Raw genomic sequence first — 139,950 nt, 5'->3', positions numbered from 1 at the left:
TGTTGACATCATTAGAAGCACCATTGTTATGAAGCGGAATTAAAAAAAAACAATATACCATGTTTCCGGGAAGTATCCCTCTTCAAACATCACATTAAATAACAATTCTAGGTATGGGACAAGTAGATCAGCCGAATGTATAAATAATTCTGAAATGGTGTCAGCTATTCCTGGAGATTTGTTACATTTTAAATGATGGATACTGTTTAATATTTCGTCTTTTGTTAAAGGCATATTGAGAATATCCTCTGTAATATCTTTAGTGACATCATCATTAGTACAGTCATCTTGTAAGATACTCGGAAAGTCGTCCGGCACAGTTGATGTTTGCTCATCAGCAAATAAATCTCTAAAATGTGCAAAAATGTCATCAATCTTGATATTATTTTGAACATAATTCTTAAAATTCAAACTTTTAATCACAGACCAGTAATTCTTTGAGTTCTTAATCTTATTCTCCATATACTGTTTTTTGTGTTCAAAATATTCATTCCTTTTCTTCCTGCATACATTCATTATATTTGTTTCTTATGTAGTTGTAATCCTTCAAAGTGTGACTGTCCGTATATGTTCAAAACCTATTCAGTGCTCTACATCTTTTATGTTTCAACAGTTCATATTCAGTATCAAGTCATTCGTTATTGTATCTACTTCTTCCAACTGGCTTCTTCATATCATTTGCCGCGACACATAATGTATCTGTAACACACTCTATACTTCTATCAATGTCATTAAAAAATCATATCAACATATTTATCCAGTAATTCTTGTATATGATCGGACAGCATATTTTCCCTAAAAAATTCTAAATGCAATTCTAAATAGACTCCCATTGAAAGTTTAATGAATTTTGGATAGAAAAGTCATTGGCAAGCTCAAACACTGCCACAGATGCAATTATATAATTTATTACACTTGCCCCATTTTGCCCAATGAATGTATATTCCCCAATTTCACGGTCAGTTCCTGATCTTCCGTTCATGACATGAATGTTGCATAACGAACACAAGTCTAACAAACATTTACCAAAGTTGTTTATAATTTTATCACTTGAGAAACTATTTAAACTAAAATAATCGCACATTAAATCCCAGCTTGAGTTACCAAGAAACATCAACATATAAACATCAGGACATATTCCCTCAGTCTGGTGCAATTCGGAAATGGGGCTACTTATATCCCACTTGTGGTTCACTGCAATTGACGACCTTCAGTTTAGTGAAGAAAAAAATATTCATGTATTTTACAAAATCCCCAAATCCCCCAAAATGCACCAGTTCACCACTATATGGTTTCGTTTGGAAAAATTAATCGCTTCTGCTCAAGACATGAGTACTACCCCCATTTTCAGTAAAGTCCAGCTATATATATATATATATATATATATATATATATATATATATATATATATATATATATATATATATATATATCCCAAATCATCAAAAGGCACCATTTCACCACTAGACTTATCTGCACAGAAAGTATCATCTTAAACTATTAAACAGTTTAGAAGTTCTGCTCAGGATACGAGCACTACCATCGTTTTCAGTCGAAGTCCAAATCTCTGAAAGGCATTTAGAAGTAATACACATAAGGAATAGAATTTAAGGATGTTAACTTCTTTATTATGAGGAACACAACGTTTCGGAGTATATGCTTCCTCCTTCATCAGGTGAATGAATGACATGAGGCAGAGAACATATATATGTACATATCATTCATTCACCTGATGACGGAGTAAGCATGTACTTCGAAACGTTGTGTTTCTTATGATAAAGATGTTGACATCCATAAACTCTCTTCCTTGAAGTCCAACTTGTCATGAAAAAATACAACGTAAAATCTTTCAAAATCATCAAAATGCACCTGTTCACCACTAAACTGATCTATATAGCCAGTTCAACAAGAAGGTTTTTAGAGTTCTGTTCATGTAACGGAAAACAACTTGTTTTCCTCATGATATTTATGAAAACAAAACAAAACCCGGGGGTATAAAACCCTCTTCTTTATTGTAAGGAAAGTCATGGTAATTGGTTTCTGGACAGTGGATAAACAGCCGTAAAGGAGACTAGACTCACTTTGGAATTTTGATTCCTGTCATCCAAAATCAATATATTATTGTGTCGGTTACTTATATGTTATGATGTGTAGTTGAGAAAGACCTTTATCACACACAGACAGTGTCTCAGGCTGTCTCAGTCACTAATCACTATGTCCAGACCAATACTGAGATGGAACCAGATCGGAGAGTCATCCTTTAATGAATGCATAGCCCCGGGTTCTGGTTAATTACCTGCACAGTGATACAATAGTGCGTTCCAACTGCATTCAGAACGATCACTCAAACTAAATTATTCAGAATGTTGTTTACCTTTATCACACCTGATGCAGAAATATCAATACATGGAGGAATACATTACAGGCTAATCTGACTTGACAGAACATTAATGTCTATACTTAATGACGAATGTACCTATTGTATGTAATAACCTCTTGACGCAAAGAGGAGTTGATAACAAACACTTTGTCTCACTATTAATGGTAATCTGAGCGACAAAACCCTTTCCATTATTATAAGAATTCTCTGCTTAAACAATCTCTTGACACAAGGAAATGGTACATTATACGCTATTTGTCTTACCAAATAATGGTGATCTAAGCGACAAAATTTCTGCAAAAATAGTTCATCGTGCGATTTGAACTATGAAAAAAGCATGCCTATTAATCATTTTCAAATAGTGATGATACCAGATAGTCGCGAACAGGTGGGCGTATCCAGTGTTGGCATCCGTCACAAACACATGCACAGGCAAGTAAATTGTTCACCTGAAATAACATGTCTATCATAAAACATACCTCAGCTCTCATAAAACCCAGGTTTACACTTAGTATTTGTCTGTGAGTTATTTGAGAATATGGTAACTCACCTTTGACCCAACAGGTTATGGGATCTCAGATGTCAATCACTAATTTACACACACACACTACACGTGAAGATCCGAGATGGATATAGGTCTTCAGCAACCCAGACACGACTGTGCTTGTCGTATGGCGCTGACTTGTTTGATGCATGTCATCGTATCCCAATTGCGTGGATCGATGCTCATTATGTCAAACACTGGATTGTCTTGTTCAGACTCCATTATTGACAGACGTTCATATAGCTGGAATATTGCTGAGTGCGGCAATAAACAACAGAAAAAACAAAACACACACACACACATACACACACACACACACACATGCCCTATCCCACAATGGCACATGGACATATGACACAAATCCAGCATTTCACATACTTTTTTCTCAGGAACTTAAGATGAAATTAACTTTCATGTTTGTGCCCTTAAGATTTGAGTGTGTGAGTGAGTTGTGTTTAACGCCGCTTTTAACATCATGCCAGTTATATCACGGGTATGGTGCTGACAAACCTAGAAACATAATCGGGGCGAACCGTGAATCGAACCCACAATCATAGGTTTCTGGCGTGCCTAAGGGACGCATCTCTAGTCTGCACAGCGAATCGCGTCGCCTTAGACGACTGGGCCACCCATGCATCCACCCCCACCCACACACCCCTTAAGATTTGAAGACAGAAATGTAACTATTTATAGGGTCACCACGCCCAGTGGATAAACGAATGAGTTTTTTCCTCAATTTGTTAATTTGGATAATGGTGTATAGAGCGGAAAAATCAAATGACAGAATTGAACTGGATCACTTTATGAGATTGCCAAAAAATAGAAATTTGTGACAAATCAAGACCGGCTGTACCCTGGTTATGCTGTTTGAGGCCTTGCAAGTTAGAACACGTACAACGTTTCATGGATGACAGCTGGCTAGGGCGGAATAGGTTTGTTCCAATTCTGTTTCCTCCTTTTCAGTTAGTGCATTCTACCAATGACAGCATCATACGCTGACTTCACCCACGTACGCTGCAATACTTTTAACAAATACGTCTCCTCTTCTCCAAATGATCCGAAATCAATGTTAAGATGAAGGCTTAATTGAAGTAACTTCCATGCATTGTCTGTAGGTTTAAGTGTGGAGATGGAGTGCTGGTTTGTCTTTGTCGATGATTCAGGAACTGAGTATAAAAATATATCCTTAAGTATTTTTCATAATGCTCATCTGTTTTAATGATATGTGTTTCCTTTGCCTATGTTTAGGTAACGCACAACTCGTTCGCCTTCGATGGTTTATGTTCGACAAAGCATACCGCTTATGTACTGGAATCGAAAGCTCAATAAAACCCCGTACAACTTAAGATATGGAGCGTGCACTAAGCGGGTATTGAATTCATGAATGGAAAATATTTCATTATTAACCTGCCTATTATTATGAATTAAAATTAATTTTCTTTGTCTTGTTGTTCTTAGAGGTTTTGTACATATGCTCAGAAAACAAATTAAGGACCTAATGTAAACATTTTGACTGAAATATATAAAGCAACTTCAGCAACGGAGTAAAAAGTGTTTATTTGATCTAGACATCTTCACATTTCATTGAAATGTCCCAAAGATATGAGTGTGTGGGTGAAATGGGGTTTCACGTCGCGTCCAAGATTATTGCACTTCCATAGCGACGTGCATCTACGTTGTGTGTTTGTGTGGCTCACCATGAGATACCATGCCGCAGTTTAACATGAATAACCCACTCCGAGTAGACCAGTCCTTGTTTTAGCCCCTCAATGCCGAGCGCCAGACAGGTTATCAACAAGTACCATCTTTTAACGTCTTTTGGTATGACGCGGCCGGGGATCGAACCCCTGACCTTCCGCTCTTCGGGCGGACGCTCTACCATGGAGGCGGTGCACAAAGATATGAAGTCCTTATGTCATGATCTACAGTGTACCCCACAATATCGAAATGTTGGGATGGTGAACACCTGATTTGGAAGCTTTCTATTTGACATACAGGTCTTGAAAATCGGACTGCTGAAGAGCTGAAAGAAGGCTGTATATAGTTTAAGCGTGCTATGTCACTCATACTACAATGTCATAGAGAGTGGTGTTAAGTAGAACATTGCTATGGATAATATCCTGCCTTACCATGTTTGAAGATCCTCCAGTTTGAAGATCCTCCAGTTTGAAGATCCTCCAGTTCGAAGATCCTCCAGTTTGAAGATCCTCCAGTTTGAAGATCCTCCAGTTTGAAGACCCTCCAGTTTGACGGTCCTCCAGTTTGAAGATCCTCCAGTTAGAAGATCCTCCAGTTTGAATATCCTCCAGTTTGAAGATCCTCCAGTTTGAAGATCCTGCAGTTTGAAGATCCTCCAGTTTGAAGATCCTCCAGTTTGAAGATCCTGCAGTTTGAAGATCCTCCAGTTTGAAGATCCTCCAGTTTGAAGATCCTCCAGTTTGAAGACCCTCCAGTTTGACAGTCCTCCAGTTTGAAGATCCTCCAGTTTGAATATCCTCCAGTTCAAAGATCTTCCAGTTTGAAGATCCTCCAGTTTGAAGATCCTCCAGTTTGAAGATCCTGCAGTTTGAAGATCCTCCAGTTTGAAGATCCTGCAGTTTGAAGATCCTCCAGTTTGAAGATCCTCCAGTTTGAAGACCCTCCAGTTTGACGGTCCTCCAGTTTGAAGATTCTCCAGTACGGAGAAAGAAGAATGGAAGGCAATAAAATGAAGCAAGTCCAAAGGAATCTGACTGTTTACAATAGTTTCTTGAAGACAGAATGCTGATGGTTTTAATACATTTGGTTCGATACATTAAACCTGCCCCCTTATGTACTGCAAAACGAATATATTTCTTTAACATTTTTCACCATCTATGCACTTGTACACAGAATATGTAATTCATAATTAACACATCGTTTGTATTAGTTTTAACAAAATCAATAAATGCATTATCATGTCACTGTTTTTTCTGGTTCATCGATCACTTTATTGTCTGGTCGCCGTCGCAAGGCTGGAGAACTGCTATGCAGCGTCAGGTAATCAGTACTAACTTTTTGATGAAATTGTGTAAAAACAGCGGGTGCTAACGGAAGGGCAGGACGTGCTTACCCTTACCTGGTGTGACTTTCAGTGGTTCATTCATATAATTTTCACAGCTATTTTATGTATTTATGCTAAATTTAAATCTGTTATAATTTTGACTGGTTGTTCGCTTGCATTGACATATTATGTTTCAATCCTGGACTAATAGTTGGAAGAGTCTGTTCTAGGTTTGCTTTTGCTTTTTGTATGTTGTCAACATTTCTTTCCGATGGAGGTTGTGGAGAGGATTGATGATTCTGATGAGATAAAGATGAAAATGGGAACTTTTATTATCCCAAACGGGCTCCGTCCCTCCGTCCGTCCGTCCGTCCGCCTGTCCGTCCGTCCGTCACGTTCCGTTTCCGGAGCATAACTCATAAACCGTTCAATATTTTGTCATCAAACTTTGCAGGTCTGTGAGGAACATGCTGAACTGGTGCCTTTGGCTATTTAGAAAGTTTAGAAATTTTTATTTTTTACGTTTCCATGGCAACAAGATAGACGTAGGTTCTGTGACGGTAGGGTTCGTTACCGGAGCATAACTCATAAACCGTTCAATATTTTTTCATCAAACTTTTCAAGTTTTGTTAGGTACATGCTGCACTAGTGCCTTTTGCTATTTAGTAATTTTAGAAATTTATATTTTTTACTTTTTCATGGCCACAAGATGGACTTAGGTTCCAAACTCTTCTTTTTTTACAATTTCCATGACAAGTTCCACCTCGGTTGGGTTTGTTTAGATTTAATTATGTCATAAATTCTGCAACAGGGGCGGGGATATAGCCACGTTAGTGGCAAACTCTTGTTGAACTTGATATTTTCGGTGAAGTAAGTTATTCTGCAACCCGAGTGGAGAAAATGTAAGGAATATCCATTTTAACAATGTCAAGTTTATTTGACATTATATTGGTACTTGCGGTCTGGTGTCAGAAGGTGTTCTGGTGATGGGTGCATAGGTTTCCTTTGATTCTGTGTTTTGAGCTAGCTTTCAGGTGGACATCAGTTTACCTGTCTCCATTTCTTCAGAGAAAGATATGTGACTTCCAGTGCAGTTTGTGCACTTGTTATATACTGAACAACAAAAGTTCCTGTGACATTGAATTAGATTTAATGCAAAGTTAAGTTTTTTACCAAATATGACACAATTGCGGTTTGCAACAGATAAAAGACACCTGTAAGTGTTCAAATGATTTACTTTGCCAAACTGACTTCAGAAAATGCGTAATTTCATAAAAAAATATGAACAAAATTTCAATTTACAAATCAATAGCGTGTGTGTCAACCTCTGGTTGCGATGCAAGCAACACATCTTAGTCTCATGGAATGGTCCAGGCGTCGCACAAAGTCCTGAGGGATATCTGTCCATATCTGCTGGAGCATGTTTCGAAGTTCCTGGAGTGTCTGTGGAACACGTGGTTGACGTCGAAGGCGCAGATCCATCTCATCCAACATATGCTCGATTGGTGAGAGATCAGGGGAACAAGCCGGCCAGGGGATGACATTCACGTTTTGTTGAAGAGAATCCCGAACAAGACGAATAATATGAGGCCGTGCGTTGCCTTGTTGAAAGGTAATGCCTGGGCCATGACGACGCAAAAATGGTAGAACAACAGGGCCGATGATCTCGTCGCGGTAGCGCAGTCCATTGAGATTTCCCTCTACCACTATCAAACGGGTCTCCTGTCTTGCTGTAATCCCACCCCATACCATAACGCTGCCGCCCCTGAACCGATCTTCTTCCATGACACAATGATTGACGTTCACCTCGACGTCGGTACTCTCGAATCCGTCCATCGCTGTGGATGAGGTGAAAACGAGACTCGTCAGTGAAAAAAACTTGTGCCCACTGCATGGCCGTCCAGCGTAGACGATGTCTGCACCACTGTAGACGTGTTTGACGGTGGTTTCTTGTCAAAATGGGACGTCTGGCGTGTCCTCTGGCGACAATCCCTGCACATCTGAGGCGATGACGTACGGTTTGTGAAGATATTGGTCGAAGGCCAGGGATGCTTCTTGCAGTCACTGTTGCTTGCTGGAATCGATTCCGTAGGTGTGTTGTTCGAATCTAATTGTCTTGTCGAATATTGGTTACGAATGACCTGCCACTCCGAGGATGGTCTCTGACTGCATTCATTTGTTGCCAACGTTGCCATAAACACCAAAAGATGTTTCTGTGGACGTTAAATTGTCTTGCAACTTCACGATGACTCGATCCTGCTTCAAGCATACCAATGGCTCGCAGACGCTTATTTTCGGACAGGCTTGGCATTTGGTAATGTTGAATAATTGCGCAATTTTGTTGTTTTTCTGAGTGGTTGTTGTCAGCACGATGCTACACAATGCATGTGGAATCTCGTTAACGCACATGTTTTTATACCCATTCTTGGGTAGTGAAATGCATGGGGCTTGTATAAAAGTCTACTTTGCATGGCATGCATGCTTTTCTGTAGCAGTTGCGTTTTTGTGACTTGATTCCATACATGTACTACAATATCGAAAACCAAACTTTATCATGTGTTTATGAATAACTACCAAATCGTGATGATACCAAGTGTTCTCGAAAAGGTGAACGCACCCTGCCTTATCAGTGGCACCTGTCACAAACACATGCAACGGCAAGAATTGTATGACTCTCTATGAAATCTTGGTAGGAAGAGCATGCTCATTTGTACCTCAAAATGTGAACTGTAGACACAAGGGCTAGAGCTGCAGGAATATTGCCAGACGTAAAGGAAAAATTGACTATTGGAAAGTTGAAGTCATCTTGTCATACAAACCCGTGAAGATCCGGGTTAGAATCTGTCTTCAGCAATCCATGCTTGCTGTAAAAGGCGACTGTGCATGTCGAAAGAGGCGACTAACGGGATCGGGTGGTCAGGCTCGCTGAATTGGTTGATGCATGGCATCGTATCCCAAATGCGTGGATCGGTGCTCATGATGTCATGTACTGGATTGTCTGGTCCAGCCTCGATTATACACAGACCGCTGTCATACTGGAATATTGCTGAGTGCGGCGTTACAACAAACAAATATTATTGAGTATCTGCAAATAGATAGCACGGGACCGAATGTGTTACACAATGAGATCTCCTCTTCCTGGAAAGAGGTCACGTCAGGCGTTAGATGGACCAGATTGCAAATTGTGCAACGTGGTTTACACTGACAGATCGAAATCCATTCTAAATGCTGCTGATAAAAGGTTCTGAATTTACAGAGGCAGGGAACGCGGAGGCATCGTAGTGGTGGCTGGCAAACCCAGTGGGGGGAGGAAGCATCGTAGTGGTGGCTGGCATACACAGTAGGGGAGGAAGCATCGTAGTGGTGGCTGGCATACCCTGTAGGGGAGGAAGCATCGTAGTGGTGGCTGGCATACCCAGTTAGGGAGGAAGCATCGTAGTGGTGGCTGGCATACCCAGTAGGGGAGGAAGCATCGTAGTGGTGGCTGGCATACTCAGTGGGGGAGGAAGCATCGTAGTGGTGGCTGGCATACCCAGTTAGGGAGGAAGCATCGTAGTGGTGGCTGGCATACCCACTAGGGGAGGAAGCATCGCAGTGGTGGCTGGCATACCCACTAGGGGAGGAAGCATCGTAGTGGTGGCTGGCATAGTCAGTAGGGGAGGAAGCATCGTAGTGGTGGCTGGCATACCCACTAGGGGAGGAAGCATCGTAGTGGTGGCTGGCATACCCAATAGGGGAGGAAGCATCGTAGTGGTGGCTGGCATAGTCAGTAGGGGAGGAAGCATCGTAGTGGTGGCTGGCATAGTCAGTAGGGGAGGAAGCATCGTAGTGGTGGCTGGAATACCCAGTAGGGGAGGAAGCATCGTAGTGTGGGTTACCTATGTTGGGGAGAAAGCATCATAGTGGTGGCTGGCATATGCTTTAGAGGAGGAAGCATCGTAGTGGGGGATGTTTACACAGTCGGGGGGGAAGCAGCATTGTGTGAGCTTAACTGACCTTGGCATCGTGGAGCGGAACATGCTTCCGTCTTCAAAGAGATCATGATGCGTACGTACTGCCATCATCTTCTTTGCACAACATACAAACATGACTGATTTAGAGATTGACACAAGTCCTATGGTGCCTCCCAATTTCTAATATTCATGTTCATTTGGCAACGCAGCTCCAGTATTTCTCTTCGATTTTGTACTAAGCGTCAGCCGTAAGGCCATCTCAGCTCATCTGATCAGCTACTGCATATGTCTTGTACCCGTCATCGATGTGTATGGTTATGCCTCTCCCCAGCTCATCTCCCAAAACGGAAATGTCGATAATCATCCACACAAACATTGTGAAGTATTCCTACTTAAATATGCATCATTCAGCTTGTAATAAGCAATAGAAGAAGACATTGCCTGAACTATAACTAACGATTTCGCACATGGGTAACCAATGTAGGGTAACGTCAATCGAAAGTTCCTACCAATCAGAGAAGCATGCCAACAATCTGAAAATACTGAACAGCCAATCGGTGAAACACGTTAATAATGTAACCATTCTTACCCTGTTGGTAAGGAGCCTGGGTATGACCACAGTTACACTGCACCAGTTAGATCATCCAAGTGTATCCTGGAGACGATACTTGATGCCCGTGATTCACAGGACTTGGAGAGAACATTGCAGGTAGCAGGAGTGACGTTCAGTCGACGAACCAGCAGGAACTACCCACAGACATGATGGCCGGATACTGGACCGTGTGGGCAGCTGCTTTGTACATCGGTATGTCCACTGGTCAGAGAATCACTTTGACACAATGTAATACTATGTATGAATGCCACTACTACAAGGATTTGTGGATCGAGAAAGGCATAAGACGACGTGGCAATGCGACTAGTCTGGTGGAGTGTTTGTTGTTCTGCCACCGATTCAGTGTCAGTAACTTCTTCTTCAACCAGGCCACCAAGGACTGTATCTGCCCCCTGGGTGAACCTGTAGCATTGTATTACGCACCTGGTTATACGTACCACGGAAGACCAGGTGAGAATTCCAGATTATTTCACCTTAGATCCAAATTTAACAGATAACAGTGTTCACAGGTAGCATTCTTACGTTCAATACAAATGAACATTCTGAAGCACAAAACGTAAACACAACACTGTCAGCCATTGACAGTTGTGAGGGGTGAGTAACCGTGATGTTGGTCAAGTTCTGCCACATTCAAGTTCGGGGTGGAGAGGCATTTATTTTGATTTTTTAAAGTATCTAATGGGGTAATTGCTAAGTATTACACATGTTAAATGCAGAATGGAATGTTATTTCATGAAATTTGTTGTAGAAATATATTCGTTTAACATTTTAAAAACAATATTTTCAACCTGTCACCCCTACAATGGTAATGGCATGTTCGATTTCCAAGACATACCTCCCTCGCATAATTCTAAGAAATGAAAGTGCAGAACAGGTTGGAAGAAATTAAAACATCTGTCTTTGGACAAGGTTTGGAGGGTTATTTGTTAACTTCCTTTTGAAAAACTATAAATTTTGAACACTTATTTTGAACTACTCACGACTATTGTGTTTTAAATGTTGAACTTTAGTAATAATTGTAACATATATAACTACCTGTGACCACTTTTCGGAATGATATAAGATTGCGGACCTGTGTGCCTGTGTTGTTACGCATTGCAAGAGAGCACCGTTTTCAAAGCGTTGTTGCCGTCAGGGTAGAATGGAAATAAACCTGCTGTGTTTTGAAATTTGATGTAGTCCCACTGTAGAGTAGATATTAAAATAAAGAGGTATATACTCTACATTGGGACTACATCAAATTTCAAAACATAGTAGGTTTATCTCCTAATTTATAGATTGTGACGAAGATGATTGAAGCATTGAAATGGTTTGTACTACAACAATATGAACATCGATGATTGATTGTTGTAATAAGCCTAAGGGAGATAATTCTCATCTATTTTTATTTTTCGCCTGGTGGTCCGTTTTCTACATTCTATTTTAAAACAACTATTTTCTCTGTCTTTTTATCCGATGATGTTCTGTGAGTGAGTGAGTGAGTGTTTACACCGCTATTAGCACTATTCCTGCATCATAGCGGGCGACACCAGTCACCCATGTAGGGATTCGAACCCATGGCCTACCATATGACGAGTTAATGCAGAGCTGTATAGAATGGGATGATTACACTGTACTGTATGGAGAGGCATATATGCAACAAGAATGTGTTACATAGAGAGGAATGTATGTAATAATACTGTACTGTATGGGGAGTTAGGTATGTAATAACACTGTGATGTATGGAAATAAATGTATTTTATAGCACTGCTCAGTACAGAAATGCATGAATGTAATACACCTGCTATACTGAGAGGCATGTATGTAATAACATTGTGCTGTTTAGAAGTGCAAAAATGCAATAACACTGTGCTGTATGGAGGCGCATGTATGTAATAACACTGTGTTGTACGGAATGACGTGTATGTAATAACACTGTGCTGTTTGGGAAGTCATGTATGCAATAACACTGTGCTGTACGGAGAGGCATGTATGTAATAACACTGTCGTGTATGGAATGGCATCTATGTAATAACACTGTGCTGTATAGAATCACATGTATGTAATAACACTGCTCTGTATGGAATGGCATGCATGTAATAACACTGTGCTGTTTGGAAACGCAAGTATGGAATAAGATTGTGTTGTACGGAATGACGTGTATGTTATAACACTGTGCTGTACAAGGAGGCATGTATGCAATAATACTGTGCTGTATAGAATGGCATGTATGTAATAACAATGTCCTGTATGGAAAGTCATGTATGTAATTGTTGCAGCCTCTGCTGGTCTGGCTAAATGAGGACCAAGCCTGCGGTGTGTGAGACACCTGTTTATTCTTGTTATGTAACGTGGCTATTACATGACACTCTGTAATAACAATAAAATATGCAATAAGTATTCCTAAACACATCTATCACATAAATATATAAATCAATTACATATTGGATAAAGGACAATCAAAATCTCATTGTCAAATCCCTGCATATTTATATATGATATGCAGCATTAGAATTTCATAATAAGTTAATCACGTTAACTGATAAAAGAATAGCTATATACATGAAACATTTATACAGGTGTAATTGAAAAAGGCATATATACATACATACATATATACATACATATATATATATACAATATGATAGTTGCATCTGGGCAACATATATATTTCCTAAATAGAATTTGTCCATATGTACAGTATTCCTGATTATTAATATCAGATAATAATCATACAGATAAAGCTTAAAATATGCATTTAGATTAAACTATTAAATATCCATTACACTGAAATGTAACACATTGTTTCATGAACTCATTCATAACATTCATGCTCATAAATCACTAACTTTTTACAGTATCATAAATATTAGATTAGAAGAAAAGAATTAACCTTCACTCCTTTGATCAAGACTAATAAAACAATGGCTATGCTAAAATACTAAAATGGAATAACCTGACTACCCTTAAAACAAGAATGAACTGACCCTATAACTTGATAAAGCTATAAGAGTTTTATAGTCGAGATAGAGATAGATAGTCAACTAATTACGACACTTGTTATAAACAAGCAGTAGTCTGTTGAAGAACCCTATATACATATATAAAATGCATAATAAAATGTAAATGGTACTAGTGAGAAAAAAATGATTTTATCCCTGTAACACACTTCCCCCTTCTGACTAATGACGTCCACGTCTTGAAAGTTTTCCGGTCACAAGTTCCACTAGAGCATCTGAAGCTTTTGGGGAAAATATCCTCTTCGCTATGAGTGAGCTAAGGTAATCCGCCCGAGAGATGCATTCTTCATTCTTATCTGCAGATACTGCCATGACATAGTCTCCACTGGTCTGCCAACCTGGTCGTATCCTTGCCCTCTGTGACCTACAGAGAGGTAGGGTTGGCAATATCCTCCTCCTACGATTTTCGGATACAAGTCTATCAGGTGGCGATGTTCCCGAAGCTGCATCGGGTGGCGGAGCATTATATTAGGTTCAACTCCCTGAACATCTGGAATTTTAATTATGTTTGCTTCTTCTATGTGACCTTCCTGAGCAGCGTGACCTTCTAAGTAAACCTTGATCCCTTTCCAGAACGGTATCTGTATCAATTTCAACCTCGCCTTCCATTGGCCTATCAGCTGGTATACCAACTGAAACTGAAAGGTCTAGGTAGGTCAAAGGTACAATTGTGTCATCATCATAATCATCATCATCATCTTCTGAACTCTCCATGGCGGTCAATTCCTCAGGGACTTTTTGGTTAGATGCTCCAGAATGACACCTTGGGTTTAGATCTGATAACTGGTACAGGTGTGTCTGGGACTGTCTATGGAGTGTTCATGTCTTCCCTTCTCCATTTTCCTTCCTGACAACATAAACTGGAATAGCTGGGTTCGAGTGGAAGAAGGAAATGGATGATGGTAATGCCATGTTTAACAAGCTTGCAACAGAGGTAGCTGGAATCAAACAAGCAAGTACAACAGGAGAAGACTTACATAATCTTGGTAGGGGAAATAGACTAAGACAACAAGCTCGTGGACATCATAACTGGACAAGTAACCCTGGCCGTGGTCAATCACAAGCAAGATATGATTCTCAGTGGAATACTCAAGAAGACTATACAGACAACCAGCAGTGGAATAATCAGCAAGTCTATTCAGACGACCAATATTAATCTACAAAGTAACAGTATTCTGTGGAATTAAGAACTTGGAATCCGATGGGGTCTACTTGCTGGAGATGTGGTCAAGTTGGGCACTCACAGTACTATTGCCGTGTGAGACTGGACCATAGTAGGAGAGGACGAGCTTTAAACTCGCACAGACCTATTGGAAGGGGCCGCCTGTAGGCATCTACGCGCGCCCTAAACGAGTCACGACTCGGATTGTAGTAAGCACGTTCCAACTTGGATACTCATTACTGCCCCTAGTTCTCACCCTCATGTTGCCTGGCAGTCAGCTGGCTTATACAGCGCTCCGTGCCGCACTGTGATGACGTCGAGCTTTCAAAAACATATACATTGCATCAACAGTGGTACAGTGTGCTTATTTCTTCACACAGTGTAGGGGCGGACGGGTATCCTAGTGGTTAAAGCGTTCGCTCGTCACGCCGAAGACCCGGGTTCGATTCCTGAGATGGGTACAATGTGTGAAGCCCATTTCTGGTGTCCCCCGCCGTGATATTGCTGGAATATTGCTAAAAGCAGCGTAAAAACATACTTAATCACCCACTCACTCACACAGTGTAACCAAATAATATAACATTCAGCTCGAGTTGATTGTCTTTCCAACAGCATCTCAAGTCAACAAATCGATAGAAGTGCTGGTATTGTCAGTTTCCTAATTTGTATCATTAATCGCAATATGGAAGCACCCGAATGTGGCAAGTAAATTGAAACAAGTGCCCTTGTTTTAAATCTAAATGTCCCATAGTGGTAGACATATGACATTTATGTCGAAGTACACATTCATTGAGAATTTTCCATGACATAAAAAATCCCGGTGAAATTGTTAGAGATTTTTACATCGAAACAAAATTGACGGAAGAGGACATGATTAGTTCAAAGTTTATGTTACAATACGATTGGGAGTTAGGAATATATATATATATATATATATATATATATATATATATATATATATATATATATACTATGGACAGCATATATATAATGTTATTAAATAATTATAAAATGTTATTAATTACGTTTATATTTGTTATTATAAATAATGTATTTCAAAATACTTACTTATGTTATTACTTTAATAAATAAAAGAATTTCACAAATTGTGTCATATGGTATGGTGACATATTTGTAAACTTGTGAATGTGCTGCAGGGTCCCGTTCCACAAAGCGATTGTAGCGCAGCGACAGTCAAAAGTTTATGTTAAAGAATGGGAGTTACAATCATCTCAGCGTTAGGATAGCTTTGTGGAACGGACACCTGAAGTCGAAAGGTAGACCTTTGTATGGTATTCAATTAATGCATGTCAACTTTTAATGTGTTTGAAGTATTATTCTGTTAAACTCAATTGGGTGATGCTGTCCATAGCGTAGATCTCTGCCGCGACGGTGGCTTTTTGAAAAGTAGGACACGGCAAGTAATAAATAAAACACCAAACTCGGACCCGTGTAATGCCAATTTTATGAAACATAGTTTCATAGTTTCATAGCTTCATAGACGAAGTTTCGCTCTTCAGATACCAGAACAATTTACTCATTTCATAAAATTGGTATCACAAGGGAGCTCTTTACGTATTCTATATAATATGAATGTGTCACGTCACAAGCGAATATGTATTTGTCAGGTTACAAACGAATATATGTATGTGCCATGTCACAAACTGATATGAATGTGTCACTTCACAAGCAAAAATGAATATGTATGTGTCATAAACGATTATGTATGTCACGTCACAAACGAATATGAATGTGTCACGTCACAAACGAATTCGAATATGTATGTGTCACGTCACAAACGAATATGTATGTCACGTTATAAACGAATATGAATGTGTCACGTTACAAACGAATATGTATGTGTCACGTCACAAACTGATATGAATGTGTCACTTCACAAACGGAATATGCAATATGTCGACAATGCCACTGCTCACGCGAAATCATTATCAAAGATAGATGTATTCTAATTAACAAGCGTATTGTGAAATCTAATAAATATTGATATTTTTATATTTTTTATATACTCACACTCTCAAAAGAGTATGCAGTATACAAGTTATCTATTTTCAAAAGTAAAGACAAGAAATACTAATAGGGCAAGATTGATAAAAATTTGACTGAAGACAGTTTAATGGATAAAAAGGCAGATGACATAATTTTTGTTTTCAACTGTTAAGGGCTTACAGTTTCGGGTCAAAATGACAGTCAATACCTGGTGTGACCACCATTAGCATCGTTAACTGACACACTTCTCCTGTACGTTGAGTGGATCAGACGATTTGTGAAGGCCCTAGGGATCCTCCTGCACACATCCAGAGCAGCTGTGCGTAGTTCATCGGCAGTTGTAAGGACTTGGCGCACATTGCAGACGTCTTTGAACCTCATCCCACAAGTGTTTGATAGGGTTCAGATCAGGGCTGAGGGCTGGCCACGGTAGAACACGGATGTTGTGTTGTTGCAGAAAGGCCATGGTAGCTCTGGCAACATGGGGACGAGCTTTGTCCTGCTGGAAAATGTGTTGTTTATGTGCAAAAAATGGAACAACGTGGGGTCTGGTCACTTGGCCGATATACCAGTGAACAGAGACGCTGTGTAACCGACCTTGACCAACATTCAGAAAGCACATGGGTCCAAGTCTCGCATTAAGTCCAATCCCTGCACATATCATGGCGCTAGGTCCACCCGATTGATCCCTTTCCTCAACGTTTCTGTCAGCGAAACGATCACCTCGACGCCGCCAAATTTTGACTCTTCCGTCTGCATGGGAGACACAAAAGCGACTTTCATCAGAGAAGATGACACGCCTCCACTCACGATGACGCCAGTTGTGATGACCCTGTGCCCACTGAAGTCGTGCTTGTCGATGCCGTGGTTGTCGATGCCATCGGCGACATCTGAGGTTGTTGGAACGGAGACGTCGGATCATAGTGTCCCGGCTAATGTGTCGATTATGTGTTCCTATGGTCTGTCGACAATTTCACTTGCAGTTAGGAACGGATGTCGCTGGTAATCTGCCGATCTTGTCGAGGTGTGGTGACCCTAAGACGACCGCTCCGAGGAAGGGCATCTGTGGTCTGTGTAGCATTGAATCGATGCAGGAGACGGTAAATTGTGGTTATGTTAACGTTGAAATGACAACATCTTGGACAGACTCTCCAGCTTCCAAACGTCCGATAGACTGGTTTCTCTGAATTTGAGTTGGGCGAGGCATTGTTGACCACGGAGTGGTAGGTCCAAGAATCGGCCGCAGTTTTATACCCACTTCAGTTCGTCACAGTTCGTGCATTTTCGATTTCGCGAGAAATGGGTGCATGAAACCCACATATTCATTGAAATGGTGCGTTTTGGCGATTCGTTTTGCGTTTTTACTCGGGGCTTCCAAAATGCAACCAAAAATATTGATAACACCATCAGGTTCACTTTATGCTAAAACTCGTATCAATTTATGGTTCCTGTTTGTTACCCATTTGCTTAAAACCACTTGCGTTTCTTTTGCGTGTGAGTATACATGTGTCTACATCCTCTATTTGTAATTTGTAGTAACTTCGCTCCTGTTTCTTTCATAGGTCTGATTTACAAGCGGGTGACAGTGGCGATCAAGGCTTCTTCACAAGACAAAGGGTACGTTTTTGTCATCCCCACTAGATTAGAATCAGAACAGCATATCGAATTTATTACTTGTTGTCATTGTTTCAAATATTCCGATCAGGGTTCCAACACGTTGATGTGTAATCACGTAATCACGTACAATCGACAAAGTCAACTCTTGAGGATGAAAATGAGTACCAGCGCATGCGATTTCTGCCCGGTTGAACAGTTTTATCACAGATGAGTGAGCAATGTCAATTATAGTGAGTATGGTTTTACGCCGCTTTTAGCAATATTCCAGCAATATCATGACGGGGGACACCATAAATGTTCTTCACACATTGTACCAATATGGTCACGGGTGGGGGGAGGGTATTGTCGAGGGTGGTACAGTTACGTGGTGAGATATTCGTGTGTGGCAGAGTGACGTGGGTCTATTGTCGCAAGTGGCACAGTAACGTTGGATATTGTCACTGGAGACGACGTTGCAGTGGCATAGTGACATTGGAGCTATTGTCACGTACAGCCCAGTTACGTGGGGCTATTGTCACGTGATATCCTGTCACGTGGAGCATTGTAACATTCTTTTTTTTTAATTACAGCATTGACTTGTATTAGCAGTAATCACTTCAAAACGTTCAATTGTTAACATGTCATAACATTCATTCAATGACATTAAGTTCATAACATCTTTAGATCACTGTTTATCAAATACATGTATTTAGCAGTTCACGACTTACACACAGGGAGATGTGTAGTCAGTGATTTAGAAAGCTTGTAGCTTTTAGTGAAATTCTGAGAGTAGCCCTCGAAGAGAATTTCCGCTGTATCTTAGGTAAATTATGTGCTACTTACAGAAATATAGAATTGTTTTACTTTGGAGCGAACATTACATACGATATGTAAGTCGATGTCATTTCAGTATATAGCACGTCATGTGGTGTACTTATTAAGTGTAGGTTACATACCTATATAGCAGACAGTAAATTTTAGTGTACAACAATGTTCATAAATGGTGAAACGAGCAGGCTCTATTTGTCATGCTTATTAACTAAGTGTGAAGCTAAATCCTTACAGCGCATTAGTGGAAATTGTTCATGTTCAAAATAGAGACATATTAACTGGACAATTCATTTGCCCAACTTTTCGATTTTCTGTCAAACTGTCTTATTGTATTGTTTTTGTGTGCAATTAATTTGTCAATCCGAAATATATTGATTAAAGTCTTCAGAAAGTTTTCAAGTGACAATTTGTTTTTCTTAATACTTGATACATGTATATATTTTTTGGATGCCAGTATGATGTAATTTAACAGAATGTTAGAGTTGTACCCAAGTAAAACAGGTATTTTAAAATGTAAATTGTTTTGAACATTTTGCATTCAGAAAACATTCAACTTTGACCCAAAACTCTTTAACATGCTGACGATCCCATTATGCATGAAGTAAGGATTTAGTATCAGTTTCACAAAATGAGCACATATCATCATCGAGAATTTTCATTTTAAACAATTCTTTCTTTGAATGAAGGATGCGATGAATAAATTTATATTAAAAGACAAGTAATTTTACATGTTTTGTACAGTTTCTGTATCTGATAAAAACATCCTACCACGATACATTTATGTCAAGAATGGTATCCATTTTTTCACATACTGTTGGGAGAATTAATATTGCTGTAGTTATAGTCTTATCATAAAAATATCTGGAGAGCTACAAGTAAATCTATCAAAGTTACATTTAAATGTTGATTATATAAAATAATGTTATTATTTCTAATAGTATCATTCCAGAATTTTTGTATGTTTTATAGAACCTGGTAATAGTCAATAATTGTGCCTTTAATTTGGTATTTTGTCTTATGTTCATTGAAGGGCATTATATCACCTTCATTACATATATCTTTAATGGTGTAAATTCTCTTTAAAAACAATTTCTTATAATGAAATCAAGTTTTTTAAACTGATGGTTACACGAAAGAGGTTCTGATAGTACTTCTTCAATGTTTGTGGAGTTAGTTTTGTGTCTTCTATACAATTTTCCCCAACCAGCCAAAACATCTCTCCATGAAGGGTTAGCTAAGTGCATACATTTTTTTATTTTGGTGAGGTGAGGTGAAATAGGGTTTAACGTCGCGTCCAAGATTATTGCACTTATATAGCGACGTGTATGCACGTGTATATGTGTGTATGTGGCTGCTTGTCCTAGTCCGGACTGACGCCGATTTATAGTGCTAGCTCACTGAGATATAATGCTGCAGTTTAACACGAATACACCACTCAGACACAGTATACTGACTCCGAGCCGACCAGTCCTTGTTTTAGCCCCTTAATGCCGAGCGCCAGACAGGGTAACAACAAGTACCATCTTTTAACGTCTTTTGGTATGACGCGGTCGGGGATCGAACCTCGGACTTTCCGCTCACCGGGCGGACGCTCTACCATTAGACCACGGAGGCGATTTTTTAATATTGGCCCCAAGTAGGAAAACGTTTTTCAGTGGAGAGATGCTAGGGTTATTACAGTTTTTGTTTTGAAGATGTTTTTGAGAACTGACAAATTCACTTTTACTCTGTATACCCATATTCTAAGATCCTTCCAGAAAAAATGAAATCTTCTACAGGGAAACCATCAATACCAGGGCTTTTGTCATTCTTCATAGATTTTACGGCCTTTGTTATTTCATTCATGTTAATCAGGTCTTCTAAATAATCAAACTGTGATTTAATACGTTTTGGTGTGTTAAGTTTGTGTAATAAATGTTTGGATTCCTTAGTTATTTCTTCACTTGAAGAGTAAAGTTTCTAATAAAAAATGTCTTTGTCCAGTTAAGATGGATTTTCCTTGGCTTATTGAATCCCCTTTTTCAGTTATAATACTGTTAATTAGTTTACTGGTATAGTTCCTGTTTTCAAGATGACAAAAATATTTTGATGATTTCTCTCCTTCCTCGTACCACTGGATTCTGTTTCTTATTTGAATTCCCCTTGATTCCTCTTTTAATTTTTCAAAAATTACTTTATATTTAGACAAGTCTGACAGCTTTAATTCACTTATATTCTGAATATTTTCCCTAATTTCCTAATTTTTGGTTTTCTTTAAATAAGTGGAAAAAGATATTGATTTGCCTCTCACTTTCATCCCAAATGTTTCTAATAAAAGAGAGTATCACTGATTTTTAAATTTAAGTTTTGGTGTTCAGTTTTTATGGTTCATCTTTGGAACATTTACTGTTTGAATATTCTAGCTTTGTTTCTTCTAGTGTATCTTTCACTATTTGGATATATTGATTGTCAAACAGTACAGAAGTATTTAACTTCTAGTAGTCCCTACCTTTTTCTTTGCTAAGTGTATTTTATTTTAATGTTATTGCAAAGTGATTGGATTTGCATCAAGGTGTTATTGTAGAATCAATGTCTTGTGAGACCAAAAAGAAGTCCAGCATGTTGTTCTGGCTTTTTCTTCCACCATGTGTATTTTTTTGCATCTATATTTTTTTCTCTCCAAATATCAATTAGATCAAAGCTTTCTGGTTTTTTTCAAGTACTTACTTTGTTGCATTGGGATTGTTGATATGCTTATAATTTTCCAAATCGACATCTGGATTGAGTACCAAGTTCCGTCACAGGGCAATGCAAACAGGACAAAGTCTTCACGACGAAGAATTTCGTTCGTCAACCAAATTCAGTGATAAGAGTGTGAATTGAGCACCGAAACTGACTTAAAGAGATGTGATATAAGCATTACTATTTTACACAAGATAAATACATTTCATAAGTAACATATTAACCATAATATTGAAATCCAATTGAAATGTGAATATTTTATTGCACCTTGCTTGATTGTCAATATCAACTCATCTGTGACTAATACTAATATAAATAGAACTGATATGTCAAGTACCACACAAATACAGAATCAGATACACGAAGTACAGGTACACAGCAACTAATGTAACCAGGTGAGCTACCTATTTTAACACTGATATACTATTGGAATAGTTGTGGTGATATATATGTATTTTCTCATCCATTCATAAATGAAATCCAAAGTTTATTTTCACATTATTTATATGGAAAGCGTCACTGTATGACTTGTAATATTTCAGATATCCATTAAGGAATGTCATTAGAGGTTCTGTCTGGAAGCCAAGGTCGGATGATGCAGCTCCGTGGATTGAGGTGAATATTATCGTTAGCATTACTTTGTAAAAAAGATCACTTACAGTGTATCTTAGTCTGTGTAGTGTCCACACAAATCATGTAGCACTCAAATCTATCATATAAACAATCTACATGTCAGCTTGACCCGTTATGCATGTTTGTCATTTATAGGAAAATACGATTCAGGAAAGTAATTACACTAACTACGGAAAGTATGGGAATCGCCGACACATGTAAATCTAAAACACTTAATAAGTAACACCCATCCTGGCAGCAGGGGCATATTGACCGCTGGGGTGTGACTGCCTGTTTGATTACCTGTGCCCGTCTGTCATTGCCAGTAAAGCAAAAGAGGCTCCAAGTGCAACTGGCTTCTTCTATTGTTCACTGTGAAGTCAGTGACTTATCAGTCTGTGAGTCCACTGTAAGTCAACCACTATGTCCACAATAGTCTAGGTTCAGTACATGGAATTAAGTTCCCGACACTATCCCTGCCAGAAAACATTTTCCCCAAACATAATTCATAAATTCGTGATGCATGTGTTAAACTACCAACAACAAACAACATTGTTTACGGAGCATGGTTTGATAACTTTAGGATACAAACATAGGTTCAATCAGAGTAACTGTGAAGTGCACCACGTGATTTGAACACATGCAGAATATACAGATAAAAATGCAACGGAAAAATGCAATTCAAATTATTCTGTTATGACATATACTGTTCTGCATTCTGACTGGTCCGCCAGCGGTATCGAATCTACGCAGGACTTTGCTTTTGCTAATGATCGCGTCAATGCAGATGAAACTATTTCTTTGAAAGCAGTTTCCTGAAACCCGACCGGTAGTAAATTTAAAATACCGATTTTACTGAACAAATGTTGTGGAACAAAGTGTTCGACATCCAGATTATTTATAGCAAATGTGACATTATCTTTTCCAAATGGGAAATCCGACGAAGAACGTCTTAGAGAGGGTGTGTTAAGTTCAGTTACATTAACACAGTTTATTTAGTTAGAGCTCATTTTTAACGTCCTGTGACGTCATGTCTATCGCTTCATAACACGAGGGTGCTGTGTACAAGCTGCAAGGGTCGCTTTGAAAAGTGTTTACACAGTATGTGTGGTAGATAGTTCAAATGTCTCTTATTGAAAACATTTTAGTATTATGGTGTTAATTATGTTTTGAGTAAACACAACCAAATATTCTCGGATTAAAGCTTACTGATCTCTAAAGTTGACCATTCAGCCTATTGTAAATATTAGACTTAACCAATGCCACGTCACTTATTACCGCTGTATTACGAAATCGTTCGAGATTATTACATATTAAATGTATCTACGATGTATTTTGGCCTTCGGCGGAAAAAGAGTTTGGTAGGAAAAACATATTTGGAGGTGTATTGTTTCAGATGACGCATTCAGTAAATTATCCTGTTTTCTCTTCAACAGCTTGGGATAGATACTTTCCTCTACTTTGCTATGGTTGAAATCTGGCCCGACTTCTCTACCTTCACGAAGGACATCTGGTTTCGGGACTCCAACAGGAACTGGATGGTGACATGGACAAGAAACGACGAGGCATCCATTTTTGGAAGTTACTTCATCCCACACTGTAAAGTTAGTTTCATATTGTACATGTTGAATTGATGCCAGTTTTAACACAGTTTGAATTGATCTGTCTGAATTAGAAGAAAAATGTCCACCCCTTTTGAGGATATGGGTATTTTCACGAGTATGACTTGACAAAAAGTAAAGTCATTTTCCTGCTGTATGAAGTTGCTAGTTTTAACATCGGTAGTTTTAACATTGAATAGACTATTGTCTATACATTCCACCACAAGTCCGATTTTATAGAAAATAATAATCTGCATATCCGTCATTTGTTGAAGTAAGCCCATCGCAACACATATACATTTCTCGAGAACTGTGACATCTACCTGTGATCCCTAGACACTGTGCTGGGGACGTTAACATAACTGTACATCGCCCTGTAACACAGCCATTTGTGATCCCTAGGAACCGGGCTGGGGACGTTTACTTAGCTGTACATCGCCCTGTAAGACAGCCATGTGTGATCCCTAGGGACCGTGCTGGGGACGTTTACATAACTGTACATCGCCCTGTAACACATTCATGTGTGATCCCAAGGGACCATGCTGGTGAAGTTTAAATAACTGTACATCGCCCTGTAACACAGCCATGTGTGATCCATACGGACCGTGTTGGGGACGTTTACATAACTGTACATCGCCCTGTAGCACATTCATGTGTGATCCCAAGGGGCCGTGCTGGGGACGCATACTTAACTGTACATCACCCTGTAACACATTCATGTGTGATGCCTAGGGACTGTACAGGAGATGTTTACTTCCCTGTACATCGACCTGTAACATGGTCATTTGTGATCCCTAGGGACACTGTTGGGAACGTTTAAATAACTGTACATCGCCCTGTAACACATCCATATGTGATCCCTAAACACCATGCTGGCGACGTTTACATGACTGTACATCGCCCTGTAACACATTCACGTGTGATCCTTAGGGACCGTGCTGGGGACGTTTACATGAGTGTACATCTCCCTGTAACATGGTCATGTGTGATCCCTAGACACCATGCTGGGGACGTTTACATGACTGTACATCGCCCTGTAACACATTCATGTGTGATCCCTAGGAATCACTGCACATTGTCATGTAACATAGCCATGTGTAATCCCTAGGGACTGTACTGGGTTTGTTTACAACACAGCCATCTGTGATCCCTAGGGACTGAACTGCGGATGTTTACATCAATGTACATCGCCTTGTAACACAGCCATGTGTAATCACTAGGGACTGTACTGGGTTTGTTTACAACACAGCCATCTGTGATCCCTAGGGACTGAACTGCGGATGTTTACATCACTGTACATTGCCCTGTAACACAGCCATGTGTGATCCCTATGGGCCGTGCTGGGGACGTTTACATAACTGTACATTGCCCTGTAACACAGCCATGTGTGATCCCTAGGGACCGTGCTTGGGACGTATAAATAACTGTATATCTCCCTGAAACACATTCATTTGTGATCCCTAGGGACCATGCTGGTGACGTTTACATAACTGTACATCGCCCTGTAACATGGTCATGTGTGATCCCTACGGACAGTGCTGGTGACGTTTACATAACTGTACATTGCCCTGTAACACATTCATGTGTGATCCCTAGGGACAGTGCTGGGGACGTTTACATAACTGTACATCGCCCTGTCAGACATCCATGTGTGATCCATAGGGACTGTGCTCGGGACGTTTTCATCACAGGACATCGACATGTAACATAACCACAGATCCTAGGCAACCATGATTAGTTAAGTTAACATCTGTCACAATTCACCAGTCTTGTTACACCACGGTGTTTTTTTCACAGATGCTGACAATTCCTACAGACGCAGTCAGAATCACAATGGACCAACACAGAAGTCTTCAATTACAAAGCGTTCGTGTGCATGGTCATATCTAAATTCATTTCAATACAATACCATCATTGTTACAAATCGCCTCTGCCCAAACATCTTCAGCTATCACCAACAGCCTCGGCCCAAACGTCGTCAACTCTGTCACAAACAGCCTCGGCCCAAACATCGTCAATTCTGTCACAAACAGCTTTGGCCCACACATCTTTAACTCTGTCACCAACAGCCTCGGTCTACACATCTTCAACTCTGTCACCAACAGCCTCGGCCCACACATCTTCAACTTTGTCACCAGCAGCCTCGGCCCACACATCTTCATTTGTCACCAAGACCGCTTTCGTGGTCTAGCGGATACAGCCTCTGCGTGGAGAGCGGAGGGTCGTGGGTTCGATTTCCGGTACCTTAGTGGGCTAGCACCATAAAATCGGCGGTAGTCCGTACTGGTACAAGTAGCCACGCACACACACACACCCGCACACACACACACGCACGCACGCACACACGCACGTACGTACGCACGCACGCACGCACGCACGCACACACACACACACCGTTCAACTCCATTTCACTTCACCTCACTTCATCTGTCACAACGAACCTCGGCCAACACAGCATGCATTTTGATGTTGGCCTACAGTGTAACACTGTAGGCATGCAGCGTTTTATTTATCTAAAGTCAACCACTGCGTGCAGTATATTTTCTTTAAGTCTGCATTTGCACTCTGCCCGATGTCTATTCTGTATATGGGCATTCTGGAATTAGTCCCAAACCTGCATTTCCAAAGTACGTATGGGCCTGACCTTCCACGAGATGGTCAATACCTTCCAAGTAATTGTTAATATTATTAAAGTTATTATCATTATTATTATTAACAGATTAAAATAAAAAATGCAGCAAAGGGGGTTTGGGTGATCCTGGCACAGTCAGGCTGGTTAGGCTCATCATCAGCTCAGATCCCTTGTCCCCTCTACACGCAGCCCAGACAACGAATGGAACTCTTCTCAAGAGGCGCTGCTTAGTCGAAGAATGTGAAGACTCCCCAACACTGCAGCCTCCTGTCGGAAGGGCTATATTCCTGGTAGCAAGCCCGGGTCACTCAACAGATTGGGAGGTACCAAACCTAAGGCACCGAGAACAATGGGGAGTCGGACAACTTGGTACTTGGTACTTGCGATGCAAGTGTGGCATTTCCAAGCGAAGGACTCTGCTAATCTTCTCAACACACTGCACATAAACTCAATGCAGTGGTCGTTCAGATAGCCTCCCCTTAAAAAACTGAGTCTGGGCCGAATTGATATAGCACTTTACAAGGTTGACACTCATTCCTGTACCGTCCAGCAGTACAGCAGTACAGAACCATCAACAAAATCAACACTGACACTGAGATTATGTCCCACATCCTTTCTTCTTCGTCTTCTTCTCCTTCTTCTTCTTCTTCGTCGTCGTCTTCGTCTTCTTCTTCTTCTTCTTCTTCTTCTTCGTCGTCATCTTCTTCTCCCTCTTCTTCTTCTTCTTCTTATTATTACAAGTAGTAGTAGTAGTAGTAGTAGTAGTAGTAGTAGTAGTAGTAGAAGAAGTAGCAGTTGTAGTAGTGTTGTTATCAGTTACCAATGCATTATATAATCCCATTGCCTTTGAATATTGATAGGTAAATCAGTTTCCATTGTCGATTGTTCTAGGTGACGTTTGCGTCAGGGCGGTCAGGATGAAGTGACATACCACAAAACACTTACTTATGTTTATGGAAAGATTCAGCGCGTCAAACCCCACCATTTATAACTGTAAAGCGCTTTTGCGTGAGGTCGTGTAAATACGCATGAACATGTCATGGAGAAAGACTTGTGTACAATATCCATATGCAACTCGTCTGTCTAAAACAGCAATGTGACGTTAAATACTCACTCACTCACTCACTCACTCACTCACTCACTCACTCACTCACTCACTCACTCACTCACTCACTCACTCACTCACTCACTCAATCATGTATTAGCTACTGTTTGTTCATTGTATCAACATTCAAATCGGGAATCTGTAATCCTGGCGAAACGTTGGCTTGGTGATGAACCACGTGTTTTGCTTCATTGTTGTGATGGAAGATCGACGTTCAAATGGTTGATGCATGTCATCGTATCCCAATTGCGTGGATCGATGCTCATGATGTCAATCACTGCATTGTCTGGTCCAGACTCGATTATTAACAGACCGCCGTCATATAGCTGGAATTTGGCTGAGTGCGGCTTTAAACAACAAAAAAACCAAACAACATCACATGAAGCAGTGACATGGTGTTGGGGGGCATATCCTGTAGCCAGTGATCAAACCCTCTGTACTTACGGGGGAATTTAAAGGCTATTCCCTTCAGGGGTGAAATTGTACGACATCACATGGTTCCCCCATTACTGACTGTCAGAAGGAAATGTTCCAGCAAGATAAGCCCAGGCCGCATACTGCATGTGCCACAGTTGACTATCTACAGAACGAAAACTTTACAAATCTCCCATGACCTTCCAAATCCCCAGATATCCAGATCTCATCCTTTCCACCCCCCCACCCCCCCCCCCCCCCCCACACACACACACACAAAAAAAGTGTTATGACCTGGATAGACGCATTTTCTGTACGAGTTACCTGGGATTCCACAATCCCGGTTTGTGGTTTGTGAGAACAACGCCGACGTGAACTGACGTCAACACTCACTGAACTTCACACGTCACACTGTCACACAGGCGCACAAAATAGAATGTGTTTTCCCAAACTGGACCTATTTTTATTAGACATGAAGTGCACACATTCTTATTAATGTTCTTACAAGCATGGGACTTTCTGTTTAGAATTGTATTGCATGGGACGTATCTTGTCCCAAGTCGGCAAGGGTGTAACTTTCTTATTACTGTTTTTGAAGGCGTGTTTTAAGGTCCTCTGAATATGACGTATATTTGCCAACACGAAGTGATACCATTCAACCTGAAGTGCGTAAAACCTTCTTTATAAAGTAGTTTGAGGTACGGGACCTTCTGTTGTAAAGTTGTCTTGCACTGGGCACGCATTATTGAAATATGATTATTGAAACGACGCATCAGCCTTGATGTCTGAGTGATGTCATTGCTTTGGAAATGGCTTTAGATTCCTCATTATGTTAGACCAAGGCAGGTCCTTCAATCTGGTATGGGGTTGTAGTAGGCATGTATTTCACCGAACCAGAGGTAATGGTACGACACTGGAAACGTGATGGTAGGTAATGATTTCTGAGGAGTTCTAGAACTGTTAGTGAGGGGGCTGCTTCTTTTTTTGCAAATTCGTGCAAACACTTTTTTAAATTTATATATGTATGTACATGTATATGCTTGTGTATTACATTACATGTTTTGTTTGTTTTTAATAGTGTATTTGTTATGTTTGTGCAGCTAACCCCAGTTTGCGGTCGCTCATTCCGGATTAACTAGGTTTCGTTGTATTTTCCGGACACTTTCTCTATTTCTTCCGAAACGTATCAGAGTTACATTTAGATTTCAACCAAGACAAGAATCACCATCTTCAAGTTGTTGGGACATTAATGTGAACGTCTTCGTAAACTTTAAATTATATAAATCAATTGTTATTTGAGCTATGTAATCTTATTACTAATGTTTGCATTTTGAATGTAGTCTTGATATTGATGTCTTGGTGTCTCTGTGATTTTCCATTAAATTAATATTGTTGTAATCATGAAAATAATTGGCATTCACTTGCTTACGTGATCGAGGATCGATTGACATATTGCCACACATCTTGTATCGTTACATTTCCATTCCACTTACGAAAGCTTATACCAGAACCGAAAAACACACTTTTAGTAAATTGTGTAGCAAATCCTATGATATTGAGATCAGAACAATATGTGAAACATGTTAAAGGAAGAACAGTTTTCCAAAAGTCAGTAATTCTACTCGAAATACTTTATGTTTTGGTGTTGTTTAATGTCTTTATGTTGTGTGTTATTTTTCAAATAAAAAGTTGTTCAGCACCATACACGTTGTTTATTCTCTATTCGTGTGCGTGTGCTTGTGCGTGTGTGTGTGTACGTGTGCGTGTGTGTGTGCGTGTGCGTGTGCATGTTTCTTTTAACGGAAAAGCTGCCATACTCCCATGAAAAGGACAAGAATGGCCACGGGGTTTCACAAGAGGTCATTCCAGAGGTCATTTCAAGGGTTGTACTTTAGGGGCTATATCAGGGGTTGTTTCAGTGGTCACACAAGACGTCATGCCAGAGGTTATTTCCAGGGTCATACTTTAGGGGCGACATCAGGGGTTGTATCAGGGGTCACACAAGAGGTCGTGCCAGAGGTTATTTCAAGGATCATATTTTATAGGCGAAATCAGGGGTTGTATCAGGTGTTACATAAGAGGTCATGGCAGAGGTTATTTCAAGGGTTGTACTTAAGGAGTGATAGCAGGGGTTGTTTCAGTGGTCACACAAGACGTCATGCCAGAGGTTATTTCCAGGGTCATACTTTAGGGGCGACATCAGGGGTTGTATCAGGGGTCACACAAGAGGTCGTGCCAGAGGTTATTTCAAGGATCATACTTTAGGGGCGAAATCAGGGGTTGTATCAGGGGTCAAACAAGAGGTCATACCAGAGGTTATTTCAAGGGTTGTACTTCAGGGGCTATATCAGGGGTTGTATCAGGGGTCACACAAGAGGTCATGCCAGAGGTTATTTCCAGGGTCATACTTTAGGGGCGACATCAGAGGTTGTATCAGGGGTCACACAAGAGGTCGTGCCAGAGGTTATTTCAAGGATCATACTTTAGGGGCGAAATCAGGGGTTGTTTCAGGGTTCACACAAGAGGTCATGCCAGAGGTTATTACCAGGGTCCTACTTTATGGGGGATATCAGGGAGTGAATCAGGGGTCTCTTACCCGGTCTGTTTGGTCAGATTACACTGTCATAAGGTTATAAGATGTCCCTCACAAAGACATAATACAAGAGTAAAATTTAAAATGTCGAACTTTATTCAGTCAAATTCGCCTCGCTGCAGAGGTCTAGAAGTACAGTTTTGGATCTAATATCCCTACCGTAGTTGCTAACATCTCTTACATTGCCTACACTTGTAAAAGGCATCAGCTCGCCCCTACATGTATATGACGCTGATGTTTTGTATGTTAGACTGTTATTTTGATCATGATAACACTTATCCCACACTTATTGTCTACTTTCCCTATGGTCAGTTTACGATCGCCAGGTCGACAAGGGCAACGCCTTGTTTGTATGTAAGTGGTATATTTTTATTGTCATGTGTTTGCAGATTACGAGTTATTGTCAATGTAAACACATGTTATAAGAAGCATTGTTTTTCATCATATATTTCTTTGTGTAATAATGACAATAGCATAGATCTTGCTTCACCCAACTTCTAGCTGGGGCTCATTGTCATGTCAAACTGTTAACCCGTCAGTCAGTGTGTATCGATGCCATGGTAATATGTGACCTGGGTACTTGTATATGTCAGGTCTGATACAATCACTGTGTATCCATGCCATGGCAATATGTGACCTGGGTACTTGTATATGTCAGGTCTGAATACAATCACTGTGTATCACATGCTGTGGCGTTGTGGTTAACCCTACCTCAAATACACAACCCTACCAGACACACAGAACCCTACCTCACACACACAACCCTGCCAGACACACAGAATCTTATCTCACACACACGACAATACCAGACACACATACTCTTACCTCTCACACAAAACCCTACCAGACACCCAGAACCCTACCTCACACAAACGACCCTACCAGACACACATAACCCTACCTCACACACACGACCCTACCAGACACACATAATCTTACCTCTCACACAAAACCCTACCAGGCACACAGAACCCTACCTCACAAACACGACCCTACCAGACACACATAATCTTACCTCTCACACAAAACCCTACCAGGCACACAGAACCCTACCTCACACAAACGACCCTACCAGACACACAGAACCCTACCTCACACACACGACCCTACCAGACACACAAAACCCTACCAGGCACACACACGCCCCTACCAGACACACATAATCTTACCTCTCACACACGACCCTACCAGACACACATAATCTTACCTCTCACACACAACCCTGCCAGACACACAGAACCCTACCTCCCTCACACAACCCTACCAGACACATAAAGCCCTACCTCACACACAGGACCCTACCGGACACACATAATCTTACCTCTCACACACAACCCTACTAGAAACACAGAACCCTACCTCACACACAACCCACTGGGGGCTATGTCTAGGCTGTACAGTTAATCACCCACCCTACAGCTCAGACTTAGCCTTTAGTGACTGTTTCTTGTGACCCACGTATATAAAAGGTGTTTATATAAACCACGGTAGTAGGGGATATCGGGATAATCAGGAGTACGAAGTTGTAGAAAGTTATCTGCACGTCTTCCCGAAGCAAGAGAGTTAACTGACTTTAAAAGTCCAGTTTCCACCCTTGCCGAACTAGGCTTGAAATCCTCGGTTCGATTGTAGCGGCACCAGCGGTTATTACGAGTTATGTCCCTTCTATGGACCAATCAGATTCCACCTCTCGTATCACTTGCGTTTGACTGAAACAAATCTGATCGAAAATCAAGATCTATATTGTGATAAAACGGATCTTACATCGCGAAGTGAATCAAATCACGTGAGCACCTTGATTAAAATCATAAACAAGATTTGGAATATATGTTGACAACGAGTTGGCAGTGCACATGATTTGCAAATCCTGCAATCGACCGAATTCAGCACGACAGTTTACAAACCGGCGATTTCGTTGCACGATTTTGATTGGACTATGCATAGACACGTTAGCCCAGCCAAAATGTAACTCCATAATACCAGCCTATTTCGGCAAGGATGGAAACTGGACTTTTATAGTCAGTTAACTCCGTTGCCTCGGGAAGATGTAAGCTCCATGTCTGGCATTCGTTGAAGTCAGTTAATTGCAACATGCAACCATTTCTCAATCACTATATACCTGCTAGGGACGTTAACACCACTGTACTGGGATGCTAATATTACTGTATACCGACCTGTGATCCCTAGGGACCTGCTAGGGACGTCAACACCACTGCACTGGGAGGCTAATGTCACTTTATATCGACCTGTGATCCCTTGGGACCTGGAAGGGACGTCAACACCACTGTACTGGGATGCTAATATTACTGTATACCGACCTGTGATCCCTAGGGACCTGCTAGGGACGTTAACACCACTGTACTGGGATGCTGATATTACTGTATACCGACCTGTGATCCTTAGGGACCTGCTAGGGACGTCAACACCACTGCACTGGGAGGCTAATGTCACTTTATATCGACCTGTGATCCCTTGGGACCTGGAAGGGACGTCAACACCACTGTACTGGGATGCTAATATTACTGTATACCGACCTGTGATCCCTAGGGACCTGCTAGGGACGTCAACACCACTGTACTGGGAGGCTAATATCACTTTATATCGACCTGTGATCCCTAGGGACCTGCTAGGGACGTCAACACCACTGTACTGTGATGCAAATATCACTGTATATCGGCCTTACACATAGCCGTGCGTAATCCCTATGGTCTGGACTGGGGACGTTTACGTTACATTATTGTACATCTGTAACATAGTCATGTGTAATCCCTGGGGACCGTACAGGAGATGGGGAGAGGGGTGGGGGACATGGTTGGTTGGGGGAGATGGGGGTGAGGCAGTAAACATATTATGGGCATGGTTGATTAGGTTGGGGGACATTGGGGTGAGGTGGGAACCATATCATGGACATGGTTGATTAGGTCGGGGGACATTGGGGTGAGGCGGGAACCATATCATGGACATTGTTGATTAGCTTGGGGGACATTGGGGTGAGGTGGGAACCATATCATGGACAAGGTTGATTAGGTTGGGGAACATTGGGGTGAGGCGGGAACCATATCATGGACATGGTTGATTAGGTCGGGGGACATTTGGGTGAGGCGGGAAACATATCATGGACATGGTCGATTAGGTTGCGGAACATTGGGGTGAGGCGGGAAACCTGTCATGGACATGGTTGATTAGGTCGGGGGACATTGGGGTGAGGCGGGAAACATATCATGGACATTGTTGATTAGGTTGGGGGACATCGGGGTGAGGCGGGAACCATATCATGGACATTGTTGATTAGGTTGGGGGACATTGGACTTTCTATTTATAAGTTGTCTTGTATTAGGCGTATGTTTTCCCAAGCGGGACGTGAAGTGCACACAACGTTCATATATATAATTGTTAGAGCCGTTGGACTTCCTGTTTAACATTGCTTTTTATAAGATATATGTTTTCCCAAGCCGGAAGTCATGTCATAAGGCCTAGCGTGCATTTTAACTTTCTTATTATCGTGGTTATAGGGATTTTATAAAGTCGCTCTGCATATGTTATTCAACAGGAATGCGTATAACAGAAACCTGAAATAAAGTCATCATTATGTCAGAGCGAGGCCAGGCACTTTATTCTGGAATAAGACTGTAGTAGGCATGCATTTGACCAAACCAGAGTTAGTGGTCAGCACTGGAAATGTGATTTCATGTAATGTGTTCGAAGGAAGTCAAGAGTGGGGATCTACTCCTGTTTTTCCAAGTTCTTTCACACGTGTCTTGTTTTTATGTGCATTTATGTGTTGGTACAAAAGTATATTTGTTGTCATTATTATACTGCTAACTGGTTATTGTCAATGTAAACACACGCGATAAGAACCGTGTATTTTATCACGTATGACTTTCTGCAATAATTACAATAGAATAGTTCTTGCTCTGCTTCTTTTCTAGCTGGGGCTAATGGTCATGTGAAGCTATACTACTAGAGCCCTCCGGATACCCAAACTTACGGACACCTATTCCGGATTAACCAGGTTTCATTGTATTTTGCGAACACTGTCTCTTGAAGTTATCCGAGTCAGATTTAATCAAAGACAAGTATCACCATCTTCAATCTTTCAGGGACGTTACTTTGAAGCAGTTGCTACTTTTACCGTGTGTATTTAACGTACTAGTACACTTTATATCAATGCTTTTGAAATTTGAGTTTTATAATCTTATTACTTATGTTCGTATTTTGCATGTAGTTTTAAAATTGATATCTTGTTGTCTTAAGTGTAATTTCCCTTAAATGTACATTGTTATATTGAATTGACATTTACTTTTCGTAACTGATCGACGGTCGACTGAGCTCTTTTTACTCAGCGTCTTTTCATATATTATTGTATTGTTGAATAAAAAGATGTTCTGCATCATGACAGTTTTTTTTATTCCTATGCGAAAAGTTGTCATATTTGAGGAAACGAGCAAGGTGTTACTTCTGAATAAATAACAAGGAAGTTCGCTGGACATGGTTGTGCAAAAGATAGTTCGGCGCCTCATTCATGAAAAGAACCTCGTTTGTAAGAATGAATGAATGAATATGGTTTTACACCGCTTTTAGCAATATTCTAGCAATACCACGGCAGGGGACACCAGAAATGGGCTTCACACATTGTTCCCATGTCGGGTCTTCGGCGTGATGAGCGAACGCTTTAGTCACAAGGCGACCCGACCGCTCACGTTTGTAAGAAAACTCTGGATTATTAAAACATTTTTTTTCTTCTATTGTACTAGCTATCTGAGCTAAATCACATTGAGTTGTTCCACATCATATTTCAGATTCGAAAAGTTAACAGATGACCAAATTAAACAGAATATAACGTGTGGGTTTAGGAAAATGATGTACTGTAGAATACGTATCGATTAAGAATAATGATGGGTTATAGAACTTGCATCGGTGGGGGATGGCGGGGGATGGGACTGTATGTGTTGACATTGATAAGAATGGGAAGTAAAACATGCATCAGTTCGGGTGGATGGGACAGTATGTGTCGACATTGAAAAGGATTGGAAGTAAAACATGCATCAGTTTGGGAGGCGGTGGATGGGACAGTATGTGTCAACATTGATAAGGATGGGAAGTAAAACATGAATCAGTTTGGGAGGCTGTGGATGGGACAGTATGTGTCGACATTGATAAGGATGGGAAGTAAAACATGCATCAGTTTGGGAGGCGGGGGATGGGACAGTATGTGTTGACATTGATAAGGATGGGAAGTAAAACATGCATCAGTTTGGGAGGCGGTGGATGGGACAGTATGTGTCGACATTGATAATGATGGGAAGTAAAACATGCATCAGTTTCGGAGACGGGGGGGGGGGGGGGGGGGGGGGGGGGGTCCGCACAGTATGTGTCGACATTGATAAGGATTGGAAGTAAAACATGCATCAGTTTGGGAGGCGGTGGATGGGACAGTATGTGTCGACATTGATAAGGATGGGAAGTAAAACATGCATCAGTTTGGGAGGCGGTGGATGGGACAGTATGTGTCGACATTGATAAGGATGGGAAGTAAAACATGAATCAGTCTGGGATGGTGGTGGATGGGTCAGTATGTGTCGACATTGATAACGATGGGTAGTAAAACATGAATCAGTTTGGGAGGCGGGGGATGGGACAGTATGTGTCGACATTGATAAGGATTGGAAGTAAAACATGAATCAGTTTGGGATGGTGGTGGATCGGACAGTATGTGTCGACATTGATAAGGATGGAAAGTAAAACATGCATCAGTTTGGGAGGCGGGGGGGGTGGGACAGTATGTGTCGACATTGATAAGGATGGGAAGTAAAACATGAATCAGTTTGGGATGGTGGTGGATGGGACAGTATGTGTCGACATTGATAAGGATGGGAAGTAAAACATACATCAGTTTGGGAGGCGGGGGATGGGACAGTATGTGTCGACATGGATAAGGATGGGAAGTAAAACATGCATCAGTTTGGGAGGCGGTGGATGGGACAGTATGTGTCGACATTGATAAGGATGGGAAGTAAAACATGCATCAGTTTGGGAGGCGGTGGATGGGACAGTATGTGTCGACATTCATAAGGATGGGAAGTAAAACATGCATCAGTTTGGAATGGTGGTGGATAATACAATATGTGATGGTGTGGGATATCAATGGACATTAGAACATATATCGTTGTTATAACGATGGATGGGAGAGTATGTATCGACATGGGATAACAATGGCTGGAATATTATTGGAGTGGGATAATGATGGGAAGCAGAATGTGCATCGATGTTGGATAATGGTGGCTTGTAAAACATGTGTTGGCGTGGGATAACGATGGATATTGGAATATTATTGGAGTGGGATAACGAAGGGTAGCAGAACATGTATTGGGGTCGATAACGATGGATAGTAGACTATGCATCAGTGTGGGATACCGGTGCTTATTAAAATGTGTGTGGGTGTGGGATAACGATTGATGAAGGGTATGCATGAACTTGGGAAAGCGATGGATAGTGGAGTATGTATTGGAGTGAGATAACGACGGGTGTTTGAATATATATTATTGTAGGATAATAATGGATGGGAGAGTATGTATCGACGTAGTACAGAAAACAAAGCGAAGTCGAATGGTTCAATCTCCTTTTCAAACAAAGTTATTATTACTTCCAATTTGGATCATGTCTTACTCCATTTGAACATCAAATCAGAAAGTCCCATGGTTCTAGCTCCTTTTGTACCTTGGTTATTAGTACACCCTGTTTGGATTACCAAACTTCAGGTTTCAGAAAAGATTGCCTGCTTCAAACCGGAATTCCATGGTTCTAGCTCAGTTTGGAGGGAAGTAATTGGTGCTTGCGGTTTAAAAATATTGTTTCCTGCATTACAACTAAATGACATAAAAAATCCTGTCACTGGAAGTTAATTTAGTTTGTAGTCTTGGATAACGGACAAACAACAATTTTCAAAATCATTGGATTATACTAACGCTTCTTTCAGTGTGCTTACTCGGCATCTATTGTAGTGATTCGTAAACACACGCTCATGATATAGTCGGAATCGCACATTTGAATCCGCTTTTGGCAGAGATTTCTTATGAAAATGGAAAGGTTTTGTCGCTTTTATTTATTTCACGTAGTAAATCCTGAAAATCAGTCATGTCCACCAAGCGGCGTCACTTTCTCCATGCATCCCAAAACGGAAAACGATGCAACATATGATACAAAAATAGATCAGAAGTAGAATCTCATATGGCCGTAACCTTCTCCTCCTCAACAGGCGTATCGTCAACCATCGTCCATTAGTAATACATCAGCTCCTTCACCCCTTCTGTGAATCCTCCATATCTGGAGTCCTTCAGGACTCCTCTTCTGTGGACGTCCGTCTGACCCTCAGGCAATATACGTCTCACCTGGGTCAGGTCCCTCCTTGCAGACACCACAGAGGTCGTCATCTGTTTTGTGATCACCACAGACCACTGAAGGATGGTGACCTGCAAGTAGCTCCGCCGGGTGTCCCCCTCTCCTTCACTCTAGTGCTGGTGTACACCCGGGCGTGTGTGTGTGTGTGTGTGTGTGTGTGTGTGTGTGTGGAATCTGAAAGTACAAGAGTAGTAAACTTTTGCAGGGTACATAATTAAGCATTGTCGGCAATCGCAATGATTCGCAATGAGGTGAGGTGAAATGGGGTTTAACGTCGCGTCCAAGATTATTGCACTTATATAGCGACGTGCATGCACGTCTGTGTGTGTGTGTGGCTGCTTGTACTAGTCCGGACTGATGCCGATTTATAGTGCTAGCACAATGAGATACTATGCCACAGTTTAACATGAATACCCCACTCAGACTCAGTATACTGACTCCGAGCCGACCAGTCCTTGTTATAGCCCTGAATGCCGAGAGCCAGACAGGGTAACAACAAGTACCATCTTTTAACGTCTTTTTGTATGACGCGGCTGGGGATCGAACCCCGGACCTTCCGCTCTCCGGGCGGACGCTCTACCACTAGACCACGGAGGCGGTGTATCGCAATGAATGTATATATCACAGTTATATTGCAACCTTGTCCTTTCTCTCATTTGCTAATGAGACGGAATAACTCTTTGAAATCTGGCATAATTTGATATATTTCAGGGCTGAAATGTCCTTAATGATATCGTACATCGAAATCATATCATGACGTGTGTATGTATAGAGATTACTCATTATAAATAGGGATGGTTGCTATGTCGACAAGCACAGGCAACTCACGGGATCGGGTGGTCAAGGAAGCTGACTTGATTGATGCATGACATCGTATCCCATTTACGTCGATTGATGCTCATAACATCAATCACTGGATTGTCTGGTCCAGACTCGGTTATTTTCTGCTGACTGCTGTCACATAGCTGGGATATTCTGAGAGCGGCGTTAAACAACAACAAAAACAAGCCATTTTAATTGCTGTGCAGTAATTTGTATTAATTTGTAAACCTAGCTATTTTTGCAATACAATTGTTTATTGTATACCATTTGTTTTTTGTTTGTTGGTTTCACACTAGGTTCTTTTACGTACAGATTTCTGGGTTATCATCTTGTTTCGATTTGGTAATCGACACATTACATGAGCTTTGTTACCTCAAACCAGTTTTTTACAGCTTCACAGTAAAACCACCTTCTTATGGTCAGTTTGTAGCTAACACCACACAATATGTTTAATACCCAAACGACTTAGAGAAAGTACTTACCATTATGATTGTACAATGCTTTCATTTGTTATTAATTCTAGATGAAAGACATGGACATACTGCAAATCATGAACCTAATGCGTCACCAATTTCACCGCTTGTGAATGTGTCACGTTGGGCCTTGCATAGCTTGGCTGTAATTTTCTTAAAGAATCGTACTTGAATACGTCAAAATGATAACGTCACATACTCTTCATAAAATTTAGGGGATACTCGGAAATAGCTTAAAATATCCAAAACTGCTTGAAACATTTTATCCTTTAAAGGTTTGTATGATAATAATGAACCAATTGGGAACTCAATATAACCGGGAGTGAAGTACGACAGCAGATGTTATGACCCCAAACTTGAAGGACGATAGGTTTAAGATGAGAAATTCGAAGTTGACTTTTTTATCAGTAGTGCGTAATACCGTCACTTTGTGCAAACACAACAAGCAATGAGATAGAATGCAAAAATATTTAATATACATGATAACAAACACATACATATAATGGTTTTGGCACGAACTTGGGAGCTGACTCATTCTTATCACAGACGAGGGCAGACCGAGAGCTAGGTGCTGTCCTGGAGCCGCTAAGAGGCTCGGACGGTGGTCTGCGGACCGGGGCTGCGACCTGAGCTCTGGTGCTAGCTTATTACAAGGAGAGGGAACGACCGAGAGCTAGGCGGGGATCTTGGGGCCGCTGCGGCGGCTCGGACGGTGGTCTGAGGACCGGGGCTGTGACCTGAGCTCTGGTTTAGACTTGGGGGAGAAAAGGACACTCTAGATAAGTGGAAATAGCCTGGCCAATGAAAGGCCAATCAGTCAGCCCCTGATAATAAAAGGCAAAATTGAATAACTGTACATATTTACAAAGCAGTAGCAAATTGGTACACAGGTGAGGACCTAAGCCGGTGAAGATAGGGTGGGCTGGCGGGTATGGCAATTTTTGTAGCGAGTGTTGTTGTCGTTCTAGCTTTGGGAGAGGAATGGAGAGACACGGAACTTATGGGTAAATAGGCTCCCGTGCGCATGCGCAGAGGGGGGATTTGAAACCTTACGAGGGATAGTTGTAGCGTAACAAAAACATGTGCATGAGAATACATTTTATAATACACTGAATGCATGTAGTAAGTAGAAAACAAAATACATTGAATTTGCACAAACCACAATATTAAATTATCATGATTTGTCAAACATTCATTCACTCCACGAGGCATACAACGTATCAGTCTCACAATGGCGATTTGAGAGAGTCCAACTCTGAGGCAGCACCTGGCCAAGTTCATCCAACATGGTCGTCGGTCTAAAACGTTGACGCACTCGTCACAGCTTTTCATGTCCCAGACGGACCTATGAAGAGCCAGGGAAGAATAGGTCTTCAGCAACCCATGCTTGCTGTAAAAGGCCACTATGCTTGTCGTAAGAGGGGAATAACGGGAACTGGTGGTCAGGCTCGCTGACTTGGTTGATGCAAGTCATCGATTCCATCTGCATGTATCGATGTTCATGATATTAATCACTGGATTGTCTTGTCCATACTCGATTATTTACAGCCATAAAGCTGGAATATTGCTGAGTGCGGCGTCAAACACCAACCAACCAACTAACCATGTCCCAGGGAAAGTTCTGGGCTCATTTCTGACAATGTCATTCTATGGATGTTGTGCTGCTGGAGGTGATCATTGACGATTTGTACACGGTGAGCACGGGCGCTGTCGTCCTGATAGACAAAACGTTGACCCACATGCCTTGCAAACGGACAAAAAAAGAGAGTCAGTGTGTTGTTCCGATAGCACTGTCCACTGACCCTTCCTTGCACAATATGGAGTGGGGTTCGGTCAGTCATAGTGACGTCATCCACACCGACCCACCGCCAAATCTGTCATGAGGTCTCGCTTGACGTTCATTTCGACGTCGCCAGACACGACCACACCTATCAATGACGTGCAAAATGTATCGGGACTCTTCTGAAAACATGACACGTGACCAGCGTCCATTGCACCAGTTTCGAAGTAGCATAAACCATTGACGCCTGTGACGATTTGTAAGGAGTGGCACAACACGCAGCCGTCGAGAATCGGGATGAGCTGCATGTAGACGATGTCTAATTTTCTGACCAGTAACTCGTACTCCTGTAGCCTGGTGACAGTTTGCAGCAATTTCATTCGCGGTATGAGCTTGATTTGGTAGAGCCTGGTTTCGGATAAATCGATCCTGTACTGCTGTCGTTGATCTGGGACGCCCTGAACGGGGTCGATCGTCAACATTTGGGGTTTGTTGGTACCTGTTCCATAGTCTGCCATGCACGCTGACTTCTGCCAGTATCAAGCATGTCAATTGACCGTAGACGCCCAGCGCTACAGGCGCCGCATCGCTAGTTTACAATGTATGAAATACAGGACATCACAACTGTATGATAAGCAGAATAACACAGATATAATGGTACAGTGAGATTAATCGACCTTCCTCCAAAGCGTCAAAATCAGGAATGACACTCTACTCACGTGTATGGCGCTACTGTGTTCGGCACGGATGTGTTAACTTTGTTGTTAAGTTTCACAAACGTTCATGCACAGACTGATTCTCGTCAAAACGTATCTTCGTTCTAAGATGTGGTGTAAATATATATGGTTCATGGTCCCCTACGTTTTTTAAATAGCACAGTTGTCTGTCCATTACTCGTGAATGATAGCAAGAGTTTCTGGGACGACATACATGTACTAGTGACGTCATCCATTTAAATTTTTTTCACATCTTCAATATGAAAAATATGTCAAAGTCTGATGATTCATTGCCGACAGCAAACATACACGTCTCTCACTCGTTCACACTGTGTAACCTTTAATCTCAGTAATAAATAGCAACTAATGAAATCACACGCCAATATGAGAATATGTAAAATCGAGGTAATATTATTAGTATTAATAGTACTCGTCTACTATTACCAGAAATTGTACGCCACACAAACTGTTTCCTTTATTGGAATCTCCTCTGCCAGATAGTTGAATCTGAATGTGTAACCACTTGATTAGAACCTAGTTATTCAATACAGACTGTGACAACACAGCAGCTCTTGTCTTTACTTACTCGCACACAAAGGCCTATCGCCTCTATACTCAGCCTTAAACAGGAAAACTTGACATCACAGGTCAATACTTTCTATGACAAGAGAAGTGATTTCAATATTTCAGTAGAATGTCGAGCAATATTCAAGCAGTTCCAGACTGTGGTGTGTTTTATAATCGAGCGTTCCCTTTCTGCAAAGATTTCAAAGAGGGTCACGATCAGACTCTTGCTCAAATGTCGTTTGATCAGTGTTACGACATTCAATGCCTCAGTAAAGCTTATCCCTATTTTGACCTGTACCATTTGTTCCCGTGTATTTGTCTGGTGCATAAGTGACTTTTCTTTTCATGTGCTTGTGATGGGTGCGCCCGTTTGGACAGAATGCGTGCAGCATTTCGCGAACACCTGGTATCATCACTGTTTGATAGTGATTCATAGACACAAACTGATGATACATTAACATATACTGGTGATATAGTCGGAATCGGATAAACGACACTTATGACTGTGAGAATGGTTTTGTCAACTTTATTGAGTCTGCACACAATCAATAAAGGGACAGTCAGATCTACATCCTCCCTCTTATACCCTGATTCATGTACTTAGTTAAATTATCAAAGCTCCTGTAAACAGCAAGGAATCAAAATGACGTCGCCGACAGTCTTAGCATTTTCACTGACATCTCTCACTGTTAACCTTTAGAGGAATCTCTCTGATTGAAATTGCTGTAAAGACATGAAGTTAATCTAGAGGAACAATTATTTATTGATCTTGCTCATGGCAAATACGACATAGTTTTCTCTTGGTTACCCAGCCATGTCGGAATCACTAGGAACACAAATGCCGATGCTGCTGCAAAAGCAGCACTCAACAAATCTGTGACACCACTTCAAATGTCATAAAGTGATCATAAACCTGTGATAAGATGTTACATCCGAGATATTATACAACAGAAGTGGAACACCCAAGTAGATATCAATAAATTACATCAAATTAAGCCAACTATCAGTTACACCTACTTGGGTTGTCAGTCCAGATTTGAACATTTTACGACGATCTCGTATTGGCCATTCTCGATATACACACGAATATTTATTAAAACATGAAGATCCTCCGTTTTGTATCCCCTGTGATGAAACAATCAAAGTCAAGCATGTCTTGCTTGACTGTGTTGATTTTTCCGTCACAAGGGATAAATATTTCAGTGTGTCTTTTTAGTAAAGTTAATTCTAATTTATTACTATGTTTTTAAAAAGAAATAGAACCTATTCATATATTTTGATGTACTTACTGTATTGTTTTAAATATTGGTAGTGCTAATTAATAACTTAAATTGTTAGTGGCAGTACTCTCGAATGGGGTTGAAGTAGCGTAACATAATTCCCCCCACCCCTAATAGGGTAAGTATTTTAATGCATGCCAGGCGCCGGGGTCCATGCAGGAAGCAAAGGTACTTTAAGTCCCCATGGTCTCTAGTATGGTGATCACCCTTCAGTGACTGACGATATCTAGCCCATTTTTATATTGTACTGTTAACTAATACTTTCTGCTTTTAAATATTGTCAATTAGTTTTAAATCGAATCTGTGTATTATTAATGTACTTCTCGTCACGATATGGCTGAAATATTGCCGATGTGATGTTAAATCTTAACTCGCCCACTCACTTCCTCACACTCGTCAAATGTTGCATCAGACGAAGTTATCAATCAAACCAAACGTTTTTGTCCCTGCAGAAATTGGAATCTGAGCTGGGCTTAATCCTCACCTGACGTCTACATTGGTGTACGGTCGGCATAACGAACTTGAAGTAGTTGGCTGATCCATTATTTTTAACATCAAGAGAGTGACATATCGATTTAATGTCTCCTACGGTGAAATAGTTTTATTTGGTCGCAGGTATTCAACGACCCAAACACGCACTACAAGAAGTCCTTGTACCCAAACAACACTCAAATAGAGCTTAACACGTTAAACATGCAAATAACTTTCGATCCCCCGTGAACTAGTGAAAATAGCGTATTGCATTTGTGAACCCAGTTGGCCAAAACCTCCAAAGTATCCCCACACCCATGAAAGGTTCACATTGTAAATGTCCCCGCCCTAGTCCCCAGCCCCGTGTGTATCGCACGGGTCAATCCCACGTAGCCGGTCGGGTAATCCTATGTATCCGAATTAACGGTAGTGCATGGTTGGATACCTGGTGCTCCTGGCATGGTGAACTCATCTCAGCCGGTTATTAGTTACCGCAACTGATCTCCTGTGAATTTAGATCATCAATTCAAGTACACGAACCCTGCATTGACTTGCTGGGGGAAAATGTGCAGTCGAGTACCTTGATGCCGTCTCACTTCTAACCGAATTGTACATGTGAGAATGTGTAATGATGTATATTCATGTATGTATAAATGTTTATTATGCTTCAAAGTGAGATTGATAAATCAGAGAGCAGAATTACTAACCCCGTATGAGCCCTATACCGTCACTTAAATCCAAGATGGTTGTTACTGACCTAATATTAGACCGTATACCGTCAGTAACAGCCGTTCTGGATTTTCCAACACCCACCTTACATATTTCACATGAAAATTCTGGTACAGAAATTCGTTATTACACACTGTTTTGTGTTTTAATATTATTACGTGTGTTGACAAAGACATTATTTATTAAAGAGACCACGTTCGTTACTTTATTAACAAAAATTATAGAGAAAAAAAGCTCACAACAGAGGCCACTGATAAACAAATAGCAACGTCATGGGACATAATGTAGGATGACGTCACCAACAAGAAACAGAAAATGATAACAGCCCGTCGTTAGGGATAAACGGACTGTTATCAACTTACAGTGGACAGTTTCTGTTAACATGCGGGCAGTTTTATTATACGTCTATCCATTTCAGCTATAATACATGTTTAAACGTTCATATTTAGTGAATTATATATTCCATTGTTAACGTTTGTGTTTACAGTAAAGCTTTGTATCGGAAACATGTGTACAGGTCCTGTCTTTTATACAGATTGTAATTATCGTTTTCATTTTGACATGACATGTGCGACAAAGATACCAAATAGCGTAAACTTTTCGTTCGGTATAATAAATTCGTTATGCCTTGCCCAATATTTTTTTCTGCTAACCTTATATGACACAGTGTACAATAGACACCATAACTAATAATATCATGTCAATAACAAATTGTATTTGAATTATATTTCATGTCCGGGTTTCAGCAGAATATCAGAGATGCACTTGCTAATCATATCCAAGAAACTGTCTACGTGGAACGACCCCATATTGCACGTATGGGGGAAACGCCACGTCTCAAGTAGCTATTCTCACATGTTCTAGTTTATAGAGAAAACATTGAACAAGATTATCTACCAGTTCAAACCGGTTCTTATTCCAGATATGAAACATGTCAGCTACCAGTTAAGAAATCAATGCTGAGTGAAACGAGTACAGACATACGGTAGGTAGTCATGGTTATGACCTGTGCAACAAATAGAAAGGCGATTTATCAAAGTACTAGCTGTACATGTATAACACCCCGCAGGGTGACTCGGCAAGCACATGTTTTGGTAGCCATTCTTGGTTATTAACACAGCAGAAGCTAGTATTGATTTCTTATCCTATCTTGTAATTTATTACGAACTTAGATACGAGGCCTAGCTATATATTGCCATGAACCTTAACAGTAAAGAACATATGCATCTCGTAATTTTATATCTTTCAGACACAATCATGTTTCCCCAAACATATTCTGTACAGTATCCTGTGATGAAATTAAAAATGAAGTTCCGAAATATTTTTACTTTCACATCCCTAAAATGATATAAGCTGTTACAAACAAGACAATATTTAATTGTTTTTGTAATATCGTACAAATTCAGGCATTGGTGCTATGCGGAGATAGCTGTTTAATTTTATTCAAACGATGTGAAGGGGAGGGGGGAATGCCAAAATAATCATGATCGTTCATTTTATGTTGATTGTTCGGGGTACTTCAAACTGCCCAAGGCATTACAAACAATACTAACTTATAATCTATTGTTAGTTTAGATCCGTCGGTTTCACCGAAGTGGTAAACGTTTAAGACCTGTATCACTTCGGGCTTTCCTTCCACATTAAGCTGACACGCCGTGATATAACTTGAATACTGTTATAAAGCGGCGTTAAACCCAACTCACTAAAACTCACACTCTACCACTTGGGGGACATTTTTAGATCCGATAACAACTAACAGTGTCGCATATTTACGCAGCATAAAAAAAGAACGGGCCTAGCTGCCTTGCTACAGAAGAATGTTTTTTTGTGTTTGTGATAAGGGACAAGCGACTTGTATGATTACGGCATAGATAAAGGTTCGTTGGAAGGGTACGACACACTGGGCTATGAATACAAGTGAACTCAAACTGGTGAGACCACAGGCGCACATCCAGGAAAAGTGAGACAGCAAATATTCGAAATGTGAAATGGGTGAGTATATCACGTTGATCTTCAGGGATTCATATAGTGTTCATCACTGTTTGCCTTTTGGGCCCAGTCGGGGCTGTTTTTTCCCTGGCGTTGTGAACTGGGACGATGTTTCTGCTAGTGGACTGAAGTCCCCGCGTTTCAGCATAAGTTCAGAATCATTAATCAACAATGCTGAGGCAACTTAAATAAATATTAAGAGACATTAAAACTGTCCCCTAAAACGAACATAGTTCTTTGCTTGTGAACATAAGAGTGTCTGCACTTATACGCCACATGAGTAATATTCAAACTTAAGATATTCTGGTCTGCCAAAGAAACCAGCAGAGCGCTACCAAACTACATGATAAACAAAATACACTGTACAAAGACACAATGCCCATTAAGTTTGCATCATTAGGATGGGAACCCGAAAACTACCTCCGTGATTTACTGTGTTTGGTTCCATTGAAAATGTGCCAAGTTTTAGGCATTGCGATGCAAACTTCATGGGGATTGTGTCTTTCTTTGTAATTTGTGTGGATATTTCTTTTTAACGTGTTACATATAGTAGTTTTGTTGCTCACTGCTGGTTTTCTTCAGAAGGCCGCATATGTTTTTGATTTGAACAAAGTCAGTAAACACGTTTTCGTGTCAATGAATTTTCTGGTCCGGGCTAACTATCACAGGATTGTCTGGCCCACATTCGCAGGACGGGCCTTTTCAAGACTCGATTGTTTACAGGCTTCCTTTGTTGTGCTGGATGCGGCGTCGGGCTATAGATACTTATTTTTTCACGCAAATTATCTGTGTCAGGGGCTGCAAGTAGAGCAGCAGGTCGGTCTTAACCTTTTCGCGAACACCTGGTGTCATCACTGATTTTCAAGGATCAGTTCATTGCCTTGTTTTGGTGTCCTTTTCGGCGCATTATCATACTGAATCATAGAGTGAGTATGGTTTTACGCCGCCTTTAGCAATATTCCAGCAATATCACGGCGGGGGACACCAGAAATGGGTTTTACACATTGTACCCATGTCGGTAATGGAATCCGGGTCTTCAGCGTGACGAGCGAACGCTTTAGCCACTAGGCTACCCGACCGCCCCTTGAATCTTAGAAGGGACATTGTCGCGTTATCATCACTACGAAAACAAGCAAACAGTGTCAAAATTAATCAAAACACGACAATATAACAACGCGACATTTTGGCCATTTGTCGGGTTGTCGCATTGTCGCGTTTTGAGTGAGTGAGTGAGTGAGTGAGTTTGGTTTAACGCCGCTTTAAACAGTATTCCAGTTATATCGCGGCGTGTCAGCTTAATGTGGGAGGAAAGCCTGAAGTGATGCAGGTCACAGACGTTTACCACTTCGGTGAAACCCACGAGCACGGGTATGGTGCTGACAAAACTAGAAACATAATCGTGGCGAACCGGGATGCGAACCCACAATCATAGGTTTCTGGCGTGCCCAAGGGACGCAACTCTGCACAGCGAATCGCGGCGCCTTAGACGACTGGGCCACCCGTGCCCCCCTGTCACGTTTTGAATATATGTTTTTGTCCAAAGGGCGACAATACGACAAATTATGCCGTCTAAATTGACAGAGCAAACCGTGTACCCTCATCAAATTTGAAAGGGTGTCGGAGACCGGAATTAAACTTAATAGATATTCAATGCGTTTGTTTCATACTGTGAAAACACGTTATGTTTATGAAAACCGACACAGACAATAGCTATATATGTGCTAATTTCTAAAACAACGATGAAAGATTTGTTAATATTTTGAGAAAGGCAACCCACATTGCAGTTACTACTTTGGTTTTAGAAGCACTGCAGCTAAAAAAAGACCACTGGAGTTTGAAAAGAAATAACTATTTCTGCTTGGGCGATGGGACAATGGGCGAACAGCCTTACTATTCTTACTATTATTGAACAGCATTCATTCATTACTTTATGACAATGGTCATTACTCTGCAACTCGCATGGCCGTGAGGGTTTCCTGGAGCCTAAATATTACCGATCTATACAGGGTCACAGAGTGGGTGACTGGAACGACCGAAATTCGACTCTCCTTTTTAACGTGTTCGAGTCAGACCCGCTTTTGTCACATTAATTAAAAACCATATCAGACCCGAATTCATCACTGTGTGGTGACCTGAAAAATACCAACAACTACTGACTGCTTAGTCATCCTTCCTGATCTATGTATTATATTCGTGTATCCCGTCAATCTCCCTTTAATTATTACATCATCGAAGCTATGACGAAAGTAGCCGCCATTTCTAATGCTAAAAAATGTGTAAGGTACGGCGATGGCAGTGTGATTATTTGGGGTGGGATATGTGCCCGACAGAGGACAAATCTGGTTTTCATTGATGGACATTAATGTCCAGTGTTACATTAACCTCGTCCCGTGGTGTTACCGTTCTTGCATTTTATCTTTGTAACATCATCGCCAAGTACAAGACACAAAAACATTACCATAAGTATAAGAAACCTCCACTAAAAGTAGAGTCCAATGTATACTCCTAATATGTTTGCCATAAAAGCAAAATCGGCGAACCAAGAGGTGCAAATGAAGAGGTTCAATGTGTTATAGTGTCAGTGACAAATTTCTCGGATGAATAGATCACAACAAGGACATGCAAACCAGTAGTCGAGAAACACGTACTATTCGGAGAAACGCACCCAGTGCATTAACAAAAGGGCCATGGAGCTGCACTATGCACGTTATTAAGAGTGCAGGGATTTTGATTGCCCGGCATCTGCGTCAGTCGAACAGTGACAGTTCAACAACATGCCAAGATTAACAGAAGTGCAAAGAAACAACGATCGGTTTCAACGGCATAGGTGAACACGAGATCGGCAAAGATCGGGACTACCAAGAGTAACCACCCCCGCCCGGGATCACTACATCCGACTGCGCCACCTACGTGAAAGGACGACCACAGCGACCTCAACCGCATCCCTAATACACGGACTGCGCAGAATTATCCGACCACACCTAATGAAACCGTTTAAGAGCAGCAGGTCTCCGAGCAAGACGTCCTGCTCGACGCGTCATATTGAGTCGCCAACATCGTCAACAACGACTGCATTGGTGTCGTCTGGTTGAACGACGAATCACGATGTCTCCTCCTACAGACGTCGGGGAGAACGTTACGCCGGAAACTGCGTAGAGGAAGTGGACAGGTTTGGGGGGGGGGGGGGGTAGTGTTATGATGTGGGCGGCTATCTCTCATCATGGCAGGACAGGTTTGGTCCATATCTTACGGCTCAACGATACATCAACGATGTTCTCCTACCACACGTCCTCCCAATTGCTGCCAACGACAAAGGTGTATTCCTGCAGGACAACGCTCGACCGCACACAGCACGGATCACAAGAGCCTGTCTACATCTGTGGGATGAATAGGAAAGACGGCTACGCCGACGTCAACTTTTCCTATGTACTTGGGACTTTTCCTATGTACCGATATCTGACATGACTACAATCACCAAGTGTTCTCTCCACAACATTTTGGTTCCTCGTATAAATGTATTTTCCTACCTCACACAAATCTGGCTTTGCGTTTCACTTTTTGGAGAGTATATAATTTAGACTATTAAATAATGATTTTCAAAGGAGTCTGCGAAAAGTGAGCCATCCTGCACCACCGCTTGGCACCGACTGAACAGCAATTTTCCTGGCCTTAGAGGACTGAGGTCACCCGCTCCTTGCTTTTGTAAAGCTTTGCTACATTATAATAACTGTCTCGGATGACCCTGATATATATATATATATATTGTTTAACGCCACAGCTATAGAACTATCTAATTAAAATCAGATCTTAGTTCTCGCTAACGCTGAACAAAGATCTAAGGACATCCCATTTATTCCGGGATGTTTGTTTGTTCAGTTCTCAAAATTTTAATTTGAGAACTGTGTCAACATATATTTTAATCTAATCTGAAATGGAAGTCGTCCGGTTGAAACGAGTACAATAAAGCTCGGGAAACCTGCTTTCTAATTGGCTGACCTTACCCGTAATGGGATGTCCTCAGATCTGTGTTTAGCGGCAGTGAGTTCTTAGATCTGATTTTGATGAGGTTAAGCTATAGAACGGCAGTCTATAAACATGCTAGAAGTGGGAGTATATATAGAAAATATTTTATGACACAGGTGGAATACCCTATTTATTATATACCCTTTGTGTAGTTGCTTACTGGGAACATAATAACAGATGTAAAACCATGAAACGTAAAAACTCCCTACCTAACACGTAGTGACGTTTCACCATCCCTTGTAATTGCGACTTAAAAAGTAGTTCCGTATTGGCAAACAAAACAAAAGTAGCAAAAGATATGTAGGGCACTAAAATTCATTTTATTATATGATTATATACAAAATCAACTTCAATAATAAATATTCAAAAACCCACGAGACTACCGTTCGTAAAGAATGTATACACGCTTGTCAAATTTACAGTTAATAACAAAACATTTTCTAGAGAATAACGAACGACAAGAAGCGATAATATCTCCATGAGAACAACTGTTGTCAACAACAAAAGATCTCGACATACATTTGTGATTTGAAAAATAATTCGATATTGATAAATTATATAAACTTGAAAACATATATAAGCCTCAAAGCAGTATCGTTATCGATGTTGCTGACGATGTAATCACCCGCTAAAAAAACACATACACAGACAGGTTTAGCCGTAGCCTGTTGATTAATGCCTGCTCTTATTGACTAAGCGCTTAACTAAACTTACCGTAGTGTTAGTCAGTTAAATTGAATAACAGTAAAAAGAAATTATTGATTCCTGCCTGTTATAATACTGGGGTTTGTTCATAGCCTCACATGGACGGAATTACTTCATAGGGAAGTCCTTTCTTGTGGACATTACGCGATATCATCGAGATATAATATATACACAAACTTGAGTCAGTTGAGCCAATTGTGTGCCTGAGGTAAGTCAGTATTATAAGGACTTAGTGGATTTAAATACCTTCAACTTGATTCCTGACCGTGAACGATCACATCCTTCTTGTCACAAAAGTATTATCATAACAGTTATAACTACTGTAATGATGACAAGTTATTTTCATTCCACCATGACATTTGAGAATGTTTGATTCTGATTGGTTAAAAAGAGGTAATACGATGGTTTGATGTCAGATGTTTTTGGCGACGATATGATGTTTTAGGTCTTAACCCGGACTGCTTCGATGATGACAAGACTTAAGAAAGACACATATTTTGCATCCAAACGATAATGCTTATGAAACTCAGAACAGGCAATTTCCTCATTCAAACAACAATAAAACTTAATAAAAGTAAAATTTGGCATCATAAAAAAGTGTTTAAAAAAACTTTATTCCCAATTGGTACCAGACTGTTCACGATACTTTTGGCCATATTTGAATAAATGATGAAGGTTGTTATTGTCAACAATAGAGAAGTCACCAGTCGGTGCAGCCACAGGTCGTGGAATTTACATAAGCTGCCAAATCCATGTTCGGAAACTAAGACCTATAGTTGAACAACTTGATAAGTTGACTCATGCTCGTTTTTTTAAATGTCGTTTTGAAATTCGAAACAAAAGCATTTGTCACTTATCTATAAGATTAGTTTGTACTGAACCATGTCAGAGAGTGTAAGAAAGAACAATGGCTTGTTATCGGCCATATCAACTATTTCTGACGAGTGGCGAGTGATGCGTGATGTCATACATCGCCACAGCTTAAAATTCAAAGCCACGTGATCAAGACTCAAAGTCCGAATGACACTTATAGTTCTGTCACAGTGTGACTTAAATGATCCCATGAATATAGTTGATCATATGAGTGAATACTGTTTACCACTTTAATAATATTGACACATTTATTATTTTCAGAAGGGGATCTAGAACAGATCAGACCATTGGTGACTTACGCCAGTGACACTGAGAAACATAGCTCAGACATTAAGCGTGTTTGTATAAATCATTAGAAAATTACCATTTCTTAAGCGTGGTTCAGAATGTGTCTACATTACGTCATGAAGTAACATGTGTTTGCAGTGCCGGCTATATTTAATATTGTCATCACTGTCTTCTTGTTTAAACCTAAATAAAATGTGAATGTATTCACTATCTTCAGAGGTTGGCCAGGATAGTCACTCATCAGTGTATGTGAATGGAAACTCGACACTGTGTTTTCTTTCGCTCAACAAAAAAGTGGAACTTGACATAACTATATTCTAGTTTCTTTTTAAATGTATGGGAGTGAATATTTTCTGACGCCATAGTCATCGATGTCCCTTCTGTGTAAAGGCAGCCTGTAAATAATCAAGACCTGATCAGATATACCAGCCATTGTTATAATGAGCAACGCCCCACACCGCCAGGTATGATGACAAGCAATCAAGCAAGTCAACGAAGCCTTACAAGATATTCCTACAAGTACCTTTAAGTGTCCCTACAGGAGTAAAAAGGTCACATCACAGCCCGAATGTGTGGTGTTCTGTATTCCATACCTATAACCTTTATCTTAAGATAAAGTAGTGTGTCTATACAATTCTGGTTAAATGTCGAAATATATTATCACTTTATGATCTTGTTGATCAGGTAATAAACCTACGGCCACTTTTGCCTATTGTATTGTGGGTATTCTCCTATCTCGCAATGACATCTTGGGATGTTACTCTTTGCTAGTAAGACCTGGTGAGTTGTGTAGCAGATAGAATTTATACTTAATGTTTCAAACGTCGTATGTTCTAAATTGGAGGAGACAAGAAAGGAAACATTTTCATTATGAATGACGGGAATCGAACCTGCAATCTCACATATCGTGTTAATTAACCCACTGTTTTCCCTATGAGCCACCGGGGTAGGTGATGAGAGGTAGTTCAGTTTTACATGTCAAGACTTAGTTTTATCTATGCTGCACGTTATGTTTTCTCTCGCACGCTTTGATCGCATTCCTTTTAAACTGCGACTCACTGCATTGTTTCAGTATTAGATATATCGATGTTTTCTTTTTGTTATAATTTGTATTTAGCCTTTTCGCTCGTTTCACATCGTTACCCTCTTACTTCCTTGACCATTACCTCGGACTTGTGCTTTATCCTTCACATAAGGGTAAAAACACCCACTAAAACATATCCATTTGACGTTTTGATCACTGTTTGTTTCAGGACTGATAAGGTAAAACAACACAATGCACAAGGATGAACGGTCCTGCGCATGGTGAGTCTGACAATATAAAATTGTTTGATAGTGAAGTGACAAACAAAGAAAACATCTCATATGACTGCAGCCTTAGGTCCATGTGGCCTTCCGGTAGCAGTTGTTGTCAACTGACTGCAGCCTGGTGTTGATGTGGCCTACCACTATCAGTTGTAATTAGTTGACTGCAGCCTGGTGTCGATGTTGCCTTCCGGTAGCAGTTGTCCTGAGTTGACTGCAGCCTGGTGTCGATGTTGCCTTCCGGTAGCAGTTGTCATAAGTTGACTGCAGCCTGGTGTCGATGTGGCCTTCCGGTAGCAGTTGTCGTAAGTTGACTGCAGCCTGGTGTCGATGTGGCCTTCCGGTTGCAGTTGTCATAAGTTGACTGCAGCCTGGTGTCGATGTGGCCTTCCGGTTGCAGTTGTCCTGAGTTGACTGCAGCCTGGTGTCGATGTGGCCTTCCGGTTGCAGTTGTCATAAGTTGACTGCAGCCTGGTGTCGATGTGGCCTACTGGTAGCAGTTGTTGTGAGTTGACCACGGTCTGGTGTCCATGTAGCCTACTGGTAGCACTTGTGCGTTGACTGCATAACGGACTTCTGCGTGTGAAATATTCCAAACACAACAAAAGTTTATTTGTTAAAAGCATTATAAAAAGCAGCTTATTAACTTTGGTCATCTACTTATGAAATACAACTAAACGGCTTACAGTTCATGGCGATGTTTAAGGTAAATATCTTGTTTGTTCACAGATGGCATGTACAGCATTGATAGTGAAACAGAAGAGTTGAGAGGTAATTAACCCTTACAAACTTGGATGTAGGTGATATGTTTGAATTGTATTAAGGTATGTCTACGCCAGGCGTTGGTTCCACAAAACGTTGACAGATTTGTGAGAGATATATTATGATTATTGTATTTAGAAAAATATGATCAAGTAAAATGTGAAGTGATTACCATAAAAAAACAGTCTGGATTAGACAAAACAATGATTGATAGCATGAATATACAATTCACATATTCTCAGTACGATGATACGCCATGTGGAAAGCCTGATCACCCGATCGAAAGTATTCGCCCCTTACCGCTAGCAGTTGGATCGGTTCTGACAGCATATTCTTATCCTTGATCTACGTGTTCATTTTCTATATGCAGTAGCGTGAATCTGTAATCATCTATGGTTTTAAAGTGCAAATTAAATTTGCTATACATTTCTGTCAGTTATATTATCTCTGTTTTATGATCCGTTGAAGGACTAATGAACTCAATCCCCCTGCAGGTTGCCTTGGTGGGAAATGAGGTCCAATATAGACATTGCCCTGTGTACATGGTCATTTTCACATGCAATATGTGGAGCATTTTTTCGTGTTGCAATAGTGTAATCATTCTACATTATATAACTGGCTGAGTGGATGATGAGAATGAATTCGCTGGTCAACCAGTTCCTAGTGCCAGTTTCAGTTCGAAGTACTATAACCATGAATATGTTTGATACTCAGTGATATAAGATGTTCGTAGTTTAATCGTGGCAATATTATGTTACAGTTGGATGCCAAGTCTGCGCGTCAATAGGACACAAGTACGAAGACGAACACAAGGGAGGTCGTCAGCACGCTAAGATACAACTACATGCAGAATACAGCATCATAAAGGGAAAGAAAAGCGAAGAAAAGTCATCAGTTCTGGGGAAAGTAGCAAAAGCAGTGTCAGCTTTACGTAACAGTGGCGGGGGAGTGTTGTTGGTACATTTGGAGGGGATATCATCAGAAGATAGGTGTCTCGAATACTTCGATGAATTTGTAGTAAGGATATTCACAAACTTACTTGAAGGGGGTGAACTGTATACTGACTCATATGAACGTTATTTCCTCAGCGAGAAACCGAAATTCACAGACGCGTGTGACTTTCTTGTAGTTGACGTTAACAAAACAGCTGGTGTAGCAACAGTTGATTTCAACACTAAGGCAAACAATGATAATGAGAACCTGGTTATAACATCACTGAACCTTTTGGAAGTATTGAATAAAACAGAAACAAATGCGAAGAACCAAGCTTATCTTAGGAACCTGCCAGATAATGTGAAATCGTTTCATGAGAATCGACATATACAGTTGAAAGCATTTAAAGACAACACTGAAGAGATTCAGCGGAAACAAGCTGATGTGGGAAAACTGACTGATCATATCTGGCACACTCTTAAGCTGAAAGACAATATAACTTCTATGTCAAAGCTGGTTCAAGGCGGGTCATACTACTTGGGTGTTAACGAAAAGAAAGTTGTCACAGGGGGAGGTTATCAAACAAAGGTTGCAGACATTGTTGGTTTCAAGCTACATGTGAGTCAGGCATCCTTGATAGAGAGTATCTACAGGAAGGTTGAGACTGATCTGTGTATACTGACAAAACATGGAAAGTTTACAGACGCTCCTAGAAACCTGATAAACACAGTGTTTTATCCTACCCAAAGACAACAGTTTGTAATGGAAGTAGCTATTCGATATTGCGATGGAGTTGTGTTTTATGATAAAGATGGGCCTAGATCCTACATTCTCGATAAAAAAATCAACACGGTAAGGCGAATGAACAAAGTTGAATGGCTTGGGAAATTCCGCAGCACTCGTGCATTCTAACTTGAAAGTAACGCTTATTTGATAGTATATCATATTGTGGAAAGCATGATCAAAGCATACCATTCAGTAGACATCAGCTAAACTCAGGAAGAACAATCAGGAAGCATGAATAGCGCCATCAGTTGTACTCAAGTAGCACCACCAGCTGTACTCAAGCAGCACCATCAGTTGTACTCAAGTAGCACCATCAGTTGTACTCAAGTAGCACCTTCAGCTGTACTCAAGCAGCACCACTAGCTGTACTCAAGCAGCACCACTAGCTGTACTCAAGTGGCACCACCAGCTGTACGCAAGTAGCACCACCAGCTGTACTCAAGCAGCACCACCAGCTGTACTCAAGTAGCACCATCAGTTGTACTCAAGTAGCACCACCAGCTGTACTCAAGCAGCACCACTAGCTGTACTCAAGTAGCACCACCAGCTGTACGCAAGTAGCACAATCAGTTGTACTCAAGTAGCACCTTCAGCTGTACTCAAGTAGCACCTTCAGCTGTACCCAAGTGGTACAATCAGCTGTACTCAAGTAGCACCACCAGCTGTACTCAAGTAGCACCATCAGTTGTACTCAAGTAGCACCATGTCCGACAGCAGCAGTGACACCTCAGTCGGGTCCAGCCCATACCAGTCTGACCAGGAAGTCATGACATACGTCATGGTTGGAGAAGACACAAATACAGGTAGGAAATTAATTGTCAATCCTATGAATCATGTCCCCCATGCGGCCACAAAATGGTGGGGGCGTTGGTCGCTGCCCACAATTTTGATCAACTGATATTTTTAAAATTACTTTAGCGTCGTTGATCATTATTTTAAACGGAATCAGATTTTCGTGCGATCCTTTAGTGTATATGTTTTAAAATCGAGTAGTCAGTTCATTTGAACTGGGTTTGATTAACGTCAAATCAAAGGGTGCATCAAGGTTGATGACAGTTTATCATATGTGCTTAAACATATACATACATACATATACACACACATACACACACACATACATTAATACACACACACACACACACACACACACACACACACACACACACACACACACACACACACACATACATACATATATATACATACTATTCAAAAAAAAGAAACTTGACACTGACTTTCAAAATGTAATATAATGCGATTGTTTCAAAATAGGACACAGAAACCATATTTGAAACACTGTTTGAAGATCAATGTACGCAATGTTCAAAACATCAATCGTGTCACCTAGACAGACACACGTACACGATACAGTTAATGTCACAGGGGTACAGAAAATGTCAGTATCGGTTGTGCCCACCACGTGCATCAATCACCGCTTGACACTGACGACCCATAGATGCAATCAAGTTGTTAATAACACGCTGTTGGGTGTGTTGCCATTCATGCTGAAGTGCATCAAGAAGCGCCGGAAATGTTTGGGGCGGTGAATTCTTTCTGCGAACTCATCCCACAGATGCTCAATTGGGGACAAATCTGGTGACCGGTCTGGCCAAGGTAATGTCTGAATGTTGTTGTGCTGTAAGAAGTCCTGACAAACACGTGCAATATGCGGTCGAGCGTTGTCCTGCTGGAACTGTCCACCATGAACGTTGACGTGAGAAAGAACGTAAGGCTGTAGGATCAAGTGTCTGTAACGCACACCTGTCAATGCACCTATCACCTGCACGAGAGGCGTCCTACCACCATGATGAATTCCGGCCCATACCATGACACTCCCGCCGCCAAATGGGACAACCTGCTGCACACAGTTGGGGGCGTAACGTTCACGCCGACGTCTGTAGACACGTGCGCGCCCATCAGCACGTGTGAGTAGGAAACGGGACTCGTCAGTAAACAGTACATTTCTCCACCTTGCACGTGCCCATCTAACCCTCTGTTGGCACCAAAGCAGATGGCCCGCCAGATGACGTGGGGTCAATACATGACGTCGAACAGGTCTTCGTGCAAAAAGTCCAGCCTCCCTCAGTCTGTTGCGTACCGTTTGATCTGATATTCTGCGTACCTCAGGGATCTGTGTGGTTGTAGACGTGGCTGTGGTAGTGCGGTCTCGGAGGTGTCGCAGCCGGATGTATCGATCTTGTGCTTAGGTTGTCATCCTTGGTCTTCCTGACCTTGGTCTGTCGTCAACTCTGTTGTATCGGGTCTACAGTGCGGAGATTGTCTGTCTGGATACGTCAAAGTGCCTGGCCACTTCTTGCTGAGTTGCTGCAGCTTGTAATCTCCCAATGGCGTTGTTCCGTTGAGCTGCATTAAGTCTTGGCATTCTGTCACCGCCTCTACTGCCGTTATAAGGACTGTATGAACAGCCGTTGGTGTGGATTTTTATACCCATTCAGCAGGGGGGCCTGCATGCCTAAATGCAGGATCCTGTGCTCCACGTTTTTTACAGGCGGTTGCGTTTGGATGAATCTGTAAAATTGATCCCCAAACGCTACGTTTATGTGCTTTGCGTGTGTTTTCGCGAATTATAGACACTTCATCTTTCTGTTTGACATATTTGGTTCTCATTTAATGTGATTATTTTTTATATTTGGCAAAAAGTGGTTTTACATCTATGTCAAGTTTCTTTTTTTGAAGAGTATATATCCAATGATAACAGAGTGTTCAGTAACTAATGATAACATTCTCTCCTCACAAGTGAAGTCAGAATTTAATGAAAATTTGTATTTACTGTAACTATCGAATCTGGTACTTTCTCTTAATTTTCCTTGCCACTCTTGAAAACAAATATCTCTTAATCTAAGTTTAATCATACTTATTAAATAATCAGTATTACCAACTCCTTAAAAGAGAACCAAACTTCTCCAAGACCTATCAAACATATAGATTCTCTAATATGTGTTACCCAATTTCTCCTATCACATTCATCTTAGTGTTTTAACATGTTATACGACTTTTTTGGTATTCTATCATCTATCATCTGTATTAATCTAAGCCAATATTTTATACATTGCACAAATGAATCAACATATAATGGATATCTACCACGTTCTCCCACAGCCATAGCATTTGGTGTTTGTGACGGTAAACCAAGAAATCTTTTACATGCATAATTCTGATTTTTTTTCAAGTGGATCAAATGTATTGGTGCCCCAAGTGTCTGCACTGTATAATAAAATAGGCTTAATATCAAATATTTTTAAAGAATATGTCATAAGACAAGCACCCAAGTTCATTTAATGATCTTAAAATTTCATAAAGGGCTAGTTTACCTTTTTGGCATGTGTATTTCACTGTTTTTAGCATATTCGTATGTGAGTAAAACACAACACCAAAATATTTATCTATTTCGACATTTTGATTATTAAAAGTCCATCGTTCATGTTTTTTTAAAACTCCATATTTTCTAAATACCACTATGTTTGTTTTGTCTTATTTAACTGTCAATTTCCGTTTTTTACAATACTTATTGAGAGTATTTAGTTGGTTTGTAAACCTGAAATCGTATCTGAAAACAATAGAATATCATCTGCAAATAAAAGTATCAACAATTCTATATATTCAGGAAAATGTTGTACACCTCTAATGTTTTCATTGTCTAAAGTATGAACGAGTTCGTTTATACACAGAGAAAATAATAAAGGGCTTAAAACACATCTTTGTTTTAAACCTATGTGAGATTAAAATATATCTGAACATTTTCCATTAGACTTTATGGTATTTCCAATCTTTTCATACACAGATTTAATAGCATTAAACTTTTTTCCTTTTAGACAGATATGTTCCTTGAGATATAATTAACGTGGCTATATCCCCCCGCCACTGTTGCAGAGTTTATGACATAATTAAATCTAAACAAACCCTAACCTTTTTTAACCGATGTGGAACTTGTCATGGAAATTGTACAAAAAAAGAAGAGTTTGGAACCTAAGTCCATCTTGTTGCCATGGAAACGTAAAAAAGATTTGTTAAAAACTTTCTAAATAGCAAAAGGCACCAGCTCAGCATGTACCTGACAAACCTGCAAAGTTTCATGAAACAATATTGAACGGTTTCTGAGTTATGCTCCGGAAACGAAACGTGACGGACGGACGGAGCCCGTTTCTATATCCCCCGCCAGCTTTGTTGGGCGGGGGATAATAAATATTTGTTTCTACGGATAAACTTACTTTTTTAATACCATAACTTCCATTTGATGCTTTTTTGGACACACCTTTTGGGGGCACCAACTTGCCACACCATTATTCTGATTGCTGGTCTGTTGATAAGCTTCACACCGCTCACATTTAGTCCCGTTCATCATAGTTGGGACCCGAACAGATAAGGCGACTCAGTTGGAATCCAGCGTTCAGGGAACAGCCAATCAATTCACATTCAATCACACTATAATATGATTCAGATCAAAATATGATAATTATACAGTTGACAGAATACCACACAATGCATGTAGTTTATCCATTTGACAGGCGTATATACATCGTTCATAGAAAACAATTCCTATTTGTATTTGTTACCTACTGACAAATTAATACCCAAGAGTTTGCCTAGATATATGTGGAGGATTTAAAACAAGTTTTTTTTATCTAATATTGAAAATATCAATCGTGTCTTAATCAACGGTAATTAGTTTAGCCTTTCGCGAATATCGGGATTACAGCGTTAATATTTTCCTCATTAATAAGCACGAGTTGTCTGTCTTATCCACCTTAAACGTTTCCTCATTTAGAAACAGATACGCACAAATTGTTCAAAACTTATGGTGCATTATGCGTGGACATGCATATATTTCTTGGTAATGTGAAGCCAAACAAATATCACCATATCTTCTTTGGGGAAAATTCGAATTCATTCGCCGAGAAGTAAGTTCCTGGAACTCTTCGATATGAAAATATCTGAAACTATATGACGATAGTTACAACAAAAACTATTGTCGTATTTCATTATACAGCTGGTGTAATGTTCACTTGTGGAACGGCTGATATATCCTAACAGTATATAGTCAAGTCTCGTTAATCCGACACTCGTTAATCCGACAATCGGCTTTATCCGACACTAATGATGGGAACCGATTAAATCAGTGCTATTTAGACCTGTTAATCGACAGTCTCGCACTCTGACTCCGACACACCTAATTTGCAACGAATTGCTGAAGTCACTCATTAATCAGTCTCGTTAATGCGACACAGTAATCAGCGTACTCCGTGGTCATCTGCCAGCGAGTAAACAGCCATGTGTTTTGATGCGAGACGAGTCGGCTGGTAGCTGCATATTTCAACGGCTGCAGAGATAAACTTGCTTAACAATAAACAATTACTGCTTTAAATGAACAAAACAGGATAATTCACATACCTAGATTAACACAATCTCATTTAAATCGGATAAAAGTTCTCGCAACCGCTGAGGACATCCCAGTACAGGTCGGGTCTGAACGACCTTTCGCGAACTTTGATCGACAAAAGAAATTACTAACAGGAAGTCGACATTAGCCACTAACTGTAGGTATTGTAGTCGGTGTTGCTGTCACTTTCGATGAAAATTTAGACGTCGTTTGACTGCAACTGGAGGTATAACAAGATCAATCGTTATGTTACACATACAAAACCAGCAAAAATAGCGCCAGCTGGGATGTTACTGTGTTCAATGTAATGTAAATGTTAATGTATTGAATGGATATAAAAATACAGAGGTTGATCGTGTATTTTAATTGGACAAGACACGAATCTGACAGGCACCACTTTTACATAAATCAAATACTCAAAAGAATATTTCAAAACAAAACAAAAAAAATATTTTTAGATATTGGATATGTATTTGTTCATAATTATTGGTTTATTTCACACCATGATTTCTCGGACTTATTACATAGAAGATGCGAAAACCAACCACACATTTATATGGAATTATCAGAATAATCGTGTAATGTTGGACCATCGGTGTACATGACACATCTTTATAATTATACTTTTCACAATTCTTCAACAAATGAAATAAACAGTTTAAAATACCCCGTGATTACAATATTTAAAAAAGGGGTAAAACAACTATATTGTACAAAACGCATATCCAGAAAATCTTTACATAAATCTCTACTTGTTTAAAATGTAAACCTAGCCAAATTCAGATTTTACAGTGTTTCTCCGATTTTTACTAGTTGCATACATTGACTCAAAGTTATGAGAATATGCATGGAAAAGGAATCGTAGTAATGTTTAGGAAATTAAAAATAGAAACATTACATGAATTTTGTAAATTGAAAAGAAATTGTTAGGGTTTCCGTTCTGCTTGACGCTATGACCGACAGAAAATCACGCACAAAGACGGCGATAGTTATCTGCATTTCTGACTAGTTCTCTTGTTTACAATCAAAACATTTAAAAAAAATGGCATTGGCAAATGGCAATGATCTGGTCATACATGTTGGGAAAAAAGCGATCAGATATTGGTTCAAAATAGCTGGTTTACTCAGATGGTGGAGCACTAGGTCTTTAAGAGGTCGGGGGTCAAATTCAAAATTGTCTTTTGCAGCCAACAGCACGGGTAAAACCACTTCTGTTGGCCAGACATGCACGGATTCCTCGAGGCATGCTTCTGACGAGTCAAGCAATGTCATCTTGACTCCACTCATGTTGTTCCACTCATCTGTAGGAGAAACATCAAGTTCTTTGAAAGTGGTTGGTGGATTTTGACGTTGACGTACACGTCTGCCAATGACAAGCCTAATACGATAATCCTGATAATTCCACATAAAGAGAGTTTTTTTGCATCTTTTATTGTTTATTCTGAGGCAAAATAAAGATAAACAACCACTATATAATGAACAATTATATGTCCAATATTGATATGATATTTACTGAAATGATCAAACAGTCTGACTGCAGTGGTATATATGTTGGCAATCTTCCCCACCTTATCATTTGCTGATGACATGGTAAATGCTGCCGATGGCACGTGTAGATTACTTCAACAAATTGATATTTTATGCACGTTTTGCAATGATTATGTCATGAAAGTGAATGGAGAAAAGATCATGGTATCCAGAAGAGACCGGCAACTTAAAACAACTAATAAAATGGAACTATGACCGACATATTTTAGAAACACTATCTGAATATATACACAGAAAATACTCGGTCAGATACCATAGAAAGTCCACTCGTTTCAGAAAAAATGGTTTTATTTACTCCCCACGTCAAATATGTACTTAAGTGTAAAAACATTAATTTTTTTTGTATTTCATTGACAGACCAAACTAATACCGGTAGCAAATCTGGTTGCTCATGAATATTGATATATGCCCAAATATGGGCGTTGTTGACATTTCTATGCATGCGCATTAGCAACAGCATCAACGTTCAACATCTTATTTAAAAAAAAGATTTGATGGTAATTCAGGTGCATTGATGTCAGTACGCAGGACAACTAAAACAACTTTAAAAGTCAATTAGCGCTATGAATGCAAAAAGTAGTTACGGTTATCCCATCAAAACGAATAAAACGACGTTAACCTTGTACGACACACAATCAATCTTGGTATCTATGTCACAGCTACATGTACACTGAGATGTGGGAAAACCTGTCTACACTTATCACAAGCTGAGAAAGCTACAGTTGGTCTTTTAAGGTTTATTAAGCGTTATAAGCTCAATGTAAATATATCAATGTTCTTGCTTGTCAGAATGATCGCACCTATTGTAATCTAAGCCTCAAAAGTTTGAGGATATCAACATGTAATGTGTTTTAAAGGGTACAGTTATATTTTTCTAAACGATTTTTCCCCGTTATTTCTACTGTATGTTATGAAACTGCATATCCTATTGGATAAAATCGTTGTCCATGCAATGATATAGCTACCTCGAAATTTATTAAAATGTGGTGCTTTCACTTGATTGATTTATTAGAAATATTTTGTTTCAACATAGTTATGGATTCGTTTGGTTAAATCAGGGTGTTGGAAACGCTGAACGATTGAAAGGTGTATCAAGTAAACTATGGCTTTGAATTATATATGGGAAAATTTAGTTTTTATGAACAGTGTAAATTTGTTTTACAACCACAACAATATCTAGTAAAATATTAAGAGTCAGTTATTTGTGAAATGTAAATTCCGTCGAGTAATTCTTAATTTGCATATTGAGTCTAGACGATGGGAAAATAGTTTGTACGAAGGAAAATTATGTTTATGTTGTAACAATGTTTGTTTGAATATAGTTATCAAAGAGAAGAACGCTTCCTGTTGATCTGTCTTTTGTATGATTTGTGGAGTCAGTATATTTTATGTTCGCCTAATTCAGTTTATTTGATGAGACTTGTACGCCATTAATAATTTGTCAACATGAGTCAAATCACACTGACACAATGTGGTGTATGCGGGGATCTAAGGACCAATTTACATATTGGATAGGGTCATCCATTTCTTTATCACTTTATTGTTTATGTAGTACGATTTTATCATACTTTATGATTTGTCACGATACCTACAAGTGTAAGTTGTTTTTTTATCGATATTTGTGTTGGGAAGTTTGGTTACTCTGAACAAAACAATGCATTATTGCATGTAATCCATAGCAAATTGTCACCAGGACAGTTACCCTTTGTATCCAATATGAAATGTTATAAATACCCTTACAAATGTATTTGATGAATGTATGTCATTAAAATATTAGGCAGTATTTTGTTCCTTTAAGGTCTACATGAAGCCGCCAAATAAACGTTTCGTCGCTCAGTACTTGTTCGATTAAAAGTGTTGAAAATTTATGTGTTTTCACGCAGAACATTATATTATTCCGGGATTATATTTGCAAGTATTGACACATTCTGATAGGAAATGTAATATTCTAAATTTATAGTTAACGATACATGCAGTGTCACGCGACCACACTTCTCGCACAACGTTTACCCTTTAATGTCTGTGCAACAGAAAAGTAACTCGACATCCAGCGGGTTAAGCTGCAACTGTATATGGCTAGTGATATAAGTGATGTGCCACATGACGTTAATTGAACTCTTCAATTATTTACAGATTCAGGAGACACATGTGCAAGACACAGTAATGACAGTAACACGGTAAGGCAATGTATCTTCAGCACATCTTGCTTCCGTATAAGTGTTATATATATTTTACCAAATAAATGCAAACAGTTTGGATTTTTGTCATCACAGGTGAGACTTGAAGAGGAAGATAACAAACCAAGCCTTGACGGAGCAGGATGTTCAACAAACACACTTCAAGGTGCGAAGGTTTCCATCATAAGTGTTTTGATAATAAACCATCTCAATAAGTTCAGAATATACTTGTCACTGTAGATATATCACATACCACTCATAATCTTGGTAGATGAAAAACGTTTACGTTAGATTCAGATACCCTGAAGCAGCATAGGCCAGATCTAACCTTCCTTATTAATCCCAAGTAATGGGCTGAGTTGTATTACGTCAAATAATCCAATACCATGATGCTCATGATATTGTCGGAATCGCACTTGGACTCGTTGATCACTTAGAGAGTGTATGGAGGTGAATGGAGAATGTATGGATGAAGAAGTAAGCATATACTCCGAAACGACGTGTTCCTCATAATAAAGAAGTTGACATCCATAAATTCTCTTCCTTATCAACATGACTTGACTATTGCCGCTACCCTATCAAGTACTGTTAGGTCAAGCCTAACGCGTCACACTGTTTAGACTTCCAATCTGTAGAATTATATGCCATCATAATAGTGGAGTGTACTTTAGAAGTCCACGTCCTGCAACACGTTCCTACAATTGAATGAGTTGGTGTCATAAAGGGAAAGGTATGATGGTTTCTGAAATTTGAAATATTGTGTAACATTTAGAGAAACTGATTTCTTTCTGTTATTGTTACTTATGTTCAAAGCATCTATTCCGATGTTTACAAAGTACAAACTCAGGAACATTTAGTGATTTAGTGGAGCCTATTTCAGGCTTGTAGGATGAAGGAACTGCAAAGAGTTATTTAGCAAATTTAAAGATGTAGGATCAGTATTAGAAATTGGCAAAATGGTAATTTTGCGAAAGAAGTCCAAAATCTTAATACATATTTACTGTTGTGGTAAAGCGGCAATAAGAACGATCATGGTCTGACATATATTCGATAATTCTGGACGACCAATCAAAACGCAGGAATCTCTTTTTGTCATGCTAGAATATGACTGTAATGTTTCACGGAATTACTTTTTTTTTCTCAGGTACCCTCGTCAGCCTTAGGGAAGAAAACATTCAACTGAAAAAGGTAACTGTTGATCAGCAACACAATATTAAGGTGAAGTGTGGTGAAATAGGGTTTAACGTTGCGTTCAAGATTATTTCAATCACATAGCGACGTGAATGAATGTGTGTATGGACGCTCATACTGGGTTCGATTTGTGTCCGGTTTTATTGTGTCGAGACAATACCAATCGGCACACAGGGCAACTAGTATCATCTTTCAACGTGTTTTTGTAGCATGCTGGCGGGGTCTAGACCATCAACCTCCGCTCTCCATTCAGATACTGTATCCACTATCCCAAGGAGGCAGTAATAAAACGTTATACTTGCTATGAAAACACAGTACACGTATACATGAAATAAAAACAACACATTGATCAAACAGTCTTCAATAAATACTGAAAAAAATCAAAATACTTACAAATGCAGTCTCATAATTCAATTAAGGGTCCCTGCAGGCAACATGAGTGAGTGAGTGAGTAAATGAGTGATTGAGTATGGATGTTTCCCCCTTTTCTACATTTCTTACATTTAAATTTACTCCTGCTTTTGCACTGTTTGCATCCGTAGAGAATAGAGGAGCTGGAGTTCTTCGACCGGATGTCTCTTGTTTCTGGGGACAGTGGCTTTCACAGTGAAACAAGCAGTCTGGCATCCTGGGGCAGTAGTCCAAGACGTCACCAGGATAAAGTGGGCCATTTGGGAAAGACAAAAGATGGTCTCAAGATGGTACTCAATCTTAGACCGCCTAAACAGAAAGGTTAGTGAATGTGTAAGGTTAATGTCTCACCGCTTGTATCACCATTCAAGCGGCATAACGACAGAAGAACTACAAAATTGGGGACATTGTAGACACTTGGGGAAATAAACCTGAGGCTTCAGCATGATGAGAACAAGCTTTAACAACTTGGCTACCCGGCCGCCCATAAGTGACCACCAGAGAAAAGGTGTAGTGCGTAACATACCACCATACTACTGCACATACGGAATGGTGATACTTACTGTGCATATGGTATATTGTGTAACATTTAGAGAAACTGATTTCTTTCTGTTATTGTTACTTATGTTCAAAGCATCTATTCCGATGTTTACAAAGTACAAACTCAGGAACATTTAGTGATTTAGTGGAGCCTATTTCAGGCTTGTAGGATGAAGGAACTGCAAAGAGTTATTTAGCAAATTTAAAGATGTAGGATCAGTATTAGAAATTGGCAAAATGGTAATTTTGCGAAAGAAGTCCAAAATCTTAATACATATTTACTGTTGTGGTAAAGCGGCAATAAGAACGATCATGGTCTGACATATATTCGATAATTCTGGACGACCAATCAAAACGCAGGAATCTCTTTTTGTCATGCTAGAATATGACTGTAATGTTTCACGGAATTACTTTTTTTTTCTCAGGTACCCTCGTCAGCCTTAGGGAAGAAAACATTCAACTGAAAAAGGTAACTGTTGATCAGCAATACAATATTAAGGTGAAGTGTGGTGAAATAGGGTTTAACGTTGCGTTCAAGATTATTTCAATCACATAGCGACGTGAATGAATGTGTGTATGGACGCTCATACTGGGTTCGATTTGTGTCCGGTTTTATTGTGTCGAGACAATACCAATCGGCACACAGGGCAACTAGTATCATCTTTCAACGTGTTTTTGTAGCATGCTGGCGGGGTCTAGACCATCAACCTCCGCTCTCCATTCAGATACTGTATCCACTATCCCAAGGAGGCAGTAATAAAACGTTATACTTGCTATGAAAACACAGTACACGTATACATGAAATAAAAACAACACATTGATCAAACAGTCTTCAATAAATACTGAAAAAAATCAAAATACTTACAAATGCAGTCTCATAATTCAATTAAGGGTCCCTGCAGGCAACATGAGTGAGTGAGTGAGTAAATGAGTGATTGAGTATGGATGTTTCCCCCTTTTCTACATTTCTTACATTTAAATTTACTCCTGCTTTTGCACTGTTTGCATCCGTAGAGAATAGAGGAGCTGGAGTTCTTCGACCGGATGTCTCTTGTTTCTGGGGACAGTGGCTTTCACAGTGAAACAAGCAGTCTGGCATCCTGGGGCAGTAGTCCAAGACGTCACCAGGATAAAGTGGGCCATTTGGGAAAGACAAAAGATGGTCTCAAGATGGTACTCAATCTTAGACCGCCTAAACAGAAAGGTTAGTGAATGTGTAAGGTTAATGTCTCACCGCTTGTATCACCATTCAAGCGGCATAACGACAGAAGAACTACAAAATTGGGGACATTGTAGACACTTGGGGAAATAAACCTGAGGCTTCAGCATGATGAGAACAAGCTTTAACAACTTGGCTACCCGGCCGCCCATAAGTGACCACCAGAGAAAAGGTGTAGTGCGTAACATACCACCATACTACTGCACATACGGAATGGTGATACTTACTGTGCATATGGCACGAGAGTGTGCTCTTCGATTATAAGTATGCCTATTGTTTCCTGGAGAACGGTATGTTGTCTTTCTTTAAAACAACACAGTACTTATCAATTTTAATGGCACATGTCTGGTGCAAAGGGCACAACACTGGTTCAGGTGTGAGGAGACATCAGCTATTGGACGGGATTGCCTAAAAGTTGGGCCAAGAAAAGTCGGGCCGGGCCGGGCCGGGCCGGACCAGTGGGTAATACTAAAAATGGATTGCAGAATAATAAAACGAAACGTACATATCTAGGCAGATCTCAAATGTCCACAAACGTATAGGTTTGCTCAATTACTTGAGTTTGAATCCAAATATATATTCAACAATGTAATAAAGTGATAATTACTTAGCGAGGTCATCGTGTGTCTTTGATGAGAAGGTTTGTCACCGACCTTCGCATGAAGGGTGTCATAGACAGGAAATGACAGTGTTTTTACTACTTTTCTTTCATTAATGATCGTGTTTGGCCTCCCTAATTACCCTTTACTCATTCATGTTAAACCAACACAGGATGTTTTCTGGGAGTGCATATTCGAGTGTAGAGTGTAAAAGGGCTAACACGACACGTGTTAATAACTGTTAAAACTTCTAAAGTTATAATTAACATCTATAGACGAGTTGTATATCTACCTATAGACCACTTTATAGTGTCTCAGATCGAGGTATTTAAAGAAAACACGGTGCTAAAAGCGAAGCCCTTTTCCCTCTACATTCTCAACATAGTCTCAATCAGAAGTAATTTGCTTGGTGTAGGTTCAACTTGGCCCGGGCTGTCAAAATCAATTATAAACTCACAGATGTACGAGGGGTGTTCATTAAAGATTTCCCCTAAACCACTTAGGGTTATCATATTTGTTTGAAATTTCACATGTGTAATGATACATGCATCTATGGGTTATGACTGAATTTGCAGCATCGAACTATTAATCTTACCACATTTATAGGTGTTATGATCGAGTAGGGTGTGACAATGGAGCCAGAAGAATACCGAGCAGTGATTAGGTTTTTATATTTGAAAGGTCGCACACCAAAAGAAACGTTCGATGAAATGGGAGCAACTTATGGGGAAGATGCCCCATCATATTACGTTGTTAAACACTGGCATCGCCAGTTCAAGTGTGGTCGGACATCAGTGGAAACAGCTGCCATTCCTGGTCGCCCCCATTCAGCCATTGATGAGGACACTATCCATCAAGTGGAGACCGCCATTTTTGCAGACCGACGTATAACTGTTCGCCAGTTAGCACAATATGTCAAGATCAGTGTCGGGTCTGTGGAAAAAAATCATCCATGACAATTTGAACATGCATAAGGTGTCTGCACGATGGATTCCCAGGTTGCTCACACCTTTCCAAAAGCAGGAACGAGTCAATTGCTCAAACATGTGCCCCCAAAAACAGGCACACCTTTTTGACAGACTTATCACACAGGATGAAACATGGGTCCATCACTATGATCCTGAGACTAAAGTTCAGTCGATGCAGTGGAAGCATGTGGAGTCACCACCCCCGAAGAAGGCACGTGTCCAACCCTCTGCAGGCAAGGTCATGCTCACGGTGTTCTTGGACCAGCACGGAGTAGTGATGATGGATTTCTTGGCAAAGGGTACCACAATTACAGGAGCTTAGTATGCTTCACTGCTGCGGAAATTGCGGGACGCTATCAAGCTTAGATGGCGTGGCATGCTGACCAAGTCTTGGTTTGAGACGCAAAATGAGGGCTTTTACAAACGAGGTCTCCTTAGTTGCATAAAACGATGGGAGAAGTGTGTAACTCTTGGTGGTTCCTATGTGGAGAAAGACTAATACCTATGCCAAGTTTTATTCCACTAGGTCCATCGGAAGTGGGTCAGTGGAAATCTTTAATGAACACCCCTCTTATCATCAAATGTGTTTACATCTACAGACGAGTATCATATCTACCTATATACCACTTTATAGTGTTTCAGATCGCGTCAGTTAAGGAAAACACGGTGCTCAAAGTGAAGCCTATTCCCTCTACATTCTCAACACAGTCTCCATCTGAAGTGTTTGGCTTGTGTTCGGTCCGACTTGACCCGGTCTGTCAAAATCATCTTTAAACGCACAGATGTATCATCAAATGTGTTTACATTTATAGACTAGTATCATATCTAGCTCTATACCACTTTATAACGTCTCAGTACATCGTAATTAAAGAAACTGGTCCGGTGCAAACACATATGACAGAGATTTTCTTGAGAAACTACAGTAAAAGTGCTTGACTTTAGAGGACCAGTTGTCTTTAAATACGATGTACTGTGACATTATGGTATATAGCTAGGTAAATACTAGTCTATAGATTTGATGATACATCTGTGAGGTTTAAGTTGATTTTGACGGCCCGGGCCAAGTCTGGGCAAACACAGACCAAACACTTCTGATAGAGACAATGTTGACAATGTAGAGGGAAAAGGCCTGTTACGACGTAAATTGTAATAACGCGGTAAATTGTAATAAACTGCGGTAAAATGTAATAACACTGCGGTAAAATGTAATACTGCGGTAAATTGTAATACATACTGCGGTAAATTGTAATAATTTCACTGCGGTAAATTGTAATAAAAACTGCGGCAAATTGTAATAATTAAACTGCGGTAAATTGTAATAAAACTGCGGCAAATTGTAATACCAAATGCGGTAAATTGTAATAACATCTCCTAATCCTTCCTATTTTAAAGTGAATTCAAGTTCCAGTGTTTGTTGGAACTTAACAAGATCAATTCCAACCTCCAGCATGTTTAAGAAGGAAATTAAAAAAAAGCGATTTTGTTTCAATTTGTATCATGTTTATTGAAACACAGGTTCGGCAAATTGTAACAAACTGCGGCAAATTGTAATACCAAGTGCGGTTAATTGTAATAACATCTCCTAATCCTTCCAATTTCAAAGTGAATTCAAGTTCCAGTGTTTGTTGGAACTTAACAAGATCAATTTCAACCTCCAGCATGTTTAAATAAATAAAAAAAAGCGATTTTGTTTCAATTTGTATCATTTCTATTGAAACACAGGTGCGGCAAATTATAACAAACTGCGGCAAATTGTAATACCAAATGCGGTAAATTGTAATAACATCTCCTAATCCTTCCTATTTTAAAGTGAATTCAAGTTCCAGTGTTTGTTGGACCTTAACAAGATCAATTCCAACCTCCAGCATGTTTAAGAAAATAAAAAAAGCGATTTTGTTTCAATTTCTATCATTTCTATTGAAACACAGGTTCGGCAAATTGTAACAAACTGCGGCAAATTGTAATACCAAGTGCGGTAAATTGTAATAACATCTCCTAATCCTTCCTTTTTCAAACTGAATTCAAGTTCCAGTGTTTGTTGGACCTTAACATGATCAATTTCAACCTCCAGCATGTTTAAATAAATAAAAAAAAGCGATTTTGTTTCAATTTCTATTATGTTTATTGAAACACAGGTGCGGCAAATTGTAACAAACTGCGGCAAATTGTAATACCAAGTGCGGTAAATTGTAATAACATCTCCTAATCCTTCCAATTTCAAAGTGAATTCAAGTTCCAGTGTTTGTTGGAACTTAACAAGATCAATTCCAACCTCCAGCATGTTTAAATAAATAAAAAAAAGCGATTTTGTTTCAATTTCTATTATGTTTATTGAAACACAGGTTCGGCAAATTGTAACAAACTGCGGCAAATTGTAATACCAAGTGCGGTAAATTGTAATAACATCTCCTAATCCTTCCAATTTCAATCTGAATTCAAGTTCCAGTGTTTGTTGGACCTTAACAAGATCAATTTCAACCTCCAGCATGTTTAAGAAAATAAAAAAAAGCGATTTTGTTTCAATTTCTATCATTTCTATTGAAACACAGGTTCGGCAAATTGTAACAAACTGCGGCAAATTGTAATACCAAGTGCGGTATATTGTAATAACATCTCCTAATCCTTCCGATTTCAAACTGAATTCAAGTTCCAGTGTTTGTTGGAACTTAACAAGATCAATTCCAACCTCCAGCATGTTTAAATAAATAAAAAAAGCGATTTTGTTTCAATTTCTATTATGTTTATTGAAACACAGGTTCGGCAAATTGTAACAAACTGCGGCAAATTGTAATACCAAGTGCGGTAAATTGTAATAACATCTCCTAATCCTTCCAATTTCAAACTGAATTCAAGTTCCAGTGTTTGTTGGAACTTAACAAGATCAATTCCAACCTCCAGCATGTTTAAGAAAATAAAAAAAAGCGATTTTGTTTCAATTTCTATCATTTCTATTGAGCACAGGTTCGGCAAATTATAACAAACCACGGCAAATTGTAATACCAAGTGCGGTAAATTGTAATAACATCTCCTAATCCTTCCTATTTCAATCTGACTTCAAGTTCCAGTGTTTGTTGGACCTTAACATGATCAATTCCAACCTCCAGCATGTTTAAATAAATAAAAAAAAGCGATTTTGTTTCAATTTGTATCATGTTTATTGAAACACAGGTTCGGCAAATTGTAACAAACTGCGGCAAATTGTAATACCAAGTGCGGTAAATTGTAATAACATCTCCTAATCCTTCCGATTTCAAAGTGAATTCAAGTTCCAGTGTTTGTTGATCTTAACAAGATCAATTTCAACCTCCAGCATGTTTAAGAAAATAAAAAAAAGCGATTTTGTTTCAATTTCTATCATTTCTATTGAGCACAGGTTCGGCAAATTATAACAAACCACGGCAAATTGTAATACCAAGTGCGGTAAATTGTAATAACATCTCCTAATCCTTCCTATTTTAAAGTGAATTCAAGTTCCAGTGTTTGTTGGAACTTAACAAGATCAATTCCAACCTCCAGCATGTTTAAATAAATAAAAAAAGCGATTTTGTTTCAATTTCTATTATGTTTATTGAAACACAGGTGCGGCAAATTGTAACAAACTGCGGCAAATTGTAATACCAAGTGCGGTAAATTGTAATAACATCTCCTAATCCTTCCAATTTCAAACTGAATTCAAGTTCCAGTGTTTGTTGGAACTTAACAAGATCAATTCCAACCTCCAGCATGTTTAAATAAATAAAAAAAGCGATTTTGTTTCAATTTCTATTATGTTTATTGAAACACAGGTTCGGCAAATTGTAACAAACTGCGGCAAATTGTAATACCAAGTGCGGTAAATTGTAATAACATCTCCTAATCCTTCCTTTTTCAAACTGAATTCAAGTTCCAGTGTTTGTTGGACCTTAACATGATCAATTCCAACCTCCAGCATGTTTAAATAAATAAAAAAAGCGATTTTGTTTCAATTTCTATTATGTTTATTGAAACACAGGTTCGGCAAATTGTAACAAACTGCGGCAAATTGTAATACCAAGTGCGGTAAATTGTAATAACATCTCCTAATCCTTCCTATTTCAAACTGAATTCAAGTTCCAGTGTTTGTTGGACCTTAACATGATCAATTCCAACCTCCAGCATGTTTAAATAAATAAAAAAAAGCGATTTTGTTTCAATTTGTATCATGTTTATTGAAACACAGGTTCGTCAAATTGTAACAAACTGCGGCAAATTGTAATACCAAGTGCGGTAAATTGTAATAACATCTCCTAATCCTTCCGATTTCAAACTGAATTCAAGTTCCAGTGTTTGTTGGAACTTAACAAGATCAATTCCAACCTCCAGCATGTTTAAATAAATAAAAAAAGCGATTTTGTTTCAATTTCTATTATGTTTATTGAAACACAGGTTCGGCAAATTGTAACAAACTGCGGCAAATTGTAATACCAAGTGCGGTAAATTGTAATAACATCTCCTAATCCTTCCTATTTCAAACTGAATTCAAGTTCCAGTGTTTGTTGGAACTTAACAAGATCAATTCCAACCTCCAGCATGTTTAAGAAAATAAAAAAAAGCGATTTTGTTTCAATTTCTATCATTTCTATTGAGCACAGGTTCGGCAAATTATAACAAACCACGGCAAATTGTAATACCAAGTGCGGTAAATTGTAATAACATCTCCTAATCCTTCCTATTTTAAAGTGAATTCAAGTTCCAGTGTTTGTTGGAACTTAACAAGATCAATTCCAACCTCCAGCATGTTTAAATAAATAAAAAAAGCGATTTTGTTTCAATTTCTATTATGTTTATTGAAACACAGGTTCGGCAAATTGTAACAAACTGCGGCAAATTGTAATACCAAGTGCGGTAAATTGTAATAACATCTCCTAATCCTTCCTATTTCAAACTGAATTCAAGTTCCAGTGTTTGTTGGAACTTAACAAGATCAATTCCAACCTCCAGCATGTTTAAGAAAATAAAAAAAAGCGATTTTGTTTCAATTTCTATCATTTCTATTGAGCACAGGTTCGGCAAATTATAACAAACCACGGCAAATTGTAATACCAAGTGCGGTAAATTGTAATAACATCTCCTAATCCTTCCTATTTTAAAGTGAATTCAAGTTCCAGTGTTTGTTGGAACTTAACAAGATCAATTCCAACCTCCAGCATGTTTAAATAAATAAAAAAAGCGATTTTGTTTCAATTTCTATTATGTTTATTGAAACACAGGTGCGGCAAATTGTAACAAACTGCGGCAAATTGTAATACCAAGTGCGGTAAATTGTAATAACATCTCCTAATCCTTCCGATTTCAAACTGAATTCAAGTTCCAGTGTTTGTTGGAACTTAACAAGATCAATTCCAACCTCCAGCATGTTTAAATAAATAAAAAAAGCGATTTTGTTTCAATTTCTATTATGTTTATTGAAACACAGGTTCGGCAAATTGTAACAAACTGCGGCAAATTGTAATACCAAGTGCGGTAAATTGTAATAACATCTCCTAATCCTTCCTTTTTCAAACTGAATTCAAGTTCCAGTGTTTGTTGGACCTTAACATGATCAATGACAACATCCAGCATGTTTTAGAAAAAGAAGACAAAGCGATTTTGCTTCAATTTCTATTATTCTAATCAGATGCGGCAAAAGTTTACAAACTGCAAAAAACTGCTGCGAATTGAACGGAAGGAATATATGTGCGTTGAAAATGTACAAGTATTCTACATGGAAGTCGAACCCTGACATTCCTATACTTCACACTGGTACCACCATCGAAAATATATAAGATTACATGTTTTGACATGAAACACGATCCTTCAAATATCCCATACATTTATAATGTCCCCATTTAATTTAATTTTGAACAGCCCTCCCTGAAAAGACTAAAATGACACATGTCCAGACATTAAACTCACATATGAACTGTTCAAAAAGAGGCAATGAAATTGTTGATATCCAAATATTCGATAACGGAAAAGAGAGAGATACAGAATGATGGACAAAATGAACGATGAACCAACCATGTGACAACGATGCCAGAGATGTCAATTCGACGAACCCTGGTGTTTCAAAATCGTCAGTCTTGCTCAATATATGATGGCAATGTCTTTTTAAAACTACTTTTTCCAAAATATGTCTATTATTGCATACCATTCGAACGCATTCTCTTCTAGAAGTAGCCATGCGTTGATCCACTTTCTATGGCTAATTATTCTTTTGAGTTCTATTGCAACACCGCTACTTTTTCCATAGTGCATTATGATTCTACGCACACTAACGGTTCTTGAAATAGTAATGTGTGGGCAATAAATGCGTGGTCGCAGATGGAGAAATGATCTTGTGTGTTGATGGAACTGATGGGACACTTGCAGGAAAGATGTAACAGTCTTGCACAATAATCTGTCAGACGACTGCTGGGCTAGCTGTAAAGATACTTCAATGATTAGAAGCACCACCTCGTTTGGCAGATCAGTGAATGCATCCTGCGTATCATATTGTGGCATCTTGTCTTTTCGACATGAGAGGAATACTTCTTCATCGCTGCTGTTGGTACTGTAAAAGCCTTCATTTAGGTCCCCCTGCATGTCCAATGGCTCTCGATCCTTACTCGGAGAATGACCTTGTTCTTCATCGCTGCTGTTGGTTCTGTTGAAGCCTTCATTTATGTTCCCTTGCATGTCTAAAAACTCATCATCATCACATTGCGAATGATGCTGTCGAGATAAGTTGTGTTCTTCGTCGCCGCTATTTGCGCTGTCAAAGACTTGTCTTGGCAAGTTTCTGTTTCCTTCCCCGTCTCGTGGCTGATCTTCACTTTGGGTTTCATGTAGTTGTAGAGCAACATAGTGTTCCCCTTCTTCTTCAGCAAATTGGCCAAGACTGATTGTTTGGGTTGCTACACTGTATGTAGGAACGATGTTTACAGTAGCATCACCGCCAAGCGATGAGTGCAAGATAATATCAACATTAAACATATCTGAGACTGCTTGCAGTGTTATGTGATCTCCGTAGGTACCTTCCTCTAACATACCGGATATGTATGTATCCCAGTCTTCGCCCACGAAAAGTTCCAAGGGGGATCCATCTGAAGTGTAGGGATGTTCAAGGAGGTAACTGACAACCTGTTCTCGAAGTGTCCTGGGCGATCTGAATATACCAATTTTAGATAAAAGATGGCACAAGGCTGCAAACTGACAGTTACCGTTTCCCGGAGGGTCATACACGATGTCACCTTGTAATGCAAATGGCCTGTCTGTGTCCAATAATGGTATTTGATACTTTGCTCGATGATGTCTGCGCTGTAGTCTCGAGGAAGCCCTCTGTTTTCGTTTTACCTCTTCATCAATTGTGGTACTTGACAACCTATCAACTGAAATCCATTCAGGCGTGTCCTCTTTTCCTGTAATAGGATTTGTGAATGAAATCTTATACATAGACGATTTCAACCTGCGTGCAAGAATCCTTCCTTTTACAACGTACTGTTTTTTAGGGGCGAGTTTTCCCTTCTTGGAACCATATTTGCATAAAACATCATCGCCTACATTGTACACCGAGGGCGGATGCAGTCTTCGTTGTCTTTGTATACTGAGTCTGTCGGTTTTCTTTGTAGCAACTTCAGCCCGATGTCTAGTCCGAGTAACATACTTACTCTGCTTCAACCTGTCCTTTGCGTTAGGCTCATGAATATTTTCAATCATCATATCAGCATTGAAATCATCTGAATCAACGTCTAAAGCCGTGTTAGATTTTCTTCCGAAATACACTTCAAAGGAACTCTGCCATCCTAAACATTCTTTCTTTTCGTTATTCAGTATTGAGGCATATCTTCGCAAATGTGACGCCCAGTTGACGCCCTTGGCGCCCATAGTTACAAAATCATACATTATTTTCTTTTTCAATTGTCTATGGGATCTCTCCACCTTTCCTTGAGATTGAGGGTGGTAAGGTCTACTGCGTATGGGTTTGATTTTTAGGGTTTTACAAAGTTCATTTACATGTCCTTTAAATTCGACACCCTGGTCCATTTGTAACTTGTTAGGTGGTCCATGTTCTTCGTAGATCACCCGCAGAGCACTGGCTACACCTTTGCTTTTCTTTGTTTGCAATGCCACAAGCCATATATATCTACTGAACACATCTACAAGAGACAGGACGAATTTATATGTTTTCCCTTTCCACCGAACAGCACTTTTGCTAAAATCTACGAGGTCAACTTGGTGGTGTGATTGGACACACTTTGCTCTCACTGGTCTGATGATAGCTTTGTTTGTAAACTTGGCAGAGTGAATGGAATATTTCTCTTTCGTGCGTAGTTCGTTCCGTACTGCGGTCTCTGTAAGCCCTGACAAAGAATCAGCTGCCAAATGCCATAACTTTCTGTAGCCTGCTGATTTCTGGTTGTGAAATACATTTTCGACAAGCTTTGCAACTTCCTTTCGTTTTAAGACTGGTTTTCCTCTAAAGTACAATATGTTGCTTGGCTCGGGTCCTGTAGAGAAGTCGTGTTTTCTTCTCCAGTATCTAACAATGGCATTTCGCTGCACTCTTGTCCTTTCGGCGACCGGTGTTTTTAAAATTACCTTGCACGAGTAACACAATAGTATCATATGTTTCTTCATCAAAGCTATGCGTATATTTGCGTTTCGTTTCTGCCGCGTTACAGTTAATCAAAGTCAAACAGCACAGAACTGCTACAACGAGTGCATGCATGGTTGAAAATGTACGTGAACGTCCTTTGAACAAAGCCGGGGTCAGTTGGACATCCTTCGCGCACCAATGAGCAACTTTGGCAACACTGGAAGAAAGTAGCAACTTACTTGTGAATTCAAATGAACGCAAATGTATGTAAAAGTAAAGTCATGTTAAATTAGAAGTAAACGTCGAATATTTAATTTAATGTCTACATTTTACATAAAAAAGCATCAACTTAACAATTTATTGAAACGGAGAAGACAGCGCGTGATTTAGATATTATGTAGGGAATATAATTTATGGGGGAAATAACATGAAAAAACAGGGTGTAAAAATCATCGTCGATTCTGATTTAAAAAGTAACAAAAATAACTTCACAATCTGCTTATTTAATCGTAAACACAAAAACACTTTAGACAACGATACGAAATCAGTGTTTCAGGGCAATGTGACACACGCGTCTAAAGCTCCCCGCTAGAAGGCGTGGTCTGTGTGTTTGTGGATAAATTAATGCAAAAGAAACTGAATGTGTAGCCACTAAAATGACAGAACCTCTCTATATATTGTAAGATGCGTTGCTTTAAATGCAATGTGTAACCTCAGCAACTTTAAGTACATTAAGGTTTTATGGATGGGGGGATGTTTGCAGATTGTAAATTATTGAAAAGCATTTCGATAGAAAATCGGATATATAAGTTTAAGTACATAAGAATTGAGTAAAACAAGACGCTGTAATTCGGATCAGAACCTTGTAGAATTATATAAAACAAGATGGAAACTATGTACAAGAAGTTACTATACTAATAATAGAAGAGATGTAGGCAATATTGTCGTAATGACGTTTACAGATTCCATCATGTGTTCTCTGCCTGCTGTGATGTCTCGCCTACACTCGCTCACCCCAGACAATCCAGTCAATGCCTACCATTGCATCCTGTATTCAATATTTGCTGTCCACTTCTACTTCTAAGTTAATAACTTTACCTTCTGTAATACAATGCAGTAAATGCTTGTTTTCTATATTGGTTGGTGAAGCAGGTTTGGTGACCAATTATTTGGTGACCAAGCTATTTGCTAACACATTTGTTCCATCGGATGTCTATCAACAACTAGTGCCTCACGGCTTGCCCTCTGCTGGGAGCCTAACGATTAAATCAGGTTATATCTGGTCGGATATATTTCAACTGAATTACTGGATTAATATACTACCAACTTCATTCATCTAATAATTATTACATTGATTTCCTTCTGTAGAGAGGTTGAAAGAGAAACAAGTGTATAAATATACACACAATGAAAATTGCAATTCATCATAGTGAATATATAGTGACTGAAGAACTAAAGTAAAGAATAAGTTAATAAAACAGGGGATCAATAGGCAATAATACACAGACTACTTTTGATTGTATTTCAAGAAAGTGTCAGCCTGACAAGCGTGGAAATATTGCGATAGGACAATTCTAGATAATTTCCGATCAGTAAAGTGGATGGGACAGACATTGATATAAATGAAATTTACATTTATCAACTGAGTAAAGTTCAGTAAGTTACAAACACGAAGACAGTCAGCATTGATCTGATTCTATTCTAAATATTTACTGAGTGTTTTCAGAGTCAGACAAAAGCATATACTTTCCAAAATACAGACGGGCGTCTATGCAGAGTACTGTATATATTTCGTTATACATCGGTTCATTGGCATATTCCAATTGGTCAAAACCCCATTTGTCGTCAGATACCCCAGTTGTTAAACAGTGGAGTAGAAATTGCTTTCAAAACTTTTACTTGCTATGGTAATGGACAAGTTCTAGGAGACTTAATAGACTTTAACGCCGTGATATAACTGAAATATTGTTAAAAGTGGCGTTGGGTCTGTATAGACTGACTGTATAAATAATATCAAAGAAAGACGTTCGTTTGATGAAAATAACTTCTCTACTCCGACACAATAGTGTTATATACTGGTATATTTTTTTCTAATAACTAATCAAACATTTTCAATCATAGCATGTTTGCGGAAAGTTGACTTTGTTCTATCACAGAGAACGAAGGCACAGGTTCACTTTCAACATCACCTCATACACCAACATACATCCAGAACAAGATTTGGTGATTCTAAAAAGTGGCAATATTGACACATACTTTAATCACAAATTAAGTAAATCATCTCATTGTTTTTATAACCTTTGTTATTGAACCTTGATATGAAAATACAAGCCGCGAAAATTGCACGATTTTAATTAATAACAAATACTATAAGAAATCAACATTTAATGTCTTGACCAAATACATCTAGCTAATTGTAATTAGTTAGAAATACTCAGAATTAGGCTACAGAAAAAGATATAAATTAAATAAAACCTGTGTTTCAAGCAAAATAAGCTTTGAACTATACTAAACTAGCGGATGTGTTGTATTAGCTACTTTATTTTTCAGTGACATTATTCCCTCAGATAATATCAGAAGACCAATTGTTATGATGTATGGTTATGTGAAATGATTGCAACGTTCGGTTTCATTAAAACATCAATATGAAAAACAAACGTCACATCATTCATATAGCAAAAGGCTGCCGCTGTGCTTGAGGTTAGAGTGAGTGAGTTGGGTATAACGCCGCTTTCAACATTATTACAGTTATAACACGGCGTTTCAGCTCAATGTGGGAGGAAACATTCGAACCCACAATCATAGGTTTCTGATGTGCCCAAGGGACGCAACTCTGCAAAGCGAATCGCGGCGCCTTGGACGACTGGGCCACCCGTGCCCCCGCTAAAGGTTAGAAAGGATTAAAAGCTGAATATTATCCTGATATCATCAGTGATTTGAAGACTTCTATAGCATCATTAAACACAGATATTAGAAAAGCACTATTTCTATAGCGGAAGGCTGCCGCTTTGCTAAAGGTTAGAAACTATCAATATCATTAATCACTGATATTAGAAAAGCACTGTTTCTAGAGCGGAAGGCTGCCGCTTTGCTAAAGGTTAGAAACTATCAATATGATTAAACACTGATATTAGAAAAGCACTGTTTCTAGAGCGGAAGGCTGCCGCTTTGCTAAAGGTTAGAAACTATCAATATGATTAAACACAGATATTAGAAAAATCACTATTTCTATAGCGGAAGGCTGCCGCTTTGCGAAAGGTTGCAACCTATCAATATCATTAAACATAGATATTAGAAAACTTTTTCTATAGAGGAAGGCTGCCGCGGATATTTGAAAAGCCTTATATTTAGAGCGGAGATCGGCCACTTTGTTATTAAAGGTTTGAAACAGTATCATCAACATTCAAAGTGCCAGATTATAATCAATCTCCATCCATTTTTCCGAAACAGATTTTTATGTGGCTCACAAAAAGATATTATAAAGATTAGAAACTAGCAGTCAGATTCCACATTAATATTAGAAAAGCATTACTATTAACATTAAGAAAGCTATATTTCTCAAGATACCGAATTATTTGTTTTAAAGTACACTGAAAAGCAAAGTTCGTTACATAGCAATATAATATATATTAAAACTCCATTACATATACAGAAAGATGGCCGACTTACTGCGTGGTGTTGTGCGATGAAGAACTGTTCTGCTAATTGGTAATCCTTTTCTGAAAGTTGCTCACACCTTATGAGGAACTGTTCTGCAAACGGGTAATCTCTTACTGAAAATCCTCACATCCGATGAAGAATGATATCACTGGAGATCAAATTTTCGGCTGACTGGTTGCTGGGTTGTATGCTATGGGAATTGTAAAATCTTCGGCTGACACAATAATGGTGTAGCGAAAGGTGCCCCAAAGAGTTTTACATGTTGCTCTATCCAATCAGCAACAGATTTATGGGATATTGTCACTAATCAGTGTCACTGATCATTGTTTATTCAGGGTTGTCCTTCCAAGTGTATTTAGTGAAGTAATTATGCAGGTAGACTGGGCAAAGGTAAAGAAATGAGACGCAAATTTACCCCAAGCGCACGATCGCACCCCGACGGATTCTTTGATTGTAATTACGATCAAAGGATAAATAATTATCCGACACGACAACCGTCAGACGACATGTGTTTCATGATCTGTTTTTTTTGGCACTTTGGTTTATTTCGTCGATCACATGACAACGACCGTAATGATCCCGCTAATATTACGTTGCAAACAACCAAGTTTGATTTCATTCCAGGTGTCATTTTTCTGACTTTAATTGAAAATTACAGACGTTATCTGTTTTGGAAGAATTAATGAGAGGATGATACCGCTAATAATAAGGTTGTATTGTAAATGAATGTAGACTGCCATGTTGTCAGAATGTAAATAGGATTTGTGTTCTTAACAATCACCAGTCCGGGTGTGACCATGTAGATAGGATCTCATTAGGGTTTTTGACTTTGACAATTGCAACGAGCATATTAAAAATCGATGGCAAAGTGATACAAAATGTAACAGTTTATTATTAACCGCATAAAAATCAGATCTTATTTATCGGTAACGCTCATCAAAGATCTAAGGACATCACATTACGGGTGTCGTCAGAAGGTCCTTTCGCCAACTTTGACCGACCAATGAAACCAATAACAAGAAATCGCCATTTCTCACTCGAGTTTTGTTCAAACTGGTGACTTTCATTTCAGACTACGCTTAAAAAATATTTTGACAAAGTTCTCAACATTAAAAACATTAAAACATTATAAACATTCTGGAATGTTTTAATATGTCGTCGAGACTGAGTCTTTCAATAGAAATGATAGAAATTGAAACAAAATCGCTTTTTTTAATTTTCTTAAACATGCTGGAGGTTGGAATTGATCTTGTTAAGTTCCAACAAACACTGGAACTTGAATTCAGTTTGAAATAGGAAGGATTAGGAGATGTTATTACAATTTACCGCACTTGGTATTACAATTTGCCGCAGTTTGTTACAATTTGCCGCACCTGTGTTTCAATAGAAATGATAGAAATTGAAACAAAATCGCTTTTTTTATTTTCTTAAACATGCTGGAGGTTGGAATTGATCTTGTTAAGGTCCAACAAACACTGGAACTTGAATTCAGTTTGAAATCGGAAGGATTAGGAGATGTTATTACAATTTACCGCACTTGGTATTACAATTTGCCACAGCTGTGTTTCAATAGAAATGATAGAATTGACAAAAAATCGCTTTTATTATTTTCTTAAACATGCTGGAGGTTGGAATTGATCTTGTTAAGGTCCAAGAAACACTGGAACTTGAATTCAGTTTGAAATCGGAAGGATTAGGAGATGTTATTACAATTTACCGCACTTGGTATTACAATTTGCCGCAGTTTGTTACAATTTGCCGAACCAGTGTTTCAATAGAAATGAAAGAAATTGAAACAAAATGGCTTTTTTGAATTTTCTTAAACATGCTGGAGCTTGGAATTGATCTTGTTAAGGTCCAACAAACACTGGAACTTGAATTCAGTTTGAAATCGGAAGGATTAGGAGATGTTATTACAATTTACCGCACTTTGTATTACAATTTGCCGCAGTTTGTTACAATTTGCCGCACCATTGTTTCAATAGAAATGATAGAAATTGAAACAAAATCGGATTTTTTTATTTTCTTAAACATGCTGGAGCTTGGAATTGATCTTGTTAAGGTCCAACAAACACTGGAACTTGAATTCAGTTTGAAATCGGAAGGATTAGGAGATGTTATTACAATTTACCGCACTTGGTATTACAATTTGCCGCAGTTTGTTACAATTTGCCGCACCTGTGTTTCAATAGAAATGATAAAAATTGAAACAAAATCGGATTTTTTTATTTTCTTAAACATGCTGGAGGTTGGAATTGATCATGTGAAGGTCCAACAAACACTGGAACTTGAATTCAGCTTGAAATCAGAAGGATTAGGAGATGTTATTCCAATTTACTGCACTTGGTATTACAATTTGCCGCAGTTTGTTACAATTTGCCGCACCTGTGTTTCAATAGAAATGATAGAAATTGAACCAAAATCGCTTTTTTGAATTTTCTTAAACATGCTGGAGCTTGGAATTGATCTTGTTAAGGTCCAACAAACACTGGAACTTGAATTCAGTTTGAAATCGGAAGGATTAGGAGATGTTATTACAATTTACCGCACTTGGTATTACAATTTGCCACAGTTTGTTACAATTTGCCGCACCTGTGTTTCAATAGAAATGATAGAAATTGAAACAAAATCGCTTTTTTTATATTTTCTTAAACATGCTGGAGGTTGGAATTGATCATGTTAAGGTCCAACAAACACTGGAACTTGAATTCAGTTTGAAATCGGAAGGATTAGGAGATGTTATTACAATTTACCGCAATGGTTATTACAATTTACCGCAGTTTTATTACAATTTACCGCAGTTTAAGTTATTACAATTTGCCGCAGTTTTTATTACAATTTACCGCAGTGAAGTTATTACAATTTACCGCAGTATGTATTACAATTTACCGCAGAATTACATTTTACCGCAGTGTTATTACATTTTACCGCAGTTTATTACAATTTACCGCGTTATTACAATTTACGTCGTAACACGGCGTTATACCCAACTCACTCACTCTAACATCAAGCACAGCGGCAGCCTTTTGCTATATGAATGATGTGACGTTTGTTTTTCATATTGATGTTTTAATGAAACCGAACGTTGCAATCATTTCACATAACCATACATCATAACAATTTGTCTTCTGATATTATCTGAGGGAATAATATGTCACTGAAAAATAAAGTAGCTAATACAACATATCCGCTAGTTTAGTATAGTTCAAAGCTCATTTTGCTTGAAACACAGGTTTTATTTAATTTATATCTTTTTCTGTAGCCTAATTCTGAGTATTTCTAACTAATTACAATTAGCTAGATGTATTTGGTCAAGACATTAAATGTTGATTTCTTATAGTATTTGTTATTAATTAAAATCGTGCAATTTTCGCGGCTTGTATTTTCATATCAAGGTTCAATAACAAAGGTTATAAAAACAATGAGATGATTTACTTAATTTGTGATTAAAGTATGTGTCAATATTGCCACTTTTTAGAATCACCAAATCTTGTTCTGGATGTATGTTGGTGTATGAGGTGATGTTGAAAGTGAACCTGTGCCTTCGTTCTCTGTGATAGAACAAAGTCAACTTTCCGCAAACATGCTATGATTGAAAATGTTTGATTAGTTATTAGAAAAAAATATACCAGTATATAACACTATTGTGTCGGAGTAGAGAAGTTATTTTCATCAAACGAACGTCTTTCTTTGATATTATTTATACAGTCAGTCTATACAGACCCAACGCCACTTTTAACAATATTTCAGTTATATCACGGCGTTAAAGTCTATTAAGTCTCCTAGAACTTGTCCATTACCATAGCAAGTAAAAGTTTTGAAAGCAATTTCTACTCCACTGTTTAACAACTGGGGTATCTGACGACAAATGGGGTTTTGACCAATTGGAATATGCCAATGAACCGATGTATAACGAAATATATACAGTACTCTGCATAGACGCCCGTCTGTATTTTGGAAAGTATATGCTTTTGTCTGACTCTGAAAACACTCAGTAAATATTTAGAATAGAATCAGATCAATGCTGACTGTCTTCGTGTTTGTAACTTACTGAACTTTACTCAGTTGATAAATGTAAATTTCATTTATATCAATGTCTGTCCCATCCACTTTACTGATCGGAAATTATCTAGAATTGTCCTATCGCAATATTTCCACGCTTGTCAGAGGGCAAGGCGTGAGGCACTAGTTGTTGATAGACATCCGATGGAACAAATGTGTTAGCAAATAGCTTGGTCACCAAATAATTGGTCACCAAACCTGCTTCACCAACCAATATAGAAAACAAGCATTTACTGCATTGTATTACAGAAGGTAAAGTTATTAACTTAGAAGTAGAAGTGGACAGCAAATATTGAATACAGGATGCAATGGTAGGCATTGACTGGATTGTCTGGGGTGAGCGAGTGTAGGCGAGACATCACAGCAGGCAGAGAACACATGATGGAATCTGTGAACGTCATTACGACAATATTGCCTACATCTCTTCTATTATTAGTATAGTAACTTCTTGTACATAGTTTCCATCTTGTTTTATATAATTCTACAAGGTTCTGATCCGAATTACAGCGTCTTGTTTTACTCAATTCTTATGTACTTAAACTTATATATCCGATTTTCTATCGAAATGCTTTTCAATAATTTACAATCTGCAAACATCCCCCCATCCATAAAACCTTAATGTACTTAAAGTTGCTGAGGTTACACATTGCATTTAAAGCAACGCATCTTACAATATATAGAGAGGTTCTGTCATTTTAGTGGCTACACATTCAGTTTCTTTTGCATTAATTTATCCACAAACACACAGACCACGCCTTCTAGCGGGGAGCTTTAGACGCTTGTGTCACATTGCCCTGAAACACTGATTTCGTATCGTTGTCTAAAGTGTTTTTGTGTTTACGATTAAATAAGCAGATTTTGAAGTTATTTTTGTTACTTTTTAAATCTGAATCGACGATGATTTTTACACCCTGTTTTTTCATGTTATTTCCCCCATAAATTATATTCCCTACATAATATCTAAATCACGCGCTGTCTTCTCCGTTTCAATAAATTGTTAAGTTGATGTTTTTTTATGTAAAATTTAGACATTAAATTAAATATTCGACGTTTATTTCTAATTTAACATGACTTTTGCGTCCATTTGAATTCACAAGTAAGTTGCTACTTTCTTCCAGTGTTGCCAAAGTTGCTCATTGGTGCGCGAAGGATGTCCAACTGACCCCGGCTTTGTTCAAAGGACGTCCACGTACATTTTCAACCATGCATGCACTCGTTGTAGCAGTTCTGTGCTGTTTGACTTTGATTAACTGTAACGCGGCAGAAACGAAACGCAAATATACGCATAGCTTTGATGAAGAAACATATGATACTATTGTGTTACTCGTGCAAGGTAATTTTGAAACACCGGTCGCCGAAAGGACAAGAGTGCAGCGAAATGCCATTGTTAGATACTGGAGAAGAAAACACGACTTCTCTAGAGGACCCGAGCCAAGCAACATATTGTACTTTAGAGGAAAACCAGTCTTAAAACGAAAGGAAGTTGCAAAGCTTGTCGAAAATGTATTTCACAACCAGAAATCAGCAGGCTACAGAAAGTTATGGCATTTGGCAGCTGATTCTTTGTCAGGGCTTACAGAGACCGCAGTACGGAACGAACTACGCACGAAAGAGAAATATTCCATTCACTCTGCCAAGTTTACAAACAAAGCTATCATCAGACCAGTGAGAGCAAAGTGTGTCCAATCACACCACCAAGTTGACCTCGTAGATTTTAGCAAAAGTGCTGTTCGGTGGAAAGGGAAAACATATAAATTCGTCCTGTCTCTTGTAGATGTGTTCAGTAGATATATATGGCTTGTGGCATTGCAAACAAAGAAAAGCAAAGGTGTAGCCAGTGCTCTGCGGGTGATCTACGAAGAACATGGACCACCTAACAAGTTACAAATGGACCAGGGTGTCGAATTTAAAGGACATGTAAATGAACTTTGTAAAACCCTAAAAATCAAACCCATACGCAGTAGACCTTACCACCCTCAATCTCAAGGAAAGGTGGAGAGATCCCATAGACAATTGAAAAAGAAAATAATGTATGATTTTGTAACTATGGGCGCCAAGGGCGTCAACTGGGCGTCACATTTGCGAAGATATGCCTCAATACTGAATAACGAAAAGAAAGAATGTTTAGGATGGCAGAGTTCCTTTGAAGTGTATTTCGGAAGAAAATCTAACACGGCTTTAGACGTTGATTCAGATGATTTCAATGCTGATATGATGATTGAAAATATTCATGAGCCTAACGCAAAGGACAGGTTGAAGCAGAGTAAGTACGTTACTCGGACTAGACATCGGGCTGAAGTTGCTACAAAGAAAACCGACAGACTCAGTATACAAAGACAACGAAGACTGCATCCGCCCTCGGTGTACAATGTAGGCGATGATGTTTTATGCAAATATGGTTCCAAGAAGGGAAAACTCGCCCCTAAAAAACAGTACGTTGTAAAAGGAAGGATTCTTGCACGCAGGTTGAAATCGTCTATGTATAAGATTTCATTCACAAATCCTATTACAGGAAAAGAGGACACGCCTGAATGGATTTCAGTTGATAGGTTGTCAAGTACCACAATTGATGAAGAGGTAAAACGAAAACAGAGGGCTTCCTCGAGACTACAGCGCAGACATCATCGAGCAAAGTATCAAATACCATTATTGGACACAGACAGGCCATTTGCATTACAAGGTGACATCGTGTATGACCCTCCGGGAAACGGTAACTGTCAGTTTGCAGCCTTGTGCCATATTTTTATCTAGAATTGGTATATTCAGATCGCCCAGGACACTTCGAGAACAGGTTATCAGTTACCTCCTTGAACATCCCTACACTTCAGATGGATCCCCTTTGGAACTTTTCGCGGGCGAAGACTGGGATACATACATTTCCGGTATGTTAGAGGAAGGTACCTACGGAGATCACACAACACTGCAAGCAGTCTCAGATATGTTTAATGTTGATATTATCGTGCACTCATCGCTTGGCGGTGATGCTTCTGTAACCATCGTTCCTACATACAGTGTAGCAACCCAAACAATCAGTCTTGGCCATTTTGCTGAAGAAGAAGGGGAACACTATGTTGCTCTACAACTACATGAAACCCAAAGTGAAGATCAGCCACGAGACGGGGAAGAAAACAGAAACTTGCCAAGACAAGTCTTTGACAGCGCAAATAGCGGCGACGAAGAACACAACTTATCTCGACAGCATCATTCGCAATGTGATGATGATGTGTTTTTAGACATGCAAGGGAACATAAATGAAGGCTTCAACAGAACCAACAGCAGCGATGAAGAACAAGGTCATTCTCCGAGTAAGGATCGAGAGCCATTGGACATGCAGGGGGACCTAAATGAAGGCTTTTACAGTACCAACAGCAGCGATGAAGAAGTATTCCTCTCATGTCGAAAAGACAAGATGCCACAATATGATACGCAGGTTGCATTCACTGATCTGCCAAACGAGGTGGTGCTTCTAATCATTGAAGTATCTTTACAGCTAGCCCAGCAGTCGTCTGACAGATTATTGTGCAAGACTGTTACATCTTTCCTGCAAGTGTCCCATCAGTTCCATCAACACACAAGATCATTTCTCCATCTGCGACCACGCATTTATTGCCCACACATTACTATTTCAAGAACCGTTAGTGTGCGTAGAATCATAATGCACTATGGAAAAAGTAGCGGTGTTGCAATAGAAAGAATAATTAGCCATAGAAAGTGGATCAACGCATGGCTACTTCTAGAAGAGAATGCGTTCGAATGGTATGCAATTATAGACATATTTTGGAAAAAGTAGTTTTAAAAAAACATTGCCATCATATATTGAGCGAGACTGACGATTTTGAAACACCAGGGTTCGTCGAATTGACATCTCTGGCATCGTTGTCACATGGTTGGTTCATCGTTCATTTTGTCCATCATTCTGTATCTCTCTCTTTTCCGTTATCGAATATTTGGATATCAACAATTTCATTGCCTCTTTTTGAACAGTTCATATGTGAGTTTAATGTCTGGACATGGGTCATTTTAGTCTTTTCAGGGAGGGCTGTTCAAAATTAAATTAAATGGGGACATTATAAATGTATGGGATATTTGAAGGATCGTGTTTCATGTCAAAACATGTAATCTTATATATTTTCGATGGTGGTACCAGTGTGAAGTATAGGAATGTCAGGGTTCGACTTCCATGTAGAATACTTGTACATTTTCAACGCACATATATTCCTTCCGTTCAATTCGCAGCAGTTTATTGCAGTTTTCTAAACTTTTGCCGCATCTGATTAGAATAATAGAAATTGAAGCAAAATCGCTTTGTCTTCTTTTTCTAAAACATGCTGGATGTTGTCATTGATCATGTTAAGGTCCAACAAACACTGGAACTTGAATTCAGTTTGAAAAAGGAAGGATTAGGAGATGTTATTACAATTTACCGCACTTGGTATTACAATTTGCCGCAGTTTGTTATTATTTGTCGCACCTGTGTTTCAATAGAAATGATAGAAATTGAAACAAAATCGTGTTTTTAATTTTCTTAAACATGCTGGAGGTTGGAATTGATCTTGTTAAGATCAACAAACACTGGAACTTGAATTCAGTTTGAAATCGGAAGGATTAGGAGATGTTATTACAATTTACCGCACTTGGTATTACAATTTGCCGCAGTTTGTTACAATTTGCCGAACCTGTGTTTCAATAAACATGATACAAATTGAAACAAAATCGCTTTTTTTTATTTATTTAAACATGCTGGAGGTTGAAATTGATTTTGTTAAGGTCCAACAAACCCTGGAACTTGAATTCAGTTTGAAATCGGAAGGATTAGGAGATGTTATTACAGTTTACCGCGCTTGGTATTACAATTTGCCGCAGTTTGTTAGAATTTGCCGAACCTGTGTTTCAATAGAAATGATAGAAATTGAAACAAAATCGCTTTTTTTTATTTTCTTAAACATGCTGGAGGTTGGAATTGATCATGTTTAGTTCAAACAAACACTGGAACTTTAATTCAGTTTGAAATCGAAAGGATTAGGAGATGTTATTACAATTTACCGCACTTGGTATTACAATTTGCCGCAGTTTGTTACAATTTGCCGAACCTGTGTTTCAATAGAAATGATAGAAATTGAAACAAAATCGCTTTTTTTTATTTATTTAAACATGCTGGAGGTTGGAATTGATCATGTTTAGTTCCAAGAAACACTGGAACTTGAATTCAGTTTGAAATCGGAAGGATTAGGAGATGTTATTACAATTTACCGCACTTGGTATTACAATTTGCCGCAGTTTGTTATTATTTGTCGCACCTGTGTTTCAATAAACATAATAGAAATTGAAACAAAATCGTGTTTTTAATTTTCTTAAACATGCTGGAGGTTGGAATTGATCTTGCTAAGATCAACAAACACTGGAACTTGAATTCACTTTGAAATTGGAAGGATTAGGAGATGTTATTACAATTTACCGCACTTGGTATTACAATTTGCCGCAGTTTGTTACAATTTGCCGAACCTGTGTTTCAATAAACATGATACAAATTGAAACAAAATCGCTTTTTTTTATTTATTTAAACATGCTGGAGGTTGGAATTGATCATGTTAAGGTCCAACAAACACTGGAACTTGAATTCAGTTTGAAAAAGGAAGGATTAGGAGATGTTATTACAATTTACCGCACTTGGTATTACAATTTGCCGCAGTTTGTTACAATTTGCCGAACCTGTGTTTCAATAAACATAATAGAAATTGAAACAAAATCGCTTTTTTTTATTTATTTAAACATGCTGGAGGTTGGAATTGATCTTGTTAAGTTCCAACAAACACTGGAACTTGAATTCACTTTGAAATTGGAAGGATTAGGAGATGTTATTACAATTTACCGCACTTGGTATTACAATTTGCCGCAGTTTGTTACAATTTGCCGCACCTGTGTTTCAATAAACATAATAGAAATTGAAACAAAATCGCTTTTTTTTATTTATTTAAACATGCTGGAGGTTGGAATTGATCATGTTAAGGTCCAACAAACACTGGAACTTGAAGTCAGATTGAAATAGGAAGGATTAGGAGATGTTATTACAATTTACCGCACTTGGTATTACAATTTGCCGCAGTTTGTTATAATTTGCCGAACCTGTGTTTCAATAGAAATGATAGAAATTGAAACAAATCGCTTTTTTTTATTTCCTTAAACATGCTGGAGGTTGGAATTGATCATGTTAAGGTCCAACAAACACTGGAACTTGAATTCAGTTTGAAAAAGGAAGGATTAGGAGATGTTATTACAATTTACCGCACTTGGTATTACAATTTGCCGCAGTTTGTTACAATTTGCCGAACCTGTGTTTCAATAAACATAATAGAAATTGAAACAAAATCGCTTTTTTTTATTTATTTAAACATGCTGGAGGTTGGAATTGATCTTGTTAAGTTCCAACAAACACTGGAACTTGAATTCACTTTGAAATTGGAAGGATTAGGAGATGTTATTACAATTTACCGCACTTGGTATTACAATTTGCCGCAGTTTGTTACAATTTGCCGCACCTGTGTTTCAATAAACATAATAGAAATTGAAACAAAATCGCTTCTTTTTATTTATTTAAACATGCTGGAGGTTGGAATTGATCATGTTAAGGTCCAACAAACACTGGAACTTGAATTCAGTTTGAAAAAGGAAGGATTAGGAGATGTTATTACAATTTACCGCACTTGGTATTACAATTTGCCGCAGTTTGTTACAATTTGCCGAACCTGTGTTTCAATAAACATGATACAAATTGAAACAAAATCGCTTTTTTTAATTTCCTTCTTAAACATGCTGGAGGTTGGAATTGTTAATGGAATTTGAATTTGGTTCATAGTAAATGCAAATATCAAGAATTTAATGTTCATTAGTGTTTATCAATCAATCATTTCAAAGTCCGGAATGTGATTTCCAAACATTACTTACTTACTTACTTAATTTGGAGATTTAACGTGCGCTTTCCGACTGATGCGTATTTCGCACACGGGATTTCCAAACAGCTTGGTCGCACATTTTATACTTCATGCAAGTTTCTTTGTATATTTGCAAATCAATAATCTTTATTACAATTTACCGCAGTGGTTATTACAATTTGCCGCAGTTTTTATTACAATTTAACGCAGTGAAGTTATTACAATTTACCGCAGTATGTATTACAATTTACCGCAGTATTACATTTTATCGCAGTGTTATTACACTTTACCGCAGTTTATTACAATTTACCGTGTTATTACAATTTACGTCGTAACAAGGCCTCACTTTGAGCACCATGTTTTCATCAAATAGCACGATCTGAGACACTAAAATGTGGTATATAGATGGATTAATCCTAGACGATACATGTAAACACATTTCATTATATATATATGGGCCGCGTCGGACCGAACTGTTGTGAGACTGTTGATATTATGGGGAAAAGAGCTCTACTTAAACCAACGTGTCTGCTTTAAATACTATGAACAGTGACATTATAAAGTGGTAGTTACTTAGATGTAGTAATACCCTATAAATGTAAACGCTATGCCGACAAAAGCAAATTTGTATCACGATTGCTAGAAGTAATTGATACGTTTCAAATACTATTTCGTTTACCGACTGCTCTTTAACATGTTACCTGGATCAGCGACGCTTACACAGAGCTCAACTTTCTGATTTTCAAGCGATTTACTCGCAATTAATTATTTGTGGTGCACGGTTTGGGTTTATTATTGTTCATTTGTGGCATTTGTGTCTGTTGCATCAATAATATATGGGTATGGTCGTCGATAATGGAGTAATTAGCCAATAACACTTTGGCCCGTCTTGGCCTGGCCCGGCCCGACTTTTAGGCAATCCCTTATGGGACTAAACTGGAAATACATGAGAGGGTTATACTGGACTATGACCTTGTGTGAATAATGAGCGGACATATACTAAATAGGAGTTTGATATGGCATGTAAGAACGTTACAGGGGTAGGAAGAGAGGGCTTAACTCCAGGGTGGAGGTGGGATGAAAACTAGGAAACAGGGACTATGAAGCTACCCACCCTACTTCAGTCCTGTGTGTTGGAAATGAAGGTGAACAACAGATCTCAAATTCTAAGCAGAAGTTGGCTGAACCAGTGCAAGGTAAAGCAGGGAAATAAAGAACTAAACAGACATTCAAAATCATCAAGTACAATTTTGCTACACTTGAAAAGTGGAGGTAATCTACAATATAAAGGTTGACGGGAACAGGGGTCAAATCACAATATTGGGAGCAGGTCTCCAGTGTTAATGTCCGTGGGTAACATTGCACCTTTTCCCTATGCGGGCAGCTGATGTACATGGGTGACTTGAAAAAGGGCGTAGGTCACTGAGGTTGCACAGGGAGGTAAGTGTATATGATGGAGGAGCGAGCGAGACTCGTGACTGTTGGAATACATGGGGATCTGATCCACAGGGTGGAGGATCTTCAAGTAAGAAGGCTACACCGCCGTCCATACGTGATTTTCAGAGAAACCATACCACCAAATCACCACACATGGGGAAGAGAATTTATGTATGTCAACTTTATTATGTGGAACATAACGTTTCGGTGTATATACCTACTCCTTTAACAGGTGAATGAAGGAGTAAGTATAAACGCCGAATGATGTGTAGGTTCTTCCAGCAACTGGTCTGAACCCAAACATTGCCTAAGCTGTTAAAGAGGCAGTGTGGTATCGATTCCGTCGATGTACCAACCGAATATGGTTTTCTTGTTGACGTCACATCACACGTGGGCGATCGGCCCGTGGAAAGGCACGAGATAGCGTCTCTAAAGAGATAGAGGGGGAGATATGTTATTCACCTTGAGGGTAACTGTGAAGGCATATACGCTAGATCCGTACATATGATGTATAATAATAACTAATCAGGTCCATAACTCAACAAGCAATGTGTGCTGGAAGCGAACAAGAAAGCTTTCAGTTCAGCCCATGAAGGCGAGCTTGAAAATGTGAGTCTTAATCGGCGCTTAAAGATCTGAAAAGTTCAGAGAAACTGTTTCCATCGGCTAGAGATGAGGTCTTTACTTGTGGTAAACATATATGTGTATGGTATGAGTGGCAGTATGAGAGTGGATTGAAACGAAATACGTGAGTATTTGGTATGTTATTTGTTGGGTTTGGGTATATTGTTAACTTTTGTTGTTACTCCCTGTTCTGACATATTAATCCTTTTCTTATAGTGACACAGAACCCCCTACATGATGATACAGACCTCCATCTTGCCTGCAAGAAGGGAGACCTGGACCGGCTTACGTGCATCTTATCTGAGAGTTTGGTAGACCCTAACAGTAGAGGGAAGTGGGGAGTAACACCCATAATGGTGGCAGCAGAGATGGGACACAGACAAGTGTTTGACTTACTTGTGACACAAGGAGCTGATGTAACATTAGTGGACGATAACAGAAACAACATCCTTCATGTGGCCTCTCTTGGAGGACATGTAGACATGGTGAAGTATGTCCTCTCACAGAAGGTTGCAGACATCAACAGTAGGGGGCAGTACGGGAGGACACCCCTGATGGTGGCAGCAGAGAAGGGACTCAGACAAGTTTTTGACTTACTTGTGGGAGAAGAAGCTGATGTATCATTAGTGGATGATAACAGAGACAACATCCTTCATGTGACCTGTCTTGGGGGACATGTGGACATGGTGAAGTATGTCCTCTCACAGAAGGTTGCAGACATCCACAGTAGGGGGAATTACGGGCGGACACCCCTGATGATGGCAGCAGAGAAAGGACACAGACGAGTGTTTGACTTACTTGTGACACAAGGAGCTGATGTAACATTAGTGGATGATGACAGACACAACATCCTTCATGTGGCCTCTCTTGGAGGACATGTGGACATCGTGAAGTATGTCCTCTTACAGAAGGTTGCAGACATCAACAGTAGGGGGAGGTACGGGTGGACACCCCTGATGGTGGCAGCACAGAAGGGACACAGACAAGTGTTTGACTTACTTGTGACACAAGGAGCTGATGTATCATTAGTGGATGATGACGGAAACAACGTCCTTCATGTGGCCTGTCTTGAAGGACATGTAGACATAGTGAAGTATGTCCTCTCACAGAAGGTTGCAGACATCAACAGTAGGGGGAGGTACGGGTGGACACCCCTGATGGTGGCAGCACAGAAGGGACACAGACAAGTGTTTGACTTACTTGTGGGAGAAGAAGCTGATGTATCATTAGTGGATGATGACGGAAACAACGTCCTTCATGTGGCCTGTCTTGAAGGACATGTAGACATGGTGAAGTATGTCCTCTCACAGAAGGTTGCAGACATCAACAGTAGGGGGCAGTACGGGAGGACACCCCTGATGGTGGCAGCAGAGAAGGGACTCAGACAAGTTTTTGACTTACTTGTGGGAGAAGAAGCTGATGTATCATTAGTGGATGATAACAGAGACAACATCCTTCATGTGACCTGTCTTGGGGGACATGTGGACATGGTGAAGTATGTCCTCTCACAGAAGGTTGCAGACATCCACAGTAGGGGGAATTACGGGCGGACACCCCTGATGATGGCAGCAGAGAAAGGACACAGACAAGTGTTTGACTTACTTGTGACACAAGGAGCTGATGTAACATTAGTGGATGATGACAGACACAACATCCTTCATGTGGCCTCTCTTGGAGGACATGTGGACATCGTGAAGTATGTCCTCTTACAGAAGGTTGCAGACATCAACAGTAGGGGGAGGTACGGGTGGACACCCCTGATGGTGGCAGCACAGAAGGGACACAGACAAGTGTTTGACTTACTTGTGACACAAGGAGCTGATGTATCATTAGTGGATGATGACGGAAACAACGTCCTTCATGTGGCCTGTCTTGAAGGACATGTAGACATAGTGAAGTATGTCCTCTCACAGAAGGTTGCAGATATCAACAGTAGGGGGAGGTACGGGAGCACACCCCTGATGGTGGCAGCACAGAAGGGACACAGACAAGTGTTTGACTTACTTGTGGGAGAAGAAGCTGATGTATCATTGGTGAATGATAACAGAAACGACATCCTTCATGTGGCCTGTCTTGGAGGACATGTGGACATAGTGAAGAATGTCCTCTCACAGAAGGTTGCAGACATCAACATTAGGGGGAGGTACGGGAAGACACCCCTGATGGTGGCAGCACAGAAGGGACACAGACAAGTGTTTGACTTACTTGTGACACAAGGAGCTGATGTATCATTAGTGGATGATGACGGAAACAACGTCCTTCATGTGGCCTGTCTTGAAGGACATGTAGACATAGTGAAGTATGTCCTCTCACAGAAGGTTGCAGATATCAACAGTAGAGGGCAGTACGGGAGCACACCCCTGATGATGGCAGCAGAGAAGGGACTCAGACAAGTTTTTGACTTACTTGTGACACAAGGAGCTGATGTATCATTAGTGGATGATGACGGAAACAACGTCCTTCATGTGGCCTGTCTTGAAGGACATGTAGACATAGTGAAGTATGTCCTCTCACAGAAGGTTGCAGATATCAACAGTAGAGGGCAGTACGGGAGCACACCCCTGATGATGGCAGCAGAGAAGGGACTCAGACAAGTTTTTGACTTACTTGTGGGAGAAGAAGCTGATGTATCATTAGTGGATGATAACAGAGACAACATCCTTCATGTGACCTGTCTTGGGGGACATGTGGACATGGTGAAGTATGTCCTCTCACAGAAGGTTGCAGACATCCACAGTAGGGGGAATTACGGGCGGACACCCCTGATGATGGCAGCAGAGAAAGGACACAGACAAGTGTTTGACTTACTTGTGACACAAGGAGCTGATGTAACATTAGTGGATGATGACAGACACAACATCCTTCATGTGGCCTCTCTTGGAGGACATGTGGACATCGTGAAGTATGTCCTCTTACAGAAGGTTGCAGACATCAACAGTAGGGGGAGGTACGGGTGGACACCCCTGATGGTGGCAGCACAGAAGGGACACAGACAAGTGTTTGACTTACTTGTGGGAGAAGAAGCTGATGTATCATTGGTGAATGATAACAGAAACGACATCCTTCATGTGGCCTGTCTTGGAGGAGATGTGGACATAGTGAAGTATGTCCTCTCACAGAAGGTTGCAGACATCAACATTAGGGGGAGGTACGGGAAGACACCCCTGATGGTGGCAGCACAGAAGGGACACAGACAAGTGTTTGACTTACTTGTGACACAAGGAGCTGATGTATCATTAGTGGATGATGACGGAAACAACGTCCTTCATGTGGCCTGTCTTGAAGGACATGTAGACATAGTGAAGTATGTCCTCTCACAGAAGGTTGCAGATATCAACAGTAGGGGGAGGTACGGGTGGACACCCCTGATGGTGGCAGCACAGAAGGGACACAGACAAGTGTTTGACTTACTTGTGGGAGAAGAAGCTGATGTATCATTGGTGAATGATAACAGAAACGACATCCTTCATGTGGCCTGTCTTGGAGGACATGTGGACATAGTGAAGTATGTCCTCTCACAGAAGGTTGCAGACATCAACATTAGGGGGAGGTACGGGAAGACACCCCTGATGGTGGCAGCACAGAAGGGACACAGACAAGTGTTTGACTTACTTGTGACACAAGGAGCTGATGTATCATTAGTGGATGATGACGGAAACAACGTCCTTCATGTGGCCTGTCTTGAAGGACATGTAGACATAGTGAAGTATGTCCTCTCACAGAAGGTTGCAGATATCAACAGTAGAGGGCAGTACGGGAGCACACCCCTGATGATGGCAGCAGAGAAGGGACTCAGACAAGTTTTTGACTTACTTGTGGGAGAAGAAGCTGATGTATCATTAGTGGATGATAACAGAGACAACATCCTTCATGTGACCTGTCTTGGGGGACATGTGGACATGGTGAAGTATGTCCTCTCACAGAAGGTTGCAGACATCCACAGTAGGGGGAATTACGGGCGGACACCCCTGATGATGGCAGCAGAGAAAGGACACAGACAAGTGTTTGACTTACTTGTGACACAAGGAGCTGATGTAACATTAGTGGATGATGACGGAGACACCATCCTTCATGTGGCCTCTCTTGGAGGACATGCAGAAATGGTGAAGTATGTCCTCTCACAGAAGTTTGCAGATATCAACAGTAGGGGCCAGTACGGGAGGACGCCCATGATGATGGCAGCAGAGAAAGGACACAGACAAGTGTTTGACTTTTTTATGACACAAGGAGCTGATGTAACATTAATGGATGATAACAGAGACAACATCCTTCATGTGGCCTGTCTTGGAGGACATGTGGACATGGTGAAGTATGTCCTCTCACAGAAGGTTGCAGACATCAACAGTAGGGGGCAGTACGGGTGGACACCCCCGATGGTGGCAGCACAGAAGGGACACAGACAAGTGTTTGACTTACTAGTGAGAGAAGGAGTTGATGTATCATTAGTGGGTGTTGATGGAAACAACATCCTCCATGTGGCCTCTCTTGGAGGACATGTGGACATAGTGAAGTATGTCCTCTCACAGAAGGTTACAGACATCAACAGTAGGGGGGAGTACGGGCGGACATCCCTGATGTTGACAGTCGGGGCGAGACACAGACAAGTGTTTGACTTACTTGTGAGGGAAGGAGCTGATGTGTCATTAGTGGATGATAACGGAAACAACATCCTTCAATTAGCCTGTCTTGGAGGACATGTGGACATGGTGAAGCATGTCCATGCACTGAACGTGGAGGACGTCGACGACAGAAATAAGCATGATAATACAGGTTTTGATCTCCTGCTTGCAACACAGGGCAGCAGTCATGTGTGACAGGGAAGAACAAATCGTGATATAGTGCCAGTTTGTGTGTGTTAGATTTCCTATCAAATAAAAAAGATCTTTCAGCTTGCATTTATACCTCGTCACATTGAATTTCGATTCTTTGTTTTGGCCACATGATTATGTGACAGATATCATCGTAATAGGAAAGGACCAAGTATTACTTATTTTGTAACTGGGTTTGTCCTTGAATAAAGTAGCATGTTTTTATGATATACATGTGGAACAAATTCAAACATCCTGTCAGGTCCGTTTCATTTTCTTGAAATTTGACAGCCAATTGATAAAAAAATGTTTTATTATGTTTAACAAATCAGCAAATAATACTTTTTAGCTTGAATCTGCTGAATTTGGTTCAATATTAAGCACATTCTACAATCAAATAAATATACTCTTAACAAAAAGAAACGCAACCATAGATTTGTGTGAGGTAGGAAAATACATTTATACGAGGAACCGTAATAGGCATTGAGCCAGAATTTTATGGAGAGAACGCTTGGTGATTGTAGTCATCTCAGTTATCGGCAGATAGGAAAAGTCCAAGGTGAAGGTCAGCTACAGTCAATCACGCGTGTGTCCTCCATTGGAATGGATAGCGGCCTGACACCATCTGCCCATGGTAGAGATAAGTCTGCGAATCACATCCTGGGGAATGGTAGCCCACTCGGCCTGCAACGCAAAAGCCAACTGCTGCAACGTCTGGGTTTGTGGTTGACGTCGACATAGCCGTCTATCCAATTCATCCCACAGATGCTCTATCGGGTTCAAATCCGGGGATCTGGAGGGCCAGGGGTGAACATCAATGTTGTTGTTGGGTAGACAGGCTCTTGTGATCCGTGCTGTATGGGGTAGACCGTTGTCCTACTGGAATACACCGTTGCCCTCAGCTTCAATTGAGAGGACGTGTGGTAGGAGAATTTCGTTGATGTATCGTTGAGCCGTAAGATTGCACTGGATATGGACCAAAACTGTACTGTTATGATAAAATATCCACCCACGCCATAAAGCTACCCCCACCAAACCTGTCCACTTCCTGTACGCAGTTTCTGGCGTAACGTTCTCCCCGACGTTTGCAGACCCGTGCTCTTCCATCCCCTTGACGGAGGAGAAATCATGATTCGTCGCTGAACCAGACATATCGCCATCGCTGTTGAGGCCATCCCCTGTGTTGACAACACCAATGCAGTCGTAGTTGACGATGTTGTCGACTCAATATGACACGTCGAACAGGACGTCTTGCTCGTAAACCTGCTGCTCTTAAACGGTTTCGTACGGTCTGGTCGGAGATTCTGCGCAGTCCGGGTATTTGGGATGCGGTTGATGTGGCTGTGGTCGTCCTTTCACGTAGGTGGCGCAGTCGGTTGTAGCGATCTTGGGCGGGGGTGGCTACTCTTGGTCGTCCCGACCCTGGCCGATCACGTGTTGACCCATGCTGTTGAAACCGATCCCATAGCCTTTGGATGGTGCTGGGCGCTACATTGGAAACCCAGGTTGCAAGCGGTATATGACGTTGTTTCTTTTCACTTCTGTTAATCTTGGCATGTTACTGATCTGTCACTGTTTGATTAACGCAGATTTCAGGCAATCAAAAACCCTGCACTTTAATACCGTTCATAGTGCTGCTGCACGTGCAGTGCCTGCAGCTCCATGGCCCTTTCGTTGCTGCACTGGGTGCATTTTCCCGAATCGTACGTGTTTCCCGACTAATGGATCACTATTGTTGTGATCATTTTGATCCGCATAACACATTAACACTCTTTATTTTGGACCCTTTGGTCCAATAATTCTGCTTTTATGGCCACAAATATCCGAATTGCGTTTCTTTTTTTAAAGAGTCATTTTTATTTATATACGGGAAGATATTTTTATAGCTCGTACATTGTATTAGCATCCTTTAAGAGGTTCAACATGATGTTGATATCTGATATAAGAAATATAAGAAATAAACGACTTGTGGGAAGCTGTTAGGGAAGCACCCCTCAAAGGACGCCTTACTTTCAGGCGGGCTGAATAGAGCAGGTTGTTTAGCGTGTGCTTAGCTCCGCTGCATGAGTGATAGGCACGCTCACTTTGGCTTCTGTGTACAGGTGCATCTGGTGCTGATGAAATGATGTGAAATTACGTTGTGATTAGATGTCGCTTTCAGATGCAACGCTACGGTATTGTAAATGTACACCTCACCGATAGCTTCATTCAGACCATTGGTTCCCTTATTCTTGTTGGTAGTTATAATATAATAATGCCAGAAATCAGGAGCATGAGGTACATATTTATCTTTAAATATTATCATGGTCAAGAATTATGTAATTTTTCTGACATTATGCCGTGAAAAGTGAGTGAGTGTGTGAGATTGGTTTTACGCCGCTTTTAGCAATATCACGGCGGGGGACAGGAGAAATGGGCTTCACGCATTGTACCCATGTCGGGAGTCGAACCCGGGTGTTCGACGTGACGAGCGAACACTTTAACCACTAGGCTACCCGACCGCCCCTCGGCGTGAACAATAATTCGATTGTATTACGTCATGTCGGTTAGACAAAACCTGAAAGACATTTAATACTTTAGTGATACCACGAGCATGAGCAAGTTGATGGCATTCCAGCATTTGATCATCAGTTTCTGGCAAGGCTGTTGGACGTTACTCTGCCCAGTGACCACGACCACGACGACGGGGCCAATCGTGCCCCTCGTGGACTTGAAGAGTTGTTCTTGAGAAGCAGGTCTGTGATTGGCAGAGCCCAGGACGACAGGGTTCCCCATGCCCCTTTCGTTGTTGTCCCTTGGGTGACAAAGCAGTTGATGACAGGGGAGTTCCTAACGTCATATATGCCTAAAACCTGCGTCACATCTGACATTTGCACGCAACAGAAATACTGTTGAAAAGGGCGTTATACCAAATATACCCACCTATAGCTATTATCAATACTATTCTAATTGCAGTTATTAAACTGATTTTGTTTTAATTGAATATTGAATACGCCAGAATATTGTCTGTTGTCCTGACAAATTTCATAAGCAGAACATATGATAAAAGTATGTTATACTATTTGCAACACATGGTCCTATCTGAAGCGATGATACTATACTTATAATGTTCATATTGGTAAATAAGCAGACCCATCTACATTGTATATTGAGAGGCTTTAAGGCTATATTTTCACAATTTGTTTTTAAACTATATAGTGCTTTGACATTTCAGAGATATCATATCATCTACATCTCTTATTGTTTTTTACACATTGATATGACATGGCGATGGGAAAGATCGTAATCAAGATCTCAGCCTAAAAGGATTGTTTGCTACTTAACTTGAGGAGGATGTACTTAAGGTCAATGAAATGTACCAGTGAGGAGGAGTGAGGGTCGAAAAGGTCGTCAAAGTACAAAATATGTATGTCATTTTCAATAAAATGTCCTCTGATTTTTTTAAAATCTTAAGCATATAATGACTATAAACCATATAGATACTAGAAAACCGTGACACACCTCTTTTCCGTGTGACTGTATTATAAACGTTTTTTTGGTCGGAATTGTACAATCAATTCTGCTTTATGCAGATATTTCTATTAGATATGAAAGGAGTTTTGTCGCTATATTTATGAATCACAATAAAAATTTGTTTAAGAAGTCTGTTGTTACCCATTATGATCAGGACCGCCTCTTGGTCTGGTGGTAGAGCGTCCACAGGTCCGGGGCTCGATCCCCGGCCGCGTCACAACAAAAGGCGTTAAAAGATGGTACTTCTTCTTACCCTGTCTGGGCTAAATCAATGACTTCCCGACTCGGAATCAGTATACTGTATCTGAGTGGGGTATTCATGTTAAACTGTTAGACACACACACACGCACACACACACACACACACACACACACACACACACACACACACACACACACACACACACACACACACACACACTCAATATGATCAGCTTAGTAAATAATGTAATACATTTTGAAAAAATAAGCTACGTTTAAAGTGTTTGTGCTACAATCCCAAGGAACAGCAGTACCTAATCCTATTGGAATACTTAGTTTGATCTCGTTCAAAGTGTTCTTTACTTTCAAGTTTCCGCACCATATGTTAGGATAGGTTGCACCATAACAATCTGTAGCAATATCTATTTCCAGCCCACCACATAGTATGCCAGCTGATCTTTGAACTCCACAATCTTTCTCCGCTTCTTCGGATAATGTGGAACTTGCACTTGTCCATAGGTATAAACACAATTTCAAGATATTTGTACCAAGACACAACCTTTATTAACTCAGGATACCCCTAGTACCATATTGTTTCTTCAATTATTCTCCATTCCGAAACACAACGATCTGAGATTTATTAATGTTTTAAAGAAAGACCCCTTCTGTTACAAAATAATTAATTAATCAATAAATGAATCAATGTTTATTTTTTCATGGCGAACTGACCTATGCATGTAGTCTGTACAACCATAATAGTACAATTGTATAACAAATGCGCATTTATATCTCGCACCACAAATGTTTAGCACATTATATATATATTCCAAACATGAATAAGCCCTTGGGTCACATATCTGTCTTAACATTCGATAACATTGATAGGGGAATCTGTGAGCAGGCATTGTTATTGAACTGCTTGTTGTTGATTTATATTTATTTCCAATGTTTAATACAATGTGTAAGGTCAAGATAAGGTTATTTTAAGAGTGCTTCAGTAATTTCTTGCAAAGCGCAAAGGGTAGTTACTATGGTTTGTGAACCGGTGGAAACTATGTTTTTTGAGAGAGGCAGACATGCCGGTTGAAAGAGAAATGCATGAGAAAACACATTGTGAAATGTGTTTTTAGTTTTCGTGTGAAATAGTTTTCGTTCGGTGTACACAGTTTTTATGTGCTGTGTGCATGAGAATAATGTTTCAGTAAACACGGCAAACTCTGTATGCAGCATATTATGTACATGTGTAATGTTAGTTTGAATTGTTTATTAGATGTTTTAGTGCTCAGTGAAATAATTTACATTGTATATCCATATTTTCTATCTGTTACAGTCAGTCATCTCATCTGAGAGAATTGTGAAAGTGAGACAGGAACAGAGAATAAATTGGATGAGAGAGGAATTGGTATTTTGTTCATTGTACAATGTTTGTTATAGTTAACATATAATGGATGTCTGCAACATTTCTGAAATACAACAACATAAGGGAATGATTTGCTATCATTTGGAACAAAATCTTTTCCGTTTCGTTAACCCCCCTATACGTCACTACCATGCATCAATATTGGTAAAATATTTATGTCCAGTATTTTAAATACCACTCCTGGACAAGCTTTGATCTGCAGGTCTGGTAGTAATAATGAATCCAAGGTAGTTATGAGTTAATTACTTGAACTACATTGATTTAAGTCTATCTTCCAGTGTCCCCCGTTTCTATATATTATGTTTTAGTTTTATTGAAATGTATTTCCATGACCCATTTAACACAATAACCATGGATAAAGAAGTCGAACTGTTTCTGCAGGGTGACGGGTGTATCTGCAATCAATATTAGATTATCTACAAAAAAGAGTGAAAAAGAATTATACATAATACCAAATATGACAATTCCAATATTCACAACGGCATTCATAGATTCAACCAGTTCTCTGATAGATGTTACGAAAAGGATAGAGCTAAGTGTACACCCTGGTCTGACACATGTAGGACAATCGAATCGTCAGATAGTTTTCTTTCCTGCTAAAAAATAACAACAGATGTAACATTTTCAAGTTTGAAGCACATTAAACTTTCTCTATGTTTAACGTTCTTCAAAAGTGAGTGAGTGAGTAAGGTTTTACTCAGCTTTTAGCAATATTCCAGCAATATCACGGCGGAGACACCAGAAATGAGCTTCACACATTGTTCCCATGTCGGGAATCAAACCCGGGTCTTCGGCGTGACGAGCAAACGCTTTAACCACTAGGCTACCCGACCGTCCTTCTTCAAAAGAAGACAACGTAACGTCCTATTAACCATGTCAAACGTTTTCTTAAAATCTACAAAAGCGCAGTAACTTGTACTTTTCTTCCGAGTGGTGTCCGAGTGGTGACTGTAATATAAGAGTATTATCTTAGTAGAGTGGTCGTTCCTAAAACCAACTTAGTATTCACTAAAAAATGTGAGGATTTTCGATAACGTATCCAATCCTCATGCATAGAGACCGCGTCCGTGGTCTAGTGGTAAAGCGTATCCCGGAGAGCGGAAGGTCGGGGATTCGATCCTCGGCCACGTCATACCAAGAGACGTTAAAAGATAGTACTCTATGATACCCTGTTTGGCGCTAGGCATTAAGGAATAGAACAATAAACTGTGTCTGAGTGGGGTATTCATGTTAATCTGCTGTGCATTCAGGCACGCACGCACGCACGCGTCGCTTATAAAGTGCAATAATCTTGAACGCAATGTTAAACCCTGTTTTTAGCGCACCTTACCTCTTGAATAAAATAGAAGCAAATATATACTCAACAACAAAAGTTCCTGTGACACCAATATTTTAGTGTATTTTTCAAACAAGTAAAGTTTGGTTTTCAATATTGTAGTGCATGTATGGAATCAAGTCACAAAAACGCAACTGCTACAGAAAAGCATGCATTCCATGCAAATGTTTACTTTTATGCAAGCCCCATGCATTTCATTACCCGAGAATGGGTATATAAACATGGGTGTATTCCATATGCATTGTTTAGCATCGTGCTGACAACAACCACTCAGAAAATCAACAAAATTACGCAATTATTCAACATTACGAATACCACGCCTGTCCGAAAATGAGCGTCTGCGAGCTATTGTTATGCTTGAAACAGGATCGAGTCAAGACAATTTAACGTCCACAGAAACACCATTTGGTGTTTATGGCAACGTTAGCAACAGACAAATGCAGTCAGAGACCATCCTCGGAGTGGCAGGCCACGCGTATCCAATAATCGACCAGACAACTGGATTCGAACAACACACCTACGAAATCGATTCCAGCCAGCAACAGTGTCTGCAAGAAGCAACCCTGGCCTTCGACGAATATCTTCACAAAACGTACGTCGCCGCCTCAGATGTGCAGGGATTGTCGCCAGAAGACCCACCAGACGTCCCATTTTGACAGGAAACCACCGTCAAGCACGTCTACAGTGGTGCAGACAGCGTCTACGCTGGACGGGCATGTAGTGGGGACAAGTTCTATTCACTGACGAGTCTCGTTTTCACCTCAGCCACAGCGATGGACGGATTTGAGTGTACCGACGTCGATGTGAACGTTACGCCAATCATTGTGTCATGGAAGAAGAGCGGTTAGGGGGCGGCAGCGTAATGGTATGGGGTGGGATTACAGCAAGACAGAGGACCCGTTTGATAATGGTAGAGGTACATCTTAATGGACAGCGCTACCGCGACGAGATCATCGGCCCTGTTGTTCTACCGTTTTTGCGTCTTCATGGCCCATGCATAACCTTTCAACATGACAACGCCCGGCCTCCTATTGCTCGTTTTGTTCAGGATTCTCTACAACAAAACAACGTGAATGTCATCCCCTGGCCGGCTCGCTCCCCTGATCTCTCACCAATCGAGCACACGTGGGATGAGATGGATCTGCGCATTCGACGCCAACCACGTGTTCCACAGACACTCCAGGAACTTCGAAACATGCTCCAGCAGATATGGACAGATATCCCACAGGACGCCTGGTCCATTCCATGAGGCGAAGATGTATTGCTTGCATCTCAACCAGAGGTGGACACACACGCTATCGATTTGTAAATTGACATTTTGGCATGTTCATGTTTTGTTTGTTTGTATTTTATGAAATCACTCATTTTCTTAAGTCAGTATGGCAAATTAAACAATTATTTTAGAAAACGATCTCGAGTTAAGCGTGTGGCATACTTATAACCATACACTATTCCGATGCACAAAAGATACTGAACTACAATGCTTCCAGTATAAAGTATTACATTATATACTACCAACAAACAAAAGACTTTTTAAAATGCGACTGGTTGATTCGGAGACATGTAGTTTTTGTTCAAATAGTATAGAATCTGTTTCCCATGTACTGGCAGACTGTAGCAAAGTGAAACCCATATGGCAAAAACTGGAAGAGTGGCTATCGGATGAGATTCAGGTTAAACTCACATTAACAAGAAAAAACATTCTGCTTGGATCTGATCAGCGACACAACGATCCTATAAATGTAATTATCTTACTTTGGAAATTCGTAATTTTAACATAGATATTCAAAAAAGGTCCCGAACTTCCAGTTTCTTAAAAAAGAGATTTACAAATATTACATGCTTACAAAATACACAGCTCTCATAAGTAATGGTATCGATAAATTCTACAAATTTTGGTCATCTTGTCATCTTTTGTTTCCCACACAATAATTCTGTTCTCAACTTTTGTTTACTGCCTATGTGTTACATTGTATAGTCCATGTGTAAAAATGCAACAGAAATAAAGTTAAAAAAAGAAAATGACAACGCCCGGCCTCCTATTGCTCGTTTTGTTCAGGATTCTCTACAACAAAACAACGTGAATGTCATCCCCTGGCCGGCTCGCTCCCCTGATCTCTCACCAATCGAGCACACGTGGGATGAGATGGATCTGCGCATTCGGCGCGTACCACGTGTTCCACAGACACTCCAGGAACTTCGAAACATGCTCCAGCAGATATGGACAGATATCCCACAGGACTTTGTGCGACGCCTGGTCCATTCCATGAGGCGAAGATGTGTTGCTTGCATCTCAACCAGAGGTGGACACACACGCTATCGATTTGTAAATTGACATTTTGGCATGTTCATGTTTTGTTTGTTTGTATTTTATAAAATCACTCATTATTTTCTGAAGTCAGTATGGCAAATTAAACCATTTAAACACACTTACAGGAGTCTTTTATCTGTTGCAAACCGAAATTGTTGCAGATTTGGTAAAACACATAACTTTGCATTAAATCTTATTCAATATCACAGGAACGTTTGTTGCTCAGTATATTTTATTTAGTGTATTTAGTGATGATAGAAGGTGATTTTGGTGTACCTCATAATAAAGAAGTTGACATCCATATATAGTGGAGCAGTAGAGGCCTTAAAAGTTTTGAGATACCCTTACCAGGGCACCCACATTGTCTAATGTTGTTGGAATTGATGCTCTATCACTAGTGTTACTCTTCGACTGAGAGGTAATGTACCTCAGACTACTCACCGTGAATGCAAAAAAGAAGGTACCTTTCAAGCGAGTTCTGTCTTTTGAAAATGTTCCATTGCCATTAAGCCTATCTGTAGAGGATGGTACCGTGATGTCCTGTGCCAAGTCAGATTTCATGCGCAAGAGCCCATATCGGGTGAGAAGGTGACAGCAATCCAAAGATGTGTGTGGGCTTGCATCAATACAGATGCTCGGTGCACCGTCCTGGACGTGTTCCTTACACCTAACCATCCCCTGCCATGGCCGACCTGGGCGTGATCATTACCCTCGGTATCCCTCGCCATGGCCGACCTGGACGTGATCATTGCCCTTGGTATCCCTCGCCATGGCCGACCTGGGCGAGATCATTGCCCTCGGTATCCCTCGCCATGGCCGACCTGGGCGAGATCATTGCCCTTGGTATCCCTCGCCATGGCCGACCTTGACGTGATCATTGCCTTCGGTATCCCTCGCCATGGCCGACCTGGGCGAGATCATTGCCCTCGGTATCCCTCGCCATGGCCGACCTGGGCGACATCATTGCCCTCGGTATCCCTAGCCATGGCCGACCTGGACGTGATCATTGCCCTTGGTATTTCTCACCAAGGCCGTCCTGGGCGTGATCATTGCCCTCGGTATCCCTCGCTATGGCCGACCTGGGCGTGATCATTGCCCTCGCTATCCCTCGCCATGGCCGACCTGGACGTGATCATTGCCCTCGCTATCCCTCACCAAGGCCGTCCTTGGCGTGATCATTGGCCTCGGTATCCCTCGCCATGGCCGACCTGGGCGTGATCATTGCCCTCGGTATCCCTTGCCATGGCCGACCTGGGCGTGATCATTGCCCTCGGTATCCCTTACAATGGCCCGTCCTGGACGTGATCATTACCCCCAAACATCCCATACTGTGGTCCGTCCTGTCATTGCGCTCTGTATCCCCAAATTTGACACCGTGGAATTGATTCTTCTTAGGTGAGTTAAATAACATTTGTTATTACACATACCTATCGGTGCTCCGTGCGCGTTCAAATCAGTCATATCCTAGAACAGGCAATACCATTATCAAGGTTAAAGGTACCGACATGTTTGTGACTGACCGGTATAGGGTGAATCAAAGTCCAAAATCTGAATCTAATTTCATATACAGTGTCTCAGAGTTTCATGATTTCAACTAGCAGAGGTAGAACACATTAACCACTGAATAATTATGGAATTAAAGGATATTTACATAAATGATGTAGTTGTGTGTTCATGAGCGAGTTTCAGGAAATATACAAAAGCAACAGACTCATCAACTGTAATGCGGTTATAAATATAGTATACACAATATGACTAAACATGTCCATAAGCGCAATCATGTGAGAGATACGAGTAGTGCTATCAGTAGTATGTTATCAGACCATGTTGTACGGGCTTGCCGACAGTGGTGTAGTCACAACGCGATACTGTGATAGAAGAATGACATGAATGATACACATGACTGATGGAGAAGTATCTCTCATATATACTTTTTTCATATAATTGTAACATTTGGCTATTACAGATTGAACATACTAATTGTATATGACGGTGGGATCTGCGATTATATTTTAACCCTTTAATATTTTAACCCTTTTTCGATAGCAGTTGCGTTTTTTTATAATGAATCGCTTTCCACCCTTTTCTAGGCAAGAACAGATTCTCCTAATCAAAGGTCCAAACTGAATAGAGTAAGGTGGTCTTCTTCACATCAAGACGGTTTATTTTCTCCAAGTCATGGCGACACTTTGTCAGATCCTATTTTGGAAGCGTGTCCTTTTACTTCCTTTTTAACCTTGCAGGCCTGGTTTTAAATATTGTGGGAATTTAACAAGTACCTTGGCTCGGCCATTAAAGATCTTGATCAATATTACGCTGTAACACCTAGACTGGTTTCACAAATATTGAAGACCATTTGGTCAGTTTAAGCCTTATCCCTGATTACAGGAACATTAATAAATTCTGAAGATAGTATAGTTTAAGTAACTACATATAACTACAGACTGTTCAAGATCGGACTTAGTATTTTCTAATTACTCTAGAAGTTCATGAATCAAGCTAGATTGAGCAAACTAAGGTTTGTTTTCAATGTTGTCAATGTTGCCGATCTAATATAATATTATTCTATCTAAAACAGAAGAAGACTCATTTAGATTTACTTTTACCGTTTGCAAGAGAAGTTTTATTTTATATACTATAGTTCTTGAAAGTTTAACCTAATGATAGTTTGTATCTGTTAAGGCGTAAATGTTATCCCTTCAAAGTATACAAGTGTTGCTAAAAGGAGGCCTTAAGTCTTGTAATGGGCTTACGGGTAGGGAAGATGGGAAATGAAACTTCGATTTTGACAAGTCCCTCAGGGTGCATGGGGATGAAGGAAGTTCATCTTGACAGCTTGCAGAAACTTTGAGGTGCCCACTGACTGTACGCCTTGACGCGCTTTCCTGAAATGAGGGACAGAGTGAATCACTTCGTTCAATCATGGTGAGTGGACCTGAAGACAGTCCAGCGACTCCAGCCACCAACTATTTGAAGACCTGATTTGTGCTGTCTCAACGTTGGTGTCCACTGAGCCTCATCTTGCTGGTCTTAACTCTTGGCTATACCTTTGGGTCTCCTGACCCACTTTTGCCATACACAGAGATAGCTTAGGTGTTGCACTTTAAAACATGGAGAAAGCTGTATTGTATCAGCATTAGGTTTTACTGTATTCGGTGTGGAAGTGCTATGAACATTAAGGATATAGCAAAGACATGTCAGTGTTTTGATCAGGACAAGGGACTGTTGTAGAAGTAAGCGATTCGAATAAACTCCGTAAATTCCGAGCTATCCAGAATGTGGGCGCGAACATCCAGTACAGAACACACTTCAACGATACACAATCTACAATGTTATATACCTCATGTGCAGATCCTACTTGAAACATATTATCACGCAATGACGGCAGCGGTGATGTTATCTTCAAATGTTAGTGGCACGTGATCAACATAAGCTCCGCCCACTGTACATTCGGCATATTGTAGGTTTAAGGGCACACACGTATTAAGCCACAACTAACTTGCGTGCATGTTCATCGTCTCTTTATACTGAACTGCTCAGTGACGGATTCCGGCTGTTGTAGTTGTACACACTCGGAGGACGTCGTCATGTACGACCGTATCTAAGTGAGTACCTTATTAGAATTTGAATGTCGAACCTTGTCTCTGTGAATTGACTGTTCGTGAGTGTGGGTCCTTTATCAAATCGTCAGCATTTTGAAATGACTCTGATGTGCAATCTTTCAATAATACATTATCTGTTTTTTCATCAGGGTTCATAGTTTCAAATCGAAAGGGTAAGAACGATTAAGAAGGTAATCGTCACAAGTACTTTCTTAAAGGGATTCACTCCGACTGACGACATGTGATGACTAACGGCATGAGATGAGATGACTGACGGCATGAGATGAGATGACTGACGGCATGTGATGATTGACGGCATGAGATGAGATGACTGACGGCATGTGTTGCTTGTTTGCATGAGATGACTGACGGCATGAAATGAGATGACTGTCGGCATGTGATGACTGACGGCATGTGATGACTGACGGCATGAAATGACTGACGGCATGAGGTGACTGTCGGCATGAGATGACTGACGGCATGAGGTGAGTTGACTGACGTCGTAAGATGATTGTCGGCATGAGATGACTGACGGCGTGAGACGCCTGACGGCATGAGATAACTGACGGCATGAGATGATTGACGGTATCGGATGACTGTCCGCATGAGATGACTGTCGGCATTAGATGACTGACATCATGAGATGACTGACAGTACGAGATGACTGACAGTACGAGATGACTGACGGCATGAGATGGCAGACGTAATGAGATGACTGACGGCATGATAGAGAGAGAGAGGTTATTGCAGTAAAGGGGCCACCGGCCGATAAAACAATACATATTTCATTGATTTTTTTCAATTCAATTGAGCGCCATACACTATTATACATTGGTCAATCAAAGTGACAATTAATTAATATTGAGTTGTTTACATCTTTTTTTCATTGACAGGAAAATATATTTCGCTAAGACATTTACAGTGTAGGCATTTTGTGATGACAGTAGTTGTTGGAATTTAAGAAGAGTTGGGTTTTGTACATAGTATTTCGGTAATAGACTTCTTATATCATTATAGAATGGGCATATCATACAAAAATGGTATTCAGTTTCGACACAAGGTACGATACACAATGGACAGAATCTTTCATTCGCACTAATACCAAGTGTACGTCCGTATTCAATCATAAGTTTATGGTTTGAACATCTAAATTTAATCAGAGCATTTCTATAAGGATGTACAATGGCAAGTGATAGGTATTCTTCGAATTTAAAGACAGTCTTAACAGACTGGTACATTTTCAATTTAGAATATTTTGACAAATCCTCAAACCACATTTGGTAATCAATCTCTTTACAACGCTCTTCAAACTCTGACAAAAAGGAAGTGATACAATTAACATTTTGGTTTTTCCAAACAAATCCAAAACCGTACTTAAATAAAAGCATTTTAACATTATATGCCCAACAACTCTTATCTAATTCAGCTAACCTATATTGAAAAGAATATGCCTGCTGTAAAATCACATTATCTTGTTGATAAATTAATCTCAGCCAATACTTAATTATTTTGATGTACATCTTAGCTTTTAATGAACAATATCCAACTTCACCTCTAGCAACAACATTTGGTGTGTTTCTACCAAGACAGAGTAATTGCTTAAAGTAAGTATCATAAACACGGGTTGCGTCTGGCGATGTATGAAAACCCCAAATTTCAGATCCATAAGTCAACACTGGAAACAATTTAACATCAAAAATATACAGCAATACTGGCAATGATAAATTTCTAAAATTATTACATTGGGAGCGCATTGTATTCAAAACCTTGGACATTTGAAAAGACAGAGTTTTCTGTGTTTTATACTAGGAACCACTGCTAGAGAATTGAACACCTAAATATTTATAGGAAGGAACTATTTCTAATGGTCTATTGTCACTGACGGCATGATATGACTGTCGGCATGAGATGACTGTCGGCATGAGATGAGTGACATCATGTGAAGACTGATGGCATGAGATGACTGACGGCATGAGGTGACTGACGTCATGATATGACTGTCGGCATGAGATGAGTTGACTGACGTCATGAAATGATTGTCGGCTGAGATGACTGTCGGCATGATATGACTGACATCATGTGATGACTGACGGCATGAGGTGACTAACGGCATGAGATGACTGACGGCATGAGATGACTGACGGCATGAGGTGACAGACGGCATGAGATGACTGACGGCATGAGGTGACTGACGGCATGAGATGACTGACGGCATGTGATGACTGACGGCATGAGTTGACTGACGTCATGAGATGACTGTCGGCATGAGATGACTGTCGGCATGAATGACTGACATCATGTGATGACTGACGGCATGAGGTGACTGACGGCATGAGATGACTGTTGGGCATGAGATGACTGACGGCATGAGGTGACAGACGGCATGAGATGACTGACGGCATGAGGTGACTGACGGCATGAGATGACTGACGGCATGAGGTGACAGACGGCATAAGATGACTGACGGCATGAGGTGACTGACGGCATGAGGTGAGGTTGCTCTTCACGAGTGCCGATTGTCGGCATGAGATGACTGTTGGGCATGAGATGACTGACGTCATGAGATGACCGACGACAGCAGATGACTGACGACATGAGATGAGGTGATGACGGCATGAGATGACTGACGGCATGAGATGAGATGATGACGGCATGAGAAGACTGACGACATGAGATGAGATGACCGACGGCAGACTTATTCTACCCCGGGTCCACACGGGGGAAGAGCTATTAGCGCTACCCAGCACTTACCATGGGGAGGTTGCTCTTCACGAGTGCCGATTGTCGGCATGAGATGACTGTTGGGCATGAGATGACTGACGTCATGAGATAACCGACGACATGAGATGACTGACCACATGAGATGAGGTGATGACGGCATGAGATGACTGACGGCATGAGATGAGATGATGACGGCATGAGAAGACTGACGACATGAGATGAGATGACCGACGGCATGAGATGAGATGAGTGACGGCATGAGATGACTGACGTCATGAGATGAGATGATGACGGCATGAGATGACTGACGGCATGAGATGAGATGATGACGGCATGAGAAGACTGACGACATGAGATGACTGACGACATGAGATGACTGATAGCATAAGATGAGTGACGGCATGATATGACTGACGACATGAAATGAAATGATGACGGCATGAGATAAGATGACTAACGACATGAGATGAGATGACCGACGACATGTGGTGAGATAATGACGGCATGAAATGACTGACGGCATGAGATGAGATGATGACGGCTTGAGATGAGATGACTGACGACATAAGATAAGATGATGACGGCATGAGATGGATGACGACATGAGAAGAGTTGACTGACGTCATGAGATGACTGACGTCATGAGATGACTGACGGCATGAGTTGAGTGACGTCATTAAATGACAGATGGCATGAGATGACTGACGGCATGAAATGAGATTACTGACGGCATGAGATGAGATGACTGACATCATAAGATGATTGTCGGCATGAGATGACCGACGGCGTGAGATGACTGACGGCATGAGATGATTGACGGCATGAGATGAGTTGATTAACGTCATGAGATGACTGTCGGCATGAGATGAGATGAGATGACCTGATGTGGTAAGATGATGTCGGCATGAGATGACTGACGGCATGAGATGACAGACGGCATGAGATGAGTTGATTGACGTCATGAGATGATTGACGGCATGGGATGACTGACGGCATTTGTTGACTGACGGCATGAGATGACTGACAGTACGAGATGTATGACGGCATGAGCTGACTGACAGTACGAAATGACTAACGCCATGAGATGCCTGTCGGCATGAGATGAGTTAATTGACGTCATGAGATGATTGTTGGCATTAGCTGACTGTTGGCATGAGATGAGCTGACTTACGTCATGAGAAGATTGTCGGCATTAGCTGACTGTCGGCATGAAGAGAGTTGATTGACGTCATGAGATGATTGTTGGCATTAGCTGACTGTCGGCATGAGATGAGCTGACTTACGTCATGAGAAGATTGTCGGCATTAGCTGACTGTCGGCATGAGAAGAGTTGATTGACGTCATGAGATGATTGTCGGCCAGAGTGAGTGAGTGAGTTTAAACATACATACGAAATATGTGTTAACTTTCTAAAATACCTGTCCAAAAGGGACAGTAAAATAACAAGAGTATCACAGACATATTTGTTATTTAAAACTAGTATGTAACGATAAAACGATATTACGATACATAACAATACATGATAAAAACGAGCCAGAGATCGCCAGCATCCAAAATTAGGCCACCATACTAGGGACCGTGGGGACTTCCAATACTTCTGCTTCCTCAGGTTCCCCTGCAGGATTTACACCATGCCTTCAGTCGCTGGCGATTATAGTCAAATGTAGCTATCAATTAAAAGTAACAAATATACTACGATTCGAAATAGGGTAGACCCAAATGTATTTTGAATGATGTGGAACTTTCGGGGGACAATGATTTTCCAGTACTGTAACCACCTTCAAGAATACAGCCACTAACAATCTCAGTTTGCAAATTTGATCTACCAATTTTTAAAACGACAGATATACATTTTCATCCCTTGTGATGGCAAAATCAACAAAGTCAAGCAGATGACCGTGATTCTCTCATCACAAGGGATACAACATGGAGGATCCTCACCTTTCAATAAATACTCGTGTGTAAATCTGCTATAGCCAATACGGCATCGCCGCATAATGACCTCTTCAAATCTGAACTCACAACCCAAGTAAGTGTAACCGATAGTTGGTTTAATTTCATGTAATTTATTGATACCTACTTGGGTCTCCAACTTCCTCTGCATAAGATCTTTGATGTAAGATCTTGTAATAGGTTTAATACCACTGTATGGGATTTGAAGTGGTGTCACAGATTTGTTGAGCGCTGCTTTTGCAGTAGCATCAGCCATTGTGTTACCAACGGTTCCAACATGGCTGGGTAACTAGCGGAAAATGATGTCATATTGGCCAGTAGCGAGAACATTATATAATTCAGCAATTTCGATTAAAAGTGGATGATGACTTGATGTATTTTCAATAGCCTGAAGACACGAAAGAGAGTCTGAAAATATTATCAACTGCCTATGCCTTGACTAATTTTGAATATATTTAAGAGCTGTTAAAATGGCATTTGATTCCGCTGTGAAAATTGAACTGTCAAATGGTAATCTGGACGATATGGTTCTGTATCCAATGAAAGTAGCGCTAACAACTGCGTCACCATCCTTCGATCCATCTGTAAATATAGATTTGTATTTTTCGTATTTATTTCTTCGTTGGTTGTATTCCTGTTGATAGATTAGTTGATTTATTTCTGATTTCTTTAATTCTGTGAATGTCAGGTATACTTCTGGCTTCACCAGTTGCAAAGGAGGGGGAATAAGAGAAGATTTATTCTGGTAATGTTCTTCATAAAGGGGATGAAATACACAATCGTATGCAGGATTAGATTGATTTGAAAATAATTTGGTAATATACTGTAAAGATAATTTCATGCGTCGGATTGTAAGTGATGGCCTCTAAATAGAAACTGTTAATGGGAGATGTTAAGAAAGATCCAAGGCAGAGCCTTAGTCCTTGATCGTGAATAGAATCCAGTATTTTGAGATTGCTTTTGCATGCTCCTCCATACACGATGGAGCCGTAATCAAGTTCTGAACGGATGAGAGCTTTATATTATTGGAGGAGGGTCTCCTGATCACCTCCCCACTTTGAATGTGAAACGACTTTTAATAAGTCAAGCGCCTTCAGGTTTTAAGGTATTTTAGATCGGGTTTAAATGTCAAGTGGCTTTCAAAAGTAAGTCCTAAGAACGTGGCTTCTTTTACAATTTTGATAGGTGTGCCATCCAAATAAAGTTCAGGATCTTGATGTGGCTTATATTTTCGACAAAAATTGAATACAATTGGTCTTTGATTTAGCCATTTTCTAGGAACCATTTTTGAAATTTATTTAGTCATAACTGCAATTGTTTTTCAATAGTATGCATATTTTAGCCACGACATGATATGTTAAAATCATCCATAAAAAGTGATCCATCAATTGAATCGTTTAAAACCCTAGCGAGGCTATTAATCTTAATACTGAAAAATGTGACAGACAAAACACTGCCTTGTGGGACACACTGATCCTGAATGTAATGATCAGACAGGGTAGAACCCACACGAACTTGAAATTGTCTGTCTAATAAAAACTTGGATATAAATTGAGGCAAACGGCCTCTCAATCCAAAGTCATGTAAATCTTTTAAAATACCGCATTTCCATGTTGTGTCAATGCTTTTTCGAGATCGATGTTTATTTATTATGGCATTTTTGACAAATGATTCTAAACGAACGGGATGATCGATGGTACTCCGGTTTTTACGGAAAACACATTGTATCTTTGTTATTAAATTATTGGTTTCTAAGTACCATATTAATCGGTTATATATGATGCGTTCCATGGTTTTGCAAACGCAGCTGGTGAAGGAAATAGGTCGATAATTTGAGGAATTCGTATTGTCACGGCCAGGTTTGGGTATGGGAACAACTATGGTACCATGCCACGAAGAAGGAAATTTATCAAATGGCCGTATGTCATGAAAAATCAGAAAAGGGTTTCTAAGGGTTTCATGGTTCTGGTAGGTATTTCAGAAGCTGATAGTGGATGTTATCAGATCCTGAAGCAGTGTCATGAGCTTGACCCAGAGCAGTATGGAGCTCATGTATGGGAAAAGAATCATTATAATCTTCTCCATTATCTGATTTGAAATTAATGGATTTCTTTTCTTCCTGCTTTTGAAATTTTTGAAATTTGGGTACATAATTGATTTATCAGTTAATAATTGATCCCCATTTTTAAGATGGTGAATGGTAGATTGAATGCCCTAACCTTTGATTTCTTGGACCCTGTTCCATTCCTTAGATGTTGGTGTACGTGAATTATGACATAATTTTGCCATAATTGGCGTTTACTTTGTTTAAATGTACTTCGTGCTTTAGAATTTAAATTTTTGAATTTATTTAAATTATGGACAAGTGGATGACGACGGAAATAATGCTCGGCCTTTTTCCTAGCCTTACTAGCTTGTTTGCAGTTTTCATTAAACCATGGTTTACGTATGTGAGGAATTGCAGAGGATTTAGGAATACACATGTCAGCAATTTTGTTTAGTTCAGCAGAAAAGCATTGTATAGGGTCAGGATTGTCAATAAAGATATCAGGCTAAAGTGTTTGCGAGCAAAGAGCTTCATACAAAGCCCAGTTAGCTTTTTCAAAATTCCATTTTGATGATGGAAGAACATCAGATGGGGTCACAGGTGTGAGAAGTGTAGGAAAATGGCCACTTCCACAGATGTCATCATGGACTGACCGTTCAAATTCAGGCAGTATCTTTGAGTCTGTAATCGACAAATCAAGAGTAGAGTACGTACCTGTACCAGGGTGTAAATATATGTTCGAACCATCATCAGTATCAGAAAGAAATCTTCCAACGTCTTGCCCTTGTTATTTGTGTGAGTACTACACCAAAGTGGGTTATGGCCATTTATGTCACCCATGATGATGCAGGGTGTTGGAAGCTGATCATAAAGTGCCTAAAGATCTGTCCGCTTTAGAGAAGATGATGAAGGAAAATAGAGAGAGAACAAAGTAAAAACAATGTACATAGTTATACGCACTGCAACAGCCTGAAGAGGGGTATTTAGTGGAACAGAGCTGTGAATAACACCCTGCCTCACCAACACTGTGGAATAAACATGGTATGAATTATAACGTCTTATATCGATTTGATCAGTATTTTTCAAATAGGTTTCCTGAAGACATAATGCTGACGGTGTAAAATCGTGTAGTAATAGCTGGAGATCATTAAACTTATTCCTTAATCCTCTACAATTCCACTGAAGAATTTGGTTCGAGCTGCTCATGGCGGCTTAACAGGTGATCTTGAGCGGGAGGTACGTCCACTCCCATTGACTGGCACTGTAGTGGTGACGTCCATCACCAGAGGTTCATATGGGTTATGAACTTCAATTGGTGTTGAAACAAGAGAAGGCAACTACAAGTGTTGGAGTGCCCTGGCTCTTTTTTTGTATTTTCTTCTGTTCCGTATTAGTTAATGGGCCTTGCGAACAGAATCACTTTCAGTTTCTTCAGAAATAGAAGGAGGTTCTGTCTGGGAAGATGCTGACAGATGACCGCTCTGACGTGGAACAATAGAATGTTCAAGGACAACCTGCTTATCCTTGACCCAGGAGATATTTGTTTGACAGGAAACAGAGCTTGTCTGAACTGGAGGAACTGAAGATGAGGAAGAGACGGCTGCTGAATATGTTTTTGTAGACAGTGATTGGGCTGCAGATTGAACTATTTTCTTTTTGCTTCAAGATATGTAATATGATTTGTGTGTTTAATTGTCAGGATTTTAGACTCAAATTCAAGAGTTGGAGATGATTTGGAGGAAGCTAAGTGCTCTCCGTTGCAGCTGGCACATTTGATGTTATTTGTACGCTCAGAGCTGTCATGTGCTCCACTGCAACGGCAGCACACAACCACCTTGCCACGGCAGAATTTGGCCCCAATGACCAAACGTTTGACATTTGAAAATGTTTGCGATTTTACAATGTTGCCATTATGTGTTTTTCTTGTAAATCGTTTGACATTTTTGACACCTTGGTTTTTGAGTTCACTAGCAATATCTTCCTCACTCATGTCAGACAGACAACGAGCTAGGTCCCTCACAATACCTTTGCTCGAGTTCAGTGTCGTGTGCACTGAGACAACAACATGAGTATTTACAAACTGTTGTAAACCCAACAGATTGACGGATTGTTACCTCCGTGCACATTCCACAAGAAGGGAACCATCACACAGGCGTGTGACATTCTTCACATCACCACAGACACCTATGATGCCCCAAGGAGATAGCAAACGGATTTAAAATTTAAGGGATTTCTTTAGCAGAGTGAGTAGGTGAATATGGTTTTACGCCGCTTTTAGCAATATTCCAGCAATATCGCGGCGGGGGACCCCAGAAATGGGCTTCACACATTGTACCCATGTCGGGAATCGAACCCGCTTTAACCACTAGGCTACCCGACCGCACTCCATCAGCAGAACCAAGTACAATGAAACATGGCCAGGAATCGTTTATCTCAGGAGTGACCTCCTCATCAGACGAAAGTATATCCACATGTCTGCGTTTATTTGTCTTAGCTGAACCAGGTAGATTTTGTTGAGACATGCTGTGAGAATATGATTCGGCACCCCTCCCACCAACGAATGTCAACATGAACGATATTGCAGCGGAAGCCGGCCTGCAACACCAGGGCTACAGGGGTGTTATACTCCAGAAATAGAGACATGAAAACCTATGAAAACTGAAATAGATGTCAGACTGGTTCTGCCCACGACCACAGATTTCAAGGGTCTGTATCACCAGATTGGCCCATGAACCACCGCCTTCTGGCATAGGACTCTAGGCAAAATATGTATTTGCATCAAAAGCGTTATCATATATAATGATAAACAAGTTGTTTATATGAAACTTCAAAGACAAGTTTTTCATGCACAGAGCATGGCGTGACCAGCCGATTGATAGAATCGGGCCAATTCTACCACCCGTCTAGGTGAAGTAAGGGTCAAAGTGGTGTGTTGGGCAAAGGAACACCTGTTCCTGGCTCCAGTGCCCTGAAACCACCAGAATCCCGTCCTCCACCGACACAGGGGCGCAACCCACGGCAAACGGGTTGCCGAATTCGGTCGCCTTCTACGACCAGCAATGAGTTGCTGAAGACACATTCTACCCAGGGTCCACACGGGGGAAGAGCTATTAGCGCTACCCAGCACTTACCATGGGGAGGTTGCTCTTCACAAGTGCCGATTGTCGGCATGAGATGACTGTTGGGCATGAGATGACTGACGTCATGAGATGACCGACGACATGAGATGACTGACCACATGAGATGAGGTGATGGCGGCATGAGATGACTAACGGCATGAGATGAGATGATGACGGCATGAGAAGACTGACGACATGAGATGAGATGACCGACGGCATGAGATGAGATGAGTGACGGCATGAGATGACTGACGTCATGAGATGACCGACGACATGAGATGAGATGATGACGGCATGAGATGACTGACGGCATGAGATGTGATGATGACGGTATGAGTTGACTGACGACATGAGATGACTGACGACATGAGATGAGATGACCGACGGCATGAGATGAGATGACTGACGGCATCAGATGACTGACGTCATGAGATGACCGACGACATGAGATGAGATGATGACGGCATGAGATGTGATGATGACGGTATGAGTTGACTGACGACATGAGATGACTGACGACATGAGATGAGTTGACTGACGTCATGAGATGACTGACGGCATAAGATGACTGACGGCATGATATGACTGACGACATGAAATGAGATGATGACGGCATGAGATGAGATGACTGACGACATGAGATGAGATGACCGACGACATGTGGTGAGATGATGACGGCATGAGATGACTGACGGCATGAGATGAGATGATGACGGCTTGAGATGAGATGACTGACGACATAAGATAAGATGATGACGGCATGAGATGGCTGACGACATGAGATGAGTTGACTGACGTCATGAGATGACTGACGGCATGAGATGAGATGATGGCGGCATGAGATGACTGATGGCATGACATGACTGACGGCATGAGATGAGATGACTGTCGGCATGAGTTGACTGAGGGCATGAGAGGAAACGACAGACGGCACAGCCCTTTAATTAGACGTCTGCGTGTTTGTTGGGAGCATGATACTCACACACCTGTTTTTTAACGTGAAAAATTTGCAAGGATTATATCGCTATCAATTGCTCATAACAGGTAAAGTAGGTACGCTGCAAAAAAAATGAAAAAACGAAGTTGCCAGACGTTTTAATATTCATCGAACCACAATATCATCTCTTTGGATATGTTATTTACAGCCCGGGAAGGTCGCGTCAACAACACAAGCATGTTCGGTTCGTGCATCAACAGAATCGATCCCCAACTGCCACAGGAACGCCTAGCTCGATGTAGATAGCATCTTAGGTTCAGAAGACAAGACTGAAACAGTTTGATCTTCAAAGATGAGTTAAGGTTTCATCTTGACAGCTTTGATGGTCATGCAAGGGTCTATATCACTGCAAACACGAAAACGTCGTTTTTTTCCGTATATGGTCATTGGACGGAAAAACGACTAAAAATTCATTAAAATTGATTAATTGGTCAGCGTCTAGAAAGTGTCCAGAAAAGGGTCGAGTTTTTCAAGCGTAAAATGGACGGAAAAACGATGCTTTTTGCTCCGCCTTGTACAACTGTTAACGGCCAATCAGATGGTGCTGGTCCCCCGACGCACGTGATGTCCAAGGCTTCCTTTCGGAAGCTTTAGGTTTCGTATTTCTGGCATGCCTTGCTCTAGTATCTCTCGCGCGCAGTGCAGCGAGATTTGCTGATAAGCTAGTTTTAGGATATGTTACATGTTAATGGAATTCAGACACGCGCCAAGAAGTCAAACCAAACAATGTTACTAAGTTTATTGTGGTAACGGCTATGTACAGTTACCCCTATAGGATAATGGGTTGTGTTTCATTTGGTTATAACAATAACTAATTTTTTAATGTGAAGTTTACAAGATATACGACTTGGACGCGAGGTCGGTCACATGACGTTCTTCACGTGACTGTATTCTTGAAAAGCCGTAAACACTGACTACTTCCACATTCCTGGGGAAAACCCTTGGAATTCCCTGGTACGAATTCATACAGAAGCGTGGTTGCAAGCCCATTTAAGGATACCCTCGCTACAACCCATCCCAGAGAGAAAAAAAACACGAAAAAAAATGGAAAATGTCGCAGTGACAATTTACAGAAATCTATGAATTTACCTTAGTATCTATTTGACACATCTTCACAATCACCTTTCAATGATCGGCCAATTGATCAGTGATGACAAAGGCTTGAAATAGCTACAGGTTAATTAACAACTTCGAAAATATCTCCCGTCACGTTTATCGTGTCGGCCATTTTGACGTATTGTACTTGATGTAAATGTATTACGACGCTGTCATTGTAATTGACTTACTGAGGTAATTCTGTAAAAGATCTTCTCATCTTATGAGGATATTGTTTGGAATATATTTCTTGTAAACATACTAAAACATATGTTCCTCGCTTTGGGGGGAACTATTTTATTCCGGGGTGGCCGATTAAATCTAGTAGTAAGTCAAGGCACCATGCGTGATCTGTTATTTTATGTGTTTAAATTACGATTTGGGGCGTTAATAAAATACACTGACGCAAGTATATTCTATTCAAATCAATTGGATAATTGAATATGCTTTCTTTTACATATTACATAACATCACTGCACAAAATATTAACAGTTGCAGTAACACACTACGGTAATCGCATTAAACATCATTTTCAACTGTGCAGTATTTCAGTATTTCAGTTATATCATGGTGTATCAGACTGCTGTGGGATAAAAATCCGAAGTGGTTCAGGTCACCCAATGGGTGTTCGGGAAAAGGTGAGCGTATCCTGCCACACAAGTGGCACCCGTCACAAACACATGCAAGGACAAGTCAATTGTTCACCTGAACAAAGCACGGAAACACACAATGATGCCCGTCCTCAGTTTTACCGAGCATGTAAATTATTTTGTCCGTCAAAAACATGGACGAGTATAAAAAATATGTTCATTCACGTAATACATGTCATACATTTGACAAAATTTATTGACTCGGAGCATTATTGTTAATCACAGAGTATGCAGTTGAACTCATCACCCATCCCATTATTGATAACCCCTTCTTGAAGATCTATGAAATCAGAAGCTGCAACACTCTATCTTTTAACTGGCATGTCAGACTTCTATTTCATTACTCAGTTTTATTTGCACGGATTACTATGGAAGGGACATTGTCTCGTTGTCGCACTGTCGCATTGACACCTTTACAACAACAAGCAAAACCTGTCAAAATTAACAAAAGCGCGACAATTGGCCATTTGTCGCATTGTCGCGTGTTCGCATTGTCGCTCTTTGATAATCCTTTTCTTTATTTTACAAAAGGGCGACGATGCCGTAACGCGACATTTTCAAGGTCAAAATATGTCTCGTTGTCGCATTGTCGCCCCATCACAAATGTGTATAAAAAGCGTAAAGTTCAGTTATTGTTACAGTTAGGAAGTTCAACCTGATAAATGTACGTCTTGAAATGAAAACACAAGTCCGTCCGCGAGTCCATAACGTTTTATTATGAGCTCTTCTCTAAAAGTGCTTAGTGTTCAACTCCCAGTTCCAAACACGTAGTACCTCCTCAATAACCCACATACCTCCAGTGCAGTGGTCTTCCGGAAGATCTTACTCTTGACCGTATTAGACAACTGACGAGTGCACGCCTGACCTGTGACCTCGTTGCAACCCTCATGAGGTGTTTGCCGAAGGGAGAGGTGTAGGAAATGTGTGCTCCAGCCCAGCGCAGAGCTCGCGACACACTGTATACTGATGTATACAGTATATTGCAGTTGATATACTGTATACTGCATGTGATACTTATTTGCGGAAATGTTACAACTTTCAAGATTCAAGATTCAATTTGCATATATTTCATATACAGCAGACCGCCGTCATATATCACTGGAATACTGCTGAGAGCGGCGTTAAAACAAATTGTTTTCATAATGGAGCGCTGCAGTCATTTAAAATAGAACCGTATACATATGTACATGTAGTACCAACTCACTCTATTTGTTTCGAATATTCAGCAGAAAATATATTATTAACCAGGTCTTTGGGAAAAGATATCAGATTTTCATAAGCAGCCACATAGGGATGATAAAGGACCCCTCGCTGATTAGGTTCTTGTTTACTTAAGAGCAGAGTTGGCCATGTTAGATGATATAACCAAAATCCGGGAGCTCCGGCGGGGGGCAAGCTGGTCTTGTTAGTGTATGGTATGAGCTGTGACGTTGACCCAAGAGAATAATGTAAAACATGAGACCAACTCAAGTCTATAATGATTGGGAAAGTCTAGATTTCCACAGCTCTAGCCTGAAATTAAGGATTGTTCTATGCTCCATTTTAATTGTATTATTTTCATTTTGTAGACATGGATGGACCAACCAGGAAAGAAATTGATGGAATATTAATATCACATGTTACCACTGATCCAGTTAAATTCATCACACAATAATAAATTAGTATTTGACATTACGGCATTTGATTATTAGGGCATGATCATGTACATGTTCACTGTAGTAATGTACACACCAGTCAACTTGATTATAATTTTTATCAAAGTGTAGCGCGGCATCAACGATTACTTTATGATATCCTCACTTGTCATCGATGTATTGACATCGAACAATGGACGGCAATTCGAAATTCTTATGGATAGCTTCAATAGGGACAGCGCCGGTGTCAGTACAATTTTCCTAGTTAAAATAAGTATCTACAAAATATAATCTGAAGCAGACAAGAACAATATTTTTTTATTAATGCTTACTTTCATGGATAGAATTAAGGCAATCTAGGCTTGCAAATCGTTCTAGACTTGAGCTGGATTCCTTTTAAATTTATTCTGTATGGTCTGGGAGACGAACAGGCGTCAGTATCGCATGGAGAACTGGGACAGCCTTAATCAGTGTAATCAGATATGTTGTGGAGTTTCGGTTTTGGGCTGTTTGCTGAATATATAGAATTGCGAGTTATGTATACTCTGTATTCTTTCGTCATGGAAGTCCATATTTCAAGGCATGTATTTGATATTCATAATAACTCCACAAAAGCTACACAATGGCAACAAAACGGTACCAGCATCACAGATACCAATAATACATGAGATACATATAATTACTTTAAAGTTAAAACATGTATCTAAATAGAAAATTAGAAGGATACACTTCCGACATTTTTCGTATTTTGTTTTCGTTTGGAGAGAGAAGTTGTGATTGGTATCTGATGGGTGCAAACAGGTGTTCCCTTCCGCCCAGGCCTTGCGGCAATGCTATAGCCCAAAATGAAACAAGCCTTGTTCAACAGGTTCAGACTCAAATTTCTATCCCACTTGGGCTCCTTTTAAATTTAAATATAATTTCTCGTGTCGATATGTGTCAGAAGAAATGAAATATTACAGCACTGGTGAATAGGTTATATGCGCGTCAGCGTCGATCCTATAATATCCTTTTATGCAAAATACATATATACTGATGAATTAAGGTAGCAATACTACGCAAATATGTGTCCAGATGCATACATCAGTATCATCTCGTGATCTTAATTCGTGCTTTGAGCCCTTTTTCTACCGGAGATTCTGGGGTGTTACATCACACCAGAAAGCCAGGTCCAAATTCAAGTCATAATTTCATGGTCCGTCTTGTATGTTGGAAACCAATATCGCAATATGGCTAAATATTGCTGAACGTGGCATTAACCCGATTACTCACATAATTATTCCATTGTCTACAGTCATCTACGAACACTGTACTATCTTTAAGGAGGTATATCTGTATCATCCAAATGTCCATACATATATGTCCACATTTATATGTATAAAGCAAGTCGTCCTGCACTCTTCCCTAAAAGATAAATGTTAAGCATTTCCTCTGTATGAATTTATATAATGTAATATCGTTTTAATGTAATGCTGATGCAGTAAACGTACCACAGACCTGATGCTAGAATAACATCTAATTTCTGAAATGAACATATTTTACAGAAAAAAACAGTTGTTTAAACAATACTTATAAAATATAAGAACAAGGAGCCAAGAGCCAAATATTGGGCTGTGTTGGACATATTTGTTTTGGGGGTCTTATGACAGACAAACCTGATGCCTTTAAGTATAAAGATAAGTAAGTATAGATGTTGTACATATTCAAATATGTTCGTGATTAACCCAACCTTGAAAAATATTGAAAGATGAGTGGTAACTATTTATGCCATTATTTCAAATTAGAATGAGAGCACATCAGGAAAGCATGGTACTTTAATATACGTATCCTGTTAACCCTTGTTATTCTTTTTTAAGTAAGAGGAGCATGTATATCGAGAGTATAGGTTTTGGTGCGTGACTTATCACACAGTACTTTCAGAAAGTGTGCATATTCTGTTTATCGGCAATAAATAACATAAGACGATTCATACGGGTAAATACGATTTACTTCAGAACTAGTAGAGATTATTTAAGGTTAGGGGGAAATGTATGTAATTAATTAAACTTTGGCCCGGTTTGAAGGATTTGGGTCTTGGCTTGGGCTTTGTGTTGGACGTGTAGACGGCATTTCCAGGTTTGACGTATCAATGACAAAAATGATGTCAGATGCAATTCTCTGCCTTTTCGGGTGAACAATTGGCTTGCCTTTGGATGTGTTTGTGGCGGGTGCCACTAGTGGATCGGAATGAGCTCGCGTTTTTGCGAGCATCCAATGTCATCATTTATTATGGTGAATCATGAAACATGCTCCCGATGTTGTCGCAATGGTGCAGTTGGCGCTACTTTTGGCAAGGGTTTCTCATGATAATGGAAATGCTTATGTCGCTTTTGTTGACCGATAAACATGAAAAGATATAAAGTTAGTGTATATGGTCATGTAATTAAGAAACAAACGACGAGTGGGAGTTGTTTATTGTACGATAAACAACGACCGAGACTCGTTTATTTCTATATGAGATATCAACATTACGTACAGCCTCTTTTAGGGTGTTAAATTAGGAAAAAATACACGCTTTACAATATTTACCCGTACTTAAATAATGATGATTCCTTGAATAGAATCCGACAGCGGCCATGCTAGATAAATCCATTTTAGGATTTGAGTTTGGTCCCGCATATTCTCACAATTTTCTCGTCGATCATCTGTACCTTTTCTCCCAATACCGATTGTCATATCACTCTCACTTTCGGATTCTCCAGCAACATTTATTGAGAACAACTCACTAGACACATACCTCTCAAAAATAAGGTCAAATTTACAAATTTTACTTTTCAAGTTGCGAGTGCATGTTCGAATCTCAATATATGACGTCATGATAGAACAATTTTTATCGTGAAATAAATATCGCTTCCTTCTTTGTTCTTTGTGATTTATCGCGTAGCTATCTTATATCATCAAATGCTAATTTCTAATTGCTTTATCATGACGTATCCGTGTCATGTAGCAATAACATACACAAATATCGTTGACTTCGACGTTGAATAGTGTCATGAAATATGGTTATCCTCTTGTGTGCAATATTTCTGGTTGATAAATCTAACATATTCTTACTTTAAGAATAGCGACTATACATTATTATATATCCCTTATCAGGTCTCTGTAACATTTGCAAAATGATACAAATATAAAAATACAACTGAACCTAAATGTAATGTTTTAATATCCTTACGTTGCTGAGTGCAGCATTTAACAACAAACAAACAAAACATAATATCTTTAAGAATTATGTTAACAATTCCGATGCTAAAAATAATCTCACAATCTCCATACCTCTTTCTCTCTATGAAAACATAATAACTTTTTTTTTAATAATCTGAAGGAATAATAATGGCAATACTATCATAATTATCATCATCATTTATGTTACTTATCCTCAAGCGAAGTAGTCCTCCACATTATACATTCAGTGTAGAAGCCCATGAACATATGAACTATGTAACATACATTCATGGAAATTAGATGAACAGTTGAAGTTAGCAAATGATATTATTCGGTCGAACGTCTATCAGCCATCTATTCTATTCGTGAAGAACATTTCACGTGGGACCAACAGAGGGAATTATGACTATCGACTTGCTAATTATTTTTTATATTCATGCCAGCTCAAACGATCTATTGGCTTGATTTATTGTTATGGTATCCACAAAATAAGTAGGATCCGATTTTTTCCGTTTTTGTTGAAATAAAACTGAATAATATTTGCTGTTTACATATCAAAGTTTGCCAAATTGTTACAAAATGTTTGCCCACAGCAAGGCTACGTATCCCCAACATATTGTGCTGGGAACAGTATCACTGGACTGAGGGAGGGCGGTATTCCTCCTTGTGGGTCACCTGCTTGGCAATATGGGACGGGAAAACTGCAGGGGGTGAGGGCAGTTAAGTTGATGGTACAGACAGATAAGAGAGATCATTTTACAAATGTGAAACCTCAGTCCACAAAGGAAGAGGCGAAAGCTGAAACTTAGTGAGGTTTACAGAACAAAGGCAGTTATTTCTAGTTTCTTACTGACTCTCGAAGATACATTTAATAAAACAATTAATGCGTGTGTGTGTGTGTATGTGTGTGTGTGTGTGTGTGTGTGTTTGTGTTTGTGTGTGTGTGTGTGTGAGAGAGGTAGAAGAAGAATTGTACACCATAAAAATGGCTACGTATGTAGTTGGGGTAGATATGTTGAATGCCCGGCCAGTATGACCTTTGAGTCACTACAGTTTCAGTCATTAAAATGCGTAAAACAGTATTTGAGTGAAAGAAAACACTATAAGTGAGTGAAACAAAAGACCTCAGTACAGGCACACCCAGTCCCCCAACCCCAAGTCTGCATGTACGAATACTCATACCCGCCACATCCTCAACCACTTAACTTACTAACACAATCATCTGACAACATGTTCGCCAACCCTCGTATCACGCACGCACGCACGCACGCACGCACGCACGCACGCACGCACGCACGCACGCACACACACACACACACACACACATTCTTCTTTACCCACCATTATGTCTACGTCAGCCATCATGGATCCATGCGCATGCTTTCATACATAATCCATCCTCCCACCATTCCCCAACATCCATCGAACTATAACTATATCCGCCCTCATGTATCGGTATTCGTGCTTTCATACATACATACATACGCCCCCCTACCATTCCCCTACATCCATCGCAGTATAACTATGACTATAACCGCCTTCGTGCATCCGCACTTATGTTCACACTGCATTGCATATGCATCGAATTACACGTTTAAAATATCGTAAATATTTTACAACATGTACATATTATATATCAGCAAACAGAGATTATTATAACGCAATAGATTTCATCCGTCAAAACATCACAGAAAGAGGGGCAGCCTGGAATTTTACAATGGCATCTGAATGCACTAAGACGTTCAACTGGTCAGGAGGTGAGAGTTACGGTAGATTACGGTAAACTTCAGTTACAGATCTCCATTACGAATATCTAAAGTATGAAGAAAGATCACAGCTTGCTATGGCGTGTACTTCATGCCTGCAGAATTAGCAATGTCCTTAGCTTTAAATTGTATGTCTAAATGCTTATGTAGACAAAGACCCAAATGTATATAGGCATGACCATATTATATTCTACGCAAATATCACCACATTTAAAAACAAAGCTAGATTGAGTCTTTGAAGGGCATTAAGAACTGATACACACAAGGAAAAATATTTATGGATGTCAACGGAGGAACACTGCGTTTCGGAATATATACTTTCTCCTTCATCAGGTGCATATTATTAAATGCTATGAGGCAGAGAACATATATTTATACCTGTAAGAACAACAAAAGTAAAAAGATATCAAAGATGGGAACGCAACAAGGGAAGCCAACAGATAACTGGCATGGCGCTGATTACCCCGCCTCCCGTTTGCCCATTGTCCATTTCCCATTACCAATCATTCATAAGTTAAGTTTTGGCTTTAATTTGTCCATTGATAATCAACCATCAACGTCTATTATCTCCACCCTAAAAATATGTAGTTTACTGAGAAAGTGGTATCCAAATATAATGTGTGTTACTGTTGACCACTTTCTTAAAGGCATTGTTGGTTCAAAGCTTTCGGTCATAGAAGCCGTGCCATTTTTCTCTTGTCAGAGGAGTACACAAAGTATACGTCATCTGGACTAACATTTTTGGTTCGGTGGCTGGGTTAGATCGCCAACATTGTGTTCTGGCGATTGGGTGCCTCACTCACAGTGTGGGTTCAAATCCCGGACGGGACTCAACCCAAGAAAGTACGAGAATCTGTACTTTACTCAGAAAGTGTTATCCCAATTATAACATTTGTTGTCAAGAAAACACAATAAATGTATATTCGGCTTTGGATGGGTAATGATATCACAGACATATACGGATATTGATGATGACTTGGAGGAGCTTCGTAACGCACGTCTTCTCAATTCAGGGATTGGTAAATCCAAATATGTGTGTGCGCGTGCGTGCGTGCGTGCGTGCGTGCGTAAATGTGGGCCTGTTGGATGTTACATAAAACATTCATCTTGAGCGGGATGGTAGTTCGAGTTGGATTAGCATGTTAACTATATGATCTTCTTTAGGCAGAGAATGCCGCGCATGAATGTATTGATGAAATTCCTAGGTACATGGGACCTTTTCGTCCCCAGGAATACCCACAGTGGAGACTTCAATGGGGATAGGGTGTACACAATGTGCTACCTGGTAGATTGTGTGTCATCAGACCGGACAACGTTGGTCTTTGACTGATTGTGGCGTAAAACACACTAATGTCTTATTCATTTACTAATATCGGAAATTGAATGTTCATCTTAATTGTTATTGTCTAACATGTAATATATTTTTAAAGAAATAAAACAGTGACATAATAACTACACATTTGTGTGAGCGCGAGTAGCTTTTTTGGAATGAGATGAATAAGTCTTATAAAGTTGTAAGCTTCACAACCGTGTAACTATGAATTGACTTTAATGGGTAATCAAAAAAGAGATAAGACCTAAAATAGCCAAATTTCATACGATTTCACTTGTCCACCATCGTGGATGCAAGGCGAAAACATTTTAGCGCGTTTGAAGCCACTGAGAATGCCCCCTGCAGAGTTGGACGGACATTCTGCGGTGGCGCGGCTGAGTTGACCAGAGGCTATCAGCAGTATTTCCTGTCCAGGTTATTTAGGTCAGTTGTTTGTGTGTGTGTGTGTGTGTGTGCGTGCGTGTGTGTGTGTGTGTGTGTGTGTGTGTGTGTGTGCGTGTGCGTGTGTGCGTGCGTGCGTGCGGGGGGGGGTGCGTGGGGGTTGAGATTGGGGGGATAGATGATAGATTCAGCAACAAGTAAGGTCATCTTGAGTGGGAGGGTATTCGCAGATGGATTAGCATATGAACTATGATTCTCTTTAGGCAGAAAATGAGGATCCACGATGTTCGACCTGGTGGAAGTGTGTTATCAAACCTCACAGCATTGGTTTTTTGACTGACTGTAGCGTCAAAACAAACTCATTCATTTACTTGAACTGAATGTTCATCTTAATTGTTATGGATAGTCACGGAGCCATGATCCAGAGTACAGGGTGTCATTAGATAGAAATAAACTAAGTAATAATAGGATTACCAGAAAAACGGGGTTTTACACACAAGCCAATAAACTTCGCTCATTAACACCAGAGTAAGTTAGTGCAAGATTGAAAACTGCCCCATAATTATGTATGACATGCTTGTCGGGTATTGCTACATATATATGTGAAAACAAAGTTATTAAAATGAAGAGCAAAACTGATGAAAGTTAACAATAAACGTGTATACGTGTTATATCGTCACTGCAAAAATAATGATTGTTTGTCTTTAGTATTAACATTCAAATACGTTATATCTGTATTAGCGATATTGTCTTTGTTCCACCGGTGAGTCACGCGTTAGCCGTACTATCTCGTAGTATAATTGTATTTCTGAAGACATCACGATACAGTTTTACGATGCATCACGTCTGCACTAGCGCTTGATTACAGCCTTGTGTTTGGGTGTTTCAGTGGTTTAAATCGCTGCTCTTGATATTGTTGATTAAACTTTGATACTATGAACAATATAATGTTATGTGAGAGGATGACTTTAGAACGGTAACATACTAATAGTATATAGGATGACATAAACAGAACAATGAGAAGTTCGTCCAGATTAGTGTATAGGCAACATTTAATAATTAAAAAAATTACATTCAACAACTCCCCTTTTAAGTCCATTTTCCTGACTTATAAGTAAATGCAAGAACAATCGGCCGGAATACAATGTATAGTTCTTGTCCACTTCCATATGACTATATAGCATACAATAAGCTATCGGGTCCCGTTTAGATCGGTTTGGGTGGCAGCCTAGATAGCCATAGAATAGTTTCATCTTGGAATCTCCCATATCACTGGGGATACTCTTCAATTTAAATGGAGTTACTCGTTACGATTCCGAACCTTCACGTGACTGTGTTTATGAACCATTGTAAAAATAGTGGTGACATTAATTCTAGGAAACAATACGCGAAATCGCGCATGCACAGAACGGAAAATTTGGTCAAGGCATTAAGTAATCCGCATGCGCAGAACGATTGATTTCAGTACTTCCGCTAAGCGCTTCGAGTGCAGCGTCAAACGCAGGCCTGTAATCTAACACGCGGGGACTGACCAATGAAAACTGAGAAGTAGAAATACCGGTAGACGCTGTTGCTTGATTGACAATGTCAATCAAGAAAGGGAGGAGCTTAACGCTATCGTTCTCTCCAAGTAAATTCCGATGTCAAATAACGACGTTATTTGGACGGAAAAACGATGGTTTGAAAACGTCCAAATAACGTCGTTTTTCCGTCCAATGACCATATACGGAAAAAAACGACGTTTTCGTGTTTGCAGTGATATGGCATTTTACTTACGCTTATGATACTCAACGTCGCCAGTTTGGGGGTGGAAGTGTAACGGAATACGATATCATAACTCATGGGAGAACACGACTGTAGTTTGTTTTTTGTTTATTCATCTTGTATAGTTATTTATTGATTTCACCATGTAGTTCTGTATAAACCGACTTCTGTGTAAACCATGATTAGGAAATCAACATGTGCCAACTACAATGGCGGCCAAAATATACTTAACCATAGTTATAAATCACTCCAGTTTTAAAACCACAAAAGATAGATGCATGAAGTAAACTGTTTTGAGATCAACTGTCGCTGAAAATGACAGTTATACAGCATCCGATATTGGCATGACAGTTGCCGGAAATCAGGTAGGGCAGCAAAAACAAACTTTAAACGTAATGGACAAAGGGCACACATATTTAAAATCGGTCAAGTTCAATGAAACGTCTCATTAATAGCGATTATGACCACCCCATGCTACAAGACCTGCAAACACTCTCCGACGCACTGAAAAAGTCTGTCGTCTCATGACGTCACGAGAGACACGTCGCCATTCGTCTTGGAGGACCTGGATCAGTTCTTGGCTGAAGGATGTCGTCGCTGTCGAACACGACGATCCATGACATCCCAGAGGTGTTCTATGGAGGCCATGCCTGGGGAGCGTGCAGGACAAGGCAACACGTTGCCGTTGTTGGCTACAAGGAAGTTCTGTACGATTCGGGCTGTATTTGGTCTGGCGTCGGCATGCTGATAAAGGACACCAAGATGAAAAGTTCGGTAGTCCCGGTCTTCAGTGTGTGTAGTTACCCTGAGTCTGTCTGATGTCTGCCTCAGGTCAGTTACACCAACACGGGAGCAACCAAACGTTCTAGTAATCTGGGCATGGGTGGCTCCCATCGGGTGTCCCCAATTGCACGTGTAGTTTCGTCCACCCAAAAGGCACGTGCTTTTTTTTTTACCTTTTCGGAGTTTCTTCAAACATACGTGCCGTTGACGTGCTTTTGTTTCTGTATAGAGCATTGATGTGTTTAAACTTGTGCTTTTTTATTTTTTGCAATTTTAGTTTTAAAGTAGTAAAGCTTCTTTTGGCGGCCAGGTTAGATGATTCAGAATTACAATAATAATCTGACATTTTTTTAAGTGTGCGCTATTCCAGAATGAATCCTTAAGAATTTTAAAACCAGGGTTAAACATAAATATGTACTCTATGAGTCTTAATGATACCAAGGTCATGTGATGTCTTGTGAACTATGCTTAAGATGGGAAATCGCGCCCTGTACAGTGGCTTTAGATATTTGGTCATTTCACATGACACATTCAATATATTGTCTTCTGAGCTGAAAGCAAGTTTTTAAACAAATGTATAAACGTTGTGTTTTTCTCAAGATATGAAAAAGCACATCCAGTGTATTTGAAAACGTGTGAGGTGGTTTGCTTGCCTATCGGTTGATGCATTATCCTGACATGTTAAGATTAGGTTTAATGTCCCAACTGCTGGAATATTTTCTAACGCGGCGTATATTCATATGCACTCAATGACTAAGAAACAGGGGACACGGGTGGCCCAGTCGTCTAAGGCACTGCGATTCGCTGTGCAGAGTTGCGTCCCTTGGGCACGCCAGAAACCTATGATTGTGGGTTCGAATCCCGGTTCGCCCCGATTATGTTTCTAGGTTTGTCAGCACCATACCCCTGCTCGTAGGTTTCACCGAAGTGGTAAAAAAAATCGCGGCGCCTTAGACGACTGGGCCACCCGTGCCCCTTCTCAAGCAGAGCTTCATATTTAATGTTATATACTATGTTCACTGGCCATGTTTGGGTGCGGGGCGCTCCAATGATATGTTGCCATTAAATGAAAAATTTGGAAAATTGTGACACGAACGCAATATGTTTAAGCATTGCCTCTTATAGTTTGAAAGTGGGGACAGTTTCGAAACACAACTGTGTCATGAAATTTGTAGTCATTCCAATATTCGTACTTATACGAACGAAAACGTGAACTTTATTTACAACAACTTCTAGTGTGTTGCATTTAGCCATGATTCTTACACCGCTATCAAGCTGGAGTGACAACCAAATGATAAGAGGTGTAAATGCATGACAAGTTGTGATAAGCATCAGATTAACATTGACAACAATTATTAGATTACAAGTAGCATACAGATACATGGATGAAGCCAAATGTACATTAAGAATACCAAACAGCGCACAGTGAATGAAGCACACAGGTAATGAAGCCAGATGTAAGTAAGATTAAGGATTAAACCTTCAGCAAAATCTCTTCTTATTAGGTCAATTTGCTGTGGACTGTACAATGTCACTCGCCCAATTTGTTTGTTTGTTTGTTTGTTTGTTGTTTGTTGTTTACCGATGCACTCAGCAATATACCAGCTATATGAAGGTGGTATGTAAATAATCGAGTCTAGACCAGACAGTCCAGTGATAGATATCATGAGCACCCTCACCTACGCAATTGGGATGCGATAGCATGAATCAACCAAGTCAACGAGCCTAACCACCAGATCCTGTTGGTTGCCTCTTACGGCAAGTATGGGTTGCAGAAGACCTATTCCAACCAGGATCTTCACGGGTTCACTTACCCCAGAGAAAATTGTGTCTAATTTCAGAATTGGCCTATTTCACAGGGGAGTGTGCCGTTGCCGACATACACTTCAAATTCAATCTGCCACACCATACGTGAATAAACAGTTATGCTGTGGGAAAATACATCACGTGTATACAATATTGTCGGTTTGATAATTTTTGTTAATTGTGGATGTGCAAATCAGCATAGATGACAGAATGAATATTGTATATTGCCACAGCAATCCTGATCATCGTTTAATGGTCCATTGTATTTGATGAATGGTTGGAGGCGGGGCCAATGTCGCTGCTCAGCATGTAGCAGACAACTGAGAGTGTCGTCCGTTTCGCGAGAACCACCAGCCCACTTGCCGACCTTGTCGATAAGAGTTATCTAATCGGTACACAAATAACGGTGTCTGTTCTACCGCGAGGCTTGATGCGGCGTCATTGTTGACGGACTTTGAATTATGTCCATCACAGGCCACAGAAATCCTCAAAGTATTCAATCGGTTTTATTCACAAAGATGTGTAGGCCGGCGGCCCATCTCACATAGTGTAAGATTAGTGTTGGTTGTTGGTTGGTTTGTTGTTTTACGCCGCACTCAGCAATATTACAGCTATATGACGGCGGTCTGTAAAATAATCGAGTCTGGACCAGACAATCCAGTGATTGATATTATGAGCATCGATCCACGCAATTGGGATTGATGACCTGCATCAACCAAGTCAGCGAGTCTGACCACCCTATCCCGTAAGTCGCCTTTTACGACAAGTATATTCGCCTTTAATGGCAAGCATAGGTTGCTGAAGACCTATTCTACCCCGGATCTTCACGGGTCGTAAGATTAGTGAGTAGTTATATTGTTCTATAACAACTCTTCGTGGTTCTACGGACTTAGACATTAATTAAACTATGACAAAAGAGGCACAAGAGCATGTCACATATCATATGGTAAGAGCATGGTACATACATGTTTATGTCAAAACTTAGCACGCACCATACACGCATAATCACGGACACCTCTGCAAAGTTAGAGTAGCGTGTGTGCACAGGAACTCGATGATAGGGTGTATGTATATGGAGGTGTGTGCTTTTTTTTCTATACGAATATATTATGTTATACACGCTATCATCGAGTCCCTGTGCGTGTGTGTTCAACATCGTGAATCATCCATTTGAGAAAGCATACTTCATGTGTGAAATCGCGCTGCATGTTTGGTACCACCATCCATCTTGATTAGCACGTGGGCTCGAGTCTATTATTTCAGCAATAAATTATTATTAAGATACTTTAAAATTAGAATACATGGCAGGGTAGTTTTTTAATCTTTCACAGGACTTTGCGACATGCTATCTTAGTCTCATGACCTGCATACATCTCACCACCTGCCTCAACACCGCGTGATTGATAATGCCCGTATCACTGACGAGAACAATTGATATCTTATATCGCCATTGTTCAAAATTCAAAGCCACTTGACAATGAATCAAG

At 40.0% G+C, this 139,950-nt stretch overlaps 3 protein-coding genes across 3 annotated transcripts; all 3 read left to right on the top strand.

Moving 5' to 3' along the window:
• The first annotated feature begins 10,658 nt into the window (after positions 1-10,658).
• On the top strand, positions 10,659-25,931 carry LOC139473130 (uncharacterized). Its single transcript, XM_071255648.1, has 5 exons — positions 10,659-10,962; positions 18,243-18,297; positions 22,371-22,443; positions 23,877-24,044; positions 25,839-25,931. The coding sequence occupies exons 1-5, from the start codon at positions 10,659-10,661 to the stop codon at positions 25,929-25,931; spliced, it is 693 nt and encodes a 230-aa protein (XP_071111749.1).
• A 28,218-nt stretch (positions 25,932-54,149) lies between these two features.
• On the top strand, positions 54,150-56,811 carry LOC139473281 (uncharacterized). The gene is made up of 3 exons (XM_071255815.1): positions 54,150-54,204; positions 54,934-54,975; positions 55,727-56,811. The coding sequence occupies exons 1-3, from the start codon at positions 54,186-54,188 to the stop codon at positions 56,809-56,811; spliced, it is 1,146 nt and encodes a 381-aa protein (XP_071111916.1). The 5' UTR covers positions 54,150-54,185.
• A 577-nt stretch (positions 56,812-57,388) lies between these two features.
• LOC139473263 (serine/threonine-protein phosphatase 6 regulatory ankyrin repeat subunit B-like) lies at positions 57,389-100,837 on the top strand. Its single transcript, XM_071255800.1, has 6 exons — positions 57,389-57,488; positions 65,765-65,808; positions 65,905-65,974; positions 66,953-66,996; positions 67,551-67,731; positions 96,240-100,837. The coding sequence occupies exons 1-6, from the start codon at positions 57,389-57,391 to the stop codon at positions 100,835-100,837; spliced, it is 5,037 nt and encodes a 1,678-aa protein (XP_071111901.1).
• The last annotated feature ends 39,113 nt before the right edge of the window (positions 100,838-139,950 follow it).

Source organism: Haliotis cracherodii, unplaced genomic scaffold, assembly GCF_022045235.1.
Source record: "Haliotis cracherodii isolate W230 unplaced genomic scaffold, xgHalCrac1.p SCAF_27, whole genome shotgun sequence".
Classification (NCBI taxonomy): domain Eukaryota; kingdom Metazoa; phylum Mollusca; class Gastropoda; order Lepetellida; family Haliotidae; genus Haliotis; species Haliotis cracherodii.
This window is presented reverse-complemented; position numbering and strand designations above follow the sequence as displayed.

Coding starts and splice junctions, on each gene's coding strand:
- LOC139473130 (XM_071255648.1), top strand. CDS start 10,659: ATGATGGCCGGATACTGGACCGTGTGGGCAGCTGCTTTGTACATCGGT. Junction 18,298..22,370: donor GCTTCTTCACAAGACAAAGG/GTACGTTTTTGT, acceptor GTAATATTTCAG/ATATCCATTAAGGAATGTCA. Junction 22,444..23,876: donor ATGCAGCTCCGTGGATTGAG/GTGAATATTATC, acceptor TCTCTTCAACAG/CTTGGGATAGATACTTTCCT.
- LOC139473281 (XM_071255815.1), top strand. Junction 54,976..55,726: donor TGAAACAGAAGAGTTGAGAG/GTAATTAACCCT, acceptor ATTATGTTACAG/TTGGATGCCAAGTCTGCGCG.
- LOC139473263 (XM_071255800.1), top strand. CDS start 57,389: ATGTCCGACAGCAGCAGTGACACCTCAGTCGGGTCCAGCCCATACCAG. Junction 57,489..65,764: donor TGGAGAAGACACAAATACAG/GTAGGAAATTAA, acceptor AATTATTTACAG/ATTCAGGAGACACATGTGCA. Junction 65,809..65,904: donor ACAGTAATGACAGTAACACG/GTAAGGCAATGT, acceptor TTGTCATCACAG/GTGAGACTTGAAGAGGAAGA.